This window comes from Neopsephotus bourkii, unplaced genomic scaffold (genome assembly GCF_033783945.1).
Source record: "Neopsephotus bourkii isolate Nb327-2 ecotype Australia unplaced genomic scaffold, CSIRO-AGI_Nbou_v1 NB_1535, whole genome shotgun sequence".
Taxonomy (NCBI): Eukaryota; Metazoa; Chordata; class Aves; order Psittaciformes; family Psittacidae; genus Neopsephotus; species Neopsephotus bourkii.
In genome coordinates this window covers 105,174-227,069 of record NW_026902011.1, presented here as the reverse complement: position 1 = coordinate 227,069, position 121,896 = coordinate 105,174, and the positions used below count along the sequence as shown (strand labels likewise).

Below are 121,896 nucleotides of genomic sequence, written 5' to 3'. Positions count from 1 at the left end.
CCCTAGGGTAGCTTTGCATTCATTGTTACAACTTGTTATCTATTTAAAAGTTCACAGTTAAAAAGCAGCCTGAATGACTGTTCTGAACAAAAGTTACTGATACATGAATTTGCCAAAGAATGATGAAAATAATCACAGATGTATTCCATCACTAATACAGTGTTACAGTCTATGAGACATATATCATGTTGAATCCTTCATTTAATAAGTAAAAGATCATAATGGTATAATAGCTACATCCTATCTTTGCCAAAGAGAATCCTTTTACTCTGTGTGTTTTGGAAAATTTAATTTCTCGTGGTCTTTGACATACTACAATAATGTAGTAAACTATTAATATGTGCTCGGTAATTTCAGTTGCATAGGTTTTTATAAATGTCGTGGTTTAACCCCAGCCAGACAGCTTCTTGCCCCCCCCCCCCCCCCTTCTTGCCCTCCCCTATTATTGGCGGGACGGAGAGGAGAATCAAAAAGAATGCAACACCCACGGGTTGAGATAAGAACAGTTTAGTAACTAAGGTATAACACAAATCACTACTGCTACCACCAATAATAGTAATGATAAAGGAAATAACAAGGGAAGAGAATACAACAACTCATCACCAAGAGACCGATAACTCGCCCCCAGCCTGACCAAGCACTGACCGATACCTCCTCCAACCCTGCAGTCCCAGCCCTTCCGGGTAACTCCCAGTTACCTCCTGGGCATGACGTGCTGTGGTATGGAATACCTCTTTGGTCAGCTTGGGTCAGGTGTCCTGTCTCTGCTTCCTCCCGGCTTCCCCTCCTCCCTGGCAGAGCATGAGGCTCACGAAGTCCTTGGCCAAAACAAAACATCATTTTTATCAGCTCTGTTCCCAGCCCGAAAGTCAAAAGACAGCACTGCACCAGCTACCAAGAAGAAGAAAAATGACTGCTACTGCTAAACCCAGGACAATAAAAAACTACTTAACCAGTAAGGTTTACAATTTAAAAAGCATAGAATCATAGAATAGTTAGGGTTGGAAAGGACCTTAAGATCATCAAGTTCCAACCCAAGATGTTGAACAAGACCGGTCCCAACACCGTTCGCTGAGGGACACCACTCGTTACTGGTCTCCAGCTGGACATTGAGAGGTCGACCACAACCATTTGTGTGCAGCCATCCAGCCAGTTCTTTATCCACCGAGTGGTCCATTCATCAAATTGATGTCTCTCCAATTTCGAGACAAGGATGTCGTGTGGGACAGTGTCAAACGCTTTGCACAAGTCCAGGTAAATGACACCAACTGCTCTACCGCTGTCCATCAGTTCTGTAGCCCTATCATAGAAGGCCACCAATTGGTCAGGCAGGATTTCCCCTTAGTGAAGCCATGCTGGCTGTCACCAAGCACCTTGTTGTTTTTCATGTGCCTTAGCATGCTTTCCAGGAGAATGTGCTCCAAGATTTTGCCAGGGATAGAGGTGAGACTGACTGGTCTGTAATTCCCCGGGTCATCCAGTTTCCCCTTCTTGAAAATGGGGGTTATATTTCCCCTTTTCCAGTCGTCGGGAACTTCACCTGACTGCCATGATTTCTGAAATATGATGGCCAGCGGCTTAGCAACTTCATTCGCCAGCTCCTCAGGACCCGCGGATGGATTTCATCAGGTCCCATGGATTTGCAGATGTTCAGATTCTTAAGATGCTCTCGAACCAGATCCTCTCCTACAGTGGGCCCAAGGTCTTCATTCTCACAGTCCCTACGTCTGCCTTCCAACACTTGGATGGTGTGGTCAGAGCCTTTGGCAATGAAGACCGAGGCAAAGAAGTCATTAAGAACCTCAGCCTTCTCCAAATCCTGTGTAGCTAGTACACCTGAGAGCTTCCTGAGGGGGCCTGCGTTCTCCCTAATCTGTCTTTCATTTGCTATGTACCTGTGGAATCCCTTCCTGTTATCCTTAATATCCCTAGCCAGGTTTAATTCTAACTGGGCCTTAGCTTTCCTAACCTGGTCCCTAGCTTCCCAGACAACATCCCTGTACGCTTCCCAGGCCGCCTGTCCTTGCTTCCACCCTTTTACAAGCCTCTTTTTTCCTTCTAAGTTTTCTCAGCGGCTCCTTACCCATCCAAGGAGGTCTCCTGGCCCTCCTGCTGCACTTCCTTCTAGGTGGGATGCAACACTCCTGAGCTTGTAAGCAGGTGATCCTTGGAGACCAACCAAGAGTCTTGGGCCCCCCTGCCCTCTAGGGCTATAACCCATGGAACCTTACTAAGCAGGTTCCTGAAGAGGCCAACGTCTGCTCTTTTGAAGTCCAGAGCAGTGAGCTTGCTGCACACTCTTCTCACTGTCCTGAGGATCTCAAATTCAACCATCTCGTGGTCACTGCATCCAAGGCTGCCCTGCAGTGCCACATTTCCAACGAGCCCTTCCCTGTTGGTGGGCATAAGGTCAAGCATGGCACCTCTCCTTGTCGGTTCCTCTATTACTTGCAGAAGGAAGTTGTCTTCCACACAATCGAGGAACCTCCTGGACTGCTTGTGCCAGGCCGTATCATCATTCCAACAGATGTCAGGGTGGTTGAAGTCACCCATGAGAACGAGGGCCTGTGAGTGTGAGGCTTTTCCTATCTTCCTATCTTTCCTACCTTCATCTGCAGATTCCTCTTGATCGGGTGGTCTGTAACAGATCCCCACAGTAATACCCCACGAATTTTTTAAAGCAATGTTGCAACACCTCCTGCTCCACTAACACATTAATGAGAAAATGCAGACAAGGGAGGATACCTTTATGGTGATTTGACATTTAAATATGAACCTAGCCTGTTAAGATACTGTCCATATGGTTTCTCCTTGACCCATAGCTTTTAACTGTACAAAACCACTAATCATGCTTTTGGCTAGCACCTAAACAAGACATCAAAGCTTCCAGACACTTCATTTTGAAGCTGTATCAACATCAGAATACAGACAAGGAGAAAGTAATCTACTCCCACATCACTTGTGCCACAGACACAGAAAATATTAATTTTGTCTTCACTGTTGTCAAGGACATGATCCTGCAATTAAACCTCAGAGAGTTCAATCTGGTTTGAGGACAAAACATGGTTGCAGCCACCGTGTATGGCTTACTTATAGCACAGTCTGTGTGAATTAAAAAAAGGAAAGGTACCATTTTAAATAGCATTTACAGAAATGGGCAAAGGATTTATCTTTACTGAAGAAGTATGGATTAAGAGAACTTTATTTCCTGTATTAGTTTTGTCTGAGAGGTTTGGGACTTTTTTGACAGCTACAGGAATTAAGTAGATTTAGAAGAATGTATAAAACTGCATTGCTGTTCATCTGGTATTCATCAATATTATATTTTTAAAATTTAGCTTTTACAGTCATAGGTTATAAAACTTCCAAACAGAGATGCCTTAAAAATGGCAAATTTGTGTTACTTTAGGGAGTTGGACATTTTTATCTTCTTGTTCTGATCAATGTAGTTGAAAGACTAGGGTAAACTTATTAACACTTTTTTGAAGCATCTCTCGATAGCCTTCATAGGCCAAACCCATTAATGTTCTAGAAACCACTACAAAAGATTAATTATTGGTGACCCTTGTCTATCACTGCATTTTTGTTCAAGTACCTTAAGATAATAAAATACCTTTCACAGCTAAAGAATGACAGAGTAAGATCTTGTAGGCAGTCCAGGGAATTTACTATTTCCTGAAGAGGAAAAGTACTTTGCAAATGTTCTTGGCACTCATTGCCACGGGAGCTTGCAGATCATCCACAGCTGCCTGCAGTAAACCAGGACTTCAATTCCTCCAAGTCACTAACATAACTTGCTTTTTGCACTTTGCCTTCATGGGTAGTTTTGCAGGGATTAAAGACTGGTAAAGCCTCTCCTTGAGAAGATTTCCAGCCTTCTCCCCATCTCCACTCTGCCCAACTACAGACCTCTCCACTAAAGATGCCAGCACCACTAACAGCTCTGTCAGTTCTCCTTCACTGCACATTGTTCTCCATCTGCTTGGTGTAGCAAGGAATGAAACTCCCAAAAGATAAAAAAAAAGACCTGAGAGACATCCAGCAAAAGATAAGTCAGATTTCCTCCTATTTTGCCTGAAGTGAAAGTCAATTTACTCCTCTGTTGAAGTATAAAAAAAGTATTTAGAATTCTTGTTGCAGATTGGCCCTGAAATCAGTCAAAACCTCTGTATAAACCCTGTGACTGCTGTTAATGGAACTTCAGATCCTCACACCTGGAGTCACAAAAGCAAAAATTATTAACAAGATCACAGTTGCAATTCTTATGTCAAGTAACAAAGCCCAGGCTCCCAGGTGATGCATATATGTATTTGCATATACTGGCCAGACAATTCCTCATTAATCCACCAGTACAAATATTATCAGGCAAACCTTGATCAAGAAACAGTTACAGGTGGGGAAAAAAGGTGTCGGCTATCTGCTAATTTATTCACTTTTGTAAAGTGCTAAAGATAATAAATGGCTAATGACACAGATACAGAAATCTTTTGGGGAAAACCAGATTCTTGCAAAGTCCTCTTTTTCTCTGGCAACATCATCTTTGGCAATGCAGAAAAAAAAACCCACCCAAAACCCAACAAACCCTCCCCCTCCGCACCTCCCCCCCAAAAATAAAAGTAGCTCATACATGTGAATGCAGCTATTAAAATCTTGTTTTTATAATAAACCAGAGATAAAGATTAAGGTCTGTATTCTGCTTTTACCGAGACGGCTGCAACAGAAATTTGACCTTTTGTTCTCAGAGAAAGGATTTGACAGAATTTCATAGGTAAAAATTGACAAATTACAATTGATGGTATTACCTGTTAATTAAATCAGCTTATAAAGAAAATGAGTAATAATCACATTCCAGTTGCGTAAAATTCAGTTTCACTTTATTCAAGGTGAAGAAGAGGTTGGGAGGTAAGAGGGGAGGAAGTGGTAACCAAGAGAGCCATGCCACACAAAGCCATGCAGCTGAACAAAAAAAGGTGCAAATAGACATCTAAATGTTTTAGTAATGTCTCTGGCATCTCTGATCCTGTGTTTGGTTTGTCATCGATTTCTTAGAGGTAGTTCTAACCCTTATCAAACTACTACTGAGAACCCAAATGACATTTCTCAAAGGTATTAAGCTTAGGTAACAGCCATCTAGAAGAGAAACTTTCTTCCATACTTAAATAAAGGACATGGTATACTTATAACACCACGGCGGGCAGACCTAAATGCCTACATTTTAATTTTTATTGATATCCCCTTGTCTAATTGCATATACATTTTTAATAACATTTATTATATCTATTCTGCCATCTTGTTGAAAAAACATGCGTATTGCAATAAGGAATGAGGCACAGCAGAATGGACATCTCAAACAACTTGGACTAATCCAGAAAACTACTCTGTGGTGTAAATTTGAATACCTTCCTTCTTGCCCCCAGTTCATGTATAGTTAAAACAGGGAACAGGTGTCTGCTGAGAAATGGCAAAATTCATTTCTGTCTGTATGGAGAAAGCATAAAAAAGTAATAAAAAAAAAGGAGGGGGAAAAGCTACCATTTACTGACTAGAAAAACAAAACTAGAAAATCTAGTGGAAACAAGGAGGGAGGCGAGGGAATGTCCCATGTTGACTTTTGAACTTTTTCAGTGGTTTATTTCTTAATTAAGGCTTTTAGTTAGCACAGAAGATAAAAATATTTTATACTCTATAGGAAAAATGCAATTTTTTGGGGAATTGTGTTTTCCAAACCATGATCTTAACCACAGACATGCACATTTAAAATAAATACTTTAACATTAATGGTTAAATTGCCTAAAGATTACTGAAGAGCCAGCTGAGATCTGAGGAGTTTGTTGGGAAAATAAATGTAAAAGTTAAGAGCTTGAGATAATATTAATTGAAACAGAGGTTCTGTGAAGAAAAAATATTTAGAATACAGTAAATTGACAAGCTACACAAATAGGAATGTACAAAGTAATTGCAAGACGTACTAGAAGTGAAAGTTGCAGCAGATACTCAGTTAATACTGGGGATAGAGAGAGGAGACAACACTAATCAAGAATTAAAATAATGAACTATCATGCCTAAGATGAAAAGTGACTAATGAAAAACAAATTACAGCTACAGAACGGTATTCGGTGCACCTAATGACACTACTTACCTAAGGCAAAGTATTCTATTAAGTTTGGCGTGATTATAACCTGAGTTAATACTCTTAGTACGTGCTTAGTGTACAAACAAGTGAAGCAACACAGTCATTGTCATAATTCAGAATTCTCTTACAGTCTTCTGATTCAATTTACAATTTATGGGAATTACAAGATTACATGTATTTTGCAACCTCCTAAATGGTTACTCAACACTTAAAGATTTAACAGTAAATTAAAGAACTGCAATTGCAGGTTAGCATGCTCGTCGTTTTAGATTTTACAATAATGTGACAATTTGGAGCTCTCAAGCACTGGCAATCTGCAATGTAGAGTTCTATCCTCTAGCTGTAAATATTCCAAACGATTTTGAAATAATATTTTGGCAGTAGGTACTTATACATTTACCAGATATTTTGAAGATTCTTAGATGGAATTTATAGAAACCTTCATATAAAACTGTACTGTTTTTTCTGTACTTTTTGTATCAACAGCAGTAAACAGTCACTCAACAATACTATGACTACTACATCTCAGGAATAAGCAGAATTGCACACATTCAGGCACTCTCTGTTAAAGTTCTGCTGTCCAGATAGGAAACAAAAAAATTCCTTGGGTAAGAAAAGTTGATAAAAGCAACTGTGAAATACTATATTTTTTATTAATTTATATAAATTTGACTTTATTAGTCACTTGCTTAGCACACAATACTGTGTAATCAAAGGCATTTATTTTTGGTATGCAACAGTGCACTTATAACCCCATAAACTCCTTTTTGAATTGCAAGACTTATAAGTTACTTAAAGTGATAGGCTTTAATTAATATTTTTAGTGCAGAGATATATTAATTCTCCCCATTATATATATTTGTAAACTGTTATACTTTCATGATACTGATAGAGGTTCTGCAACATTTCCTCAAGTATGAAAGTGGTACTGCATGGTAAATTCATTGTGACCTGGTCCATTCATTTACAAAAAGAAAATGGTGTTCACTAAGCAGCCACTCTTGTCGTCATCTAAATTACACTTTTCTCACCAGTGGCCTCCTTCTTGGAATTTGAATTGTAGGACTAGTGATAATTAAGATAACATTTCCTTTGATAAAGAAATCGGAATTTCAATACAACCTCAAGTCATACGAAAACTAAGTCTGAAAGGAAGGACTGATTTTTAGTATAATTTGATTTGCTCTGAATAGGACTGTAAGATTTATTCCAGAGTTCAATTTCACTATCAACTGTAATGGTAAAACAAGTTAATTTTACACTGTATTTATAAAAAACTAAATCTGGAACTCTTTAACATTAAAAAAAAACCCCACCCAAACAGAAGCCAAAACTTGGCAACATTTTTTGATCGCTAGATTATTGTTTTTTACTTCATGTCATCTATTTTTGTTAAATAGCCATAGACTGTTATGACCATGACAATTTCATAATTCTTTCTTCCCTCCTTGTTTTGCTTTTGTTGCTGATATTTAAGTAGTTTTGCTTTTTAAAAAGGAATTAAAAGGTAGTTGTTCAATATGCTTCGTATCTTGATGCTTCTCCATTTATTACAACTTTGGCTGAGTCTCTCTCACTTCTTCCAGTTTAGAAAGGATCCACTGTGTGAAGAAAAAGGAAAAAATGAAATGTTTCTTTGGTTAAAAAGCATACAGTGCAGGTGAAAATTACATTGTATTGGTCAGCCAGTTCACTATGTGTTCTCTTCCTAACCAAGTTTTAACACAGTGTTCAAATACCAGTATCTAATACTGAATGGCACACCTAATTAAACTGGCGAGGTCGGTATTTCAGCTTCATGGTCTATATTTCAGTGAAATACCTTTTAAAACTAAATGACATAATCATTTCACCCACATCATTATTAATGCTTTTGCATTAGTCACACCTCTAGAAAAAACACAAATGACAATAGAGGAGCAAGGATACCAAAAGACAGAGGACAACGGTATGTTGCAGCGTGATCATACAGTTATTTAGAAAGATGCTTTCTTTAACAATATTTGCTGAAATTCAGGAATTTTGCATTCACATGTTTAATCAACATGAAATGGAAATTAGTCACCTGAGAGTTCTAAAAAGAAAAAAAAAAAAAAAAAGGTGTGGGGTAGTGAAATCCATGGCAGAAGATGAAGTTACACAAGATGCCATGAGAAGTATGTGTTAACGCTTTCAAGGAAGATGAGTACATGATTAAAATCAGATTCTGTTACTGCATCAGGTTTTATGTTACACATCTTTACGATGGCCGCCCCTCTCCACCAGAAGCTCACCCCTCAAGGAAACTCAAAGAAGCCACAGCTTAGGTACAGCAGGTTCCTGAAGGTTTTAAAGAATTGAGAAGAAAGAAACTGTTGACTTGGCACCTCTCACAGACGGAACACCTTGTAGTGTTCGGCAGACTGACAATCATAGAGTCGTAGAATCATAGAATAGTTAGGGTTGGAAAAGACCCTAAGATCATCAAGTTCCAACCCCCCTGCCATGGGCAGGGACACCTCACACTAAACCATGTCACCCAAGGCTTTGTCCAACCTCGCCTTGAATGCCACCAGGGATGGAGCATTCACAACGTCCTTTGACAGCCCATTCCAGTGCCTCACCATCCTTACAGTAAAGAACTTCTTCCTTATATCCAACCTAAACTTCCCCTGTTTAAGTTTTAACCCATTACCCCTTGTCCTATCACTACAGTCCCTAATGAAGAGTCCCTCCCCAGCATCCCTATAAGCCCCCTTCAGATACTGGAAGGCTGCTATGAGGTCTCCACACAGCCTTCTCTTTTCCAGGCTCAACAGCCCCAACCTTCTTAGCCTATCTTCATATGGGAGGTTCTCCAGTCCCCCGATCATCCTCGTGGCCCTCCTCTGGACTTGTTCCAACAGTTCCATGGCCTTTTTATGTTGAGGGCACCAGAACTGGACACAATACACTTTCACGAGAGCAGAGTAGATGGGCAGGATCACCTCCTTCTACCTGCTGGTCATGCTCCTTTTGATGCAGCCCAGGTTGGCTTTCTGGGCTGTGAGCATACACTGAAGCTGGCTCATGTTCATTTTCTCATTGACCAACACCCCCAAGTCCTTCTCTGCAGGGCTGCTCTGAATCTCTTCTCTGCCCAACCTGTAGCTGTGCCTGGGATTGCTCCACCCAGGTGTAGGACCTTGCACTTGGCATGGTTAAACTTCATGAGCCCACCTCACAAGCGTGTCAAGGTCCCTCTGGATGGCATTCCTTCCCTCCAGCGTATCAACCGAACCACACAGCTTGGTGTCATCGGCAAACTTGCTGAGGGCGCACTCAATCCCACTGTCCATGTCAGCGACAAAAGATGTTGAACAAGACCGGTCCCAACACCGTTCGCTGAGGGACACCACTCGTTACTGGTCTCCAGCTGGACATTGAGAGGTCGACCACAACCATTTGTGTGCAGCCATCCAGCCAGTTCTTTATCCACCGAGTGGTCCATTCATCAAATTGATGTCTCTCCAATTTCGAGACAAGGATGTCGTGTGGGACAGTGTCAAACGCTTTGCACAAGTCCAGGTAAATGACACCAACTGCTCTACCGCTGTCCATCAGTTCTGTAGCCCTATCATAGAAGGCCACCAATTGGTCAGGCAGGATTTCCCCTTAGTGAAGCCATGCTGGCTGTCACCAAGCACCTTGTTGTTTTTCATGTGCCTTAGCATGCTTTCCAGGAGAATGTGCTCCAAGATTTTGCCAGGGATAGAGGTGAGACTGACTGGTCTGTAATTCCCCGGGTCATCCAGTTTCCCCTTCTTGAAAATGGGGGTTATATTTCCCCTTTTCCAGTCGTCGGGAACTTCACCTGACTGCCATGATTTCTGAAATATGATGGCCAGCGGCTTAGCAACTTCATTCGCCAGCTCCTCAGGACCCGCGGATGGATTTCATCAGGTCCCATGGATTTGCAGATGTTCAGATTCTTAAGATGCTCTCGAACCAGATCCTCTCCTACAGTGGGCCCAAGGTCTTCATTCTCACAGTCCCTGCATCTGCCTTCCAAGACTTGGGTGGTGCAGCCAGAGGGTTTGCCAGTGAAGACTGAGGCAAAGAAGCCATTTAGAACCTCAGCCTTCTCCAAATCCTGTGTAGCTAGTTCTCCTGATAGCTTCCAGAGAAGGCCTACTTTGTCCCTAGTCTGTTTTTTATTTGCTACGTACCTACAGAATCCCTTCTTGTTATCCTTAATATCCCTAGCCAGATTTAATTCTAACTGGGCCTTAGCTTTCCTAACCTGGTCCCTAGCTTCCCAGACAACATCCCTGTACTCTTCCCAGGCCACCTGTCCTTGCTTCCACCTTTTACAAGCCTCTTTTTTCCTTCTAAGTTTCCTCAGCGGCTCCTTACCCATCCAAGGAGGTCTCCTGTCCCTCCTGCTGCACTTCCTTCTAGTTGGGATGCAACACTCCTTAGCTTGTACCAGGTGATCCTTGAATATCAACCAAGAGTCTTGGGCCCTCCTGCCCTCTAGGGCTATATCCCATGGAACCTTACTAAGCAGGTTCCTGAAGAGGCCAACGTCTGCTCTCTTGAAGTCCAGGTCAGAGAGCTTGCTGCACACTCTTCTCACTCTCCTGAGGATCTCGAATTCAACCATCTCATGATTGCAATGTTCACAATGCAGTGTCACTGAAGGTACCTCATAACCTCCTTATTATTAATGGTGCGAGTTTCATCTTCACTAGTCCTAGAACACTTCCATCAATGTCATCTCTCTGTATACACAGCACAGATGTCACATTTGCACAAGTAAGCCACAGTATAAACAAAACCCAGAAGCAACTCTCAAAAGACTTCCTTCTGAAGCATAGCCCCTAAGGCCCTGATAACAATTTCTGAATGGAACTTTCTATTAATGAATTTCCTAGGGAAGTATTCCTGCTCTAAGATAAAACCACATTCCTTACCAAGTCTGTCTGACAGTGACATTTCCCTTCATACTCACATTCCTGTTGGTTTTGTGAGGTTTATGGGCCTTTTTTTGGAAAGTTTGCAAGCCAACATTTTTGTGATGAGTTTTTTTGCTTTCTTTTCCTTTCTTAAGACTTACAGCATACATAATATGATGCACTAATTGGAGTTTTGGAATTACTCCTGATTTAGCTGGGGCACACATGGGTTTTCCTTCCCACACAGACTACTTGAGACAAGGAAGTACAAAATGAAACCATCTTTTGTAAATGTAAGTTCAGATGGACGGCTTTGTAACAATAGCAATGGAAAGTAACTCAGGTAAATGTTTGACAAAAACTAGTCAGAATACAGCCGAAGAACATAATAAGAATCGTTGTACAAGATAACTCATTGTAGTTGGCATATTTTTAGGTCCTTACGACCTTAGTACAAAAATAACCGTAAGAAAAACAGGACAGAAAACCAGGACGTGTTGATAAAGAGTATCTGAAACCAGCAGATATCCAGGATGTGCTGGTGGCTACGCTAACTGATAAGTAGAAGGCCAGGTTGATTATGTCTGCAGTTTTACCAAACCAGTTAAGATGATGTAAGCATTTATCTACTGCGCATGCTTCAAAGATTGCCAGAAAGTGATGAAGATTGGGGTGTCACTTACTTCCTCCAACAAAGACCACTACCACATTGTTGTGCGCATGCGGAAATAGGCGTGGAATTACATAAAGTGGTTCTCAGATGGTTAATAAGTATGTATGATGTTTAATGAATATGTATGTTAAGCAAAAATTGAACCACAGTCTATCTGAGGTTCGGCTGAGACACGCTAGGAGAAGCCACCCCCTTGTCTCCCAGCACTGCAATAAAGAATACCTGCTTGTCAATTAAAAAAAAAAAAAAAGAAAAAGATTTTTAAAAGAGCTCAGTACCTCCAAAGAGTACAGACAAGTCAAATTCAGCACAGGGACCTCAAATACCTTGACAGTAATTGTAATGCTTTTTGAGGTAACAGTCAAATGTTATAAAACAGCTGTGGTTAGAAACTATGCTCATGAAGACAAAGGCAGATGAAAAGGTGCAAAACAAACTAATGAGAGGATCAACTTTCACAGACTGTTTCAAAGCATGACCTTGTAGTACTATATCCCACTGGTGTGAATGTATACATGACTGATTTACTGTTTATCAAAATAATTAGCTATGCTAAGAAGAATAAAGCAGAACTTTTGCAACCCAGCTACCTCACTGTTCTGGTAGCAGACCTGAACCACTCCTCCTCTCTGCTGTAGTCAAAACTAGTGATTATCAAAATGAAAAGGCCATATATCATATAAAATAAAAAGATTTGTGTTTCTATTACAGATTTTCTTCTTTCTTCAACAAAAACTATATAATGAGGAAGAGGAATGACACCTCATCTCCCCACCCACTTGGAATAAAACTAAGAGTAACTTACAAATATTGTTTGTTCTATTAAAACACCCTATTTTAATTCACATTCTTGATTGCTTTGTTTTTGTTAGTATTACTATTAAATCAGCTGTTTGACAGTTATAATTTTGAAGATTTATAGTGAAGTGAAAAGTTTGGTACTTGAGTATTTTTTAAATTCAGTACTGAAGATACCATTGCCATTTCCATCTGTGTCATGGCTGTGTGGAAATGCTGAATTTTAAATAAACATAGTTATTTCAGGTTAAGAATATTTCTGTTACACTTTTTAAGCCAAATTTAGCACAGTATAATTGTAATTATAATTGTAAAATATTGTACAATAATTTTATCGTAACATTGATTATAAATATTGTTATAATAAACTGTAAAAAGTATCTTGACTTTACCTTAGCATCCTCTGGAGTTTTAAAATTAATAATTTTTCCAAATTCTTTGGCATGGAACACAGACTTAACTCGTTCCTAAAAATAAATAAATAAATAGATAGATAGATAAATAAATAAATAAGGAAAAAAGGTAATTCAAAATTGAATTAATTTCTTCAGCCTTTACAACTAAGAAGTTATTTACTGCTAAGGCAGCTATACAGCTATTTGTTTCAGGCAGCCATTACACTGATCTGAATATGTTCACATTGCATGCACACACCCTGAGAAACTTAATTTTCTGCATGAAAGCACAGTAGAGTGTAACGCTCAAGCAGTACCAGACTTCCCTTACCATGGAGTCCCTTGAGACTCGATCATAAGACTGTGCAGGAATGGAAGGCAGATAATGGAGTATGGGGGGCAACAAAATCCAGTACTCCCTAAGGTTGTAATTCGTCTTTCACCTTTAAGTCATTACTTGGGTGGACACTCCACCAATGCTGACTTGCAAGTACTAGAGTTAGCAACTTACACCTCAGAAACAGAACATAAGCAGTGATTTGCAAAATACGGTTTTCAACCATAGATTTCAGTAAAGAGCATACTACAGATATGTTAATGGACTCTGAAATGACTACTGTGTAGGGGTAAAGATGGATGTGTTATTCAGCATTGTCTGAAATGGCAGAAACTCTACGAATTATTGCATTCTGTAAAAGGTCACTTGCAGTCAGAAATCCAATTTGGAGGATTCCAAACCATTATGGCTCTGCCTTTCATGCTGTCTGCAATAGAAACAAATAATCTGAGTGAAAAAGTGAATGACTTTATACACTGTAAAGACTGCCCTGGCAATCAATATGTGCAATTACACACATGAAGCTTATAAAAAAAAAAAAAGAATACAAAACACAGAAATTAAATTCAGTTACCATCTCAACAAGAATTTAAGAGGTAATTTATTTTTTTAAGGAACTTCGCCTCTGTAAGTACACTCAGTCACCAGTGGTCATCTTTCTCCTTATGGCCTTCACCCATTTACCAGGGAAAGAAAGTTTTGGGATTGTTTAAAGGAAAACTGCAACTGAGAGCAACATACTTCAATTTGCATTGAAAGAGATAAGCATATTTATAAAGATATTAATACTTCATTATGCTTGTGCAGAATTTTGTTACTAGCAAATTAAAAAAAGCCTCATTGAAGCACAGTACATGAAAATCTATTGCTCAAATATATTTGAAGTTTTGGGATCACCACAAGGTAGGAGGCTAATGTTGGCATATTTCCACAGTGACAGAGCGCATAATAAAAATACCTTGTAGTCTTCTGAGAGTTTTGTTGTATCACCATTTTACAACTATGAACACACCATGAAGTAATGCGTACCAAAAAATAAATAAATTTCCAGAATTCAAAGAATACTTTCATCTGCAAACACCATGTCATAATTCTGCTTAGAACAGTCAGAAGCTAGTTATATGAGGAGTTTGCTCATGACAAATTTCAACTCCCTTCTTTGAGCATTTTAACTAGAAGAGAGATCAAGAATTCCAAGTTCAATTCTACAAACAGTAAGACAAAAAGAAAACAAAACATAAGTTCACATACCTTGGCTTCAATGCGTAATCTTCTGCCATCAACGATGAACGGTTCTTTGGTAAATTCATCGTAAGTATATTGCCATTCACATGTCAGCTGTCCAAATGTCCCTTTTGTCACAAATAACACACCACTATGTATGAGAAAATGAAATCAATAATTTTAAAATCAGCATAAAAATACTCAAAATTTATCAAGTAACCCTAGATCTGGTGAAGTCATTAGTTGTTCCAAAACAGTTCTCATCTAATGACACATAACAACCATACAGCATACTTTTAAAAAGAGTGAATTTTGAGTCTTACTTAAAATACTGTATCTCATAGCAAAACTGTAACACTCCTCTTAGCTGTACTTCTATAAAAAGATGCACCGAGTTCCTATTTGAGAAGAATGCCTGCTACTCCACTGCTAAACATTTACTCTGTTCCTGTATTATCCGTTTTTCCTTCAATATTATAATGGAATCCCACAGATCTATTGACTTCAGCCTACTCAGTTTTCTAACAGTTCTTCTCAGCTAAAGACCAATATTCCACTTCTCTTCTTAAACAGAGAAAATACTGTGACACCCAAAACAACACCCATGTGCCGAACAATCCCTCTGTTAACTGTTGATCCCACTGCTGGAACACTACTAAGCATGCCTTCCCTATTATTTTATCTACATACATGATAGCACAGTTACTAGTCAGTAATCATCAAGGTATGAATGCTTTGATGATAGTTTTAAGTACTTATTATTCAGAGTAAGAACTGTTTACCTTTTTGTAACCATTAACAGATCTGTACTGTTGACCATAGCATGTGCAATATATCTCAGTTTTGCAAATCTTCCATTTTCAATTTTCTAAAAGAGATAAAAGTTTCATACCTTTGAATATGCTAATATAAATTAATATGCTAATTTTGTGCTAAAAATGTGTTTATTCTCCAAAAGTCAAAGTCAGGTATTACTAATAGATCTGTGACAGTTAAAGTTCAAAATTACATATGATTATTTAGTTGCTGTTAATATAGCCATGCAGATGAAAATCAATAACCAAAACTGTCAAAGAATAATTTCTCAGAACATTTCAGGAATCAGTTTTCTACATACTTTTAATACACACCAAACTTCTGCTAATACAATTCTGAGACAAAAACAAAAGAAATAGGGATTAATTTCCTAATTTATGTTAGGTCACCTCCAAAACACTGGAATATCTAACTCAGGGAACAAATCTATACTTAACTGTATACAAGAACCCACTGTCATGTAAATACTGGGAATTAATACTGCCCTTGAGGCAATACTTATTTTCTCCATATTCTTGTTTCCCCCTGAATTTACTTCATCTTGCCCCGTAATTACTGTCAATATTGTAACAGAGTATTCTTTCATGGGTATTCTTTAATGGGCAATGATTTTAAAATATTAATGACAACAGATGAATAATTTTTAGAAACAGAGGCTCTGTAACTTTAACATGACTTGCCAACCATTGGATATCTGACTTTCTGAGCAATGAGTGATTAAATTAGTGATTGAATTAAGATTGCTGTATCTGAGTTGGAAACTGACTCCTTGCATGCTTCCCATCTGTTGCAGATTGAAATAAAAAAAAATTAGTATAAGCCAGTATGATTCAAGAAACCCTTAACTACACACATAATGCTTCAGATATGTATGCCAATATTAAAAAAAAAAATATGTCGGTTAGTTCTCAATGCTGTTAAAATAGCAAAACCATTTAACGAGCATCCATCACCACTAAAATGATAAAGACATTTAATTAGACATACCCTACAACTTCAAATTTAGTTGCATGGGTAACTTCACTTGCCGAAACATACTTTTTTGAATCATGCTTTCCCCTAAAGACACTAATTCTTTAGTAACATCAAGAACCTTTGATTAACAGGCTCCCAAAAGAGATTTCCATAAGCTCTCAGGAAGTTCAGACTTTCTACATAGTAACTCTGTTGGGCTACATAATCACAGCTATGGCTCACATGCCTACTTACATAAGTCACTGCTTGAATTTCTGCAAAAGCAAGAGTCAGGGGCAGGATGAATACAGCATGAAGAATGGTATAAGAAATGAGGAATTAAGGGCTTGGAAACTCCTTATTCAAGCTTTGTCTAGGGGTTGCCACACTCCCATTTGTTCCAGAACACAACATGTTGGATGGTTAGAACACAGACAAGGCTGTATGGACAGACAGCATGGATAGGATACATGATCCTACGGGTCAGGTCTAGTTCTATTTCCTGATGGATGTTAAGTGTTAGTGGCCTTGCAAGAAAGACAGGGAAAGGGGATAGAAAGCTGACAGAAAGTTACAGAAATAAAGTATGTGGAAAAAGCAAGGGTGGTTCAGTAGAGATAACAAATACACATCATTGCATTTAATCTGAAAGACTCTGTGACAAGGCTGGAAGTTTCTCTTACTGACAAAACACATTATAAATATTCCACAACATGACCAGTATCTCTCTTATTACAAACAATTATAGGGAAGCATTAGCAATTCAGCCTTATGAGGGTGGAGAGGATCTGTAGTCTTTCTCCTGCATCAAGGAAGGTAGCTTCCTTATCCTTTGCATCACATTGAGGTAAGGCTCTCAATCCGAAAGTTAATCCTCTTTAAGTGGGACTTAATAGAGTGAAGTTACCTCTTTCTCTCTTTTCATTAGCCTGCAAGTTAGTTTTCAACAAGCCATCTCACCCAACTGTAATTGATGATGAACTGAGATTTATGAAAGTTATTAAGGAAGTACAGTACTTAACTACCACACAGGTTGCAATCCTAAACAAAAGCTATTTAAATGTCCATCAATTCCACAAAAAGTTTTTCATTCTACTAAGAATGTCAGAATGTAGTATGTGCTCACCTAATTACTCCTCATTGTTAGCAATCAATCTTATGATGGTAAACTCAAAGTTATCTATATGCTGTAAGATAGAACACAGATAACTTTGTAGATACAAAGTACCTACAAACTTTGTTCTGTAGACTGTAGTCTAGAGTTTTGTAGACAACTGGGAAATAAAGCACAGGAAAATTCTTCACAGTAGTTTTGCAAAGGTAATGCATCTGTGCCAATGCTGAGCAGTAACTACTTCTAAATATTCTGCCTTTAGATTTTTCTGCCCTTCATTTACAATCTGTATCCCTTCTAGCGTTATACTTGCACCTGTTCATTAGGAAATATATCATGGAAGGATATGCCAAATCACTGCTGATAATTCCTATAGCAGTATCACTACTGCACTCTATGAAGTGCCTTATAAAACTCAAACATAAAAGGATACATAGATGTATAAATAGACTTTTAAAACAATTCTACAGCATTTCACTACTATTTGCAGAAAAACAGCAACTTAGGACCACTGTTTGGTGATGCAAAACTGTTACAGTTAACATTGATCAATCATTGTTCAATATGTTTCACTACTGTAAGAGAAAAAATACTAATTTTTAAAACACAACTTCTGTATTTCAAATTAAAAGTGGTTTAATAGCCTGATTACTTTAGTACATGTTGTTGTTCATTGACTAGACACAGAAAAGGAATGAATCTATTGAATAAAGACGCTCCGGCAGCTGTTAAATTTGAAGTAATCCAAGCGTAAGTTCTCTTCTGTGCAAATTACTCTTACCTGTAGTACAAATGCTTAAATGTCAATGCAGTAACCTAACAGTAGATGTGATCTGTGCAGAGATGGATATGCAAATGCGCTCAGTGTCTTTAAAGTGCCACTTCTGTGTTTGGAAAGATTCTTAATCACACCACATGCTTCTGATTTACTGAGAAGCAAGCACAGAGGCATTTGACAATGAAATGGGTCAGTAGTGGAGACAAAACTTAAAATGTATGAAACTTAGTTATAGTTCTAGAAAATACTAGCAGTACCTGTGGTACAAAATTCAGAATGTTTGATATACTTCTTGAATCATCCCAACTGAAATATTTAAAAAAACCCAAACAAAAAAATCTGTAAGAACTGTTGCAAGTTAAAAAAGGGTTATAAATCTGCTGTTAGTTTCTCTTTCTGCTCAGATTCACTTTTTCAATTGGATTTTAGATTGCCAATGTACTTCCTTATTAACTGATTACTGTCCAGACATTTACGTTTTAAAGGCGATTCACTGTTCTTGCTAGAAACTCTAATACTGAATATACCTTTCAGTTCAAATTATAAAGTAACTTCCTCCAAAGGTGTAAAATTGCTACTTCCATCAGACTAACCTGGTAAAATTGCACACCTCATCTTCACCCCAGAAACATTTAATAACTGTAAGCAGTGCCCAGTTCACTTGATAGAACTAACTTGAATGTGTGTGAGAAAAGGAGGAAAACTGTCACACAAAACAAAATAAACAAACAAACAAAAGTATCATTCTACAAACAGCAAAGCTTTTGTCAATGCACCCTAGTGCCTGAATTCAAGATTCTGTTCAGTCATGCAGAGCAGCAACTCCAAAATCAACCCAGTTTTGCCAAAATGAACAGAAATTTGTGGTCAAGGTTAACATTCCAATCTAATGTCACAGTATGCAGGACAGCAAAAACTGGGACAGCAGTTTTTTGTCAGAATATGAAGCTTCTGTTTCACAACAGAAATGTTTGTCTATGTTGACTGCAGAATTATCTTGGTCAATTTTTGATCTCAGTACCAAGAGAATTCATTCTATGAGCTGAACAATGAAACCATACTGATTTACACTTCCACTATGATGACCACATCTAGATGTTCTTTATGTTTCCTGTCAATACAACCAAAGTTCTCAGATTTGTAGCTTTTTAAGTGATTACTGTATTGGCAGGGAAATGGCAAAATATTTCAATTTGCTTTTCTGTTTTCTCTGTCAGCTAACAAGCTGGTATATACTTTACCTAGGACATTTCTAGTTTTTACTTGCTTTTCCACCATGAAAAGCATTTGTTTTAGTCAAACAAGACAAGATGAAAACTGAGTCATGGAACAAACTTCCATGTTCTTCTGAAACAACTGCTGTTAGCTGTTCTCAGCAAGCTTCCTCTAAATGTACACAAGTCTTCTATTTAGAGATGAACAATGACTATATAATAATAATCCAAATTTGCACATTTAAGTGGTAAGGATCTTGCTATTTCCTTTAACCTAGACACATTTCATCCTTTGGAAAATGACAGCACTGAATCAAGGGGCCAGCAAAGTAGATGGCATGCATGAATGGATGCCTGGCAGGATTCTGGACAATGCCAGGCAAAAATGAATTTACTTTGAACTTTGGAAATTATCTCTCCCTATAATTCTATGAAGTGAAATGTCAGTTTGAGAATACTCCACAATAGAGATGTTTATGCTTTAATCTGAACCCAAGCCAAGAGAGGTGAGGGAAGAAGAGAAAGGAGTATGACTTCTTCCTGCTTCTCAGATGTTCCTCCTGGCAAACTGAAGTTTGAGTACTATTAAACAACAGTCTGTTCAATCCATTCCAACATTCTACCACCTGATCTGAAGCTTACCTCATGACCAAAACCAGATCATTGAACACCTGAGCTGAACACCTTCACCACAGTAGGACACAGTATTGAAGCACAGCTTTTGAAGGTTTGTCTTCTCTACAAGCCTACATCCACTGCAGCATAGATGAGAAGCAACCTTACCCAACACTGTAAAAGAGCCTTCACAAACCCATACACTATACAGGTAAATTAAAAATAATAAAAAAAAAGGTTTGAATTTATTTTGGCTTTGAGTAGGCACTGAGATGTGACACAGAGAACTCCACTGATTTCATGATGTCAAATGTTAATGGCATCATGAATGTTCATAAGCATTAAACTACCTTATCTTTCAGCTTTATTCCCTGGGAGGGCAAAGACCAGTGATTTCTGGCAGTTCTATACCTTCTGTAAATAACTAATAACAACAAAGGTATAAACAATGTATTAAATGATCCCAGAAATATCTATAGTATCCTTCTGAAGTGGCTTAAGCTTACAGAATCTCCTGAGAAAACCAGAAGACCAAAGAACCCTAATCAAAAGGGTACGTACCAGATAACATCAGAGATAAAAAGCACAGCAAATTCTTCACCTCAGCAATGCGTAACATGTAACCTCATTACCATTATAGACGTCACTAAAAGAGTAAAATTAAACACTTGGAAAAAGCTGAATCATCAACTTGTTCTGTAGGTGACAGCAGAAATCTTGGCAACCTCAGCTGAAAGGCTGCCACTTAGTCTTGAGGATTTCAGCAGCTGTACTGGATGTCAAATTTAACTGACCAGTGAAAAAGTGGGAGTAAAAATTGTGCAGCCAAAAGTTAAACTATTAATATATATAATAGTAAAAATGGGGGAGGAGGGATGGGGAGCAATCAAAAGGTGGTCTCTATTTTTTGTATGTTATTGTAAATCCCCAAGTAAAACAATCTCTAAATCGTTTTAGAGTTAGAGGTTTTTGTGTGTTAGGTTGCTGGGGCTTTTTGATTGTTTGGGTTGGTTTTTGGTGGTTTTTTTTTCCCATTTTTGGTGACTTAAAGAGCACCAGTTTTGGCTAGTTACCTATTAAACTTCTCAGAAGTTTTGGTTCCATGACTTAGAGAAATTATATCTGAGGCAATACAATTTTTTGTTATCCTAAATCCAAATTATTTGTTTATGCAATGTATATTCAGAAGGAACTAGACTCAAGGCAGAATCAAATAAAATACTTGTGCAAAATCACTACTTCTTTTTTCTTACATAAAACCTTCAAAAATAGTACTATATACCATGAAAGAGATACCCTATGGTATTAATCATATTTGCCAAATACGCTGGCACTTTTTATTTTTTACTTTTTTATTTTTTTAAATAGCATACTACAACCTTTCGATTTAATGAGTAAAGAAAGAAGTCCTCTTAGTTATGTTTCAGTGGAACCTGAATTAGCGATACCTGACCCAGAAGTACTACCATTCATGCAGAATTTTACTTCCACATTCTTAAATGATTTGTAAAATTGTAAGTTAGAAAATTTAAAAGTTAAGCAAACTTGACAGAAAAAAAGCTTTTATTTCTAAAAGAAAACAACAATATTTGTGTTTCTGCAGGAAATCTTTTTCAGTCACAAATGATTAAATTTATTTCTAAAGCTGTTGCAGAATGAATTAAAAATGCTTTGTTCTAAAACTGACATGCATTGTCGTGCAAGACAGGTCACTATAGAAGAAAAACAAAATTTTATAGGAAGAAAAAAGAAATTGCACTAAAAAGCCAAAGTGAAAAAGAAAATGTCAGGTAACATTCAAATCACCAAAATCCAGTAAAGTTACTAAAATGCAGGTGTAACTTGTCTAATTTCCTCAACTTTTAAACATGATGTCTTTTTTCAGTATGAAAGATCAAAAAAAAATTCTACATTCTTAAAAAAAAAAAAAAGAAGAAAGAAAGATCCATTTGTATCTAAAATACTTGAAATCCTAACAAACCACAATAGTCTTGCACCTACTCTGGAAAGACATCCTTTTGAGATGACATTACAAAATAAGTAGCAATACATAACCTGTAGCAATGTTAAGAACCAGTAGTTTCAGCTAAAACAAGCTCTCAAGTTGATATTGTCCCCTATTATCTGAGAGATTATAGGCATATATATATATATATATATATATATGTTTACTTGGCTCATTGCCAAAAAGGTCAGACTGTACACCAGCTTTTGAACGCATAAGGCCAGAATAAGCTGTCTTATGGATTCTAATGGCTCTTCTCTCAGAATTTTTATAACTGGAAGAAAACAGACCACGAAGGACATGATACCGCCTTTGGTAAATTTGCAAACATTTCAGAAGCTCTTATTGTTGGTCTAGAGCAATTCTACTCCTTCAGCTGCTGGCAGAAGAATTAATTCTTAATAGAGCACTTATCGGTACCTAAATATCTATTTGCAAGAGATATGTAAAATGTAATGCAAAAATGTGCATTTAGCAACAAACCACACACACACACAAAAAAACACCAAACAAAAACCCACAAAAAAAAAAAAAAAAACAAAAAAAAATCACAACAAAAAAGCAAAATCTGTGCAAGCATTTCAGTGAATACGGAATAAAACATTTTTAAAAGAAAGAAATACCTTGAAAAGCCATACAGAAGAACTTACAATACAGAATTGTAGCGCTTCAATGTTACTTTTACCCCACGTGTGAACATAAATAAAAAACTAAATATTTTTGCATGTTACATATGCTTCACTACATAGAGCCTTGCAAAAGTACTGCTGTTTTCTCCATCTGTCTGTGATTTTACATAGGGTTTAGTTTTGGGGTGAGTTTTTTGCTTTCTTTGTTGCTATGAGAATGAAAATATTGATTTAAGAACCACATAATATATGGTCTCAAGCAAAAAAAAAAAAATCATTATTTTCCACATCTAAGAATTCCAAAGGATACACAAAATAAGAATTTAAAAATTAAAGTAAACCAAATGATAAATGAAAAATTAAAACTTTATGTTAAATGCTCCTTTCAAAATACACGTATTTTATCTTTTAAAGACTTCTATAGGCTATTTAGTGTTTTCACATAATCTAGTTCCAGGAAACATGAGAAACAATGTGGAACAGAACAGATGAATCCATTTTAGATATACTTTAGACATGTTTATTGTTAAAAAGAAAGGCAGACAAAATACTTTTGAAATATGAAATAAAGAAAACAGTCAAACAGCATTTTAACACCAGTAATGACTGTACAACCCAGTAAAGTTTTACTAAGCATTTAAAAGCATTCCATCTAGCAAATTATAATCAAAACCTGTCAAACACATAAATGCAAAAACATTAAATACACTTGATAAAAACATATCTGGAAATAAACTCTAAGTCACGGTATTACTATTTCTTCCTATTATTCAATACTACTTTCACCTCATGTCCAGTTTTAGGTGTAAGACTACTTTTATTATACTCTTTGCTCCTTTGCTTAGCACTTATCATCATACAGTTTATTTCCCCGCATTTTTTGCACAGTTTCAAAAATAAGAATTTAGTATCAGACAACCCCATCTTCTCAGTGGAATTATAGCAGCAACATTTAATACTTTAAGGTCAAAAGTGACAAAAGCAATGTATATCGATTACAGTCCATATTATCCTAACTGTCATCATCATCATCATCATCACTACTACTGTGAGTCTTAGTCCATTCCCTGTAGGCCTGTCTTTTCTGAAAGCATGGTAAAGGAAGAAGAAAGCAGAAGTGTTAGTTCAGAAGTATTAGTTTGTCTGGCAAGTTTGTTAATTAAAGCAAAATAAATCCCCAGAAAACAAAGAAATTCTGAAGCAGCATCCTAGTTTAGGACACAGTATGAGCATAACGAATCTCCTATATCCTACTTCCTTTAATTAACATATACAAGTTCTAAACCACCAGAAGAAATTTTATTCCAATCTAACCCATTAATCATCGAAAATACTACAACACAGTGACTGCAGCGGGACCAGTCACCAGACCTGTATACATGGAAATAATGCAAAAAGGGAGAATAATCTTTTTTCCCTGTAAGGAAACATTACACTATTCCAATTGCCTCAGACTGGGGACATGTAATACATTCAGACTCATGCAAAAGAATTATCAGTAAACAGAAATGTTACAAAGTAAAACATTAGTACATTTCAGGGTAAAGAAAGAGTAAGGAATGAAACATACTGTATCAAAAATCAACGTCTGACCAAAAAAGAAAAAAAAAGCAGCAATTCAGTATTTTCTGATTTGACTGTCTACAGGGAGGATTACAACACTCTTTAGAGCTTTCATAACATTTCTTGATGAGTAGTTCTGCCCTAGAATTATAATTGGTAGTGAAAACTAATATGAAACATACTATTTTTTAACTTTAGCACTTTCAAAATGGTGGCTGTCATCAAAAATTTGACAGGCATGCTTTTGTAAGTTGGATTTTGAAGGTGGTGGTACTGTACCCAACCAAACAGCAGAAAAACTAAAATTACATATTACATTGTAGAATTTTTAAAAGGTTTCTCAGAAAAACAAAACAAAAACCAAGACGTGAACATGTACAAATTTAAGAAGCAAAAGCAATGCAAAGTCATTAGAGAAGTTGGCACATTAGAGCTCACTCTGTTGGCTTGCTAGTGTTTGGTTTAGTGGTACACTTTAGGGCAGAGAAAGGGAAGCTTTGGAATTCATTTTCATGAAAGAGAAGGAAGGTTATGCCATTCATCGTGTTACTACTGGCATGAGTTGCCAGTTGTAGCTTTTAATTATGCTTTAGTTAAGGGAATACTGCTTTATAATACTAGCTTTAAACTGGAGAGCGTGGACTAAAGCTACCTCATTACAAGAAAAGCAGAGGCATACATACTACTTATTCTCAAAAGAACTTTCACACTCTGCTGAACTAGATCACCAGTGAATGGTATAGCAAACATTGCTGAGATGCCCGAAAAAGGACAATCCTCTTCTACCAGAAAACAAAAGACACACTGATAAAATGCAGAAGAAAGAGTCAGCCTCACTGGAACTTGACATGAAACAAACAGCAATGGTAATTCTCAAAATAGTCTAAAATTCATCTTATTTACTTCTCCAAAAAAAGTTATTTCTATATGACTTCTCCAACTCTTCCTTGGCACACTGAATTCTTGAAAGTTTATTCAAAAAATTCTGTTTACATTCATGCAATCACTAATTACTACTTTATTTCTTATGTTTTAGTATTTCTAAATTGCAATTTTACTTCAAACAGAGAATAAAATAGAAACTTTTTAAGCTGCATAACAGTAAGATTATTTTACTTTTATATCTGAATCAAATTTGTTAAATGGCAGCTAAATTATCCTGCTCAGCATCTTCATGCAAGTAGATTCCACTAGAAAAATGTTTATGTCCTTTCGATGACTGTAGTACAATAGAGATACACCTATTTTAAGAGTTTAAAAATCTGCTTTACATAAAATTGATATTAAAAAGTCACTGCTTAAGATGTGTATTATAAATTTACTGAAAAAAGTATCTTTAGCATCACAGTTTATCAAAGGTAAAAAGACAAATGTTTTTCTTCTTTCAAAAGGTTTTCTATCTTGCACAAACCTCTACAGATACACTTTAACTTAGTGTATAAAATAAAGTGCATACAATGCTATAAATTATGGTGTCTTCCTCAGAAGCTGTATCACAGAAACTAAACCACTGAAGTGGTAATGAGCTAAGAAATTAAATGAAACTTACTGACTACTGAGTCACTAAGTAAGAGGTGGCAGGGAATTTAAGAAATGGGAAATACGGCAAAATATTTATTTCAACATATGATGAGCTTAAATGTATGTCAAATTATCTTTCACTTCCTTCACCTGTAACATTTGACTTCCGGTCCCATCTCTTAATCTGTAAGGTCTAATAACTCCATCTTCACCAAAGAAGCGAGGTGGGCGCAGGCTTATCACATCTTCTGATGAATCTGTAACTCTAACAACAAAGTCACAGCTTTAAGGTATGTGTCGTCATCTCTACTCAGCTATAATATTTAGCAAAGGCTCTAAATTATTTTTAAATGCAAATTAAATTCAAGTACTAGCAAAACATCTGTGCTGTCTATGTATGTACTTTTGCATAAAAGTAGACATTTGAGTACATATTCCAAAGATTTTACTCAGAAATCTATTTCAGAGAATGATTATTAGAAAATTCAGTGGCATGGGGTAGCACACACTTACTTAGTGTCTAAATATTGTACTTCGAAACTTCAACATTAAAGACTTCTGTGTCATACAAACTTCTACTTTGATATTTTTCTTGCATCTCTCTGCTAAAGAACTTAGAGTGGAAAATAAGAGACCAGCAACCTTACAACAACAGAAGTGGTCTGGCTTACTAAGGGCCATTAAACAGCTGTATCCAGACAAAGCTACTAAATGCCCCCTCAAAACACTTTCTCCTACTACTTAAACATTACAGTGTGAAATAATGTACAGAAACAGGTTTATGAAAGCGAGACTATCACAGTATTCAATATGCAGCCCTAACAGTTCTCAGTCTGAACAATCAGGACAGATCCTGGCACGATCAAATAGTACTGGAACTCATATAGTAGCAATAACATAAAATGTAATTTTTGACCTAAGAAACCCTTTTTTCCCCTGTATTTTGGATACAAAGGAAAAATCAGAAATTGAAGGAAGCCTGACTGTTGAGGATTTTACACTAGTTTCTTTGGTAAAGATAGAAATGCCTGAGATTTGATACTGTGTTTTTTAAATGCTATCAATTGGGTGTTTTTAAAGAGCCACCTATTTATTGTATCAATAAGAATAGCGTAAGGTTTTTTTCCTAACTCATCTTTACTAATGACAAAGTTGAAAGATGCAGGAACACTGACACAAAAGTGATAAAAAGATATAACGCACTGCTGCAACTATTATTGTCTGTTTCATGGTGTATGTCATTCTTCACACTTATTTTACTTACTTCTTAATACCCTGAAATGTGCTGCTTGCCATGTCTATGATTCCTCCAGTAGGCCTAGCTACTGCTCCCACTAAGCCTTTTCCAACACCTTTGAAAAAACCAGCTGCTCCTTCTTTCTGAGCTCCTAAAACGATTAAATGCAGAAGATAATTATAAAGCACTGAAGTTTTATTACACTCATAGCAAACTTTATTATCATTTAATTACCTAATATACAATCACAGTCTCTCCACAGAAATTTCATGTAAACAACATTTTAACTAGAAGTCAATACAAAAAAGTAAACCTCGACAGTTTTATAACTTAAGATTTATGTCCCATCAAGTATCAAGAATTTACCATCATATGAACAGATAATGCATCAGAAGACCTAAACTTACCTCTTATTGGTTTCGTAACTATTCCTGTTATGCCACTGACAAAACCCTGCCAAGAGAAATGAAAAACATTATAAATATGCTTTCAGATTATAGTTTTCATTTTTCTTCACTGAATAGCCTCAAAATACATTTGTTGGTATTCTAAAATTCACTACAAGTTAATAGAATGAGCAGCAGCTGCTTCACAGTTCTTCTCTTCTGTCCTCACATATTTTTATTTATCACTCAATTGGGCCGCCATATATTTGCAAAAAAAAAAGAAATAAAATAAAGGGTAACTATGTCAGCCTCTGTGTTTGTTACTCTTGCCTGAATAAAATTCATTAATCTTTTAACTTTTTCTCCTTACAGAAACTAATCCTTTTCCTCCACGAGTGATACCCTCTCTCAGACCAGTGGGCTGTTTATTCATGGCTTCTCTCCTTTTCTGCTGGTAATCCTCATCCATAGTTATCGCAGCTACTCCTTTTGCCATAGCACCAGTGATTCTTGATGCAGCACCAGCTAATCCACCTATTGGAAAATAAAGCAAATTAAAATGCCAATGCAATTTACAAGAACTCACCTAGATTGCTTACTATTAAGTATACTACCATGATAATGCTGAAGCTTACCAACAGCTCCCCCTACAAGTGCTTTGAATCCTAGTGCCATTCCTTCTACAAATTCTTCAGGACCCTGGATGGCTCCCTAGGAGGAAAAAGGACACATTTATGTCAAGCTTCAAATATATTTGAAAGTGTGTAATGTGTATTATGTTTTCATTGTAATTCTATCTAACAAAGACAGCACAAACATGAGACAAAGTGATAAAATGTCAAAGTGACCACAGGAACACTGGTGAGAAAGACTTTTTATAGCAATAGTTCACTCCCTGATGTCCACTTATTTTAAGGCAAATTGAAAAGAGCAGATTTATTTTAAAATAAGTCTTTTGTGAATTAAGTTAAATGGGCTACTATCTTGTTTTTATCTCACTTGAGCATTCCAGTAACTTTTCCTGGCACTTTCAGTTTAAATTTTCAATCCTAATCTAAACTTAAAAACAGAAAAGGCATTAATATATCCACATTTTCAATCTATTTCGTATCTATTTCCTTGTCTTACATTTCATAAGTCAGGAGATTTTTACCTGGTAAGGTTCATAGAAGAATGCTTCTACTCCTTCAGACAAGCCTCTTATGAATCCAAATGGATTACCCAAGACATCAAGGCCAAGAATAAGAACATACATCTGTTTAATAGCCTGTAATAAAAATGGTGATCAGTGAAAATATTTCAGAAATTACATTAAACCGAAGGCAAACAGTGTTATATCCAGATTTTTTAAAACAAAACACTAGTTTAATATGAAACCCTAAAATTTACTTGGAAAAAGTAGTAGCATTGTAAAGTATCTTACAGTGAGTAAATCATATTAAGTCAGCCAAAAAAAAATATTACTTCTTACAAGCGTATAAATGACATTAATGTTCTCGAGATTTTACAAAGCAAGCACATTACCTAGACTTTTCTCATGCTACCAGGCAAAACTTGGTCTGATTGGATATGCTGAGAAAATTTTGGTTGTTACTGCAAAACATCACATCTGTATCTATATGAAGTGCAATTTAAGATTTCAAATATTCCTGGCCAGGAAAAGAAAGGGCCAGAGAACAACAGTAATTTGGTCACCAGTTAAAGCCCTCTGTAGGTCTTTTTCTCCTTTAAAGATGGACAGAGCACCTAACTAGTACCGCCAAAGAATCCCTTATAATTAATGATGGATGGATAGAAGAGGACTAATCTTTTATACAAAAGCATTTCTCTACTAGATTGTCTCCAACTGGATGACAGGACCTGAAAAGTACACAAGGGCCAAAGAGGGATCAGAATTCATTTACTACTGATGTCCAAGAAAAAGCATCAATGTTTTGGTGCCAATTCTGCTCTATCAGAGTGGCACTGTGTTTGCTTCCACTTCCCTTTCCACCAAGTTGTTTTGTTAGCCATGCCACAATTCCCCTTGTCATAATTCAGAAAAAGTACTTACCCTCAAAGTAAATGTAATAGAATTCAACTCATGCATGAGTGATTTGTTTTCTATGCGTCTGTGCACTTAACATTTGGACAAACATTTAAGGCTGAAAGTAATTTTATTTTCATAGAACCAAAGCATACAGCAGCACTTTCAAAACAAATATGCTGATATACTGAAATTTACTTATGCTAACCTGTTTCGAATAATGCCTTACAACTGCTGATTGGAGCTGTTGTGTAGTACAGATGTGATAGCTGAGTTCAAAGAATGCCAACCTAAAAAAAGAAAACACCAAAAAATAAACCCCAAAAAAAGTCTTTATTAAGCAGAGCAAAATAAAATCTAACATACATAATACTGATTTAGTCTTTAGAAGTAACCTTTATAATAATATTTTTAACCTACTTGAAGACAACATCTTGCACATCTGTGAGGGTGGCCCCTATACTCTTCAGCAGGAGATTCAAGGACTGAAGTGGTATCAATTCTTTCTTTCTTTCTTCTTTGTTACTGTCTTCACCACCCGTACTGAGTGAAAAGCTTAAGTGTAACTAAAGAATAAAAATGAGGTTGGGAAATAACATAGCTAGTTATTAGGAGTATTGTATTTATACCTTTATAATCTCTTAGGCAATTTAGACATTGAGACAAAATATTCCTAATCTTAACTGAAACCAGACTGACTTCATAATAGAGAACATAAATACATCATGTATAGATACAATAAAAATCAAACAAAAAAACCTCCATCGATGTTTAAAGTCAAACTGAATAACTGGAACTACCTTTAAGAAAACAAGAAGTTGAAATTGCTTACTCATATTTTCAAACAAGGTCTCCAGAATCTTTTAGCTATAATTTAGGTTATATTAGCTTGTTTCCAAAACATTTTGTCTCCGTAAGTAATAACTAAATTCAAAGCAGGCTGAAAATGATAATGTAGCATGGTGTCCAAGAAAGAATGAGAAACAAAAACCTAAAAAGAATTCAACATTAACAGAAGTTTTACTTGTGGGGCATGTATACAAGTGGGATATGTACACAAGAAAAACCCACCTGTGCAGACCTAAAGTAACTGAAGTATTTGTTTCACAAGAATTAAGGGGACAATCTCAAAAGAGAATAATACTCAGAAAAAATTCTCAAAGGGCTCTATAGTGCATAAGCATATTCAGCAGTTTTCAAACTCAGACAAAAAGAAGTTACACCTGTTTCCATTTCTCTGAAGACAACACTATGTGTCATTCATTAAGGGTATAACAGACCTTAACTGTAGCTCATCTTAAAGATACATAGCTCATAGTGTGGAATCACTGGCACTTAATTCACAGCTCTATATTGACTTTATAACCTTTAACGACTAATATTTTATTAGAACCTGAAGCCTAATAATTCCATTCTGTGTCCTCTCTGTCATCTTTTTTGTTAAACGTGACTGAATACATTCAAAGATAAGCTTTTATCTTCTTTGATACAAAGTGTTCACTTTGTTACCTTAACAGTAAAGGGCATTTTGCTTTTGTCCAAGTTCTGAGCAGTTTTTGTAGTAAAACAACTGGAGACATACCTATGAACACCTAAATGAAGCTACAGTGAAACAGCTACTAAGTACAGTTGGAATGCATTAGGCTAAGCCATTTACATAAAGCTACCCAAGCATTTTCCTGTTCCAATAGCAGACCAATTCTAACATCTTAACAAATACTGTAAAGAGGTGAAAGCCAAATCATTCTTTGATCCCTTTCCCATGGAATGGAGGGAAGATTCTTTTATTAAGAAGTGCTATAAATCCTACAATGTACCATAACGGTTTTAACAAGAATTAAAAAAATAATGAGGACAAGTAAGCTAAAAAATGCATGAGAGCTAGATTTGGGCAAAAAGACTCTGGTTTCCATGTAAGTATGCACCTACTATTCAACAGCTGGCCTGAGTGTTTACAAGAATGGGGAAATAACCAAAAGTAGATTTTACTGGAGTCAAAACCCAAAACTGCTTTACCAGTAAGTAACAATAAATCAGAAAAAGTCATTGCACAGTTACTCTGGCTGTATATGCCTTTTAGAATTTGCCTCATAACCCAATCCAAAACACACTGCACAGACAAACTACAGCATTTTGCAAATATAAATTTGCAAATACCATTTTAAATAATAAAAAGAATTACTGTATATGAAGAAAGATGTGGATAGGAATGAAGTAATGAACTACTCACGTAAATATTTAATAAATACTGTTAATGTAAACCCCATGTAAGTAAATGGTACCAATGGATGCGCTACTCCAGAACATTTTTGTTTTATTTTTGATCATCAATTATAGAACAGTTTGGGTTGGAAAGGGCCTTAAAAAGCTCATCTAGTTCACCCTGTAATGTTTTTTCATTTCCAGTGCCTACTATCCTGCATAAGACAAATATCATAGAATCATACAATAGTTAAGGTTGGAAAGGACCTTAAGATCATCTAGTTCCAACCCCCCTGCCATGGGCAGGGACACCTCACACTAAACCATGCCACCCAAGGCTCTGTCCAACCTGGCCTTGAACACTGCCAGGGATGGAGCATTCACAACTTCGCTGGGCAACCCATTCCAGTGCCTCACCACCCTAACAGGAAAGAATTTCTTCCTTCTATCCAATCTAAGCTTCCCCTGTTTAAGTTTTAACCCATTACCTCTTGTCCTGTCACTACAGTCCCTAATGAAGAGTCCCTCTCCAGCATCCCTATAGGCCCCCTTCAGATACTGGAAGGCTGCTCTGAGGTCTCCACGCAGCCTTCTCTTCTCCAGGCTGAACAGCCCCAACTTTCTCAGCCTATCTGAGGCTATAGGAAGTGCTCCAGTCCCCTGATCATCCTCGTGGCCCTCCTCTGGACTTGTTCCAACAGTTCCATGTCCTTTTTATGTTGAGGACACCAGAACTGCACACAATACTCCAAGTGAGGTCTCACGAGAGCAGAGTAGAGGGGCAGGATCATCTCCTTGGACCTGCTGGTCACGCTTCTTTTGATGCAGCCCAGGATATGGTTTTCTTTAATTAAAGCTTTAGTTAAGAGAGAAAACACAGGCTATACAATGAGAAGTTATACCTTAATTGGAGAGATATGGAAGTATTCATACAAGCTGATTTGTGACGTATCCATTGATGATACACTCATCAGTTCTTCTTGAAGAGATTCAACATCCTTTCTGAAAAGTTCTAGCTGTGAATGCATTTTCAAAAAACATTAAAATTTGCATTATATAAAACTACTATGACAAACATGTATCTGTCACTGAGATGCTACTCATTGACCAGTACTACTTATACTCTCCTAGCTTATTTTTTTTACTTAAGGAGCTAGCATTTTAGAGGACTTTTTTTATACGAACAGGAAGAAACATACGTATAAAGAGACAATACAAGATACATGTATTTAATAGTAAAAAAACAAGTTAAAATTATTTTTATAAAAGCTCAAATACCAAATATTTTCTTCTACTTAAACAACAAAACAGCCAGAGCACTAAATATCAAGTAGGGATGAAATCCTAAAACCATGCCTTGCAAATCCACTGAAAACAAAGTGCAGAGGAGGGCCTTCACTAATTTCTGGATCCAGTGGGTCAGCTAACAATGCTTAACTTATCATTCCACTGGGAGGGGATTAAAAAAAAAAAAAAAAGTATTTTTTCCACTACAAAACCATGCATTGAAAATTAAGGTAAATTCTTCAAACTACCACAATAACCTAGAATTCACTGGTATTTAATTTTTACTTTTTTGAATAAGCTACATTAAGAAAAAAAGCATTATTTTTATTTCTTTCCCATCTTAATTACCTGATCCTTCCTTCAGGCACTAGTAAGACCAAGTAATCTACAACAGCACTTGTTTCATTCTTTTCAGAAGGTTCTGAAGCCTGCTTTGCATATGATGCAAGAAGAAGATATGAGAAAGAATTTACTGTTTGCCTCTGCCAACTGTAACTCTTAAAAACCTCACAGGTGCCTACTGGCCCCAGACACAGCAATTAATCAGTATTATGAACACAGAAGACTAAGGGTTTTTTAAATTTTTTTAAATACAAATTTCATAATTACAAACTTTAAAAATCTTTAAATAACAAAATGTTTCTACCTGTTGGTCACTCAGCACATCAGTGCGTGTAAAGAATTCAACCAGTGCATATAGGAAGCCAAGGTCTAATCTGAGATCCATCTCTTGAATCAGGACCTTAAAATACCTACAGATGAAATAAAACCCAGTTATTAAGGTCTTTTGCAATAATGTGTAACATACAAAACTTAATCTAAAGTATTCAGTACACACATATTGAATTCAGGGTTTTTTTGTGTTATTAGGGTGTTGTGGGTTTTTTTTTGGTTTGGTTTTGTTGTTGGGTTTTTTTTGAGAGATTCACCACTGCTGGTGGAAAGAAGGCTCCCCATAGTGGTGTAAGATAAATGCATTTCCCCTAACCAGAACTATTTTAGTCAAGTAGCAGCATTTAAAACTGTATATAGCACTGTTTTTATTAAATTAAAATTAAAAATCTGCATTAAAAAGACACTTTAAAATTCTTGCTTTACTCTGCAATTACATGTATAATAGAGGGGCCTGACTTTTATAAGTGCTGTGACCTTTCTGAGAAAGAGTTGGTGTAAAACTATCTAGCATTACTTTCACCCTTGTAACAATTTTAATTTTAAAGCTCCATTAAACATGATCATTTGCAGAAAAGATGGAACATGTCAAAATACTTACTTAATATGAGATATTTCTGAATGTCCTGCAGTTCTCATGACAATACTGACATCAGTAAATGGTTTTGGTGCTATAAAGTTGTAAAACAAGAGGAGATCAGCATAGATTTTTATGTGATAGAATACCTTCATAATTTTTAATACGAAAATGTCATACATGTTCAGGATTTTCTCAATCCTGTAATGTAGAACTACATAATGGATATGACGGGCAAACAAATACGGGAAAAGAGCAGGAACAGAAAGAAACAGGAAGACAAGAATGAAATGAACCTTCAAAATTGCATTTCACTGATCTATGAAAAGGTGCCATTTTTAATTTTAAAATTAATCTAATTATTGATCTAATCTTAGATTTATATACTTTCCCTAGTCATGGAATAAGAGTTTGCAATGCCTGATACAAGAATTAAAAATAAATAAATAATCTGCAAATTTATGCACTGTAATTTGAAATTGACTGCATTTAGAACAAACACCTAACGGCTTATTATTTTCTGTAGAAAATTCATAGCAGTGTTCTGTCTCAATTCAGAATCCTTTTTGACATTACTCTGGTTTTCCAAGTGACCTTGCACTTAACAAGTTAATGAAAGATTGTACCTGATCACATAGTATACTGACATTAAGCTTTATGCTCCAAGTAATGGAGAAGTCTTAAAGCTATATACAAAATAGGCAAAATATAACTTGCCATGTACAGAGTTTATAAATGATGCCTCACATAGCAATTCTCAGCTTAGACCAGCACACATTTCTTATTAGTTTACTTGAGATAGATTACTAGGTTGTCTAATGCGTGCAAGCAAAAAAACAACTAAACTCAAAATACCCAAACCCCAAGATGATTAAGGTAAACAATTTATTTAGGGCAGTAGGGAAAATCAGATTACTAAAGATGAAAAGTGAATCTTCATTGCCCCAGAACTCCAAAGGCAGGTTATACAGAAATGGTGCAACAGATTCACTACCATTAAGATAAGCAACAATTTGATCATTTGTTTTCAACAGGCAACTCTTCCATATTAGTCAGCATTAAGTTCCAGTTGTGGTCTGAATGCAACCAGTAAGAGTCCCTTTTAAACTTGATGACCTTTCAAATTACATTCTCAAAGAGAGCTGAATTAATGTGTCAAGAATATCTGCTTAAAAGGTATGATATAGAAGGATAGAAAAAAATTTGTTTTCTTCTGTTTCCTGTATCTCTTCTTTGTAAAGCAAGCTGCTTCTCTATCTGTAATATTAGTATTTGTTATCTGTAGTTAGTAAGCTTTTAAAAACTTCATCTGATAAAACTGACATAGTTAAATTCAGTATAAGCAAGTTATCTTGTCATTTCAGACGTATGGATTATGTTAAACTCGAAACAAACCTGAATCCAAGGTGATGGACTTTGGAGGTTTAATAGGATAGAACACAAAGGGAAATATGGCTCCAGGAATCTGGTTTTGTATCTAATAGGGGGTAAGGACAGCACAAGTCGCAGCATGTTAGCTTTTCAATAGTGAAATATTTCAAAATCAAGAATTATGAACACCAACTCAAAACCAGAAAAAAAAAAGCTGCTGTTGTGGTTCAAAATATCTCTTAAAAATTAAATCATCCAATCCCAACAATCTAGAAATGCTTCTATAAGTCAGTGGTAATAATAAATGGTCCACAGAATTTTTGTGAAGGATTTGGTTTTAACAACTTTAACATAGGCAGAACAAGAAACCATACCTATGATTCTATCTTTTGCTGGTTATAAAGAAAAGCCATAAGAAAAAGCATGGAAGATGAATGGTAAATATTTTCCCTAAACAGCCATAGCTGTCTGGATTTTTTTTTCCCAAAACCATGTAAGTAATATTTACAAAGATGTAGAAGCAGTGATGTAAAAACCAATGAGTACAATTAAATCCAAAACAGAAAAAAATCCAAACAACTCTAAAGCCAAATCCAAGTTCCCATGGAAGTTGCTTTTTCTTAATAAATAAGACACTGGGTTTTTTTTCTACAAAACTCACCTGTATCCTGTAAATTTGAATTCTGACAGATTTCTGATGTGCAGATGAGCTGTATTCTACTTTTAAAGCTGGCAGATAATTCCTTCTAATAGGAATCTCATGTGGTTGTTGAATTTTCATATTCATTCCATTAGGAGTTAAACACACCTATTGTATTATTGAAGAAAATTTAGAATGCTATGTGTTTCAAAAGACTGCTTTTTAAAATATACTGTAAAGTGTACACTGTTTATTTCATTAACATTGTAGACAGCTTAGCAGAAAAAGCTTGGAGCTTTTAAGTTTGATGTTGTAACTTTATTTACAATGATCTAATTTTGCCATAAATCTCAATAGAAGTAAAACTACAAAATACTGCATTATTTGGGGGGCTGCAGTTTAATATATGGCTTTCTAGAGTAAAGGCAGAGTAATATAACATAATGGTCAATGACAGATAAAAAATGGCTCATTTACCTTTTACTCATTGGAATTGTGTTGGAGGTATCTATAACTTCTCTAGAGATAAGGACAGCAGCATTTAGAGCATAATGTGCTTCTAAATTACAGAATATTTTCTGGAATCTTTTAATATTTATGCAGTTGAATGGCACAGTTTATTTATCCCACAATAACGCACTTGAAAAGATTTTGCACTAAACCAAACAGACTTTAAGACTAGCACCCTGCCCACCTTCCCAGTATAATGAACCAAATGCAAAGCTTCTTTACTATAGCTTTAAGGGTATTTAGTCCCTGCAAAAATGTTACACTTCAAAGACAGATGCTAACAACAAAGTCTATAATAAGCTTTCAAACATTTCTCAAGGTTTTTTCCAAATATTTTTTTTTCTACACAGAGATAAAGAGGGTTTTCAAATGGATTAGGTAAATCAATCATCTCAATTTTCACTGGAAGTTTCTTCAAAGATAGCAAAACTGACACATTATCTTTTTTCTGTGTATACATGAAAACAATAGAAAACTGTTAATATTACCAAAACATTTGATTCCAGCTCAATAATCTTATTTTCTGATGGAGTTAGCTCACTGTAATCTTTGAATTCTTGTTCTAATTTATCAGTCTGCTTAACACTCATTGGTCTCCATCTTGACTTCTTCTTGGGTTTTGTTTCCCAAACTACATCAGAACTTTGAAAACAAAACAAAGGACCAACAGAGAATGATTAGCTATTTCAAAACAAGTTTCACCTACCATACCATGGCTTTTAATAGGTTATAACTGGAGAATGAGAAACTACACCATAAAGAACTACTGTAGTAGATAAAAGTGACCCAAAGCACCCACTGCCTTCTTGGTACTGAATGGAAGCCAGTCTCTCCAATACAATGCAAAAACCAAAAGTTAATAGCATATCTCCCTGCTTTAATGAAAATGGGCTTGTAAGGACACTTAATCAGAAAGCTCAGTTTCAACAGCACTGCCAGCCATTATTCTGCTACAGTGAATAGTAAAAATTGTGAAACTCTGAACTTCAAGTTGAGATGAAATGCCTCTTAAACTGCCTCTTATTTTTGATGGCTAGTTCCTTCACTTTTTCTGTCTAAACCAATAGATGGTGATTTTGGTACACATGCATCCTCTACCAATTTTACAGTTTTGTTTTGGATTTTTTTTTCTTTGTAGTTTTGTTGCCTTTTTGTGGACTTTTTTCTTTTTTGTTTGGGTTGTTTCCAATTTTTTTTATTTTTTTTTATTTTTAACTGTATCCCAAAAATCAGTTCTTTTGTCTCTTACTTCTATTATGAATAAAACATTAAAAAAATTAACCATTCTTAGATGGTACTGGACTCTTTCTGCTTAATTCCACTGCTTCTGCGAGAAGCTCGTGTCTGATTTCACCCAAAGGCACACAACAGGGGACAAACCAACACTATCAGACAGGTGTAGGCTATTTCCCCTTTCCACAGGTTACTCTATAGCCCATACACACAGATGTCCAGACACAGCTCCCTAATCCAATCCCTTTTAGCTACATGTCTGTCTGTATCAACACATCAATGGCAGAATCACACCACCCCCCCGACCCCCCCCCAAAAAGAATAGGTGAGCAAAAGGGCAAAACAACAGCTACAAAATAGAGTACTACCTTGAAATTGCGGGGAATTTTCCCTTATTTTCCTCTTCCCCAAACCCCACAATATGACGCCAGAACTACCATATGAAACTTGTTTCTGCATCGTTTGATACACACAAAACCTGTTCTTTTTGTAACAACACTGTCACAAATGGGAATGTTTTGAAATATAGGGTTTTCTTCACTGAAACGAGGGAATAATCTCTTGCCTTTAAAAAGACCTTTCAGGAGTTTGATATCCACTCGGGTTTTAACAGGAAAAGAGTAAGCACTGCTAGACTACTGACTATGGATGACTGCTTACAAAAAACAGATTCAGTGAAATCTTAACACTACTTTGAACCTAGGCAATTGGCTGCCACTTTTAACGGAGTGTTTCAACTACCTAGATAGTTATCAGAGCTCAGTTTGGCAGGTGAGGGCAAGGATTGGGATTTTAGTTGTGATTAAGAGATGTGAATGAGTATATATGTATGTGAAGTTTTTTGCTTGTTTTGCAGTGTGATGCAAAGAATCAAGAGGAAAAATACCCTCACTCTAGCAACTTCATGGCTATGAATATATAGAAGTATGTCTCAAGCATTACATATTTCCTTTTCTGCTTCCCTCTGAGATGTTATAGTAAAAACCTAAAGTATTAGAGCCTTGGAGTCACCATAATTTCTCAGTCAAAACTAAAAAGAACTGCAAGCTCTTACTGCATCAGAATTTTCAACACAGAATTCAGCACTTGTTTTTATAATAAAGACCTAAAAATCCACTGACACAAACTACCCACAGACCTTATTCCTTAAAACTCTACTATGATTCCCCAGAATACATGAACTGGAAATACTTCTTTTCAATCTACTGGGAGTTTTGACATACAGAGTTTCAATTCTGTGTAGCAAAACCACATACATCCAGTTACAGAAAGCATATGCATTAATATAAGAGTGAAAACATTTCTCTTTACAACAAGAAAACATGGTTATTTAGTTCTAAATACCCTCACCCAGAACTCTTTTTCCTCTTCAATCACACCCAAAATTTCAAAATTTAATTCTGTGAAGTTAAAAAATTTTAGACAGTTAGATACAAAATAAGTTACCTTGTTATTCCAATGTAGGACACCTCCTGCTTTGTATAATTATTTACTAACGAAATTCCAACATCTTGCAAAGACAGAACAATTTCTTGCTCTGCTAGTTCTGCTTTTACACTTTCATAAGCCAATTTAAATACATTCACGTTATCAGTGATCAGGACAATGCGCTGCAAACCTTCAAAAAATGACACTAAATAGACCACTTTTCTAGAGTCCAGGCGGAGTGTTTCCATTTTGTCCTATGAACAAGAGAAGAAAATTCTTTATAACTCTATTCATCATTCTGCTACTACACAAGCAAATCCAGAAGTCTTAGCATGATAATAGGCGATATTTTTTTTAGTGGTATAGGGAAATAATTAAATTAGGAAGCTTTACAACAGTCTCACACAAAAACACTTCTGAACTGAAGACAATACTGGCACAAGCTCCAGAAAACAATGTTGTTACTGTCACACTCATTGTATATAGAATTTCACACATACACAGATGAAAAGGATACTAAATTAGCATTAAAAGGCAATTTAGGTAATAAACGTACCTCTTTCGGGGTGATTTCCTCAATTCTATTTCCACATTTCCATTTCAATTTTCTAGATCCTGCTGGGTCCACCCAAGTATACAGTACTGCCTTATTTGGCTGAAGACAGTCTTCCAATTCACTAAGGGAACTAGAACAAAAGTTAAAAACGAAACATAAAATTAAAATGTCAATAATCTTTTTCTGTGCCCGTGATATCTATATTCTAGCATTTCAACAACTTTTTTAAAATAATAAAAATGAAAACATTCTGCATAAAAAACTACACACAAAACCATTTGCAGTAATAAATAATAAACCCAGTATTTAGACTTCAAAATAATATATGTACTTCATCAATAAAGTATACACAGTAGATTGTAATTACTTATTTTCTTCCCCACTTGTGATTAACAAGGGAAGCAGTAGAGAAAAAAGACAGTGGAGCTTGCAAGCTGAAAGGAAAACTCATTATTTTCTCTCCTATTTGCTGAAGGGAAAAAGTGCAGTGTTTAGTATATGGATTCAGGAGATGTTTGCAGACAAACAGATTTTAAACTCCATTCTCCCTCACACAGAGTTAAAAACTGGCAGAACTGCTTCTACAGCTCTCTGAAAAAAGCCTACCCCAGGAGACGAAGTGGAAAGCAAACTGCTAATCTCTTCTCACTGGGATCCAGTGATAGCACATGTCGGAATGGTCTGAAGCTGTGCCAGGACTGGACATAAGGAAGCATTTCTTTACCAAGAGCGGACCAACCTCATACACCACAGAGAGGTGGGGAATGCCCACACCTGTCAGCTTTTCAGAGGCATTTGGACAATGCCCTTAACAACATGCTTTAGCTTTTGGTCAGCCCTGAATTGATCAGGCAGTTGGACTAGATAATCACTGTAGGTCCCTTCCAGCTAAAATATTCTATTCCTCAGAGTTAATTACAAAAGTACCTGTATTAAAGAATTACTTCAATTAATTATTTAAATTACATAAATTACTTATTAAATTTACACAGGGATGCCCAATCCAGGTATGTGCCCCTATCAGGAAGTCCACAAAATTCATATAGAAAGAGAACAGAGAGGCTCCTTAGCTCACAAAACAGCTTTTTTACTTGTAGAAACAGACATCTAGCACTAAATAATACTGCTCTGTTAACTATTCATTCTCTTCAACTTAGAAAAAGAGATTTATTTTTTTACTGCTTTGACAAATTTAGGGCATCTTTAGAAATAGGCATACTTACAATACATGAAATAACAGTTCACAATGCTCTGTGCAGACACCTACTCTAAAATTCTTACATACCTTTGTCCATACTCAATGATTTCCTCTTTAGTATGGTTTATTAACAGAAATGGAGCTGCACCATCATGGTAATTAGCAAAGGTAATCACTGTAGAATGTTCAGTCACGTTAACATCCACTGTAATTCCTCCAAGCTATCAGACACAAAAATTATAAAGTAAGTTACAGTGGAATTAATTTCTAATAAAGCAAATCTAATCTAAATATTTTTGGAAGCTTTTACTGTCGTAAGATAAAACCACCGAACAATCAACCAACCAACCTATTTTAACGTATCTTTAAAGTATTTCCTACATGTAATTACTAAGTAACAGACATTGCACTTAGTAATCAAAAATATGGAGAATTTCTGTACTGTCAAAATTTAGGCTAGTAGTAGAGGAATCTTCAACCATTCATATACATTAATGTCCTCCAAAACATTCTACTTTTAAAAACATTCACATATTTTAGAATTACTGCTAGATGAAACCATATGCAACACAGAAGTAAACTCAGTGGAGTTGCAGTTTCTTTGACAAGTAACTTCATGTTACTTTAGAAGTAATGTGAAATACTTCTTAACCTACTTGTATCTGTGTGTATACACTCCAGCGAGTATGAGGATGACAACAATACTGCAAATACATAATCTTTTCCCCAGCATTTTTTTTTCAATAGCTGATTGTGTGGGAAGACAGAAAGTTCTGAGAATAGAAATAAAGCAGTTATGTTGTTTTATCTGATTTCTGAAGGCAACCATTTACCTTGTTGTCCAAATGCAGTAGCAGGCAGTTTTCCTGCTTATCAAAATTTATCTTCTTTGGGAGAACATTAGAATTTTCAACTCTAACAAGCAGTTTGTTGGCATCGTTTTCAGGCCAAAAGGGAATGCACTAAAAAAAAAAAAAACCCCAAACAAGTATTTTAAAGTAAGTGGGAAAATAAACTACATGTTAAACAAAATTCACTTTAGCCCAAAGTTCACCTACTAAAATTCTACCCAAAACTGTAGTGAGTTGGATCAGAAACACTATTGAAACCCCTAAGGTATTACTTACCTGAACACAGTAAATTGAAAGGAAGTAAAAATTAATTCAGACTACAGTGAAAATTCGAAAGAGTTAAGGAGATAAAAATGAAAATAGTAAGACTTCATATTCATGTGAAGAAGTAGATTTAAAATGGATAATGTATTTGCAATCCAGAGTATAAAGCTGAGCACAGCTACACCACCAAAATAGACAAACTTGTTACAAAACAACAAAAAGGCAAACAAAAAACGCTCCAAAAACCAAACCAAACACCACCAACAGCAATCAACAAAACCTCTTGTCAAATAAGTATAAATTATGAATCAAACTTATAGTGACAATCAATGACAAAAGGGGATACTAGCATAATATACCAAAAAAACAAAATACAATACCAAATACAAACAACAAATACCAAAACCCAAACCAAACCACAATAGCAATCAACAAAACCTCTTGCCAAATAAGTAGAAATTATGAATCAAACTTGTAGTGACAATTAATGACAAAAGGGGATATTAGCATAATATACCATATAACTCAAGTATGCAAGACATCAGCGTACCGGCTATTCTTTCAAATACTATATATATATATATATCCATACACACACATAGACACATGTGTATCTATATGTGGGTATAAAACATAGAAATACAGTATGAAGCATGGAAGGCTACATGCAGAGTTGTGGTCAATGGCTCAATGTCGAGCTGGAGACCAGTAACGAGTGGTGTCCCTCAGGGATCGGTGTTGGGACCGGTCTTGTTTAACATCTTCGTCGCTGACATGGACAGTGGGATTGAGTGCGCCCTCAGCAAGTTTGCCGATGACACCAAGCTGTGTGGTTCGGTTGATACACTGGAGGGAAGGAATGCCATCCAGAGGGACCTTGACACGCTTGTGAGGTGGGCTGATGCCAACCTCATGAAGTTTAACCATGACAAGTGCAAGGTCCTACACCTGGGTCAGAGCAATCCCAGGCACAGGTACAGGTTGGGCAGAGAAGAGATTCAGAGCAGCCCAAGGAGAAGGACTTGGGGGTGCTGGTCGATGAGAAAATGAACATGAGCTGGCTTCAGTGTGCGCTTGCAGCCCAGAAAGCAACCGTATCCTGGGCTGCATCAAAAGGAGTGTGACCAGCAGGTCGAAGGACGTGATCCTGCCCCTCTACTCTGCTCTTGCGAGACCTCACCTGGATGACTGTGTGCAGTTCTGGTGTCCTCAACATAAAAAGGACATGGAACTGTTGGAACAAGTCCAGAGGAGGCCACAAGGATGATCAGGGACTGGAGCACCTCCCGTATGAAGACAGGCTGAGAAAGTTGGGGCTGTTCAGCCTGGAGAAGAGAAGGCTGTGTGGAGACCTCATAGCAGCCTTCCAGTATCTGAAGGGGGCCTATAGGGATGCCGGAAAGGGACTCTTCATTAGGGACTGTAGTGACAGGACAAGGGGTAACGGACTCACACTTAAACAGGGGAAGCTTAGACCGGATATAAGGAGGAAATTCTTTCCTGTTAGGGTGGTGAGGCACTGGAATGGGCTGCCCAGGGAAGTTCTGAATGCTCCATCCCTGGTGGTGTTCAAGGCCAGGTTGGATGAAGCCTTCGGTGTCATGGTTTAGTATGAGGTGTCCCTGCCCATGGCAGGGAGGTTGGAACTTGATGATCTTAAGGTCCTTTCCAACCCTAACTATTCTATGACTCTATGATTCTAAGCATTAGGCAGCTAAATCAGAAAGTACATTCTGCTAGTCACATCTCACTGAAGTCACAGCCCTTCTTGGTTTAAAAATCCCTCAGACAATCTCTTTTTAAACAGTTTACACAAAGAGATAAAATGAGGAGGCAGGAAAGACAAAAGTTTTAATTGTAACTAATGAAAAGTTTCCTAATTGAGGGTCCTGCCAGAGCAGCAAGCTATGATTAACAATAATTCTCAATCAGCAAGAGCCAAATTCTGAGCAGGCAGACCAATTTTCAGCTGCAACATTCAACACTGTAGGAGCATCTTTCTCAGACACGGTTTAAGAAACAAGATGTTTATATTAAACTGCATCTGAATCCTAGAATTCAGTCTTCAGTGGTGAAAGACTAGTTCACCAACTTACCATACCACTAAGTTCCTTTTCCCATTGTTTCTCACACCACAGGAAGCAGGAAGACAAAGGAAAAAAATATAGTTAAACAGCAAGATTGAAGATTATCTACACCAACATGTATCCTACAGACAAAGGAAATTCAGAGTTGTGTTGTAAACTATAATAAAACACACCAAGTAAGTCTCAACATAGAAATTTAGAGAGCCCAAAGAAAATTTAAGGAGATTCAGTCAACAGTAAATGAAAGTTTATAATCAAAACCAAAATAAAAGTATTGGCTAAATAAAAAGTTACAGAATCAACTAGATAGAACTAACCCATAAATTTTTGCAATGATCTTTAGCCACAGAATGTGTCACAAAATGATGCTGTTTCCAAATGGTTTACTACATTATCTGCTAAGTGCTTCACTAGATATTGTATTTCTATAATAACCTCCATTCCATATTAGGAAGTTTATATTTAACAGTGGTCTCATGTAAAGTCTTCGGCAATGTTTTCTTTTTTTCTCTAAGTATGCATGCTGGTCAACTCACTTGCACTATACTTAATTCAAAGGACTACCCTTAGCAAGCCATTTCATACTAATCACCATCCAACGACTTCTGTTACAGCCTTCTGAAGAACAAATTTTTCTAAAAACAGTAATTAAAGATTCTGATAGACTGACTGCTTTGCAGACATGGAACATGTCCACAAGCAAATGAGATCTACATAATAATTCCTCACACCCCCCCCTCCCCCCCGTGAGAAGACAGTCTGCCTGTCACTAAGAAAGAAAAGTGGATAAAAGTTACAGCAGAAGGAAGGACTCTGCTTAAAATGACAAAAATAGAATGGAGGGGAAAAGGTAGCAAACTGAGATACGAGTTAACATTTCAACAAGGTTGGGTTTTCTTGAAGATTAACCAAATGTAAGAGAGTAATGAGAGAAACACGCAAAAAAAAAAAAATCACAGGCATTAAATAAATCAATCAATCAATCAATCTAGGCTAGCTGGATAGCCATTCCATATCTTAAGAACAAGATCAGATGGTAACTTGGTTTCTGGAAATCTGTCCTGTATGCTCCAAGATAGAGCAGTAGTGGCCAGACTCTACCTAATTTTAGAACAGGTAACAAATATACTGGATTGAGCAACTGGGTTACAAATGGACAACCTTGGCAGACTGAACTGTCAGAACACAGGTTTTCAAACTGTTTATCAAAACGGAAAACATCTACACCATGTGAAAAGTGAAGCGATTCTGGAAGTGAAGTCTGGAATCATTTAGGAGGGGATACAGATTCCTCTGTTGACTTCTGCTACTCCATTTGATAAATTAGCACATCTAATCTTTCAAAAGATTATCAGCACTCCTAAAATTTATAAAGTCCTCCTTTGATACTTGATAACTGAAAGGAGACCAAGATCAATTAATACAATTATGAAACACCTGAAAAGCAATGATGCTTGTGGGACAAATCAGAAAATTTTGCAAGGATATTAACAAAATAGCCAACACAGAAAAACCACAGATTATATACGTAGCAACGTATTTAAACTTTCAAAACTATTACCTCTAAATAGTTCTTTTCAGAAAATTTCAAAAGTGCTTGTAAAATAATTCAGTTTATTCTAATAACAGCTCTTTATCAAATACAAACCACAAAACCAAGAACTAATAAAATCGGACTATATTTTCTCAAAATAAGAAATCAGATATGAAGTGGCCCATGCCACTACATGTGAACCTTTGTCATTTCAGAGCTTTATCAATGAGCTATATGAGTCATTAGACATGTAAGGAACCCAAAAACCTATGTACAGTCAAATGAATGTTTGGTTCAGAGGAAATAGAATACATGTGTATGCTTATGGCTAACAGCCTACTTGTGAGTAAAAGCAAAGAATCTTATTTTAAAATAATTATAAACATTACAGGAAGCTGAACTGACTTAAGACTCTTCAAGATCTAAACATCATTGCGTAGGCTTAAAAATCACAACGAAAAATGACTACAGGAAGCAAGTGAAGTACCAATCATAAATTGAAATAATGATATTTAAATAGTGTATCTCTTCTATAATAATTACATACAAAACACACAAGAAACATGTTGAAAGCATCAAAAGCGTAACAGAAAGATCTGATTACAAATCTGATTTAAAATACTCCTTTAACTTTGGTATTTTAGTTTGCAAGCATTTTTGGTAATCATTCGGAGTACCTACAATACTACAGAAATGCAAGAAAACCTCCAACTGCACCATCCGATAGGCTAAACTTTTGTCTCTGATTTAGATAACACTCTCTTCAAAATACACTGGAAGGGAAGGAGGGAGATATCACTCTTCCCAGGAGGCAATATGGATCACTTTCAGCTTTCATAGACCTTCAAGAGCACCCCAAAACATGCATTGTTCTTCCTACATGTCCAAAAGGAAGACATGATGCCTCAAAACTCACCACACATACAAAACATAATTGCACTCCACTGCAAAGAGCTAGCCTGCATGCCCTGTCTTACACAGTTCAGATCTCTGGGGGATAAATGAAAGCCCAAAAGCCATTTCCACACCACTTGGCCTAGGGGCCAGTGATACATCTTTAGAAAGTATGCGTTACGCATTAAAAACCAACACAGACTAGTCCCAGAACAACAGTTTGGAGCATCTGAACTGATCCACAAGAGGAATTTTCTTGCTACATGGAAGTGGCATCATGTGTGGGATGTCAATCAAACCATTCTGTCAGGTACCACTGCAAAAACTGAACAGAACTTCATGTGCAGAGAGACAATATCCTGACAGTATAGGTCTTCCTCTCTTATTACTTACAGTGCAGATAACAGAGCTAATATTCCAATTACAATGTAAACCAGCTTTACAATACGTCCAAAAGCAACATTGAAAAACAGTAACAGGACACAGGTAATTTATTGAATAAATAAAATATACTCAGACACTCATTGAACACTGTATGGCTAATTTTCGATCAGTGAGTATTCAATCCAATTCATTTTTTTAATAGGTTCCTTTATAAGTTTACCTGTTGTAAAACAATAGGAATCCACTTTTCCTTTCCTTCTTCAGCTACTTCCAAAGTGTATTTGCTTCTATTTGAGATCATAAAAAATGGGGTGAAAGTTACAATTCTAGTAATATTAAAACTGCTGTTGTCTATGGTGATACCAACCTGTAAACAGGAAGACATTGTTAGAAGTATGCTGTCCTTTTCTTACCTCATTTATTTCTTCTGAGACTAATGAATTTGAAAGATGTATTTAACTCACATGATAATCTTTCTTATGACTTTTGCATTTCACAGAACCATGGCTTCCAACTGTGTCCAGTGAAAACTGATCAGACAGTTCACTGTCAGTTACCATAAGTTGCACCTAGGAAGAAGCACCCTGAAGTAATTTTCAATTTACAGACACTAACAACATTTAAAATCATACACAAAGTAAGCGTATATATAAACACAAATGTAAGTGAATCCTGGAAATACTGGTGTTTCTATTCAAGACACAAAAACTGCCAGTATAGTCTCACAAAGATACTCTATTGAGTAAATCCAAGATTTTCTCCCACCCTTAGTTACAAGCTATGTGGAATAAGAATTAAAACTGTAAGATACTGCAGAGGAAACAACCACATAAGTATCCTTTCCAAAACTTATTCACAGTGAAAATCTCAGTCATGTAATCTTTCTTGTATCATTCATCCATCCATTAAAAAAATCACATAGAGAACTCAAATGGTAAACTGCATCTTAACCTTAGCTTACTACCACCTTTGACCCAATCTAACAACCACCATTGCAAGGATCCATTTTCAAGTACCACAGCTTCACATTTCTTACACAACTTCTAAGTCTTATTTGGAATAAGGATCACTTCTTGAAGTAGTTTAAATGGAATAAAGTTAATTTTGTTACTCTCAAAGATGACAATTCCTTAACAATGCCTTTGACAATGCAGATTTCCCATCTCAAGTATATCTGACAACATGCTTACTTAAAATATGAATTTAGACAGATACAGTAGCTTACATGACCTTTAGAGATCACAGCACAGTGTAGATAACTTCCAAAGTGTAAGAATGCTTTCACACAACAACATATGGGAGTAAGGAGCTGTTAGGTTTTACAAAATATAGTACCTTGTTATTTTGGAAGAAGTTTTTGGGCTGGAAAGAGAAAAGGAGTGGCTTTTTGTAATCTGGAGGATGCTTGCGGTGAATACCATCAGCTTTGTACTGCAACATTCGACCAGTTTTATTCACCATCCAGTACGGACTGTGAATCTCTATAACCATCTGCCCAGTTGTGTAGGTCACGTGGACAGCGATATCCAGTTCAGTTTTATCCAACTCCGTGATGCAGTAAAATGTCGTAAAGCTGATTTCGGGTAGACTGCTTCTTATATGGTACTCACTTTTCCAATTTTGATCAAGATAGTTAAGTAACTGTAAATCTAGTTTTGTTTGATCCAAGACTGCATTATGTATCTGAGCTGAACATCCCTCTTGTAGAGTGTCATACTTGTTCCCATTTCCCTTAAAAAAAAAACCAACCAAAAAACACAAACAAAAACCAACAGCGTACATTTAAATGAGTCACACTCAAAATTCGTATCAACTTTTATTTTGTAGCTGGCTTTAAAAATTGAGACACAATATACTTAAGCAAATTTTTAAAATGCTTATTGCACTATTTAATTATGATACATACTATGTCCAAAAATCAGGACACACAATTAAGCAGCTACCCTGACACATTGAAAAAAACAAACAAAACAAACAAACAAAAAAAAACCCCACCAAAACAATCCAATGCATAGTCATCAGAATTTAACACACACACACACACACACACACACACACACACACACACAAACTGTCACCAAACTCAAATATATAGACATGCTTAAATACTGAGGTAATTTCCCCAATTTAGTATTTCTTTCCATAAATTTGTAAGAGAGAGACCTTGAGACAGAAAAGAGCCTATTACTACCACACATTTGGCAGAGACCACAGTCTCTAGCTCTAGTAATTGTGTATTTGCAGCAAATTTCTTCATTAAATTCTACTATTTGAGTCCATATACTAAATATTGACCATCTTGGAGGAAAGAAAAAAAAAAAATAGGTGGTTCACTGTCTTCCACCTATATCTCTATTATCCTATGTCTAGACCAGCAGGTAGTGGGACACAACCATAGCAGATCCACAGAATGACACATTTAATGCTGAGGAACCAATGTCCACACTGTACACGCTTTAAGTGCTTTACTTGAGACTGGCTTCACACCTGGAATGAATGACTATTAACAGTCAAAAGTCCATCTAATAATTTAATTTTGTCTTAAAAGAACAAAGTCTAGCACTAGGCTGCAATTCAAGCCAAAAACCTGGCAAAAAGGCATGCCTTTGAGAATTTGTTAAAAGCATACTACCACTAAAATTCAGTGACAGCATGTAAAAATGCTACTTTAGGCTGACCCACTTATGTCACTTGATGCAGTCATAATTCAAAGTAAAAACTATACTGTTTAATTAGGTTCAAACTGCACTTAAGCAACAGAAAGTGACTCGCAGGGCTAAACTTGTACAGTTTTACTTCACATATGTATTTAAAGTAATTCTTATTACTGATGATTAATACCACCACTTCTCACATTCTGGTTCTGTTTCGTTTCCGTAATACATACTTGCCCTTACAAGATCTGTAAACTTCCTTCACAACTACTCTACCAGAAGCCCTATATTTTAATATCTATTTACAAACACATTTCAACCACCTTGTGAGCTTTCATATCATAGGTTGGAAACATCACAACAAAATTAAATATTAAAGAATTACCTCTAGAGAATAAGTTATTTGATATGGAAGAAGATTGCGGAGAAGAACAGAAGGCCATAAATGAACAACATATGGAAAATCCCACTGATCTGTGCACAATGAAGTTGTCAACATGTCTTTTACAGGAACAATATTGATGATGAGTGAGTGGTTAGTTGACCTCACAGACTGACACTTCCTTTGTAATAAACTGTCAACATTTTTCATAATTTCATCAAATGTAATTCCTTCACACATATGATATTCTCCATCCACTCCATTTTCATTGGCTAGTGGTTGCAAACTCAGTATGGATCTGTAAATGAAAGTGTTTTTTAAATACTTAACATGACATTGACTTTTTCATTTATGAAAAAGTACTATGCAACTTTCATTCTATGATTATTTGGATTTCGGAAGATTTCTGACAGTAATTCATTTTGTTAATAAACTCTTCCTGAATGAAAAGTTTACTATGAGAAATGTTTACATATGCCTAGTTGAACTCGTCTATATAACCGTGCAATGAATTTAGAAGGTCACTAACCCTTATTAAATAAAATACAGGCAATCAGAGATACCTACTAACTTATACTGTCCACAATAAAGTGTAGGTTATTTAACAAAAAAGACAAACAGATGTAATCTTAAAAAAAAAAAAATGGAGGGAAAGTATTTGTGGGAAAATAGAAAGTCTCCATAGTCATAAAAAAACATCAAAGCAAACTTATGTGCCTAAAAGGTGGTGACAGTTCAGCTAAATTGTACACACAAACTCACTACAGTTTTAAGTGGGTATTAGCTTGAAGGTGCTAATAGTATAGACGTTCTGGAAGCCAAGTCTTTCTAAGGTTGACAAGTCCTTTTCCACAACTGTGATAGAGTTTGTGTATTAGTTTCAATCTTTTACTTCAGAATCATAAATAACAAAAGAAGTCGTTTTGTATTAAAAAAAAAAAAAAAAAAAGCTGTAATGCATCACTAGACATCACTCCTCTAAAAAAAGAGTCTGTACTGTGTGGATAACAATCACAAGCAGCACCTGGGCTTGGATTCTTAAAGTAACTTAGTTAATTTAGTCCAGTAAAATGGATTTTAAAAGACTTCCAATTCAGGAATTATATAGTATTCTATTTAACTCAAACGAGATGCTTCGAGAAGATCATAACCAACAATGACAATACAATTATAGTATTAGGTAGCAAATGGAAACTTTTTTTTGTATAATTGTATGGATACAATAATCAACAATCTATAAACATAGCCCATGATAAAAGAACAATGCAACAAAGTACCTGTAAGAGGACAATGGTATGTTGAATTCATTTTCTGGTGAAGCAGTCCCTATACATCTTCCTTCCTCAAAAATATTTAATGGGATTGAAAAATGATTCCTTATCTAAGTGAAATAAAAATCCAGCAACATGCATTAGGAAAAACTGGAAATATTACGTGGTTTGAACCTAATCCTAAGAGGACAGAATAAGTAGTCTTTTATCTTTCTTCTTACTCATTTACCATTCCAAATCAGGTATTTCAAAAGAATTGTCTCCAGTACCAGCAAATCTCCTTAATAATTTGGTTGTGCAGTTTAATGCTATATTTTAATTATAAAATAAATATATTTTAATTATAAAATGAATATATTAGCTGTAAAATTATTTTTAAGGAGAAGCATAAAGCCCTTTAAAACTAAATACAAGTAGATCTGAACTATATCATAAATTTTCAAAGAAATTTCTCCTAAAAATTGTATTAGATACAAGGCTGTGGGGGGTCAAAAATCCACAAGGTAAGTAAAATATGTACTTTAAAGTTAAACCATCAGCAATCATAATTCAGGGGGTATATAGTGCTCTTGTTCTTTGCAAATATTAGGGTTTTTACTTTATGGTTATTTTAATGGTATTATTAGCTCTGGGGAAAAAATATAGGTAAGTATAAAACAGTAAACCTGATTATTAACTGAGTCATAAACCACTCCAGGCAAAAGCTGCAAGTGATACATAACAGGGACACTACCACTATAAAGCACTAATATCTGGATCCTCCCTCTACTTGTAAACTACATATAAACCGTATGTCTGACACTACTGAATCAAAAACAGATACACACACAAAGGGCTCACTCTTCAGCTGACTTGTTCCTGATTTGAAATTCATTTCTCAATCATAGAGAATGAAGAAAAAAAAATCTGACAGAGTAAGAACCTTGCAGAATCAATGTAAGGTTAAGAGAATTTTGATCACTTCATACAAAGCAACCATGTCAACAAGACTGCAATCACAGCTAGCATCGTAAGACATAACTGATGAATTACCCTGATCTAAAATCAGGTCCATTTTCACTCCCACCCTAGCCCCTGCCTTTGTCACTTTGGAAAAGCTTTTTTTATTCTTGAAAATCTCTTCTGAACTACCTTATAATACACAAGAGCTATGTTATAGGAATTGTTTAGGTAAGCTTTTGAAGCACTTTTTAATGTTTATTTAATGACTACAGGATCATTTTTATTTATTAAGAATTAGAATAATAATGAAATTATGATTATGGAAACATAATAACCTGAATAGGAGAACGTATAGTTATCATCTTGCTTCCTTCAACAGTATCAATTTGACAGACAATGGCCCTTTCAACACCCGATTCGTCATGTCTCACTTTGTAAATACATCGACCCACTTTTGTCAATGGAATCTTTTCCACAGTGGAATGATTATGTGGACCTAGAATTTATAACACGAGAAATAAAAGACTCAAAAGAAGCATAACATACATCTGAAAGACAGAAATGCACATTCAGTAGAATTTTCTGTATCAGTCAATCTATTAAAAAAAAAAGTAAAGGAAATGAAAACGTACAGTCACCACTTTTAATATGCCAATTTTGCAGTGATCCTAAGAAACAGCAAAGACTTTTTTTCACCAGAGGAAAAAGAAGAGTCAAGTGGACTTTGTCACTACAAATAAAATCAGTGCCTAAAAGGAAACGTTTACAAGATGTAACGGCTTTTTAACCAGATACAGTTAAGACACTTTGTGCAAACAATTCAACTAATACATAATACAGTCAAGACCACTTGTGAAAATCAGTTTTGAAAAACCTGTCATTTATTGCAATAAATCAACTTAAAATATTTAACACATTTACATTAAAAGTAGATGCTACTTTTTTTTTTTGTTATTTTAGCTTTAACTGTGTTTTACTTGAATTAAAAAAAAAAAATCTTTTCTTCTAAAGATCCCCTTTAAGAGTAACCTTACGAACACTCATATATACATACAAGGCCTCAATTCTACAAAAACTAAAAACTGTGGTGGGTTAATTTTGCATTAACTTTTGAATGCAAACATACTTGACCGCAGTAAACTCATGAAGTAAAGATCGGTTTACCCAAATAATTTATCATAGTAGAAAAATTATGCTATGAAAATTAACACGATAGATGTTAACTTTCAGCTGCGAAGACTAAAGCAGGATTTCAAATACTGTCATTCACAGACACTCTTTCCATGTTACGTAGTTCCCAAATACTTACTGACATGTGATTCGTATTATGCACTATTTACAATAACAGAAGGTGTATGAACTTTGGAACTTACAGATCTGAATGTAAAATCTCTTGCTGCAAAGAGTTGTCATTGCTGTGAACTGGTCACTCTCATTTTTAGTTCTGACAAATTCCATGTTTAAATTCTCTTCATCTCTTAGAATAAACGTTTTTGCTCCAAATTCAACATTAAGGACACTAAAGGAATCACTAGGTGAGACAGTGATGGGAAGTCCTAAAGAATTTATTATTACAAATGGTGCTCGATCTTTTTTGAAGATATCTGAAGTTCGACTAGCTGCTTCAGCAAATGCCTAGAAAACAAAGTACAGATACAAAACACAAATATATTGAATAAGATTTCATGAAGATGATCTGCACAAACATTCATTTAACATTTCTGACACTGCATAGTTAAGCAATCTTTCGTACCGTGCCCAGGTTACTCAACATTTGTAGTCCACATTTGGATAATGTAATGTTCAGCTGGTCTTTTGAAGAAATATTTATTACTGTTTTATATTCTGGAATTTTGAAGTGTTCTTCTTCTGCATCCGATTCAACCAATGCTTTTTTAGGCTTCTTCTTCATCTGAAAGGAGATTTTTAAAGCATTCTTATCTGACCACTTCTGTAGAAGCAAGTTTCACCTCAAAATGCCTTCTGTCTCCCATTCCCACTTCTATGACCTGTCATGGTTTTCCTTTTTCTGTTCATGTTTTTATTTTCAAATATAGAAGAGAATAAAGAAGGCAAGAAGCAGAAGTATTTCAGAAGTCAAGAACAGTAGCTAAATTTATGATTATTCAAGAATTAACAATATACACCTATATATAGCCACTAACATACCCAGTAAACACTGTGTGAAAACAGTCATTGTAACATCTAATAACACTGTAAAAACTATTATATGTAACCGATTTCCTTTTCTTAGAAGAGTAACACCAAATTTAGTCTTTTCCAAACCAAACACATTTTCCTGACCTTCACCATTTCTGGAAATTATGTATTTCCAAATGTTGTATTTCAAATCTGGGCAAGAAGATAGAATGTTTGACTCACTGTCTTCTACCTTTCTTTTGCATTAGATCTCACACCTTCTTGAAAAATTCTTCAGAATATTTTTAATCGGAATTTCCTGATTGCAATATCTCAGTCAATAATCTTTACCCTTCTGAGGCCACTACTTCAGAAAGTTGTTTGATAATGTCAGTCCTAAGAAAAACACAAATTCTCTATTCTGAGCAACGTCTTGGGCTAAAAATACTTGAGAAGTTTTGAAAAAGAAAAAGGGTGGGTGGGAGAAGAAGGATCACTCTTTCTTACATAAATGCTTATCTACTTTGAGACCAGAATCTAGAGTATTTCCCTATAAAGGATGAAACTTAATTGGTAAGAGCACTATTCCCACAGAACACTTTGTGATAGTCAGTAATGGGTACCAATTTTTCCAATGAATTTCCACTACAGGTACTACTGTGGAATGAGATCTTTCCGAAGTTACTGAGGGCATCGTCAGCATACAACCTAGCTTCAGAGAAAATGATTTCAAGCCATTATGATTATCTAGTGCAACTGGAATCAAATTCTCTCACCACCTGAAAGACAGTATTATTTCACACATCTGTGAGTCCGGATCTTCACTTGTGCAAAAGCAGTTTTCATTCACTAATTGGACAAAAAGTCTTGGTAACCAACAAGAAGAAACAAAATAGTTAGATTAACCTCAGCTATGAAAGATGCAGAGCATTTGTTTTTACTAAGGTAGCAAAATGGAAGATTTGAGTTATAATTTGGAAAATATACCTTAATTTCAAGAACCCACGGTTTGAAATAATCAGTCTTCTCAACTTCTAGTGGTTCAAGCAAAGGTTCCCACACCCCAAACATCTCATTATAATAGTGTACCTGTCAAAATACAGAAGTCAATTAGGAAGTTAAATTCAACTGTTACATCAATGGAAGCTCTACAGGTTTTAAAGACTTAGAATTCTGGTTTACAAGTATATTAGTTACTTTGGTAACATAAAAGATTTATAATCAGATGTCACTTAGAGCTGAGTCTATACTGCAAAGACCCACTTCCAAATAAGCAGTATAAGGTATGTCACTTGAAATATAATTTTGACCTAAACTGTAGGCTTATGCACTGGAAGTGCCTATAAAAAAGAATCTACCTACAACAACCACTGAATTTTATGCCACTAATTTCCAAATATGAGCCACTGTGAATATTTTATATACAATATTGGTACCACATAGTATTTTATAAAAATGACCCAAGAATATATTCTACTATAACCTTAAATAAAGATTGTCACGGCATTTTAGCCAGCTGATACTCCAAAATCTAATACTGATGACACAGGCTTTTGAGAAGTTTGTACAGAATATAAATGTGAGATTGTATGACACCAATTACTGCCATTAATACATCTAATAATTTAGATTTTAACTATCTTAACCCTCCTCATTCCCATCGTGCTCCCACAACATATATCTGTAGGAGTTCAGTCATCAAATGTAAGGATTATTTTCCTCTACTGTCTAAGTAACATAACATATTTAATATCCTAAGAAAACTTTTATTTCTTATGTAAGATTCCCCACCTCTAGCTCCAGACGAGAACGTAGGTTGATTAAAGTACTCCAGTTTTTTACTTCCCCGAGAAATGAGGACTTAGCTAAAAGCATCGGTACAGTTCGGTGTCCAACACCAGCTTCAAGTGTTATAAAAACAGATTCTACATTCATTTTCAATGACTCTCCTGTGGGAACCAGTTCAGCAGTTGGATTCGTATCTTCATTTTCATTTGATTCTTCAAGAAACCACATTTTTAGATTTTTTATATCTTTCTTATTCCACAGGTCTGGAGGAATTGGACTGATCTCTTCTTCTGTTGTTTCTGCAGTTTGATAAAGGGCTGATGTAATAGTAATTACTGTGTTTATGATTATTGGTGAAACCTACAATTAAAAATTGGAATAATTTGAAATGAGAAGCTTGTAAAGGCAAAAGCTACTTTCAGAAACAAAATTATAATGAATATGTTAACACTAACAAAACACTTCTGTTCTCTACAGGACTTCTATGTTTGAAAACTCATTATGATCCATAAAATACAGTTCAAACTATGCAGATTCTCAGCCCCTGCCTTTCTTCCAGATGGAAGCTTTCTAAACTACATTATTCAATGCTCTATTTGAACACTTCACAACTCATCTCTACAGACTAGGCCATTTTATAAAACACAGATTCCAAAACCAAAACACTGTGACACAACTGTTAATTTTCAATTTTGTTTTCACATGCTAAACAGATAGCTGGACCGATAAAGAACAAAAACAATTCCCCTCTTCAGTCATTCCTGATGTTTTTTTTTGTTTCCTAAGAAACATGTATCACAAGCAACTTCAAAGCCTTCAAAGTAGAACGTAGTAGAGAACTAAAAATATACTGAAAGTGTACCTACTTTTATTGTTAGAGATCTAATCGTCAGATCAGCTGTCTGTGGATTAGAACTTGACTGTTTCATTTCAAAGAAGAAGTCACAAGGCTGTAATACCTATACAAAAAAATAAAAACAAATAGAGAAAAAAACTTTCAAAAATCATATACTTTTTAAATGCTATGTATCTAATGTACTGAAAGGAAAAGTAAACGAAAAAAAAGGACAGTTTCAGAAGCATCACCTCAGCCACTCATAATTAAATCATTAAAGATTCAAACGCTATATACAATAAAATGCATTATACTTTAGTAAATCTATTCTTTAGGTAATGCCTGCTGATGTCTTCAGATACACCATATTATTATGCCCCTGACTTCTGAGAATCAGACTTTTCAGTTAAGGGCAACACAGCAACAACAGTTACTGTTTTCCTGAATAAAAATATCACTGAATCATAATCACTCAGTTCCAGCTTTATTTTACAGCCAGTCCTTGCATACTCTCACTTGCCAAGTGTTACAATCTAATCTACAGCACATTATATATAAATACATAAATAAATAAAAATAGTGCTATGTGATTAATAAAGCACTCAGATGTAGTTAAGACTTCACTGAGGCTGTATTGGCAGGAAAATTTGTTTTCCAGTCCCTACCTAAGATATGTCTTTCAAAAACTTGGGACAATATAAAACCTTCACATCAGTATCAGCCTTCAGCAATCTTGTGATCTTCATATAATATCATATATTTTCTTTCTTCACTGAAGGAGGGCATAGAATATAATCTGAATTTCTATTTATCCAACTATTTTCCCAGACTGAAATAGTTATTGTTTACAGAAAACCTGGGTTCAAATATTTCCTTATGTACGGGTTTTCAAATGAGGTAGTTAATGCCGTTTCCAGCTTCTAGGCTTCATTTTTGACCTCTACTCTTCTACTACTCAAGTACTTTTTTGAAATTTTTGAAGGTGGTACCATTTTAAGGATCAAAACTAAAGCCCTCTGAAGTCTTTCCCTTCTTTATATCACAAGCATCCTGCTAAGTACAGGTCTTTGTTTCTACAGTCTGAGACAAGAGATTCTGGCAGAAGATATTCCTGTAAGGTGGAAAGCTTGGTGTCAAGCCTTTTAATTGCTTTTTACAAAGCTAGACACATTTGTGCCATATTCCCCAGCTACAGAAATGGAAGTTCAAGCAGCGTTGCACTGTGTTGTGGCTATCAGTGAAAGTACATCACTTTCCCAATAATTAGACTGTCAACAAATTAATACAGTCAAAAAATCTGTCTACCCGAGGAGCAACTAAGCTGCTGTGGTAAGTGGAAGTCCTAATTCTTTGTACTTATAGCTTTAGTCTTTCCTACATCGTTCCACAGAGTAAGTTGGCATTAATCCAGAGCTGCAAAGACTCATTCTTCAAAATTCATCTGTTTTGAGGACAGAGGTAACAGTTGGCTATACTGTCAAATTGCTTTTTTTTCCTCTGACTTCACTAGGTATAGTGTGTTTAGCTGTAGAGGCAGAAAAGCTCCAAGAAGCTCCAGAAGTCAATACATTTCACCTGGTCATTAAAACTAAAAAGTCTAGTTCTGTTGCCAAAATATAAACAGGCAGTTTTAATATAATGGATCTATGGCATACAGTAAGTAATATATTTCATAACACATACTTCCCATTTGGCATTCTGTAACTCATGTTGCTATTTAACACAAAGTTTTAGATTGAAAGTATTCCAAATTTATGATGTTGCATTTGAAATAGTGCACACTCATAAAATTCTATCATTTTGCTTCTACAGAATGCAAAAGATTATTAACATCTTACTCTTCTGGGCTTTTTATTTTAGCTTGACTTACTAAGCAAACCTCAAAACCACAGATCAAGATGATGCTTTTGGCGTATCAGACAAAACAGAATAAAATCAACAAAATAAGTTAGCCAAAAATTTTACTGATATGTCTGTAATATACATTCTAATGATTAAAGCTTCAGAAATAACTTGCATTCTCATAATATAAGTTACACAGCACCTGTTGAATACAAAGTGGATGTTTACAAACTCACCGTAGTAATGTTCCCTTTCCTTTCTTCTGGAAGAAATGGGCATGCTTTCATTTGTAACTCCTTAACAGCAGCTGTCATGCTATACCTTTCAGGACTATTTTTAATGAAGACCTCACATTGTGTTGTAACCACCAATGCAGGAGCATCGCTTCTTGTTAAGTCAGCCACAAACACAATCTCTGGATTTTTAACAACAATGTTCATTTCCATTGTAGATATAGGCTGCACAGGTGCTTCAAAAATATAAATTAAATTAGATTATTTTTTCACAGATTAAATTGTCATTATTTACATCTCTCAATTTACAGAGATATTTTAAAGATCTAGCATTACTGGTGTCAGAAAACCTGTAGATCCCAATGACTGAAATATTTCTAGGCTCTTCACTGGAGATACAAAACCATTAAAGCTTTAATACACTTTCAGATACAATGAAAGATTCCACAAAGCTTCCTTGTCAATCAGTATCACCACTATTGTTACCTCTATTATCAGCTTCACTAAATATCTACATCAGCCAGCTACAACAGGGTCTTATAAAAATGCTGAAATACTGGACCTATTTTCTGCCCTCTGGAGTGGCAAAACCCATTTTTCCATAAGACAGTAATGCAGCATTTAGTAGTGCTTGATCTAGCCATTTGCAGTTCTAATATACTTCTATGTAAGGCTTCTTATGATTAGATTTTGATCATCTATTAAATAACCACAGCAGGCCTACACGAGGTGGACACGACAAAGATAATCAGGGTACAGGAAAACAAACAACAACAATAACAATAAACAACCCACAAAAAACCCACAAAACAAAACAAAGACAAAACACATACAAAATAAAAAATAAATTAAAGAAAAAAAAAGAAAAAAAAAAAGAAGACTTGCTTTGCAGACCTGATGTGAACTACAATGGCCTGGAAGCATAAATAGTTCATTTCCTGCTTTGATGCTCTAATGGGCTAATTCCTGTTGACAGGTATAGGGTCCTGCACTAGAAAAACCTTGGGCACTCAAGCTAAAAGCATGTTTACTGGTATAGAGAGAAACACACATCAGCAGACAACTGAAATGACAACACTTGTAGGCAGCTGAGTTCATACGCAAGCATAATATAAATATGCTCCATCTTTCTCTGGAAGGATGAAAATGATGATGGCAGTAATCATCATTATAAACTTTGTTGAAACTGCAAAGATAGTGACTGCCAGCTGTAATTGGTCTCTTCCATTTTAGTTGATTTTGGACATACATTTTTAGGTATTTCCTTTGCCTGGTAAGACAAAGCTTCATCTAGAAATAAAGACCAAGGGACATGAACTGATTTCCAGGATGCAAAGAAAGAAGTGTCAATTGTTAAAAGCATTTGTTCTATATGCATGAACACAGGAAATAGCATAAAAGGAGTATTATAATTTTAAAAATAGTATTCTAATACAAAAAATAAATGGACATTTAAATGGAAATTGAGATTTTTTTTCCAGTATATTACCTTGTTCCTTTGAAGGTATTGACTGTTTGAGACTTTTCTGTGCAGCAGCACTTTCTGCATTAGCCTTTAAAAATATATCTGCAACAGTAAGTAGAAACTCCATGCTTGCACAAAGGTATATCTCTTGAACAATCACATCAAGAACCGTGCCATCTCTCCCCTGCTTATAGCTTATATCCATCATAACTTTCTTGTCAAATCCATGTTTCATTTCCACCATTCTGAAAGACCATTAAGGTAGAATTTAATGACACAATAAAAAACAGCTAGTTCTGAAACACACTCAAAAGTCTCACCCCAATAATACATTAACAAGAGTGAGTTTAAAATGGAATGCCAACAATTATTAAAATTGACTGATATAAACATCAACATAAACTGTTCAACTTCAAAACTAGGTAGATTCCCATACACTGGCAACTAAAGGTCTTCATAATTTTAACAAGTCATACCATCACAATTCTGTGTTTACATATCAGAAGCATAGTTTACTGATTTATTTTTTTTTCATAGGGAGGAACAATCTTAAGTCTTACTTAGCAGTTTATTAAGGCTAAAAATGAAATTTGTTTCTCCATGCATTTATTAATTTTATATCTAAAGTTTTGTTTAATTCATATTTTATTGGTTTCTAGCACTTATACTGGTCTTATAAGCAACAACATAAACAAAAGGCATATAAAACACACAGGTCTACTGTGATATGTACTTTAAGAACCACCTGCACCGAAACAGCTGCAGTTTTAATAGAATGCTAAAATAGGAACATTTGAAACTCTTGTCAAATTTCAATGAACAGTACTTTATGTCAAAACACAGACCTTGGTGTAGCCATCTGGATTGACTGTCTTTTATCATCCAGTGTGCAGTTTGCCAGCTTGACTGAAGCATTCATTGAACCATCTGATAACATTTTGACAGCAGCTGACATCAAACCTAATTTAAACTCTGCAAGCTTCAAAAGGTCATCTCTCTGATCCAAATTTGTAACCTGCTTAAATCAAATGAAAATATGTTTGTAGACCTGCTTACAGGTAATGGAAATAATACACAGTTGTCAGATACAGCTTTCTTCTAACTGGTAAAATTTCTAATAATAATATATTAAATCTACCAGTAATTCAAAAGATGAATTCAAAAGACATTAACATACAGAGAAAAAAAAAAAACAAAACCAAATTAAAAAAAAAAAAAAACACAAAGCTTTACACTTCTAACAGCTTGCTGAAGCAAGTTTACATTAGTGAGAGGGAGACAGTGTTCGAAAGAAAGTAGAACTGTCACATGCAATTTCAGTTTGTTTGCTGTTTAAAAACTACACAGTGTACGGAAAGACGCCAAATAAGAAATAGTCTCTTGCGACTATGTAGTGTTCAGCCAGATACTGGAAAATTGTTCAGAAACTTGAATAACAGACTAAAAGTTTAAAATAATTACTAAAGTTTTAGGCAGAAATCTGTTGACAAGTTTTGTAAATTTAAACCAAGAGTAATAATAACGTATTCATAGTGTAACACAAATTTAAAATCTCGCTCCACAATTTTATTTATATATGTGTTTGTGTCCACACATGTCTAACTAAAGAACAGGCTGCATCCCTCTGCATTTTCTTCTTTCTAAACTGTATTTTAAACTAAGGTAAGTTTTCAGCAAATTTTTAGTAGGATCACAGAAAATGCCATATATTGTGTGCTACCACTGATTATACTATTTCCATAACGTTTGCCACAGTAATTAGTTAAAATAGCTATTTATCATTTCCATCATGTCTGTTACTATTGTTAGAAATAATTTCCTCTGCTCATACATTAAACTATTCCTGTTCAGAATTTCCAGCACTCTATGCAGCCTTGAAGTTGTTTCTTTCTCTTTGTAACCAAAATTATATTTACCTGTTTTGAATCTGGACTATACAATACTAAAGTCAGAGAGTCGAATCTGAAGTCCAGTTTTAGTGTTGTTTTTATTTTCATAGATGAATGCAATTCCACCACAGCTGATGTCACAACAGTTACACCTTTTGTAAATTAGAAAAACACTTAATATTACGGAATATTATCTGACTGCAAACAAGGAAAAACTAAAACCTACATCCTCACTAATGACACTATAAAGACGTCACCTTCCCCTTGCTTTCACATATAAATCCATCCACAATAAGGGTATGTTTATCGTACTCTCTGTAATTATTTTTTGCAAAAACCACACAATGTTTGAGAATATAAAATACTCCGCTTATATATTCTATATGCAACTTTTACCATCTTTAAGAGACATAAATGTACAACTTCCCTTAATGTTACAGTTCTGTGTGCAAGAATGTTACAAAAAATACAACTTTACTGTCTTCTTTATTTGTTCATCTTGCCACTTTTTGCCATTTTTCATGTTTAATGGAAGAGTTGAATAAAAGATTCTTTTCTTAACCTTACTTGCTTTTTTTTTAGTCTCTGATGAATAGTTTATGGTTCTCTACTGAATAAGAACAACTTCCAGGGATGACAACATTATGACAAGATGAACAGATCTAAAACTGAACAGCAACAGAACCAGCATGCACAAGAATGAGAGCAACATACCACCTTTCCTAAACTGGGATGTTACCAAATCCAGCTGACAGACTTTTACGTGCTCACTGCATTACTGCCAGTGAAACAAGACAGTCATAACATTAAAATACATCATGCTGTAAAACTCACTTCTATAGTCCAGTTGCTTCTATTCATTATCGTTTGGTACCGTTCAAACCACAACGTCAAGATAACAGAGGCATACTGTTAAAAACAACTGAATCTGGCATTCTTTCATAAAGGCAATTCTAACTGAAATAGTAAATTGGCAGTAATGCCTAAAAATGCTAGACCACATGTAATTTTGGAAAACATTACCTGCAGAGTGCTGTGAAGTACTATGAAAATCACTACATTGGCTAGTCGTATCTTTCGGCTCTGGTAAAGATGTTGATGCATCAGAGCTTCCACCTATATTTTCATTTAGTGTCCTCAATATTGTTGTAATATCTTCCTGACTGAGAATTAGCTTAAAAAAATAATTTAAAAAAGGTTGTTATTAAACTCAGAACAAATCAGTTCATTAAACTTTTGGTAACTAAAATTAAATTTACAAACAAACATAAACCAAATTAATATCATCTGAGTCTCTGTTTAGCAAACTACATAATCAAGTAAAATTTATTTCTCAAATCCACACAGCCCCTTTTTGCTTTGATCTATGAACTTTCTTTACAAAGCTACAATTTAGGAGTTGAATGTTAGAAGTTGTACTCATATAGTATGACTTACAGTCGCCCAAAATCGTCCACAGTTAAGTCACAAGGTACTTTAGGTATTAGTTACTAGTTCTATTTCAAAATTTGGCAAATTGGTATTACTCATATGACTTACAAACATTTTATTTTTCTTAAGTGAAATTTAAATGAGCACATGCACTAACTCAGAACTTGTGACAAGTCTGAATTCGGCAGGTGATCATGCTGCTAATGAACAAGCCAGTAAACCCCCACTTTTCCCAGTCCTTCTTTGAAAAATACTGGCTGGTAAAAGAAGGCTTTAACATTATATCCAGTTCTAATTAGCAACAGTAAGAGACAGTACAAAGTCTGCCTGCAGTATCACAGATGAAATAGCTTAGATTAGAACAGACAGCTATTAACTTCCCTTTTCCCCATGAAATGACAAAATCTGTTCTACATCTCGAAATAAAAAAATACCCCAGGGAACTTGGATTTTTATGGACAGAAAACCAAATCAATTTTTCATGGATATTTTAACACCTGCTTTTAGAAATGAGTGCTTACATTCATAGGCTTGAGTAGACCAGATATTTCAATATCGGGAACTTCGTTATACCATCCAGCAGCTAAATTTCGCTCAACAACTACTTCCAGATTGAGTGGCTGCAGTAACTGTACTTCAGTTTGTAATAAACCTTGCTCATAGCATGACCTGTGAAAAGAAAGAAAATGCTCCCAACTTGACATACTTCATTTACACATTCTAAAAGACTTCTGTCTTTTCCTCATATTTTTGAATAGTACTGTAAAACAGTCTTCATACTACTAGTATCTCTAGCTAAAGCCTCACTCCAGCAACTAGATACTTTTTCTTGGCAGAGGAGACACTTCAGCCACATAGTCCTAGTATCTCTAGCTAAAGACTTAACCAACTAACTAGGTATCTTTTCTTAGCAGGGAGGAGATACTTCAGACACACAACACACTAACTTCTTGCAAGTTAGGACCTCTTACCTCTTCTCCACTGGAGAGCAACTGCTTCTTTCTTCAGTATTCTTCAACTGTGTTTGAAAATTCCCTTCCCTCTCCCTCTCCAAATGTCCTGCCCATTTTCAAACACTTCTTTATGGCTATGTGACTTGGTATCTTTTCTGCTATGTACAGAATCATAAAATCATTTAGGTTGGAAAATATCTTTAAGATTATCGACTCCAACTGTTTACCTAACACTGCCATGTCTACCACTAACTTGTATCCCTAAGCACCTTGAAAATTCCATCAAAATCGCCTTCACAAACCAATATAACCTGTTCCAAAGTAGTGAAGGATGCATAAGTCTGTTATTCTACATAATATTCCCTAAACAAACATTTGCTGCTATTTAAAAATGTGTAGACTGCTCTTCATCAAAATCATACATATTAACTGCTTTTACAAATTCTTTATTAATTTGTAGTTGTATTTCAAGATCATAGTGTATCCATCAACATCAACTAGTCATTTTGATAATAACCTCTCAAAGCTCTCCAACTTAAACGTCCCATGTTTTTTTAAATGTAAGTTTAAAAAGAAAATCTTAATATATCACCTGTATAACTTTAGTTCACTCAATTTCACTGTCATAGAGTCAACAACAGGAGGAAGATTATACTGTGTTTTTGTTTTAGAGATAAAGAACCGGTTCTTCACGGTGATTAGACCAAGATCTGCCACCAGGACATTCGTAGACATTGCCGACTGTGGAACTATCACAACAGGTGCTTTAATATTGATATCTAGTGCCAAACGGGAACTACGCTCTGCTAGTTCTTTTACACCTGTAGCTGCTTTCTCTGCTGCTTGAACAGTTGCCTCAGTAAGAGCTTCCTTGGCTGCTTGAAAGTTATTTACAAAAGCCTAGTAAAAGAAAACAGATCCTGGGATTAAGAAATACACTACTTCAAAAGCACTGAAGAATCATAGTTTTTTAAACAGCAAACCACCCTGAGATACTCTTTTTGCTATGCACTTTTCCTGAATTCATTAATAGGATAATCTCCCCAGAAATATGAGAAAGACTTCATACAGATAAAAACAAATTTCCATACTATATACTTGGTAAATCAGGTATTAACAGCAATAACCCTGTAATATGACTTGTATGAATTATGTTTTGCTCTATTCATATGGACATTAGAAGATATATTTATTTAGAACTCATGGAAAAGGCATTAATCTTCTTGGTTTACTGCCTGTATTTCAGTGTTAAAAACAATGAACAGAAAATTACTAACTATAATAGCAAATACTGTTGCTTAGCCACCTCTCCACAATGAGAAGCATATGGAGAAGTAAATAGCCCAACCACCAATTCAAGTAAGTTTTTTACAGTAGTATGTAAGATTTCTTACATAAATGGGCACCACCCCATATGGGATGTTTTACCTTTTTCTAGGTCTGACAATGTTATCTGAATGGTATAGAACAGCACCTGGAAAATTTAACTTACCAAAATAGATGAAACAAACTTGTTGACAAAAACTACTTGAATACACCCAACAGTCAGGTAAATACGATTATCAACAACATTCATATTTGTATATGCAATGCCATCTGTAGCATTCACATATGATATCATTCTAAAGTTGAAGACTTCTTTTCCTGTGATATAAAGAGCCTTAGGAAAAAAAGCAAAACAGAAAAAAAAGAAGTGTCTGCTGTAAAAAAACTTACAGTGGAGAAACTGAATTTCAAAGTGAAATGTAGTACTTCCATTTCAGTACTTCACATTTCCAAAACATTTTTACTTTAAATATTTCAACAATAAATTAAATAAATAAACAAAAATCCTTTAAGTTGATTAAAATATTCAGTTATAATCTCAGCTGGAACAATTATGTCCATTATGTCAACAAAATAAGGAGTGTAAGGAGTAGATGGGAGCACAGTTCCACAAAAATCAATGTCAGCCTAACAGTTGCTGGGTGTAGGGGCACAATGACTCTGCCTATATAGAAAATAATGCTCCCACCAAACGCATAAAATACTATTATAAAGGAAAAAAAATTAATCACAGCTAAAGGGCACAAGTCCAGAAAGGAAAGTCAATTGAACATCTATATGCCATTCAGAAATCAATTACACATGAAAACGCGTACCTTTTTGTACAATGCTGTCTCATCAGAATCCACAATAATGATGTTCTTCAATTTTGCAGTTACTTCTGTTGCTGATTTTTTCATAATCACTTGGCTATCCAGACCTTAAAAAAAAAAAAAGGATTGCAAAATCTAGAGATGATTATTGTTACAAAGTTTTGTGTCTCTGTGATTGAAGTTTTGTTCCTACCTTCAATGTGAATTTCAGCTATTCTATGTTTTTTCTCGCTAATAAAGATACGTAAACAAGATAAATCCGCACAGATATTGAGATCAATAACATCTTCGTACTTCGATTTTTTTGATGCTGTGGGAAACGTAAAATTATAAAGTTAGAATTCTTCAAGGACGAGATGTAATATTTTAGGATCCCTTTCCCAGAGCTTTGTTTGAATCAAGCCTGCAGCACTGGCAAAATGCAGTGCACTCATACTAGCAAGTACAACACAAGGGAAGTATATACACAGAATTGCATATGTAGGAGTCCTTATGTACTTCAAAAAACCATGGTAATCAACATGACTGCTTTATTAACTGCAGGAAATACACTTTATAGTAATAAAATCTGTGAAGTGGAGAAGTATATATACCCTGAAGAAAATTTCTCATTTCAAAAGTCACTGACAGGCTCATAAAAATAGAAAATATTTGTTTTCATCCTTGCATAAATAAGTAAAGAGAGAGGAATTAAAAGAGAGAGAGAGAAAAGAAACTTACTTAGTTTCTTAAGAACATCCTTCTTCTCCTCTGTTTTTTCACAGACTGGTTCTTCTGCAGCTTTAGTTTCTTGTTTGGGTAGAATATTATTCAGATAGTTCATAGCATTCAGCAGAGCTTCAGAATGCAATTGAACATCTAGAGATGAAAAGTTCACCTAAAAAAACAAATTATATTTGTCCAATATGCCTATCTCCCCACAGTGAAACATTTATGTTAACAAAAAAAAAAAAAAATCATACCTTTATTTTCTGTAGAACATTCTGATAAATAGCTTTTAGTTCTGGTCCATTAATATCAGCCTATTCCACCAAAATTGCATGTAAAACAAATAAATCAGGAGGTTACTAATTTCACGGGATCACAGAACCATTAGGGTTGGTAGGGACCTCTAGTGGGTTTTGAGTATTTCCGGAGGAGACTCCACAACCCCTCTGGCAGCCCGTCAGAGTACTCTGCCAGCCCCAATGTAAAGAACTACAGTTTTTTTTCTTACCTTTATGTATTCCAGAGTAAGAAGATCATCATCTACATTATCCAAGGTAGTAATTATGAAAACTGGCTTGTCATTATCATCTTAAAAAACCCAGAAGGAAAAACAAAAGAATTACTTTTTATAAGAAAAAAAAAAAGGGGGGGGGGGGTTTGTACAACTCTTAATCATCTATAGACTACAAACTAGACTACTAGCTACCATTACTATTTAATCACAAAATCTCTTCTCTAGAACTAAAACAGTTAGATATTTACTAAAGTCATCAACACTAAAACATATTTACCAAAGCCGTTCTAAGAGAATGAATTCCCGAATTCCTTTTGCCTTCCCCATCCACCCCCTCCATTTAATTCAGGGAACAAATCTTCCTCAGTTGATAAAAGAAAGCCCCGCAGGCTTTTTAAAGACAAATTCACAGTGTTATTTGTGAATTATTTATTATCAGATTATAAATACTTACCCATATACTCTGGGCACAACAGAGAAACTTCACGAAGGAAAGCACTTGCAGTCACGTCAAATCTTCTTAACTTCAGTTCAGTGCCTAACTTAATGATATCAAGCTCCAACACAGGTGTCTCAGTATTATCAATACGACGGCATAGTTTAATTAAGACCTAAAAAACCCCAAACAAACAGAAAAATTTAAAAAAGGTACTGGATTATCCTCTTAGTTTTTATATAGCATTATGTATTTATGCATATTTTACTGGTTGACATCCACTTATCGTTTGACTTTACAGAGCACATGCTTTGAAAAATATAAACAGTTCAACAACCAAAATGCTGGAATACCGTTTGCTGCTATTTTAACAAAAACTTCAAACATACATACGTGTAGTATCAAAGCTACACCTACATGAGTGAACTTGCTTTTTTTAAATCTCTGTAAAGCATTTAGTAATGTTCAACCCTGTCAAAACCAGATTTTTAGTCAGAATAAAGAATTTACTGCTTTCACTGGAACTTCTTTGAACTGTCCTTGTAAGAATTAGATTCCCAAGCTGAATATCAGCCCAAAGGATTTCCTACTTTTTCAGCCATGTGCGACAAAGACCTTTTTTAATAAATTCCTACATGGGCTGTTTTTATCAGTCTTTCTCAAACTGAAATAAATATATATACACTCTTCTGTTCCACATAATGCTCTCCACAAAGACAGAAAATCAAAACCAAACCCAGTAAGTAATTTTAAGTTACAGAGCTAACAGGTGACTCTTCATAAATTCTCAACCAGTTTTTCTTAATAGATTTTAAGATAGTTTCCATTAGTGAATAATGTAAAAGACAGCATTTACCTTTAGACTAGTAGTTGTTCGAGGCCAGGCTGGACAGGGCCTTGAGCAACCTGCTCTAGTGGGACGTGTCCCTGCCACAGCAGGGGGGTTGGGACTAGATGATCCTAAGGTCCTTTCCAACTCAAACCATTCCATGATTCTTAAGCAAGGTCTTGTCATCACTCAAACCCCAGAAAATTTCAATTTTATTTATGTATTTTCTATATGGTATAGTATATAGTATGCTGCAAGCTAGTTATGATGTGTTGAAACCATTTTGTAAGCCATACCCTAAAACAGAATTTGTAAAATTAACTGGGTTTTTATGGTTTAATGGTAAAGCTAAAAGGAGAGCAGTAGCACTAACACTGTCATAGCTGTGATAGCCTAATGATAAGGTAATGACAGTGGTAAAAGGCCATCTCTTTTACTCGCCTAACTGATGGAGTTAGGATCTTGCGTTGGGGTACAATACTCTACCCCCAGCCTTCTCCCAAGTCTGGAACAGCAAGAATAACATAGGAAACATTTCATAGTGAACATGTTACAGATTTAGGTGTGAAGTCAATAGAGTCTGGGAAAAACTGGAGCTGAAAAATACAGTGCCTGTTACCAGATGAAACATGCACAAAGTTTACCTAGTGACTGCATTAGTATCCTGAAGAAAATGCCAGAAGCTACATCTTAAGCCAAAAATACGTAACATGACTTCTGAGTGACAGTCAGGTAAAAGAAATTCAGCGATAAAATTAGTCAGGATAAATCAAAGGAGACAAACCAAAGCATTTCAGTGGCAACAAGGATGGAGAAGCAAAATTGTGACTTGGAAAAAAACCGTACAGCGTAGTTTCAAGAACTTGGGAATCCCTACTTCTGTAGACATGGATTCATGACGCAACAAACAGGGAAAAATTACCATTCAGGTGTGATTCAGAGAAACTTCAAAATGCTACTTTACCTCAGCCACTTCAAATCTTAGCTGGAATTTTGTCATGGTTTTCAAAGATTCTTGTTTACATAGAGTTTTTTGCCTCGTACTGCTAGTTTGGTTCAGGGAACCAGACGGAGTTTCAAAAAATGGCATGTCTTCCACAGGACTGCTTAGAGCATCATAAAATTCTTCTTCTGATTCTAAGGATTAATTAACAACAACATTAGATACAGATTTCAGCCAGCCAATGTTTTACAATACTCTGACCTAGAATTTTCATGACTACATCTATAAAATCTTGAATGTACAAGTACGGGAAGATTACCTAGCTGGTAATTAGCAAACAGTAAAGTCTGCTTCTATCATATCTACTCTTGGCTCCACATCTTTTCACCCCACCTATATCTCCCTCTAAATCAGTTCTTATCAACAAATTCCTTCATCAACAGTCTCTCACTATTGTGATTGCAACAGACAGCATAAACCATGCCTCATCTTGCCTTCAGTTTGTACTATCTTAAATTGTCTTATCCTGGTCTGACTGCTCCTGACCATACAAAAGCCTTTGCGTCACTATTAGTGGCACTACTTTCGATCTCTGCCTCCTAAGGATCTCACATTTCATGGGAGACTCCTAAGTACTATCAATGTTTTAATCCACCAACTACAGACGTCTAACCAAGAATGGCACCATCCTGTAAGGCTCTTCACCTAAAACCATAGGCAGTGAAATTAAAGGATGTAACTGAGGAAGAAGTATCCTTCTTCTGACAAAACTGAACAATTGACAGTAACAAGGAGTATTTTATTTTTATGAGAAAATATACAAATGTTTTGTATTACAGAAAATTATAATAAGCTGCACCCACTGCAACAATACTAAACCTCCAGAACTTAAAACAAAGCCACAAATGGTCACTTACTCCAAGAGAAACAAATTAATTCAATGAACTAAAAAACTTGACCTGTGTATTATATCAGACTTCAAAATAGATAGTGTTACCTGACTCAGTAAATGAATAAAGATCCAAACCAGGAAACACACTTTGTGACAAATGTGTTGCTGAAAGCACAGGCGATAGCATAGACTGAAAAAGAAAATACCATTATTTTTATTTTTTGCTTAAATATGTGCTATTGCGTATACCTATGCTGCATAGAAGACTTACAACATTAGGAAATTGGACTTATTTTACATGCAAATCACTATTGTTAAACAATTACTTTATCAAAATCAAAAACATGGGGAGAATTGAGGCCTAAATCAGATATTGCATATTCATCTCACTACAGACAGAGTACATCAGGGAACACTGCAAACAGGTTCAAACACTGAACATCACAGATAGAAAGATGGACAGAAACAGCACATCATGTGAAAACTCTGGAAAGACAAACTCTACTCCCTCATGGGAGTACAGCACGACCACATCAGTGAATACAGTAAAAGATCAAGCACCCTTTATAAAAAAATCACATAACACTAGTGACAGGTGAGAAAAAAAAAAAATAAAAAAGAGCTAGAGATAACTTTAGAGCAAACAGATACTTCTGTATCTAAATTTCACGGAATCATAGAACTATTTAGCTTGAAAAGACCTTGAAGATCATAGAGTCCAACCATTAACCTAACAGTGACAAGTCCACCATTAAACCATGTCTCTAAGCACATGTACACGTCTTGTAAGTACCGCCAGGGATGGGGACTCAACCACTTCCCTGGGCAGCCTGTTCCAATGCTTGATAACCCTTTTGGTGAAGAAATTTTCCCTAACAGAATCATAAAATGATTTAGGTTGGAAATGACCTTAAGCTCATCAAGTTAAAACCCCTCCCCACCTTCCATGGGCAGGGACACCTCACACTAAATCATGACACCCAAGACTCTGTCCAACCTGGCCTTGCACACTACCAGGGATAGAGCGTTCACAGCTTCTTTCAGCAGCCTGTTTCAGTGCCTCACCACCCTCACAATAAAGAACTTCTTCCTTATAGCTAATCTGAACTTTCACTGTTTAAGTTAAACCCATTACCCCTTGTCCTATCAGTACAGTCCCTAACGAAGAGTCCTTCCCCAGCATCCCTATAGGCCCCCTTTCAGATACTGGAAGGCTGCTATGAGGTCTCCACGCAGCCTTCTCTTCTCCAGGCTGAACAGCCCCAACTTTCTCAGCCTGTCTTCGTATGAAAGGTACGCTAGCCCCCTTACCATCCTCGTGGCCTGAGCCTCCTTTTCTCCAGACTAAACAACCCCAGTTCGCTCAGCCACTCCTCAGAAAACTTAATGCTCTAGACCCTTCACCAGCTTCACTGCCCTTCTATGGACATGTTCCAGGACCTCAGTATATTTCTTGTAGTGAGGGGCCCAAAACGGAACTCAGTATTTGAGGTGTAGTTTCACCAGTACTGAGTACAGGGAGACAGTCAATTTCCTAGCACTGCTGGCCACATTATTTCTGATACAAGCTGGGATGGTGTTGGCCTTCTTGTGCACAAGCTGGCTCATGTTCAGCTGGCTGTCAACCAACAGTCCCAGGTCTTTTTCCGCAGAGAATCTTTCCATTCTTCCTCAAGCCTGTAGCACTGCATGGGGTTGTTGTGGCCCAAGTGCAGGACCCAGCACTGACCTTTGCTGTCAATCTCATTTCTTTATGTATCTGGAAAAACAGATGCTAGTGAGACAGAGCTATGCACAATGCAGAGAGGTAACTGGAATGTATGAAATGTCACTGCTTTGCCACTGGAGTGGAGAAAAGGACAAAAAACCTCATTTTATATGATATCATATATAACAACTAAATTGTCTTTGTGAAGGTAACTAAAGCCAGATTTCCCATCAAGCGTCAGAAAGCAGTCTCGGTTTAATTTTGCAAACAATTCTCACTTGCGTTCTCACATGCATGTAGAATGTGTGTGCCTTGCACAGAGTTCTAAAGCAAGGAGAAATGTGTACACTGTCTGTGTGCCTCTGTTCTTCTCAAGGGCCTTTGGCTTCGAACTGCACAAACAACAGCTGTTCTTTCCCCTCCAGCCAACCCCTTACTGCTACTTTCAAAGCCCAGTTGGGGACAATTATTCAGTAATTCACTGTATCTTACAGAAACCTAAGTATTATGGCAACAAAGAAACATTCGTATTTGTACATTGTCTCCAATGCTACACTTTCATCTCAGTCTTCACATTTCACCACCCTCCCTTCTCCATCTCCAGCCTACATAATTTGACCTTACTGAATATATATATCCATGTCTATAAGTAATAATTACACTGAATCTCTAAGCATCTTGTAACTGTGAAAAGTGTCTCATCTGTAACACTTTCCTGTTCTAAGAAGACAAGGAGAAGAAACTGAGACTTGATTTTACAGTATCAAATCATGAGAAATAAAACCTTCCACACTGAAGAGCCTTCCCGTACTAAAGCATAAGAAATTGCAGTGTGCAAAAAACTACAGGTTATCTGTTCTGAAGAGCCTTCTGTTTTCACTTTCCCAGAACAATTCCTCCACTAACTCAAAAATTAAAGCATAAAGTTCACATGTAGAGCTTTGAAAAAGGATTTCACATCCTTTTTGGTTCAGAAGTGATGTGACGGCAACAAAGCTCAGAATTTCAGCTACGAGGATGAAAGCATGGGAGTGTATCTGCAACCAGCAAAGCAGCAAACCCTCTCAAATTAACTGAATTTAACACCAGCAATTAGTGTCTGTCAAGCTCTGCTGCAGACAGAAGCTTGAGCAGACAGAGTTAACCACAGGTTTTAATACGGATGCTGCATAAAATTTGAATACATTCATACTGGCTCAACAGTCTTAACTCATCTTGTACATGTACAAGCTAATACTAAGCACAAAGTTATATTATTTTAACTGTCATAGCTGAATACTATAATTAAATTTGAGTACAGGTAATGTTATGAAGTACAGGATAATCATCTTACATATGCAGATTTTATTTATGTAAAACTAAAATCCCATCACTTATTCTTGAGGAAAGTTTGTCAGTAATTATTTGTCAAAACAACAGAGACTAGGGCACCATTTGGCTAGGAATACTATTATTAGCACATGAAGTGAAAAAGCAGATCATAACATGACCACTAAAGAGATGGTAGGAACTACATATTGAAGTGGAACAATCTTCAGTCTATATATACTTTGTATAAGTATGCATGTCTAGTCATGTGCGTTTACAGTTATAATATTTGTGCTAACATAACCAACAGAAAACACCACCAAAACTGCAGCAATAGCCATCAGTGACATAACAGAATAATTAGTATAATAATGGAAAGATAATAATCAAGTAATCTTTAAAAATAAACAAAAATGAAAGACGACCATCGTTCCTTTAGAATAAAGTATACAAAAGATTAAGTAACAGATAATAAGAAGCATTTACAAACGACAGAAAAATGGACAGCAAATTTTATCTTTGACCTTGAGATTTCAGGTATGTTCAAATGAGAAGACTGCTTTAAAGCTATATAAAACACAGCCAGATCACACAGACTAGAGCCATGTTAAAAATTAGCAACTCAGAATTAATTTCTTGGTTTTGTTAAAAACAGTTCATATCACATGGTAAAACACACTCTTCAGGAATAGAAACAGGAAAGTGCCAATCCTCTATCCCAAAAAAAGCATGGAACAGTGACCCAAACCATTTTTACTAAGGAAAGGGGATGGGGAAGTAGGGAGAGAACACATGCCACATTGCTAAGCCTTAAATTGCAAGGCAAAACTGCTGCCCACTGAGGTATGTTGCTATCACTGAAAAAGAAAAAGCTGGGAAGAGCAGTGGAATCAGCTGGCTGCCAGGCACTGTGTAGCCAACATTAGCCACAGATGGGGTATTTTGCAGGTTTTGTTCTTTGTTGTTGGGTTGTGGGGTTTCTTAAACTCCAGGCTAATCCATGTGCAACTTCAACTTTCAAAATCACAAGGTTTCAAACTTTTCTTTGCTAAACAAAATAGCTGAACCCAAGTTCTGCAGCACTCAAGATATGTGTATAAATTTGAAGGTACTATTAAACTAATCCTCAACAAAAGTGGATATGTTTGTTAATCAAGAACAATATGTACTACAAAGTAATAACCCAGAGTAGCAGAAGTTTGGAGACAACTAACTAACAAGCAAAATTTCTATACTTTGTTTTTTCAAAAAGTACTCAGGAAATGCTTGTTCTAAACTCTCTGGTGCTCCTTTAAAAAATGCAAATAGCAACTAACAGCAAGAAAGCATCTTTCTGATAGCTGTAATTAAAGTATTTTTTTAAAAACCTTACCTCAGTTATTTTTGGAAGTGTACTGGTAGCAGGAGCACTTTCTGGCTTAGGAATGCTATCAATTAGCTCCAAGATGCGTGTCAGGTTCTGGTCTGATATTTGGATAGAGAGTAATGGCAGCTGTCCAGACAATTTGAACCTGTTTCGTAAACAATGAAAGTTATCTTAAAACTATTTCATTCAAACTTCGCATCAGTTTTCTCACTGGTCAGGAAATCACTCATCTAACCATTTTGTGGCTTTTAATATATTACCTATAGAATCACAGAATAGTTAGTGTTGGAAAGGACCTTAAGATCATCAAGTTCCAACCCCCCTGCCATGGGCAGGGACATCTCACACTAAACCAAGGCTCTGTCCAACCTGGCCTTGAACACTGCCAGGGATGGAGCATTCACAACTTCTCTGGGCAACCCATTCCAGTGCCTCACCACCCTTACAGTAAAGAACTTCCTCCTTATATCCAATCTAAACTTCCCCTGTTTAAGGTTTAACCCGTTCCCCCTTGTCCTATTACTACAGTCCCTAATGAAGAGTCCCTCCCCAGCATCCCTATAGGACCCCTTCAGATACTGGAAGGCTGCTAAGAGGTCTCCACACAGCCTTCTCCAATCTGATCAGCCCCAATTTTCTCAGCCTGTCTTCATATGGGAGGTGCTCCAGTCCCCTGATCATCCTCGTGGCCCTCCTCTGCACTTGTTCCAACCGTTCCATGTCCTTTTTGAGGACTCCAGAACTGTACACAATACTCCAATACATATATACACACACACACATACATATATGTAAATTCAGAAAAGTTCTTAACCAACAATAGGGAAACCTTCCACTAGACCAGGTTGCTTTGATATAATGCCTTGCAGACCACAACTGCAAATTTTACTAATAACCACTTCAGTTTTGGCTACGTAAAGCATCTTCCTCACAATCAGAAATTGTCCACTCTTGTTTGTATATTTAATTACTTGTAATAAATCATACAGATGACCCTTCACACAGTATTTTACGGAACAAAAGGTGTAGGCTTTCTATGCATAAGAATGTTTACAACCCAAAACTTCAAATGAAGTACAGAAAATGTTTCTTAGTTATGTATATAGTTACATATATTTAAGCTTACTCCAGAATCAGTCAAGATATTTATAACAAAAAAAAGGCATAAGAATAAACAACCTCAAATAATAAAATATTAGTCTTTAAAACTGAGAGCAGTAGAAGATATTTTAAGCTTATTTGAACAGGCTTTGGCAAAAAGAAATGAAATCACTTCAAATGTAGATGCTGACTTTTTAAAGAAGTAAAACCCATCCCGATTTCTCATAGAATTGAGCAGAACACAAGTAAGCAGAAAACTGCACCAAGAACACGATTATACTTTTATTACAACATCTGGTTGGAACAGATTAAAGGGGTCTATTCAACAAGCCAACTGTCTCCTGCAATGGGCAGCAGCATGGAACCTATTATTCCCTCCCAATTTTGCTGGGCTTGACTAACAGCTCAATATTCTAAGAAACACAAAATACATGGAGAAGATACAAGGACAAAACCCCCAAAATTTTCAATCACCCTCAACTAACTTTGAGAATACAAGGGTAACTGGAAAACCAGCTCCTTATACCTGAGCAAGCCAAGCAAAGAGCTGTAAATGTCAAACAGTAAATACCTTGTTTTCTACAGTTCATTTAATTCCTTCACATCCTTAAATTCTAAAGTAATCAATTCTCAACTATTCTGACTTTCATTCTTACTTCCAGTTCTGTTATAGAGAAATTCTGACCTTTTGTTTTTGTTTGTTCTTTTATTTTAACAGAGAAGGGCCGGGAAAGGACCTATCTATGTACTGCTTGAATGCTCCACTATCTAGGACACTTAACAATCCTCACTTCAACTGATGTGGTGGTCTTCAAAAAATGAAAATTACATTAATTTGTATTCTCTTCAAGGCAGCAACACAGAAATGTGCCTTCCTAAATAAAGCCAGTACAGAGTCCTGGTGATTTCATTCTTCAAAAATAATAATAAGGAATTCAACTGAATTCAATGGTCACCCAAGGAAGTACAAATATCAAAGAATCAAAAAAATACAGACAACCCAATTACCTGCTTTTTATATAACTTCAAGTAAAATAGACGCCCTCTAAACTAAGGGACTCGTTCCTTAAAATATACTACACTGTTTTAAACAAAGAAGTTATGGTACTAGTTTTTATTGTAGAATAAGCATCTTTCCATTCACCTTCCTCCACAGAACTATTCTGTTCTACAGCGCAGTTCCAAACATTAACGGAAAAAAAATCAGGAAAAATAAAATGCTGACTTCATATATATGTATATTTATAAAAACTGGAATATTAAAGAATAGTTAAATGTATACTAAAAATACATTCAGAGATGCGTAACTGATGTGAGCAATACCAATGCATAATGCCCTAGCCACCTATAATTACTAAAATTTACAGTTTAGCAGATTTTTACTGACACAAAAGCTATCAGTTAATTTTTATCATTTGTACAGAATGTCATCTACAGATCACAAGAGCCAAATTTATTGTACATAAACACATTAACTGACCATTAAAACCAAAAAGTGATTATGCAGAAAAGGTCAAATGTCCACCATTGCGTAAAAAGCTGCTACATGTGTCATTTCAAGACTGGTACGTGACTCTAGAGTATTATAATACCATCTGCAGAATACACTCTGGAAGCTTTTGGAGACTGAATAAGGTACAAAAGTTCAGCTGTTGCTCAGTCATGGTATCAACATATTAGATTTGAAACAGTTACTTGCTCTTCGTGCAATTTAAAGTATTAGCTATGCTTAGTAACTTACTGTGGTATATGTTTATCTAGTACCAAACTGCTCTTCGTGGCATTCCTAATACTTTTAGACAGTACAGGCACTCAGAAAGAAGTAGCAGCTGATCCCCAAGAAATATTACTATCTCAGTGGAAGAAAAAGCTGTCTATTTCTAGACACAGGTAGAAACTATTCACTGTCAAGTAAGTATGAGAATTCAGAAATAATATCCATTAAGGAAAAATTTTTCAGCATCAGTCTAGGTACAAACGACCAAAAAGAAAAACACTTCTGTCAGCCAAAACAGTTATACTGGTAGCACTACAATACTGCAACAGGTGTTCTCATTAAGAGCAGACATTCTTTAATCCAGGTCATACTAGCATAACTTGGAGATCCGTTGATTATAAACCTACATTAAAATGATATTATGTTATACAACCATAGAAATGAAATCTCATTTTCCCTAACTGGACTTTCTAACATAAAAAGACTGATTCCCATGAGTTGTACTTCCTGTATTATCTCACTTTCACCACCTAACAGAGAAAAAGTAAAGAGGGAAAGAGATGTTTTGTAAAGTCAAGCATCAAAATTCAGAATCTGGCCCACCAGCTTTCCAGAAGGTGGCACCATCGTACCATGCAATCATTGATCTCTGTTCACAATACACAGCACCAGTGAGGTACATTGTTTTTACGGCTTTTCTTTCCTGACTAAGCAATTCCCTTTATAACAAAGGAAATTAAAAGTAATTCTTTTATTTCATAAATTGCCTCTTGAGTTTGCTGATTGTACTAAACAATTTTCTGTAATAGACTATGTCTATTTTTATGCCATTAATTTTCTGAAGTTTGTAGCTAAAAAACAAATTTCCAACAGTGTTAAGAAAGTATATGCTAGCTTGTTGTAGCTAAGCAATATGATTCTTAATGACTCAAACAAATTACATAAGGCATTAATGCGCTAGTTTTCAAGTACTTCAAATTGATCAGATTTTTTTAATTAGTGGTGTCCTTCAGATATATTAGTGAAGATGCATTTTCCAAAATATTTGCAAATATAATCTTTGCCACTTTTACTCAGTCATCTTCAACATCAAAGTTTCGTCATTAATAGTAATGCACATTTTCTTCTGAGCACAATTTCCATAACCAGGTTTTTTAATCTAAATGCAAACTTAATGTATTATGAGCTGTTTCCCTGAGAAGTGGTCTCTAGTAGGTAAATAAACACAATGAGTAACTTACGTAAAACGGAGGGAATATGAGAGCAGATCACTTCTCAGAATATTTTTGTGATGTTTATAAGAGACTTGAGTTTTCAGTTCCCCAGTATTTTCAATGAGAACTGAAATACAGCTGTTAGACCTAACTAGAACAGGTATTAGTATCCTTAATAACAATCTTAAAATATATTATACAGACTTCTAATTTTAATATCACTGTAATGTTCTATCAACTCCTCAATACTGCAGCTTCTTGGGTTTATCCTCTATTTTTCTCAATTAAGGTATTTTACTTCCACTATTCATAATGTAAAATAGCACAAATATAATCAGATTATCTTTTTTATAAATAAAAGAAAGTAGTATACTATAAAAATTTCAAAACAGGAAAACACACATACTTGGGCATTCTTGCATCTGTAACAACCATAGCCCTGCTAAATTCCAGGTTTACATCCAAGGGCTGCAAGATATGTTGAGATGAATATTTCAGCTTCCGAGCCTCTTGCCACTTCTCGTCTGTAAGAGCAAAGAAAACCTACATCTTAAACATTGAGATTCTTTCTCATTGCACATATCACAGAATTAAAGTATCTGATATTAGTTAGCATATACTGCTAAAAATGCAGGTGACAAAAATCTCTTCTACAGCTCTATCAATGCACATTTATCAAAACACAAGATCCAAATTTCAGACAAACGAGACTACTTGATTTCCACTGTTTACATCTAAAGAGCTAACCAATCCATATCGCAGATTTCTAAGGACCAGATTCTTCACATGCATGACACCGTAACTATAGGCTCTGCATTCCCCTCTGGAATCAGAGGGTTAAGAATAAAATGCTTAAGACTTTCCTGGTTCTGACTCTTTCTGCACTTTAAGTTCCACAATTACTAGTAAAAGTTTCCTCCAATAAGGGATTCTGATCCTTTCTTTACTCTAAAAAAAGGATCAAAACTACAACTAATCATGGATTCTGCTTTAAAAGTGGAAAGATACAAAGAAAAGGTACTGAAGGAAAATATCATAAATTAATTACACTTACATTTATTATGCAACAAATCAAGTGAGACATCTTCATAAATAAGCGATTTATTCTAAGTTTATTTATTTAGCAAAGGTTAAGGTTGGAATCTAAGGCCTAAAGGTATGTTTCGGAATTTCATTACATGTTCATAGGACTGAATTTAGAATAATAGTTTGAAGAACTACGTTTCAAAGATTCTCCACTGTTACAGTTAAAAGTATAAAAGGCACAACAACCCTCAAAATATTTTTAGAGAAAAAGATTACTTTCATGAATACTTACCATGTTTGCTGTACAGTAACTGTATACTGCTGAGCTGGATATCAAAACTGTCATAAGCTCTTGACATTATCTCTTCAATAGTGCTTTGTCGTACTACGAGCTTTGACAAATCAGAACGACTTTTGCTTTCCATCTTAAAAAGAGTCACAAAAAAGTATAAATGAATTTCAGAAATATCCAAAGCACTAGCTCTACAAACAGTTAATCCTATCACAACAAGAGATTAAAGTCCTCATTATAAGGGCTTCTGTGTTACCACTGTCAAAGCAGAGGAGATATTTAAACTTAGTATCCTGTATCAAAACAAAAAATGGAGAGTATTAAACTCCATTTCTTCTTCAAGGAGAGAAGCAAAACACAAACAAAAATCTATGAAGTTTTATACAATATATTTTGTATAGACTAATTTCCTTTAATAGGCACAGAATCACAGAATCATAGAATAGTTATGGTTGGAAAGGACCTTAAGATCATCTAGTTCCAAACCCCCTTGCCATGGGCAGGGACACCTCACACTAAACCAAGGCTCTGTCCAACCTGGCCTTGAACACTGCCAGGGATAGAGCATTCACAACTTCTCTGGGCAACCCATTCCAGTGCCTCACCACCCTTACAGTAAAGAACTTCTTTATATCCAATCTAAACTTCCCCTGTTTAAGGTTTAACCCATTACCCCTTGTCCTATCATTACAGTCCCTAATGAAGAGTCCCTCCCCAGCATCCCTACAGCCCCCCCCTTCAGATACTGGAAGGCTGCTATGAGGTCCCCATGCAGCCTTCTCTTCTCCCTGCTGAACAGCCCCAACTTTCTCAGCCTGTCTTCATATGGGAGGTGCTCCAGTCCCCTCATCATCCTCGTGGCCCTCCTCTGGACTTGTTCCAACACTTCCATGTCCTTTCTATGTTGAGGACACCAGAACTGCACACAAAACTCCAACTGAGGTCTCACGAGAGTAGAGTAGAGGGGCAGGATCACCTCCTTCAACCTGCTGGTCATGCTCCTTTTGATGCAGCCCAGAATACAGTTGGCTTTCTGGGCTGCAAGCACACACTGAAGCCAGCTCATGTTCATTTTCTTATCAACCAGCACCCCCAAGTCCTTCTCCGCAGGGCTGCTCCGAACCTCTTCTCTGCCCAACCTGTAGCTGTGCCTGGGGTTCCTCCAACCCAGGTGTAGGACCTTGTACTTGGCATGGTTAAACTTCATAAGGATGGCATCAGCCCACCTCACAAGTGTGTCAAGGTCCCTCTGGATGGCATTCCTTCTCTCCAGCATATCAACTGAACCACACAGCTTGGTGTCATTGGCAAACTTGCTAAGGGTACACTCAATCCCACTGTCCATGTCACCGACAAAGATGTTGAACAAGACCAGTCCCAACACCAATGACTTATACCCCAAAGTTTAAAATTTCAAACCTTTTGCAGTCAATAGAATAACTGTTCAGTTTTTTTTATATATAAAAATATTACTCCATTAATCCCCTCAGAAACATGAAATCTATTTCTGAATCTTGTTGAACTTAGTCGTGGTATTATGCTAAGTAAAAGGCAAAAGGGAGTTTGGACTGTTCATCATTTATGTTCACTGTCTTCCTGTAATAGCAGTCAATATCCCTATGACTCACCTTTGGGATGCCCATACTTTCTACATGTCCTCTCTGCTTTTCATCTCTGATGAAATGTGGCTGTTCTCATCCTTAAATGTCGAATGATTTTTGGATCTCCATCTGCTTTTGTCAGACCCAGGTAATATTCAAGGTAACACTGAAACAGGCTCAAATACTAATGTCTAAGACATAGCATTTCTTCTTCCAGTGGTACTGGAATGACTAGTATGACTACTTTTACATAAAAAAAAACTTCCAGATGGATTATTCAGAATTATCAGATTAATAGTGCCTGAGAAACCTTAATTAAGTGCACTTATGCATTACCATTACCATTGAGATACAGTTTTAATTTTATATGCCATTTTCTCCATTTGGACTTGACCTTATCCAGTACATAACTGAGGGAAAGATATTGTTTTGTATTAAACATACCAACTCAACAAATAACTTGTATCTCTCTTAAGCATATGCCTATCAAATTGAATACAGAATTATTCATCATATCCTGAGAGGCATCTAACTTTTCTCTTTTGGTATTGCTGAATTTCTACTAAAGGACAGGAACCAACTCAAGAGTCAGATGCACTACGAAAACTACTCATGCATTTCAGGAAGAGAAAAAAAAAACTTGAACATTTACTGGAGTCTGACACTGAAACATATTCTTCTGTGTATTATCCTGGAAGTAATATCCTATATGCAGAGTGGAGGAGGTGGGTGGTTCCATTCTATTACCTGGCTCCGAGCCTGGTGTCACTGGCAGCCAGTCACAAATGGCATTCCCCAGTGCTCAGTACTGGGGCCAGTTCTGTTTAGTACCTTTATCAGTGATCTGGATGAGGGGATTGAGTGCACCCTCAGTAAGTTTGCAGTCAATACCAGGTTGGGCAGAGTTTTGATCTGCTTGAAGGAAGTAAGGTTCTACCAAGGGACCTGGACAGGCTGGATTGACAGGCCAAGGCCAATGATATGACATTCAACAATTACACTTGGGTCCAACACTTAGGCCACAACCCCATGCAACACTGCAGGCTTGGGAAAGAGTGGCTTGGCGGAAAAGGACCTGGGGTTGTTTGTTGACAGCCAGCTGAGCATGAGCCAGCTTGTGCCCAAGAAGGCCAACACCATCCCAGCTTGTATCAGAAACACTTTGGCCAGCAGCACCCTGTACTCAGCATTGGTGAGGCTGCACCTCAAATCCTGTGTTCAGTTTTGGGCCCCTCACTACAAGAAAGACACTGAGGAGATGGAGCATGCAGTGAAGCTGGTGAAGGGTCTAGAGCATTAAGTTTTCTGAGGAGTGGCTGAGGGACCTCACGGTGTTTAGTCTGGAGAAGAGAAGGATCAGGAGAGACCTTATCACTCTCTACAGTTACCTGAAAGGAGGCTGCAGTGAGGTGCGGGTCAGTCTCTTCTCCCAAGTAACAAGTGATAGGACAAGGGGAAATGGCCTCAAGCTGTGCCAGGGAAGGTTTAGACTGAATATTAGGGGAAATTTCTTCAAAAAAAATTGTCAAGCAATGGAACAGGCTGCCCGGGGAAGCTGTTGAGTCCCCATCCTTGGAGATACTTACAAGACTTGTGGTGCTTACAGACATTATTTAGTGGTGGATTTGGCAGTGCTAGTTAATAGTTGGACTTCATCTTCAAGGTCTTTCAACCCATATGATTATGTGATCTATACAGGCTGGTAGATGAAGGGATTGAGAGCAGACCTATGGAGAAGGACTTTAGGGTACTGGTGGATGAAAAGCTGGGTATAAGCCAGCAATGTGTGTTCAGAGTCCAGAAAGCCTACTGTACCCTGGGCTGCACCAAAAGGAACATGGCCAGCAGGTCAAAGGAGGTGATTCTATCCCTTTACTTCACTCTTATGAGACTCCACATGGAGTAACGCGTTCAGCTCTGGGTTCCCCAGTACCTGACAGACATGGACCTGTTGAAGTGGGTCCAGAGAAAGGCCACAGAGATGATCAGTGGGATGAAAGGCTGAGAGATTTGCAGTTGTTTAGCCTGAAGAAGGCTCTGAGGAGATTTTTCAGTATATTAAAGGAGGCTTCTAAGGTGGAGAGAGACCCTTTAGCAAGGCCTATTGCAATAGAATAACAGGTAATAGCTTTAAACTAAAAGAGGGCAGTTTTCGACTATATATAAGGAAGAAATCTTTTTACAGAGTGTAGCAAAACACTGGAACAGGCTGCCCACACAGATGGTAGATGCCTCATCACTGTACGAGGGGATGTCTCATCTTCAAGGCAAGGTTGGACAGGGCTCTGAGCAACCTGGTCTAGTTAAGGGTGTCCCTGCTCATTGCAGGTGGTTTTGGCTTGATGATCTTTGAAGGTCTCTTCAAACCCAAACTATTCTATGATTCTAGCTGACACACACATGTTCAAAAAGTCAGTCTGTGGCAGAGACATAATAATCTTACTTCACTTTCACAAGATTTTAAGCTTTGAAACAGGTTATTAAAAAGTTTTACTTGCTAAAAAAGCAGGTAAAGCAATCCAGACTGATAGTAAGTGGAAGAATCACTCCTACCTAGAGTACAAGTTAAAAAAAAAGGAAAATTTAATTGCCTGCATGCATGTAAGATCATTTGTCCTGAAAGAACACAAGTTCATCAATGAGTAAAAAGATTGCTAATAATACGCAGAAACAGTCTCTTTATGATTTTATAGTGCTAAATCAGAATTTTAAACACAAACTACCTTTTTAACTTTTCCCTTGCATGAAGCACCTCAAACATATCTCCAGTTTCATCAAGGTTACTTTAAAAAGTGACAGTGTGTTTACTTTTCTCATTTTAAAGTAAACTGAATGCCCAAAAGGTAACTGATAATAAAAATAATAGTAATAGTGAAAATAAGAAGACCATTTAATCATATAACTACAAAGCTTACTATTTTATATTCTAAGGTAAAATATTATTAGATATTTTCCACTTAAGAGTTCAAAGCATCAACTGTAGTTTCATTCCAGGGGAGGATTATTTTCTAACAATTCTTTTGGGTTGAAATAATCTACTGAGAAGTGTTCAGTAATTTCTGCCTTAACTGGAAAGCAGTTTAAAATAAATGTCTAATATATAAACTGCAAGAGGAACTTTTACTTAACCACTACCACAAAACACATACTAAGAAACTGGAAATAACACAGAAGCTGAGCTGTCATTTTCAGTAAGTTACTTCACTAAGAAAATACATACCTTAAGACTACCAAGATCCAGGAGTAATAAATTTGATGTATGGTCATAGAATCCTTTCTGTGGAACAATGATGTATGAAGCCATGAGGTTAATTTTGAGGTCAAGAACTTTCTGGGTTTCAATAATATACAACAAACCTGAAAAATAATGTAATTAGTAAATACAAGCCAAGTATTCCATGCAGAAGCTACAGAATTAAAAGAAGATAGAAAAAGAAATCCAAGTCTAACTTTAAATGAGCTGTGAATGCTAGATAACTGAGTTTAACTACAGGTACACATGCTCTTCAGTTTTCTTCTGAACCAATAATTACCAGCAGCCTTTAAAGAAGCAAGAAGTAGACGAAATTGCAATAGCAAACGATGCTAATGGAAAAGTAGAGACAACACCACAACATATACAAATCCAAAGCAGTTTCATACTGAACAACAGATGAAATAAGAAGAACTGGAATTTGTACTGCAACTTGGAATTGCTGGGGTAACCCACTGTGCTCCATAGATTCAAAAACTTAATTGTTCTAGAAGTTCTTGCTGGAAGTACCCAACTATACTGGACAAACTACTAGTGTTGATCTCAGTATTAAGTCTTAAAAGTATTCACCACTTTCATTCATGTGTCAAAATATAAGATCTCTAGAGATAAACAGAATGAAATTAAACTTGAGGAAAGGTTTTAATGCCAAGTCACTGGAAAATAGACGAATATAATCAATATATATTGCAGAATAAATAATGTGATAACACCTGTATAGAGGCAGATGAAAAGCAACAACTCTGGAAAGGATTTAGGGGTTTCATTAGAGGACCAGTATCTCTGAATATATTAGTCATATATCAATACGAAGCAGTTTTTTTAAAGTATGAAACAATTAAGACCATTTACTCAGATGAACAATACAGAAAAGTTAGAAGTAACAAACCATTTTCAACCCTGTAGGGAGCATGACAGAATAGATAGTGAAATACTATCTCAGGGCATTAAGTGTATTTTACAAAGGAAGCTGAAGTTGAAAAAGATGACATAAAATTATCCAATACCTAGAACAAATGTTTTGTAATGAGACTGAAGAATTCAGCTTACTTAGGTACTGTGTTAGAAAGCTGTGACTTGGATCCATGCATCCCCATGTGCAACCATGTAATATTTTCATACCCCTAAAATATAAAATTTGCGTGAATGTGCAATCAGAAGAGCATGCAGCACTTGCCTGTTGATGTTTTTTCACGAAACTCTTCAAGCTTCATCAGAGTTGCCGATGTCAACTGCTCTAAATGGACATCTTTTGGAGGCCTGAAGAAATCCACTAAGCTATTTATCGTCATCTGTTAAAATAAAAAAAAAATACATGTAATATTTACTATTAAGATTTTTTATATTTTTACCTTATTAAAATATTTACTTACAGCATCATACACTATTTCCAATGGCTGTGATTCTATTCTAAGCCTCTGATCTGCTTTCTCATCCAAAGGATTAGTCTCAAACATTATGCTTAAGAGTGAGGTACTCTCATCTGAATACACCGTTCGAGAAGATAGAAGGCAGGGTGTGCACTTTTCTCGGGACATGCCTGTAACTTCAAGTGAGGTAACTTTTGTTTCAAATCTGTAAAGAAAGGTAAACAGCATGTTCGTATGTAATATCCATCTGCGTAGATACAATTAGATGACAAGAGTATAAGGAATAAGCTGCGGAAAAGAAAAAAAGCAAAAAACGAACAAAAACCAACATATCACTACCCTACTTTAAATATAAATATCATTGTCTAAGGATATAAGACATACACCCATGTGCTAACTGTTTTTCATTTCATTATCTTCTGTGTCTATTAGCCCCTGCTAAGAAAAGGGGACCAAGTTGTTCACTTCATACACTTTTCATGAGGACAGGTGTCAGGGCAGGAAAGAGACATGCAAACTGGAATTCTGTATTATCAGCTCCGGAATTAGATGCCACAGCTTATTCTGGGGAACAGAAATACAGCAGAGGGAAGGGTTCCAGTGCAGAGAAATAAAATAAACATCACAAAAGCAGCACAACATTAAGTCTCATTACTCTGAGGAAGTATTATTTAGGTGTTGGATTTATGTTCTCTCACTACCATACCTACCTCTAACAGCTTTCAACCAAAGATCTTTATCTCCCAACACTTAAAAGAAAGTGTTTCAATGTGAAAGTATAATATTCTCTTCACTTTTTCTCATTATATTCTCTATAATGCATTATTAGGACTACTTAGATGAGCAGGGGAATAAACAGAAAAGCTGCAAGCAAAATTTAATTTAGGCATAGAACTCCACAAGTTCAATAACAACTTAATATCAAAATAGAAAGGACAAGGTTTAAAGCATGAAAGTTAAATCTTCAAGTCATTACATTTGAAATGAAAGTAAAAGATTACATTCTGCTCTTTTCATCATCTACTGTGAGAGCACAAAAGCATGCCAAAATCATCTGTTACAGCCTTATTCTGCAAATGTAAAGGGTCAACTGAAAGCTCAAGAACCTTTCAGTCATGTTAAATGCCTATACACGTGTACAAGATCACTTTACTATACAATTGGTTACAAGATCAAATACTCAGATAAAGTTTCAAAAGGAGTTAACAGTCACTTTTCAAAGCAAGAAATGAGTTAGTGAATGGCTTTCTTGTATGGAACAATGCTAAACTGAAAAAAAGGAGAAAATCTGTAGTGGCACAAAATAATCTGAAGCCAGAGAGAACTTAAATCATAGAAACTGTATCCATCTGTATATACTTCATCCATCAGCTAGTTGCAGGATGATTCTGCTGCTAAACTGCACAAGAAATGACAGTGAAATATGTAAGTTAAAAATCATAACAGAGCCTTAAAATGTTTATTAGCCATCATCAACATTTTATAGAGAGCAAAACCAGTTTGACAAAGAAAGTTCACCTTATTGCTTGTGCGCCTGGTCGCTGGGTAAATACGGTACTCAAGCCAGCTAATGCAAATTCTACCAGCTCAGGACTTTGCTTGTTTTCCCTTATTGATATAGACATGCTTAGTAACTTCACAGAGAACTTCATGGCTTCATACTAGACATGAAGGAAAAACAACAACAGTGGATCGTAAATACAATTTATGAAGAGATGAAAACTATAAACACCAGTTTGATACTACGTTTCCAGTGCTATAAATAACTTACAGCTCATATAAAAGTCATTCCAAATTAGTTATTACGAAAAGGCAGGGTTATAGAAGAGTTTACTATGCTTACAAACATGTCTGGTGCCGACACCACATTCTGAGTTAAAAGGCCTCTGATGTAGACCTGGAAGGTGTCCACTGTACCATATATGGTATCTCACATAAAAACTACTTAGACTGTTTCTGAATGGTTCAAACTGTTGCTCTTCCTTACTACAGTCCTTTAGTCACCTCTTCTCTTATGTAACTCACTCTACCTCATAACTAACTTACTCTACCTCACATACTATCACTCATGTTTAAGATTCTGGAGAATCTCTCAGTGCACTTTCTTTAAAAAAAAAAAAAAAAAAAACCTCAAAATTGTAAGAGGGTATGAATCATTTCATAACTTAAATACCAATACACTACTTTATATGATTTCATTTAACCTTAGCAAGCAAAATTTCTTTCTGAACTTTTTCAGAATATTCAAAGTAAGCTATATAACCACCCTCTAAAAACTACAAAAAGCCAGAATGCAGTAACTTAGGTAAGAAGTGTCAGAGTAGTATTCAAATACAGAGACAGCTTTAAGTAATTTTAAGGGTGGTTATTATCTGTAGACTTTTATTAGTAGTACCAATTGTTTGGGATCACAGCTGGTTTTGACTCACCGATTTTGGAAGGGTTGGATCCACGGCTGTTTCACTATATCCAATTGCTGCATAAAGTTTAGCCTTCTCTTCAAGTGTCATCAGCTCTTCAAGACCTGTCACATTGCATGAGGTTAGTTAAACTCAGCACAGGTATTGCAAAAATGAAAATACTGTTATACACGTTCCAGTAGCTCTGTAACTTACAGCAGATACTGTTAATATTGTCCTAAATCCAAGCAAAATCTCTGCAGTTTAAATTACTGGAGTGTCCTAAAGCACGCTTTAAAATGCAGCTATACTTTTATTCTGACCTACACTATTTCCAAGCCTGCTACACAACAGAAGCAACCTTTCTGATTTACTTTGTGCTTCACAACCTCCACTAGGTGTCCTGTATATACTTAAGTGATTCAAACTCTAATACACCACATGAAATAGCCAAATTACAAAACGAATGGAAGTAAAATCATGTTGCATTAACTGCTACTGTTTCATAGCACTTTCTTCAAGTACCCATACACAGTACCCTATGCAGACAAATGCGAAAACTGCAGCAGAAGAAAGCACAAAGACAGCTCAAAGAGACTTATGAAGGAATTGTAAGGTAGCTCTCTAACACGCAGTTAACAACTTTATCAGCGATAAAAAGGGGAAGAGTAAATGCAAATGTCAATAATCTGACAGCCCAAATATTAAACAAATGCAATGTTCCATTGCTAGGGTCACATTATTCTAAAAGTAATTTCTAGTAATAGGGGGGACAAAAAAAACACACAAAAAAACCCAAACAAAACAGTAAGTGAACATACTTGAACCCTTCACTTCTTGTTTTTGTTCCTGCTTTTTTTCACCTGACCAGTTCCATATCCAACTAAACCAGCCACCAGAATTTTCATCATCTTGTTTCACTCCTGGTCTGTAGATTTTTAATCCAGCCTTAGTTGCCTGAAAATTAAGAAATTTTCAAATAAGTAATTTTCGTAAGAAAAATATAGACTCAAGACCTGCTCTAACACATGAAAACATCATTAGATAATCATTAAGAAAAGCAACATCTTATTTTTTATTTTTTTGTCTAATAACTTTTTCAAGTACACAGTGCATCATCATACTAATTCCCACTTGCCTAAAACTAACCACCTTTATTAACAAAAAAAGCAAGCAAAAAGCAGCAGCTGATATATAGTCAATAAATGTTTCTTATATAGTAGATTTTCTCTTTAGCTCTCACCACAAAAAAAAGAAAAAAAGAAGTCCATAACGTTAGACTGTGCTCTATACTACAACAATGCAATTATAAGGAATCATTAAAAATACATATGTAAGCAATTAAATAGCCAGCAAAGGCTGAATTTTAAATGATCCCTTTATTTTTCATTTCAAGATAGATGTCCAAAGCAAAAATAATACTAAAAAAAAATTAAAGCACCCTTGTAATACAGTACTTACTCTAAGGAATACAGAACACTGCTTCGGGACCTGATATATGTAGCTGTAACAGCAACAAAGCACTCCCTCCTCCCACATCCACTATTTCAACAACCAGGGACATCCTGTCTGATGCCAATGATTATTCCAATACTGGGTCCTCCCAGAAAGCGCAAACTACATCCAGACTTGAGCACTGAAAGCTTGGCATAAGGGACAGCAAATGACCATCAAGTGATCTAAGAGACATAGGAGTCCTCAAAACTGTAGTGAACTAAACCATTTTTTTTTCCTTCATGACTAATGTGACCCAGAAAGACAAACACTTGCAGATAAGCCCTGAATTTAGAGATGCTCTAGTAAACGTGATATCCAAAGTGAGACAGAGATCCCTTCTCAGCACTGAAAAAGCCCAAGGCCTTTCTACAACACAACTAGGGAAAACAGATGGCTACAAATCAGAATTTTAAAGGGACTTGTCACATCTATCCATCTACAGGCCAATGGAAAGCAGGAATCACCATAAAAACATAAAGGCTTCTGAACTGATGCTATAGATTCAGCCCAGAGAGATGATGCAGATGTCATTTAAACAACAAAAGGCCTCAAAAAAATTGAACAAAATTCTCCAAAGTCCCCTTATCCAGGATACCAAGTCATTAAGCAGATGTTAAAGTGAACAGTCCAAGGAAAGAATGGACAGAGCCTTAGAAAAAATGGCTGTTAAATCCTTGAAATCAGAGGTTTCTAGGACACCAAAGAGCTGGTGTTGAAGAACTACTGCCATGGAAAAAAAAAGCAGTAATGCTCAAATCTATGATTCTCATCATGTCTGAGGCAGCAGCTGACGCTAGAGTCTAAGGTAACAGAGGCTACAAAGAGAAGGGAGGGCAACTGTACTTCTGCAAGGATGAAGAAAACATTTGTGTAGTACTGGAACCAAAGAAATTGCCTTAAGAAATCCTGATGAACTTTCCCTGTCCTCCATTTACAATAGTTTATTAATGAATACAGTCACAGTCTGTGGAATTATTCAGCAAGGTAAACTGTTTTCACTAAAAGAAAGGGAGAACATCACCCTGTATTCCAATTAAGATGAATCATCTTTAAAGTTTTCTCTAGATTGAAAGCACAAAATTTCTCCATCTGATACAGACTTGACGCTTGGCTCACTGAAGCTGGTGTGTGGTACTAGTGATAAAGATTATAAAGTGGCCTAATGTAATATGGAATAGAATATATAAGGAATATAATATGGAATGGAATATATATGGAATGGAATATAATGCTCTTCCTACAAAGTTCCCAGAAAATCACATGGTATGGTGTTCGCAAGTGTGAGCTGTGGGCATCTTAATTTCAAAGTCTAGAGAAAAGAAAGCCTTAGAAATTCAACTGTAAGGTATGCTTTTAAGAAACTAAAAATGCTTAACAGTAGGATCCTTTATCTGTCTTTACTCAGCCCATGTCTAAAGGGTGCTCCTTTAATTTGCTAGCAGACTCAAGGCTACCTGTCAGAATACCAACCTAGTAGCAGATTTGCCTCTTACAAGTCCTTTGAGACCTGACCACAGTAAGAGAGGGCTTCTGACAGATAGATGCAGGTAGAACACAGTTTCGAATCACTGACTGATTTCAATACTTGGAAATAAATACAGAGTTAGCTAGCAGATCCTATAAGATGCTTTTCTAACACTTTTCAAATGCAAGGCTTTTTTAAAAGCCCAAACAAATGAAAATCGATTTGCCTGCAACCTATCATAAGCACTACAGAAACCTGTCTTAAAACTCAGACTGGAAAGCAGTCGGGAATGCAGCATGGTCACACTGGAGAAAAAAAGAATAAAACTAGACAGGAAATATTCTGGGATCTCTGTTACCTTGCAAAAAGTAGGAGGAAGAAGATAAAACCAAAGAAACTATGTGTCACAACATAAAAACGTACAAAAATTAAGAACTAAAACAAACAAAAAGAAAGAGAATCCCAAAAACTCTTGGTGAAAAGCACACCAGGTCAGCCAAGCATCTGAAAGGGAGAGACATGAACCTTTCTTCTGGTTCTGTAAAAGTCTGAATTAAAACCATACAAGCATCCAAATGTGGTTGTATGTACAGACAACTAGAAATAAAAATCACATTCATATATTGCTGTTTAGTTTTGGTCTAGAACCACCATATCTATCACTGCAGCTTTCATGCCATACTTAATACACTCCACACACAAAGAGAAGGGGGGGGGGGGGAAGAAATCAAGCACTGCCATAAGAAATCATTGACATTAATGAAGTTTAATTATCAGTACACTATTTCAGATTCTAAATATCATATTCTGTTTTAGTCACATTGATAATTAATGGAGAAAGGTGACTTTGCAGGTTTCAGAAAGCCTATACAGATTTTACTTCAGTCTCCTGGAATGATGCTCAGACTAGTACTACACTGAAAATTAAGCAGTATACTAACATAGGAAAACAAGGCTAACAACTGTAACTATTCAGGTCACATTGTCTTGCCTAATTGTGATTATCTACTTAAATGTATTCTGCATTTGCTGTATTCTGAATTATTTGCAAACAGTAACAAAAGGTCCACATACTACACATAGAGGTGTTCAGCCTACATAACAGGGCATCAGGAAGAAAGAAATAAACTAACAGTCTGGGTTGGGGAGTTGGGGGGGGGGGGAAGCCTGAAGCTTTGAGTATAATTGCTTCCAATTTGACTTATGCTATCATACTTCAACCATATTTTCCACAGTAGATGTTCCTCACAAAAAATGGAAAGGAATTTATCCCAGGTCAATTATTCTGAGGAAGCAAAATATGCACCTATTTATTTTTTACTTAATTACAAGCTGAAAATTACTATGCCTTCCAATAACAAATGGGAAACACAAAGACCTCATGATGCACAACTCTATCACTAAAACTCAAATGCATCTGCCTAAAATCTCCACAACCTCATGTTGCAGTTATTCTTAGATTCACTTAAATGATGAAATTTTACCTCAACTTCTGCTTGTTGCCTTGCTAGAGTGATGTTAAAAATATCCAAGGCCTTTTCAAATTCCTAGAAAGAAGGCGAGAGATTATTTTTTTCCAATTTCATTTGGTTACATTTCATGGCTCAGTTTTACGGGGAATGACAGTAAACAACTTTCAGTGCATGTTAATTTGCTCAAGCTGAAAACTTAAATCTAGTACGTTTATTAATACTACTCACAGGAAAAGGTACTGATGAAGTTGCAAGTTTGGGCACTGGAAGTTTAACTTAGTACTGACTTATGAACATGCAAACACTTAAGTTTAGGCAAACAGCAAGGAGAATGGTATTTATGCCTTTAATGGAAAAAAAAGGCTAACCTCCAATAATTTTAAGATTTCTTCATTAGGTTTTTTTGATGTTATCTTTGTTTTATACATCTCTTTATAGCTCTTCACTTGTTTCCTATGATGCCGAATATGTTCCCATGACCACATCTGGAGCTTAGGTTGAACATTTACTTCAAGGATGCCGTAAATAACGTATTTCCACCTAAAGCAAAGACAAATGAAGGATAGTTTGCATTTATTTTTGTGTATTTAACAGACACCTAGACCTATGCAGACTCCCACTAAATACAACTTCAAGCTGTAAAAAGTGAAATCCCTTTTCTAATAATCACACTTCTGATCAACAGAGGAACCCAAGGAATTTTATTTTTCTCTACAAAGTTGACTGATTTCTATTTCATAACATTAAAAAGCAACCTTCTACAAAAAATGGCCACGAATATGTGTGTGTGAATAATCAAAGCATATTTGTATGGAATTTTCTGAGAAGAATCAAATCTCTGCCAACTATGTTGACAATGTTTGTCTATTTGCAGATAACAGCTATATACTTGTAATAGTACCTAACATATAACACAGTGTCCTTCATTAAAACAGAGTTAGGATATTAAAATCCAATCAACTTCAGTTTCTGATAATGATCTTTAAGGAAGTAAATGAAGGCTTTCAAATATCATGTTCTCGCCCTTGGTTTGAGATCCTCACCATTTTTTTTTAAACACTCCTAGTTTCAGAATAACAAAGAAAACCAAAAGAGAAGACTTAGTTTCTTTCAGAAGGAAATGAGCTCTAATCTCCTCAGGTAAGAAACAATCACTTGGCAATTATTTCAAATTAATAACTAACAAATTGTTTACAAAGTCTGAGACAGCCTACCATGTCTTGGCATTGTTGTGCAATGGAACATCAGGTCTGTACTTCCTATATGGCAGATTTCGAGTCATCATATCAATAGACTCAAGAAGCTCCATAACACTGAAGTACTAAAAACAACAACAACAACAAAAATCAAACTGTTATCTTTCTGAGAACAATGTGAAGCAAGCTTTTCTTTAAAAATAAAATAATTTACAAAGAAAAACAAGACTAAGTAAATCGATTTTCTGTTTATTAGAAAAATCTCAGACTGCTTTTCTTATTCTTGCAAACTAACATTTTTACCACATTACATCTAACTTCAGAAAAATAGTTTATACCTGTGGCTTGTTGAATTCAACAGTTATATCCTGTAAATTTACATTTAAATCCATTTTTGGTGAGGAAAAGTCAACATCAGATCGAGGATTCATAAGGAGTTTGGCTCTAGCTGAAATTGGGCGGAATACTAAAAAACATAAGTTGACATATTTAAGACATATTATTTAAGACTGCTATAAATGATACATAATGCTTATCAGAGCTAAAGTTATGACAGATTATTAATTTTAAAATCCTAGACTTCATCAGCATATCTTTAAATGTAATACAATCTACACTCAATTACCAGTTTCATTCTGGCAACATCTGTGGAATAAATCCAAGCCCAAACAAGCATGAAAAAAATTAATATGGATCCCAGATAAAACAAATCACATCACATGAAAAAATATTGAGAGCAGAAAGTTTTTATCTGTTCCCCAATTCAGCAATATCAGGCATTCAAAGCCATGTCTAGATGAGCATTTCCACTGTTTCAGCAACTGATCTAAGAATAATAATACATGTATTACATGAAGTTGTGTAAATACTATTTTTACCAAATAAAATATCTTTGATTTCAACAGAAATACTGATAGACCATCTACACAGCAAATATTCTAAATTCATCAAGAGGTTCATACAAATGGAAACAGACATTTTTGCAAGATGAAACCATGTTTACAACAATTCGTTTTGTTTCATTTTAAGCCCTGTATTTCTTGAAGCTTAGTTTACTTTTAGCTGCACATCTTATATGGTAGCATTTCTATTCATTTTCTCCCTGTATTTAGCTTACTAATCTTTATTTTTCATCCTCCTATGTGTAAGTATTATGTTTGCATTTGGATCAAATTACAAAAGCTTTAGACAACTGATGCTGTTTAAACTTATTTTCTTGTAAAAAAAGAGTCAAAACTAACAACTGGAAAAAAACAGATAACAAATCAGAAGAAATTCCTAAATAGTTCCCTGGCAAAGCAGGTCTCTGTCAAAGCAAGAGACATAGAAGGCTTCCCTTTCAGGCAAAAGCAGCAATAAAACCCGATAAACCTAACAGTGCCCTTTTAAGCCATGGCTATAGTGAACTGAGGACTTGCTTGCTAAAGAACAAGGCACTTCAAAGGCCATTCTGTCTTGTAAACAGTTACTAACAATAACACAGATTCACATGAAAAATAAAACCCATGTATTTTCCACACAATGAAAAGTAAATAATCACCATGTTTGACTGGACCCAATGCAACTTTGGGACTAAAGTAAGCAACACTTGAAGCAATATAATGTGAAATATAGCAACTGTAAAAAGTAAAATAAAAATGTTGATGTTTCAAAGTTTCACAATTACTGTTTCCACCTCTAATGAAAAAAGATACACTTCACATAAGGCAGGTGACACCTCAAAAACATTAGTCTATTACTCAAACCAATCTGATTCAAAAGACATACATGATGCACATATTATTGCTAAACTTCTTAAAATAATGAATTATCAATGAACGTGAACAAGGAGGATTTATGTATGATATTTCATTAGAATGATATATGATTCAAGACTCATATTTTAATGAAAGCCTTTCTAAGGCTACATATAGGGTACCGTATTCACTGTCACAGAGACAGATGTTCCTGCCAAAGAACTAAACTGCACTCCTTACTAAGATTCCTGAGTTAACAGCCAAAGTAGCGACCTCTGAGAGGCACTAAGAATTAGAAGCAAGGTATACATGCATTATTACAAATAAAGTACCACTTACCAAAATCATAACCTTCTGGAATCACATTGTGGCTGGCAACTCCATGTTTTAAGTTAACCTACATACACCATGGAGTTAAAAACAAGTTGTGTTTTTATTTCATCATAAAATTTTAAAATATAAAATGTTAGCCTTTTAATACAGATTTCATATAATCCCTCTGATAGACAGTCTAAATCAAAATACTCATCTATGTTTTAAACAGCACGAGACTTCTATTTTTAGCTGATAAAAATCACTGAATAGTGAGATTACCACATATTGTGTGTAATTTTTGTAACTGGCAACAGACAATTTTTATTGGTTTTTTTTTTTTACTTCCTCAGATGGGTGTTGTACTTCCATCATGTAAAAATCTTAAAATTTACTGGTTTTCCTAAAGAAGCTATTAGTATCAAGACAATTCTTGAGGACACTGATTAATATAAATGGAAGCAGAAATGAAGGTAAAGCATGCTCTATACTTCACAATATGAACTACAATACTAGATACATTATCTCATGCTTTCCTTACCAATGATTCATCACTACCACCATGGTAGAACATCTCTGATTTCACATTCCAGTAAGCAAAAAGGTTATCCAGTCGTACAAGCTGAAAATACAACAGAACATATGTATTAACACCTACAAATTTTAGATTCATAATTTGGATTTCATAAAGTGTTGATGAATTAAATATTCAGAACATCCCCTGAACACTCCGCAATCTTTTGTTTTAGAGCCCATACAGATGTTTTCTTGATCTTACTTTCTATGGAAGGAACTCTAATTTAGCTTATTTTAGTAACAATTATTTCTTTATCATACAGTTTATATTGTACCTTGTAGAACAACTTGGCAGTTTCATCATGTAAACATGGATTCCAATTCTGATCTGAGGTCTGGAATGAAATTTAAAGAAAGTTATTCCAGTACCTGTAATACATCAACATATTATCATCACCAACAACAAAGCAGGAAAAAGAGAGGAATATCATCATAATTAAACCACTCTGGAAATAATAGAACCTCACCTTCTGATTTAAGATGATTAAAACATTCTTTTAAGTGGAAACTTGCTAAGGCTACTTACCCCCCCAAAAAAATACACACAGGTAACCACCATGACTGCCAGATTACACATAAAAACCAAAAGATTCTTTAAAGTTCTGTTTTCAGTAGTGCAATTCTTTTCCTTTACACTAATGCTATGTTTTGGCAGGTTCTTTGGAAAGAGATAAACAATGGACTAGAATATTTTTGTAATTCTAGCATTTTAGAGTGAGCCCAAAAGAAATACTATATGCTATTAAAGTTTTTCAAGAGTGAAATAATATTTTTTTTCTATTCACTATGCAAAACTGTTTAAAGGAAGGGGCTGGCAAATACCTGTTAATGTGCTGGGAACAAGCACTCATAAGACAACTTAGTTCAAGAAAGTAACATTTACTTAAGTCATTTCATCAGTTACATAGCAAAAACTACTGAATCTGAGCAACTTGGCAGAACAAGTATATTGCTGCTACAAGGCAGTCTTCTAGAAAAAGATATAAAAAAGTATATAGTCTATGATGACTACTATTAGTACTTCAAAGTGGAGCTTGCAGATCAAAGAACTGAGCTCCAGTTTGAAATAAGATGCCACCCTCTTTCTCCTTTTTCTCCCTTCCCCAGTCTCAACTAATGACTTTCTTTCACAGTGGTCAAGGCAGTTTCAGTAAAATATTCATAGACTCTGAAAAACCCAAAACCTGGTATTCGGCAAAAATAAAGTGCAGCAGGCAGAAAAATAATAATTTAACCCAAAAGTCTGTTTTAATGCCAGCACTCAACCTTTAATGGCACCCCACCACAACATTAATGCTGGACTTGATAAACCAAGTAGTTACTGTTGTGGATTGCTCATGATTACAGGCAAACTTTCATTAGATATTATGACACCACAATAGTACACAAAAATGTAACTTTCAACATTTTTAAGATGAAAAATAAAATTACCTGCAAACTTAGGTTCTGAAGTGAAATCCCAAATGACAAGGGGTTATTCCTATTTGTGATCTAGCAGAGCAGGGGGAAAATACCAAAAAAGGATTACCTTATGCTCTAAGTTTAGATTTGGAAGTAAACAGACAACAATTAAATATATATATATATATATATATATATATATATATATATATATATCTCACAGATCTGACAATTATATCTTATTTTGCCTGACACATGCTTGTAAATATCTTCATGCTTCTGTGCAAGCTTTTAATCAGTCTTCATTTATAAGGTGTTCTGAGGTTTTTTTTTAAGACTATGAAATTCCCAGAACTTTACTAGGATTCTCTTGACAGGGAAAGCAACTAGAAGAAATGAAATCAGACGGGTTCCTAATTTCATGTTAGAGTGCACAACCTCTTATGCTGAGACATACAAAATACTTACATCATCTTCATAGCGAATATGGATGTTGGAAATTTTCACCTGAAGATTTTTGATAACCTGAGTGACTAGTTTTTCCACAAAAGTGTCTTGTTTCTCTTCTTTTGCTTTATCTAAGTTAAAGGAAAATAATATTTTGTTTGCATTAAAGCACTTTAAAAAATACATTAGAGAAAACAAAAACATAAGTTTGTATGACAGATATTTAAATATCCATATAATCCATGAAAATTATGGTCAGACTAGACAGTTTTCAGCTTTTATTATCTCCAACCTGAAGAATCAGGTTTTTCAAAAATATGACTTGTACCCACTGATACTCAAGGTGGCCAATACATATTTCTTGAAAGTATCAGAAGTTAAATTCAAGATTATGAGACTTTACATGTATGAAAAAACAAATTAAACAGAATCTTTAAAAAGGTGTAATTCTTTACTACTAGAAACAAAGTTAAACTGTTTCTTACGAAAGCAGAGGAAAATAACATCAGGCAACATATGACATAAGCAATAGTTCAAAAGCCTCATCAGATCACATCAAAGCTTGAACCTTTTGATTTTCAGAATGCTTGCTCTGTAGTATTGATGGCAGCAACACCTAAAAATCTGTGACTAATAGATTTTTAAGTATCAAGAGGAAAACAGGAATCTAAAACACTTTGAGCGACAAATTAAAAGAAAGAAATAGCATTATTTTCATTACCTTTTCCCACTCTTACCTTGGTTAGCTATTTTCTGCTTTGCTTCCTCTATTCTTTGTAATTCCCTTTGTCTTGCTTCCAAGAACTGCCTGGCTTCTTTTTCAGCATCATATTTTACACCTAAATAGACAATGTAAAAAGGTATGATACAAAAAAATAAACATATTTTTAGAAGTTGCTGTTTCAAAAGCAGTAATTTTCATGGTTTGTTAATAGCTGCATAAGGTCAAAAAAATTAGATGACTAAATGTAAACTACTGAAAGACACCCCATTCCCATTATCTAACTGCATTTGCTAGGACTATTTATCAGACAAAAAGTTCATGAAAGCAGAATCAACCCATTCCAGATTCCTTTGAAATCACATCAATCTATATTCGCTTTTTCCTCTACATTAACTTACTGGCTGTAGGCACAATAAGCAAATAAACTCCATCAAGAACTGCCTCAACAGGCTGAGTATAAAGGTTTTGCCATGGAATCTGTAAGTTAAGTTGACCTACAAACACAAAAGAAAAAGGTTGAGATACACAGTTAAACAGTTGACTGGAAAATAAAAATATTTAAAAGGTAATTGACATTTAACCGCAAAATCTCTGAACAATTTCTTTACTGGCCAGAAAAAAACAATGCAATTGAGGCACATGTCCTTTAGGTTATTTGTATACACAGGACAAAAATGAACATGTGGCAAGTTTTTGCATGAGCAGAACTATTAAGTATACAGGTGCTCTCTTTTTTCCCCTTGAATTACATTTCTTCTTCGTAACAGCAACCTCTCCCTCCTTGCAAACCTAATGCAGCATCCTCATAAACAAAGCATGGGCAACTCCTATATGATCAGCCAGCTAAATACTCCCCAATACATATTTTTCTTTATTTTTCTGTGGAAGAGACTCTTCAAGTAGTGTGTATGTTCTGTAAACATGGGGAGTGTGAGGTTACAGAGTCTCTGACTCTTCACAAAAGTACTAATTTTAATGAACTATGAAATCAGTCAGAGAAAACACATACTTCCAGGGTAGATTAAAGGAAATATAATGGCTTTAGACTTAGTCTGATTTAAAAAAACATTAACTTTTACAAAACAACCCACTTGCAATGAGAGAACTTCCCATATTAACAAAAATAGGGAAGCAGGATAGAAAAGGAAGTGGAAGGCAAAATCCTTCTAAGGGATGAGAACTAGCCCTGCTCAGTTGCTCATCTTTGCTGTCTTGGGTTCTTATTAATATTAAGCTGATTAGACAGGACCCCAGTATATTTTAACTTTGCAACCTCAGCTTAAGAAAATGAGCTGCTTCAAACATTTTTGCTTCAGAAGAAACAAACATCAGAGTGTACAAAGCATTCAAATCAAGGAAACATGGTAAATTACTTGCTCAGCATGCCTAGGGTGACTTGGAAGGAAAAGCAGTATGTTTACTCCTGCATGAGTGTATGGTGAAATGCAACTTACCAATATGTCCCGCTATAACTTTAAATGGCACATCCAGCTGACTCTGAAAAAAAGTGTTTTAGAACATTAAAGCTCATTTCAGCAACTTGTGAAATGTTCCCATATTAGAAAAAAAAAGATGATAACCTTAAAGCTAACAAGTTTATCTTTCAACCACTGAAAAAAAACCAATATAATGGCACAAGTAAGCCATCTGTTTGCTTTGGACCTCAATACATTCTTTCAGCTATTCAGGGTTTGGTTTTGAAGAAAAATAAAGCTATAAATGAAGCCAGCATACACCTTCACCTTTAAATTTAATCTCAAATTAATTAGGTAATCCAGACAAGTGGAGAGGAAAAAAAAAAACAATAAGTTTACATTTAAAATACAGTGTACCTTAAATATGACCCAAAAAAACCACAAAGCCCAAAAGTTCAAGAATCATTTTTGCAATAATTTTATTTTCACTAACTTACCAGTGCATTTTCTTTTATTTCGAGATTCTTAAGTGCTACGGCTCCTAAAAAATAAGAAGCCAATAAGTAAAACTATAATAAGCAAAGTAGTTGTGGTCCTCACTAAACATCCCAAAGCCTGAGTCATTCGTCCCTGACCTGTGGTACTTCAACTATTTGCTGTAAAAGATACCCACAACCTGAACCTCAAATATCCATGAAAGATTACTAAGAACACACTGTTCATTCATGCTATAAAATAGTACCTGCTATTTTGTTATGGAGTTTGCATGTCCACAGGAAAAAAAACCTAAGATTCGTACAAACATTGGAAACTACTGTCACATTTTGTTAGGACACATTTTTAATTTAAAAGTTTGCTTCTGCTCCCTGTGCTTGTGGAAATCTAGCAACATTAAATTTAGGGTGAATTTTTAGCTCTCAAAAGATCTTACATTTGCAAGACGTATTTATAGGCTTATAAAAATTCACAGGAAGCATTTCAGTAAATCTAATTTTTTAAATGTCTACAGGTTACAATAATTCCATACCCTGTAAACACAGAAAATTTGAATTTGTAAGATTTGATTTTACAACATACTTGGCATCAGACACTTGCCATACAAAACGAACATTAGAAGGGACCAGGAACCTCATGACATGCACACACTCCAAAGCAATGTCTTCTGCAAATTCTACAAGAAGGATGGAACACCTGCAATGGTTACCTTCAAATTAGTTGTATAGTGTTAACATATGAACATGGAACAGACACCTTATACAGTTTAGCAGTGACATAAATGAGATTCAGGAAACCACAAGCAGATTACAGCCCTGGAAATGAATACAGCTTGAGATTGCAAAAGAAGATTTGATTGACCCAATAATGCTTTCCTTTGGGGGACACAAGTTAGAAACAGCCAAACACAGGGGCAGACAGGAGCTCCAACTGCAAGGAATATCCTTGCCATTGTACAGTGTTGATGGCATTAGACTAATGTTCAAAGTATCACCAATATTGTGAAACCAGACCCTAATCTCAAATATACATTTATTATAACAGTTGGTTCAGGTTGTTGAACTGCTGTGGAATCGCTGATCAGGTAATCTATCCATCTTGTAGTACTCATAAAATACTACAGAGTTTTTAATTATTTAATTTATTCATTTCAACAATCTATTATCACTTTATAGCAGAATCTTCAGACAAATACTATATGCAGAAGGTATTTTTTGAGAGCTAGTGATTCTGCTATTAAGTCTTACAACACACCTATACTGTACAAGAACATTGGGGGGGGGGAGAAACAGAAGAAAAAAAAAATCAAAGGATTTCCAGCAGTAGTCTGTAACTACCCTAGTAACTACAACTAGCCTACATAGTTTGTAGGTAATAACAAGATGACAAGCTTCATATACCATTAGGTTAAACTCTAAATTTACACCTTGAAAGAGCTGATCCTGCACAGACCATTTTAACACTCATTAGAGAAAGTTTCATTATATGGGAGACACCAAAAAAAAAAGGGGGGGGGGGGGGGGGAGAAGCCATTTGCTTTTCTAAGATGACATCACTAATTATAACTGTATTCATGGCAAGTAATTCTAATTGTATGCAGAGCAAATGTTCAGGTTTATAACCAAGTTACAATGCATGGCATGCAATTTTTGCACATCAGTTGAGCCACAGTAAAAAAAGTTCACAGGCAAACTCTAAAAGTGACCCACAAAGCAGTTTAACTGAGTTTGGTTCCTTCACTTTCATTGTCAGCTAAGCAAACATCACCTTATTTATCAAGGGTTTGGCACATGTCACATTACAGCGGAGGCACTGTAACTTAAGCTGCAATAATTTGGCAACCCTAATGCTTCCGAAAACAAGGTACTGTAAAATGAGTAAGGATTATTATCTCAAGCATTCACAAACAACATTTTGTTGTAGAGAACTACAGCTCATTTTAGCTGAGCACGTTGTTAATGGCAGAGAATAAACATAGTATCAATAGTGTTTCAAACAAGGCAACTTTGACAATTCTACATGGAATGTTGGGAGTGGGAAGTTGGGCAAACAACTATTCAACATTTTTCCTATACTTATGGTTTTACAATTAGTAAGTTTAAAGGTTTCAGCTAAAATCATTAGAAGAGGTAGAAACCAGGAAAACTTCAATCATCTCAATTTTCATACAAAACTACTGAAACACATTCAATAAAATATCAGTTTACTTACAAAAACCTCCATTGCGAGACTAACCACAGTGAATAGATTATCAAAACATATCAAAGGCTCCTACTGAAGCACTGTATTTTATATATGCACCCAACCCTTCCTTTTCCTATACTTGAGATGGAATGCAAAAATGATCGACTAAACATTCCTGCAAGTAAACATGAACTATTTGCAAAGTTAACATACCTCACTGGCGACCAATTCTAACACTCACTATTTGAAATGCAGTAACTGACCATGTCAGTATCTTCTTTCATTGCCAAAATTCAACCCTTGCAAATAGAAGTGGAAAAAATCAGGGAACAAAGGCCTGTTACAGGACATAACACAGCTACTTTTTTTTACTACAATTTTACTGTCTTGGAGCACTGCCAATGGATTTTAATTGCAAGAATTTCAAAATGCATTAAGATATGGTTGTTCGGCTTTGTGGGGTTTTGGGTAGAGGGATGTCGTTCCCCCTTGGGGGCAATTGCATCTTTCCTTATTTTGACAACATAAATGCAGCCAGATAAAAGCCCATTCGATGGATTTAAAAATGCCCAACTAAGCAACCTTGAAAACTGTATGGAGTGGTATAAATATCTAGGATTAAATATGCAGCCAAAACAATAATAAAAACCAGGACGTTTATAAACACCTATAGCACAGTCTAGGAATTATGTAGGCTATATTATAAAGCAGATTCTTAGTGTTAGTGATCTCTGGACATTGTAAATAATTGAACAAAATCAAACATTTGTCAATATGGAACAAACAGGTTTGTAGTTTCAATTTTCGGTACTCAAAATAACTTCATGAATTTCCTTGCATGAGCTAACATCTACTACCAAGGACTTGGCTGAAAAGAACATATCTATAAAATAAAATAACACTCAGTAAACAATTTGACCAAAGAGGCTTAACTGAAGTTGCTACAGATGTCAACAAGAGCTGAAGAGAGGGAAGAATATTAATCCATATAAAAACCTGCAGATTTAACCTATGTATTAATCCCATCTCTGCTGTCTTGTAAATAAGAACAGGGCAGAAAGAGTGAGGGAGCAGAGAAAGCAGGTGAGAGAGAGATGAAAGATGACAGGCATCAGAAACTGGAAATACCTCAGCTGGTATTTGACCAGTACCAAACACTTCCTCTGTCATGGTTTAAGCCCAGCTGGTAACTCAGAATCACGTAGCCGCTCACTCCCCCCATTCCTTCCCCTCGCTCCCAGAGGGATAGGAAGGAGAACTGAAAGAATATAAATCCCATGGGTTGAGATAAGAACAGTCCAGTAACTAAGGTATAATACCGAACTATTACTACTAATAATAATGATAGAGGAAATAACAAGGGGAGAGAATACAAAACTAAGAGGGGAAAAGGAAAGAAACAAAAAACACAAGTGATGCACAATACAGCTGCTCACCACCCGCCGACCAATAGCCAGCCTGACCTGCACAGTGAGTGATCTGGGCCTTTCAGGTAACTCCCTCCAGTTTATATAATAGGCGTTACATGCTGCGGTATCGAATAATCCTTTGGCTAGTTAGGGTCAGGTGTCCTGCTTTCTCCCAGGTTCTCAAGCTCCTCTTCATTGTCAGAACATGAGACTGAAAGTCCTTGATCAGAGTAAACATTACTTAGCAAGAACTAAAAACATTGGTGTTATCAGCACTGTCCTCAGACTTAAGTCAAAAACTCAGCAGTGCATCAGCTACTAAGAAGGAGAAGAATAACTACTCCAGCTGAACCAGGACACCCATTCACATATTTTAACATAAATTCTTCTTTTTAGCAACAGCATTATCAGCTTCTGAACCCCTTTGGTTACTTCATACAAATTGCTGCTTTTGCCCTTCCTTTGTGCTCTTAATTTTTTCCTCTTTAAAAAGAACACCTTCTGGAGACAGGCTCTAAGTTTTTGAGGATGACAGTGCCTGCCAAATACCCACTCTATTGACATCTACTGTAAAATAGGTCAGGAAAGACAGCACAAAGTACTAGATATTCTTCATTCCTCAATAAATTCAAATTGTTAGCATGTAGGGGATGGATTGCACCCACTACTATATACTTGCTCTGCTATATCTGAACACGGTATGCAAAAGTAGTCATCTTTATTATAATAGAGTGCTTGTGTGCTCACAAATGTGTCAATTATCTGCCTGTATCATCCTACTAACATAGCTTCCCCGTAAGAGACACCAGCTATTCAAATAACAAGTTGTATTAAGTAAGATACGCTTGAGACATTACCTAATAAATAGGTGTGCCAAGTCAACTGAGAATTAGGTATTTTAAAGGACAGTATAGATGGTCTGACCATGACACGGAATGAAAAAGTTATTTAGGCCCAGTCAAAAGAAAATAGCAACATGGTGAAACAGATGATCTCTCACTCTGTTTGGAAACCTCAGCATCACTTCACTTCTCAGAAATAACTGCCATTACTTTAATAATTTCTTTGGGTATTGAAATAGAACTTTATTAGGTCTAGAGCATGCAAAAATATGTAACTTGTCTGGATACTTCTCTAACCCGTTTACCTAAGCCAAGTACTTAGACATTTGTTAACACAGCTTATTGAAACTATCAAAGTAAGAAGAAGTATAAAACACTATCTTTCCCAGCATCAGCCATTAAATAATTATCCTTGATGACTGCCTAGCACAGTAGCTTTTTATTCTGCTTCATATTAACAGAATTCCTAAGGAAAAAATAATAAGCTTTTGTTTTCTGTTCCATTGTTTTCTGAGGCTTGGCCTTTCCAATATTGGCCTTACCTATTCAAAGTACCTTTTTTACTTGCATAGGCTCTCATATGTCCTCCCTTTTGCATTGCCTTTTGAATTTCAAGTTATTCAGTTCTTGCAAATCTCTCAGCCATGACTCTCTTTCCAGACATCACATCTTTCTTTAGTATTGAGACAGTCTGCATTTTTATCCTTCAATCTGAGATTGGGGTTTTTTTTAAGAGGCAAAAAAAATAAGTGCTCATGTATGCTGTTTGGAGCAGTTTCATCACACAACTTTACTACACAGATTGAATCTGGATAGATTTAATGTGGCATGATGAATTCTCTTATTATGCAAAACTAAAAAGCTTGTTCATTAAAAAGTCACTACTAAAGCTCCCAAACTTGCAGAAGCCGAAACTATATAACGTTAGTTTTAATCCATATAACCAGAATCTACCAACAGGTTACCACTCTTGATTTAAACATGTTAGGTATGAAATACCACAAAGACATAATCTGTTCCAGCATCTAAAAAAACTCCCTTGGTTATTTAATCATTCAGAAAAAAAAAAAACCAAAAACAAAACCAACAAACTTTTAAAATTTAAGATACAGATTTATAGTACATACGCAGTGCTACAGCATCCAAAAAGCACTGGCCATTTGTTATAGAAAGAAAACTTCCCTTTTAATTGCTATCAAAATATTTAATTGATTTAGGACAAGACTACAGGATTTATGTAAAATTTAGCAAGTTTATGACACAAAGACAAGTACTGTATAAAAGCACAGAGCTGTTAATGGAAATGAGTTGAGAGAGTGCAGGCAAGCACAAAAATGTATTAAGTTTACACAAAATACAAAGACAAAAAATAGTAATATTTTATTAAAATGATAATAATAATTTAGTTCCATATTTTCAGTAATTAGGAAGACAATAAAATTATCAGTAGCATCTAGATGCACTAAACTTAGGGATCTACTAATCAGTGAGGGCCTCCATATAAATACAGCAGTCTACTGCTATTACTGCTGTTACTGCCTTTGAGATAGAGGCATGCAATTTTTTAGTCCTCCAAGATCTTTGGAATGAAACAAAACACATTGTTTGAAATGAAACATTAAATACAGTTTAAGTTGCAAATGCAAGTGAAAGCATCATGCAGTAGATGAGATAAAAATAAACCTCTACAGGTGATCCTTCACCAATGCTACAGAGTTAGGCATCTCAGAGCAAGATGTAGCTTCATATATCAATTTTCATGCAAAGCAAGTGCACAGACTAAGTAGAGAAAAACTAATGTTTTCTCTAGTACAAAGGCACCATTCTGTAGAAAAAGGAATTTAAAGAAAAAATATACTAAAGCCTCTAAAATATCAAAACTACTTGAAGAAATAATACGAGCGCAAAATTAAGTTCCACATAGATAAAAAACACTAACAACCCAATATTAACACTCTACAGTTAAAATTAGTGAGAACTATTTAGGATTTTTTTTTTTTTTATTTTAAGTGAGAGAGCTAATGTGCATCTAGCCTGTTAAGAGTTGCCTCGTAGAACCATAACCTGCCAAGAGTAACCACCAGCAATCTACAGCACTGGAAGAATAAGGTTTTACCTCTTTGCAATGTCTAAACATTACCCAAAATATTTAAATGTTCCATATCTTAAAGTTCCTTTCTCCAGAGAGGTACAGAGGTCAGCCTAGGGTGGTGCTGCCAGCTTTATAGCATTAGTGCCATCTTGATTATTATTAGACAAAGCTGCAAGTGTGAAGCTGCTCTTCTTATACTGATACCAGGTCTGAACAATAGCAACAGCAAGAAAGATGGAGGGAGGGAGGACTATTTATTCTATAATTCTATTCCCTGCCCATGGCAGGGGGTTGCAACTAGATGATCCTTTCCAACCCTAACCATTCTATGATTCTGTTTTACATTATCTTGCTTGCCTTTCTTGAAATGAAAGAAACTATCATAACTTAAGAACAAATTATTCATTTGATACTGCATCATACAGCAAAAGTGCAACTCGCTACTTTCAAATAAGACACACACCACACACAGTATATAACACATCAATGCTACACTGGGCTTTCCTGTTACAGATCAAGGTCTACTACTTTTTCTCCAGCAGTTACATGTGCTGTCACAGTGTTACAACTCCATACAGAGACTGAACTTCACAAAGATCCCAAAAATTCCCTAACTGAACGAAAATTACAGCAGAGATAAAACCAAACAAGGACACCATTTCAGAAAACAGATGCATGAAACAAAAATGTATAAGATGCAAAAAAAATCTGATTCATAAACATGAGTACCTAAGACTGGAATTGTACCTTGAACATGCTTCACGCCTACAGACGTATGTACACATATGTTAAATAAAATTAAAAAAAAAGTAAATGTGCACTTCTGCTTTGCTGATGCTGCAGACACCCAGAATGCACATTCAAAACCCATCCAGGAGTGGTCACTGCATACGCATCTGTCAATTGCGTGGGTCTTACTCTTCTTAAGCTGCCTTACTTTGCCCAGACATACTGGAAGGAGAGATCTTTGTTGCTGTTTTCTTGTGCTTACGTTACTAAAGGGACCTCCACAGAACAGAATACTTCCCCTCCTTCAGAACTGGCATACTAACTGCAATTCTACAGACTATTCTACTCGCCTAGCACGGCTGGTCATAGCCTCTGCAAACACCTAAGACAGTCACCATTCCTGATACTTCAACGCTAAAAATGACAAATATTCTAGACCTACTGATGACAGAACCAAGAATGGAATGTCACTGCTGTTCGCAGAGAGGCTGCTCGCTTCCACCGGCACACCACCGATACTAAAATGTTATCAAAACCCCGTTTGTTTTCAGTTTCTTATTTCCCGATAGGGAAAAAAGTCGGTCCGGTTTGGCGCTCAGCAAGGCCGAGTAAGACTCCCTGCCCAGCCCTCCCCTAACTTTTCCGCGACTGCCTTGAGCGCCGCTCGGACCGACACCCGCAACCTTCCCCCCTAGGGTACGACCCAGCCAGGCGAAGGCAGCTGGGGCAGCTCCACGAGGAAGAATTGATCGCAAGCCGGCATTCACACACCCTCAGCGCTTCCCCCGCCCGCTGCAGCGCCTCCCGGCCTCTCCCCGCTGCCGCACCCGGCTCCTCCACGCCCCCCGCGGACACTTCCCTGCCGCCCGCCCCCACAACTATTTTTAAGCTGCCGAGCAGGTGGAGCGGCGGCGGAGCTGCGGGCAGTCAGCCCAGCGCGGTGGCGGGGCGGCATCGCCCGCTCCGGCCCGATCGGCCCCGACGCTCAGGGACCACGACCTCGGCCTCCTCCCTGCGGGAGCGGGCGGGCACCTGACCGAGGGTGCCGAAGGCGAAGGCGGCGGGCGGGCAGGCTGCTCCCCAGCGAGGAAGGGCCAGGCGGCGCGTTCCCCCGCGGCGTGACAGCCCCCTACCTCCCCAGATGCCCAGCTTCAGCTGGGAGCTGTCCAGATTCACCACGTAGTCGCCGAGGAAACGGTTCAGGACGTCCACGACCAGCGACTCAAACACCATCCTGTCACCCGCTGCCGCATCGGCGGCTGCAAGAGCAGCGCTACACCCCCAACCTCACCTCCTACCCGACCACTGCCCCTCCCCCAGCCCGAGGGGATGGCGCTGGCAGCCCCGCCCCGCCCTCCCCCGCATGCGCCTTGGGCCGCTCTCTGTCGCGCAGGCGCGGTAGCTTGAAGCCGGCTGCAGGCAGGGAAGGGAGGGGTGCGTTGCGCCAGCGGAGGGGCGGGGCCGAGGTGGAGCTAGGGGAGAGAGAGGGGAGCAGGTTGAGCGGGAAAATCAGCCTCTAGATGTGCCTACGGTCGGCCCGAGCGCCCCGCGGTGGTTGCGCACTGGCCGACAGCTCCTGCCCATGTTTAGGATGTCATCAGCTGGTCCAAGGGGTTCAAATGTTATGGCCTTTACCATTTTTTTTAATATGTTTTTTTCCCTGGCTTAAGCCAATGTAGAAATTACTGCAACACTCAGCTGACTGAATTACTGTCGACGACACCAAGCTGTGTGGTGCAGTCGACACACTGGAAGAAAGGAATGCCATCCAGAAGGACCTTGAGAAGCACAAGAGGTGGCCAATGCCAACCTCATGAAGTTCAACAAGGTCAAGTACAAGGTCCTGCAACTGGGCTGGGGCAGCCTCAGGCACAGCAGCAGGTTGGGCAGAGAACTAATGAAAGCAGTGCTGGGGAGAAGGACTTGGGGGTGTTGGCTGAAGAGAAGCTCAACATGAGCTGGCTTGAGTGTGAAACCAACCGTACCCTGGGCTGCATCAAAAGGAGCATGGCCTGCTGGTCAAAGGAGGTGATCCTGCCCCTCTGCTCTGCTCTCATGAAAACCCATGTGCAGTACTGTGTTCAGCTCTGGGATCCCCAACACAAGAGGGACATGAACCTGCTTGAGCAAGTCCAGAGCAGGGCCACAAAAATCCTCCGAGGGCTGGAATATCTCTGCTATGGAGACAGGCTGAGAGAGTTGGGCTTCCTCAGCCTGGAGAAGAGAAGGCTTTGGGAAGACCTTAGAGCAGTGTCCAGGACCTAAAGGGTACCTACAGGAAATCTGGAAAAGGACTTTTTATAGAGTCATGTCGTGACAGGGCAAGGGGGAATGGCTTTAAACTGACAGAGGGGAGGTTTAGATTAGACATTAGGAAAAAAATTCTTCACTGAGAGTGGTGAGACACTGGCACAGGTTGCCCAGAGAAGTTGTGGCTGCCCCATCTCCGGAAGTGTTTAAGGCCAGGCTGGAGGGGACTTTGAGCAACCTGGTCTGATGTGCATCCCTGCCCATGGCAGCAGGGTTGGAACTAGATGGTCTTTAAGGTCCTTTCCAACCCTATCCATTCTATAATTCTGTTATTAGCATAATGACTAAACCAAGTTGAATTTTGGTAGTTCTCCAAAGAGCTTTACTCTCACACCACTGGGATGTGGTGAATCAAACTGCAAAATCTGGGTCATGTTTGCCTGACTGTATGCCAGTGCCTCCTACTCTCACAAGGTTCTTGTTCTGTCAAACAGCCACAGTGCATTTCTTTGATGATGACAGGAATAAAATAATTTATATCCAACTTGTTCCTGGAACTGCAAGAATTAGGTCTTAAATTAAGTTAAAAAGTTTCATTGATAAGCAAAACCCCTGAGGTTTTACAGCATGCAGTATTGGGTTTTCATGGCCCATTTGTGGGGACAGAGGGCAGCATTTCTTAGACTGGGTACTGCCCTGTGCCAGACAGTCCATTTGTACCAGCTCAAAAAACCCTGCTCCAGAGCACAGTTGGGCCTCTCAGCAATGCTTGTGGCACCTCTGTGGTAACGTATTTAAGAAAGGGTAAAAATTGCTGCAGAGCAGCTGTGAGTGAGAGGAGTGAGAAAAACATGGGAGAAGCAGCCCTGCAGACACCAGGGTGAGTGCAGAAGGAGGGGAGGATGTGCTGCAGGCACCAGAGCGCAAATTCCCCTGCAGACCATGGAGATCCACGCTGGAGCAGGTATCTACCTGCAGCCCATGGAGAACCCACACTGGAGCAGGTGGATGTGCCCCACGGGAAGCAGCAGCCCGTGGAGGAGTGGTTTTCTGTCATGACCTTGTGGCCATAGTTAGAAGTCTGAAACATCTGCAGACTTACAAAGGCAAGAGAGTTCAGAAGAAATCTGAGCAGTGGTCACACAGAGGTCAGGATGGCAGATCATCAGGTCATCTTCAGTGTACAGGGCTGTCCTCTGGTACAGGACAATCACAGCCAGCCTTCTCAGTCACGTACTAAGGGTTCAGGAAAGTAAACTTGCCCATAGAGGAAATAAATGGAAGATGGTTTTGCTTGGTTTTGTTTTCAAAACCTTCTAATTTCCAGGGTCTAATGAAATCATATAACTTTAGGCCTATTGATTCCATGTATTTTCATGTACATAAATATGAAAATTTTCATGCTTGTTTCTTTGATGCTGCAGGTAGTGCTTTCACAATGGCTTTGGCTCAAAACAGCAAGAGAGGTGGTGAATTAAAACAGGGAGGACTGTGAACCTCATTTAGTGTGTCACCAAACCCCACCAAACATTGAACTCTGTCAATCTTACAGGGATGTCAAAATGTATGAACTATTTCATAAACCATTTTAGAATGCATTCATAGCTACAGTAAAGCCACACATCACAGGGATGCTTTATTTCTAAGTTTTTCAGAGACACATGGTTTTGAGTCTTCTTTGGAATCAGCTGAATCATGCTGGAACAATGTTTGCTCTAGTTACACAACCTTTCCTGAGGACAAGACGAAATACATGTAAGTCCTAAACTACTTTAATTATACATACAGCAATGTACTAACTGCTATAAAATATAATAAGCTTACTCAGTAAATCCATAGTACTGAGTCTAAACTCTTCAAAACTAGAAGAGTCTAAACACTCCTGAATTTTACATCTGTTCATGATACACAATAAAACTCCAAGGTCTGCTTATCAATAAAACATTTCATCTCTATTTTAAATCCAGTTCTTGCAGCTGTAGCAACGAACTAGAGAGTAATTGCATTCTTCCTGCCATCATCAATGAAATGTATTCAGTGGTTTGACAAAACAAACACTGAAAGTTCAGTAGGCTTCTGAATACATTCACCAGGAAAACGCTGATCTTCAAGTTTTGTTCAGGAGACTCCTAGCACTGTAAACTGGGTCTTTTCCCTCGCTAGTTGTAAAATGCTCTCTTATTGATGTCTGCTGACAAGAATTATTTGTTGCTTACTTCAATATCGTGAAGAATGTATTTTTGGTGTCTAAGTAACTGCAGAAGTCTGGCTCTATATGTGAATGGTTACTAGAAATAGAACACAAAGTAGAAGGTTCCTGCCTTAACTGAAGAGGTGCCATATGGCAAAAGAAAGGAAATTGATAACAATGTCTGTGACACTAAGGACAATAATTAAGCCCAAGTATATTACATCCACACTTTAGCCATATGATTCAGTATGAGCTTTTTTGTCTAGGCTAATGTTTTTCCATGTTTATGGTTTTAATTTTGTAGTTTGATAATTATATTATTGTCATTTTTTATGGTTACTAATTTGTTATTATTGCTTATGTTTTTTGTTTCAGAATCATAAAGTGAGAATTTTATTGGGTGCTTTTTGTTTCGGAATCATAAAGTGAGAATTTTATTGGGTGATTTTTTTCTTGTTTGGGTTTTGAGGTTTTTTTGTTTGTTTATTTTGGGCTGCTTCTTTTTTTTTTTTTTTTTTTTTTTAGAAAAACAGGATATTTCTGTAGGAATTAGGTATATTAGCCAGGTTGTTACAGCATTCATTGGTCTTGATAGAGGAATAAAGATCTGGAATTCTTTTCTGGAGTTAAGGCATTTCTTGGCAGCTTGGAGTTCTCTTGTGAACTACAACCTTTGTTAGTTGAAATTCTTTAACTAGATGAGAATATTGAACATAATATATAGTCAGAAGAAAATATGCTAAGTGGAACTGCAGTCTAACATAACAGTAGACAGAAGAAGTTTTTCCAATATATTTCACATTTTGGCAGTTGTCATTGATTAAAAGTTTTGATGAAGTACTATACTTCACATTTAGTTTACACCAGATTTCAGAATTTGCATTTAATTTTAAATTGAGTAAATCATATATATCTCTACTATAACTGAAAGGATTTTGGAGCTCTATCCTGACCCTTATGTTTCCAGTGTAGGTAAAATACATGGAAATGATTACTCTGAAGAATTCCAGCTGAAAGAAAGAAACATGAAAAAAAAAAGACAGCAACTAGTAACGCGCCTTAAAAGTGGCACTTCCTGAACAATCACATGCACTCTGAGTTGGCTTCCCAAACAGCCAGTGTTTGCAATAGCTTTTTTTTTTTTTTTTACTCTCTGGTTTTAGAAGAGCAGCATTAATGTTATTGTAAGTGATCCTCAGATCAGTGAAGTAAACAGAGATGTTACCACTGATTCCAGTAGAAACGGCATCAGGGTCCCAGCAGGGCAGTTCTGGATGCTGGGAATACAAGTAATCTGTGTTTGATACGACAAATTTACACAAGAGAAACCCATGTTAATAAGATTGCTCATAGGTTACACATGTTATTGACAGAAATGCTCAGTGTACACTATCTGCTATTTTGGCATAACCCAGACCTCATTTTAGCAGAAGTGGCAGCTAGATGTAACTTCCTTAATTTTAAGAAATCACTTTGAGAACTTGTAGGCTATCTTGATCTTTTTATTCACTCCTAGCCTTTGTGGGTGAAGTATGGCTCTATTTGTTCAGCTGCAGTGTACATTCCTACTGTGCTGCAGAGACAAACACCCACAGCGTGCTGCGTATCCTGCGCAATGTGTGTCACTTTGCTTCTATTACTATGTGCTATCTAATTGTTAAACATATTATTTGTGTTTTAATTAAATACAAAGCACTAGTCTTCCGTGAAGCCTGTACTCCCTATCCTGCATTCAGACATCTGTTGTGCTACTGAACCTCAGTCAGGTAGGTAATATAGTTGCATGGTTGCAGGTCATCATGGTTTAACTTCAGCTGGCAGCTAAGTACCACACAGCCCCTCTCTCACTTCTTCCCTGCTGATGAGATGGGGATGAGAATCAGGAAAAGGTAAAACCTGCAGATTGAGATACAGAGAGTGAAATAATTGAAATGAAGTAAAATGTAATAGTAATAATTGTAATGAAAAAGAGAGGAATAAAGCCCAAGAAAGACAAGTGATGCACAAAACGATTGCTCACCACCCAGCCTGACCAACACCCAGCCTGACCCAAGCAGCAATCTGGGCCTTCCCCAAAAAACCAAAAAACAACACAGGAGTGGCAAAGCCAAAATGCTAGTGGGGTTCCTTAAGTATAATGGAACCTCTGGATACTGAACTTGACACTTGGTGTTTCCCCTGGCAAGACTGCAGGAATCGAAGTGAATGAGCAATTTTGCTAGGAAGGTTAGGGGCAGAGTTAGAGAGCTGTCTTTATTAAGTGGCAGTGACAGCACCATCTAGTGGGGGTACGCAAGTTTCTCAGCATAGTGTTGGACTGATGAGCTCACGCATTTTTTAGTGGTTTATATTCAACAAATAATTACAACTGATGTGAATAATTTTAAGTTATGTTATGTCCCTTTTTAAATTAAGTGCACAGGGCAAACATAAATTGTCACAACACAAAGATACGCGTTTCAGATGGCTGGCCTTTGCAAAGCATCCTTGGCATCCCCACGGTCATCTAGTAGCAAGCTGATGAGCTCTATATGGAAGCAGGTAGAGCAAGACTCAAGACTTTGTGGTCCTCCCATAGTGTTGGTATCCTTAGGTACTACAGGGAAAAGGTTGAGAAGATAGAATATGTTGCCAAAGACATTTTTGTAGGTTTTATCTCTGTCCACATGGTAAGGAAGCCAATGTAGATGTTAAAAATAACTTATAGAGGTCCTAGGGATTAGTGCCACATTTTGTTCCTTTAAAAAAAAAAAAACAAACATTGATTTTGTGCCTGTGGAGAGGCCCTGTAGATGGGCCCTGGTGAAACAGTTCTCTAAAATAGTATTTGGATATTGACTGTGACTACCCCTGCTGCAATGGGGTGTCAACTTGCCACAATCTGCTCAGTCCAGAGGGACTGGAGCCATCACTGCTATGTCTCAGTTCCTGGTCTTTCTGCACTGTTACTCACTTTGCAGTTGTGTATATGGAGATACTTGGGCTTTATAGCTCACATGGCAAATCTGAATCCAGTAGTTCCCTGTATAAGCTTTTCCATAGAAAGAGGGCATATGGGCACTTATACTTCCGTTAGAGGAGTGACATACCACTGTAGTTAAAATCCCCATGACACTAGAGTTCAATTAATTTTAAAAACACCTAGCCCAGGTGGCCTAGTCATAGCCCATGGTTACTTCTATCATTATATGAGAAAAGCGCTAGGGTACAAACTTGTACAAAAGCAGCTGGTAACTTGTGGCAGGTAACTGTTTAGGAGGCCTGAAGTCATCACTGATGAGAAATAAAAGGGCATGTGGGAAATAACAGAGAAGAAACATGGAAAAGCAGATACCCACCCACTACCAAAGCATACTTTTTTCATGTACATATTATTTGTAGCTGACACCACTTGCTATCTGCAAAGCAATGCCTGAATTGGTGTTAGCCAGTTTCAACTTTATGTACAGTGGATTTTCTAGATCATTATAGTAAGTCATTAAGTGTTGTTAGCATGATTTTTTTTTTCTTGATTTGTGCCAGTAAACATTTTAGGTATCAGAGTGAAAACTCAGAATGATGAGGGGTTTTCTTCTTATGAAACGATAAGTAGAAATTTGGTGGCCCTGTTTGTTTAGATAATGTTAAAATTCTTTCTAATACTGTATAGTCATTACTTTAGAACATGATTTTGTGACAAATCCAAGTGTAATATGTGATTTATTTGATCAGTAGTAACAACAAATTCATCTACACCCATTAATATTTTTATTCTGCTGACAGGCAGGGTATGCCACAAAACAACCATACACTGGTTTGTATAAGATGCACAGTTTATTAAACAAGCACACTAAAGCAAATAAGCAGTCTAAAGCAAACAAGCACACTAACGCGAATAGGGTATATATATATTCAGTAAGTAAGTACAATAAGGTAAATCAGATACATATATATATAAATACAGAGGAAAATTAACAATGCATCACACCATTGCTGCACAGAGAGGACAGAAATTAAGAAGAAATACATCACCAGTTACCACCAAATCATCCAGGCCCACACTTCAAGCTGGGAAACCCAGTTGCAGCCAATGCCAGGAGTCTGAGGTAATTGGGAAAATTCCTGTGCAGTGAGTACACCCATAGGTGATGATTTGGATTCGGCTACAAGGGGGTCCTGCTTTTATACTCTTAGAAAGACAACTGGCTTTATGCCAGATCGGTAATTGTTTACTCGTGGGCAGTGCAGTTTCTCATGATCCCACTGTTATCCACACCAGTGTGGCCAAGTATGAAGGTCATAGAACGGCTGCACACCTAGGTTTTCCTTCCTCTTTCTGACAGACAGTCATGATGAACATAAACGTACATACTCTACTGAATACACTTTGACAAAAAACTCACTTGGTTATGTCTCTGTCATAAGAGGGAATCAGCTCTCAGCTACGTTCCCATCCATTACAGCATCCCCTCTTCTTTAAACTTTTCACATATTAAACAGTAATTATTTTTTTACATTCTCACTCTCTTTTCTAATATTGCAACAATATTTCATCTCATGGTCAGCTAGGGACCAAAATCCTCTTGTAGGAGGATTTATCAAGAACTTTCAGACTATTTAAATAATGATAAAACCTATTAACTGTTTGTTCTATATTTTCAGTTTTCAAAGATATCTGTCAGGCTAATGATTCACAGCAGACATTTCTAGGCTGCTTCTTGGTTTCTCCCTGATTCTATGATGTAGAATTCTGTCTAGCAATTTCTTCACTTATTTTTCCTTGTTCTGAGTTGCACTTAATTTATCTTCACAACCCTGACCTCAAGTAATTATTTCAATGAGAAAAAAAAAAAGTGTATGAGGACCAGAACTCAAATAATAATCATCTGCTTGTGAAACTGTCTCTCTTCTCTGTTTTACTTCTACTGGGCAATCCTCTGCAGCTGGAAGAATAAGTCTTTAAAAATGCCTAAAATTCAGCTTGTCATAGGTACCTCAAGTTGCTCAAATTGATTTTGTAAGTCTTAATCTACATGCCTTGATGCCTTTTGAAATCCCTCTTCTCAAGACGTGGACAAGCTGGCCATACATCATTTGGGGAAGTATAGCAATAAGGAAGGGATGCCTAGAAATTGAACTGAAGTACTAGTGCATGCAGTGCACATTGGTGTTGTAATATTTAAGTACATTGGCTAAAAATAGGCTGTTTTCTCTAGGCAGCAAGCAAGGCAGTCTGCCTGCAATGCTTCAGGGCCCTCACAGTGAAATGCATTTAAACCACTTCTACTTGAGGAAGTTTGTTGCATCACAGCAGGTAAATCATAGGGTTTTGAAGGCTTAGACAACTGGATAACAGTAATTTTATGAATTTCAGTGTCATTTGGTAGATTTATACACATGTAAAGGAGGTTGCATAACAGTCTCTGAGCACAAACCAAATGATGTATTAAAAATCACATTTTCAGACTGAACAAGGCAGGTCTGAAGTGATCACTGTGCTAAAGAAAATGATGCATTCATAAATTGTAGTATGGTAACATGCATGCATCTTGGATTACCAAACCATTAGCTTGGTTGTATGTCCAGGGTCATTAATCTTCTGTTTCTAGAAATGAAGGTCTTAATCCAGTTCCAGAAAGAGTTTAGTTGGAACTAAATTGCAAGCACTTGTAACATTGTTTGGTACTCACATGTCTGTTGTTTTTCTGAACCTCTGGATCTAGGACCTTGTACCCCATTTCATACTTTTGCTGAATTCTTCTTGATTTGTGCCTTGGAAATTGCTTTAGAATTCTCCTGATTTCCACTTCCATTTCTCCTGGGTTGACTTAAGTAACATAAGGTTGACTTTTAGTCAACTTTTCTCTTTTTTTTTGGTTGAAGCATCTTTTTTTTATGCAAATGTGAAATTTCCGAACAGCATAGGACAGCACATAATGCATCAGTAAGAGTACACATGTGGTCATATAAGACATTATGTAGTAAGGTATAATGTCACTGTATGTCACTGATAACTTGCCAGTAATAAAAATGTCTAATTTTTATAATCTATAAAACATAACAGCATTATGAATGTTTTGCCAGAGTTCTTTTTCTTATGTTGTCAAAACTCGATGCTTCATGTATGCTTTTTGTAGACTTGCATCCGTGAGACGTGAATGTTGCTATGAAACTGGATAGTAAATATTTAAAGTGTCATGTTTCATCTTGTGTCTGTCCCGAAGGAATATTTTGGTTTGAAAAGAAGGAATTTTTAATATACATTTGTGTATTTTTATAAAACCAGAAGATGGCAGCAAGTGTTGAGTAGAATTTTGTACCACTGAACCACTTCACACCTTCAGAGCAAATTGGTATCCTTTGTAATGCAAGCATTTGCTTTGAATGTGATGTGTAACAGAGAAGAGCTGATTTACATTTGCATCAGTACCATTATTCTTGCACGGGGAAGTAAAAGGGCTAATCCATTTCAAACAGATTTATCCATTTGAAAAGACTAATGCTGTGAGAGGCTGTCAGTGTGCATATGCCAAACAAATAATGCAATGATCTGTCTAATATGTTCCCTGACAATATAAAACCACACATATAATGATGTTTTTTTTCTGTGTACTGTCGTCTCTGAAGCTTTCTGCAGCACGTGTTTGGAAGATAGATGCTGTTTCTGAATAGGCATATCAACAGCTGAAAGTATTAATGTTGATGGAAGATACCTTATGTGTTGATTCCAGGGTAGTTCAGATTGTGGGTAGTGCTTCCATGGAAGTTGGTGAGAACACTTAAAGATGAGGTCTAATTCTCTTTGATAGAGCATTCTAGTTCTGCAGGGTGGATGGAAACCCAGCTTGGGACCTGAGCAATGAACCAGCAAGTACAGGTGTAGGAGGTTTAATGCTTGTTTTCTAGATTTTAATTTAGGTATTGCATATAATGTCAATTTGTGGAAAGGCAGGAGTAAACTCAGACTATATTCTCTGCATATTTTTATTAGAATAGCACACTTGCCCACGGAAACTGATTGGAATAATTTAAAATCCTTTCTGGAAATCACATACTGGCCCACACACTAAAGGTAGCTTTGAGTAGTTAGCTCAATAGATCTTGCTGAAGTTAAAGAAGGAAAAAGTTCTCCCTAGTTAGTGTAAGTTACACTGGATCAGATAGGAGCTGGGAAAAATATAATGAACATCACACATCTTTAAATAATAGTTTTGTAATACCAGCATCCTTCAAAGAGTTTAGATTTGAAGAATTATAGAGTAGCTATTTTGATGTAAGGTTTAAGTATCATCAAAACTGATCTGGAAGCCACTCATGATTTTAAAAGTCTTTTGAATATTTTGCTTGCTTCATCTGGGCCTTTGTAAGCCTGAAGGAACTTTATTTATTTAGTTTCTTCTCAGGTACGCCATCTTATAACTTTGATTATCCTCATTGTCTTGATTTTGTTTTCCAGCTTATCTGTTCAAGGTGCAAGTGAGTCATGGGGTTTATGAAGTGGTAAGCTGATGTTTACTCAGTAACATAATGATGTTGACTGATAAAAAATTTTACTATTAAGTCATAACGTTTGACTTGCTTATCTGTAGCTGCTGATAGTCCAACAGTCATACAGTGAGGGAGGGAAATGAAAGAAAAAGACAACAGTTGAACTGATAACTATATTCTCTGAGTGTGTGTGTGTGCATGTGTATGTTGCAACAGCATGTTCAGGAATATGGTCAACTACCTTCTAAATAGAAGAGATGTGAAGCTTTTTATTTCCACCTCCCTCCCATCCAATATGGAGAGTATTGGGAAAAAATGAAGAAAGCTTCTGAACT

General features: G+C 36.4%; 1 protein-coding gene across 7 annotated transcripts; it reads right to left on the bottom strand.

The window, feature by feature from the left end:
• Nucleotides 1-7,500: 7,500 nt before the first annotated feature.
• On the bottom strand, nt 7,501-110,907 carry VPS13A (vacuolar protein sorting 13 homolog A). 7 transcript variants are annotated; one of them, XM_061370296.1, is made up of 73 exons: nt 110,787-110,907; nt 102,400-102,443; nt 101,942-101,984; nt 100,886-100,981; nt 100,501-100,602; nt 99,785-99,894; nt 99,347-99,406; nt 98,191-98,250; nt 97,881-97,961; nt 97,367-97,424; nt 95,630-95,757; nt 95,310-95,416; nt 94,464-94,635; nt 94,108-94,170; nt 90,483-90,618; nt 89,692-89,786; nt 88,781-88,923; nt 87,266-87,467; nt 87,070-87,184; nt 85,860-85,996; nt 81,039-81,171; nt 80,127-80,244; nt 75,695-75,833; nt 71,412-71,496; nt 70,436-70,608; nt 68,661-68,817; nt 68,201-68,280; nt 67,947-68,006; nt 67,705-67,861; nt 67,178-67,294; nt 66,988-67,091; nt 66,339-66,506; nt 65,439-65,746; nt 64,415-64,562; nt 63,486-63,636; nt 62,490-62,614; nt 61,419-61,591; nt 60,598-60,818; nt 59,112-59,344; nt 57,065-57,157; nt 56,202-56,558; nt 55,398-55,499; nt 54,025-54,183; nt 53,645-53,906; nt 52,607-52,767; nt 51,336-51,439; nt 50,062-50,356; nt 48,358-48,753; nt 47,487-47,591; nt 47,244-47,389; nt 44,220-44,259; nt 41,842-41,970; nt 41,096-41,229; nt 39,811-39,940; nt 39,273-39,508; nt 37,082-37,235; nt 36,105-36,251; nt 35,468-35,549; nt 34,097-34,166; nt 33,470-33,575; nt 32,439-32,552; nt 29,755-29,900; nt 29,543-29,624; nt 28,462-28,575; nt 27,944-28,019; nt 27,679-27,842; nt 27,330-27,375; nt 26,950-27,073; nt 25,836-25,950; nt 15,259-15,344; nt 14,504-14,627; nt 12,913-12,987; nt 7,501-7,734 (listed from the first exon to the last, which is right to left on the bottom strand). In XM_061370296.1, the coding sequence occupies exons 1-73, from the start codon at nt 110,884-110,886 to the stop codon at nt 7,684-7,686; spliced, it is 9,627 nt and encodes a 3,208-aa protein (XP_061226280.1). In that variant the 5' UTR covers nt 110,887-110,907; the 3' UTR covers nt 7,501-7,683. The 7 variants fall into 7 exon arrangements, with proteins under 7 accessions (XP_061226280.1, XP_061226281.1, XP_061226282.1 ...); XM_061370297.1 differs by having other exon boundaries at nt 7,502-7,734; nt 61,419-61,588; XM_061370298.1 differs by lacking the exon at nt 44,220-44,259 and having other exon boundaries at nt 7,502-7,734; nt 47,243-47,389.
• Between the last annotated feature and the right edge of the window lie 10,989 nt (nt 110,908-121,896).

Coding starts and splice junctions, on each gene's coding strand:
- VPS13A (XM_061370296.1), bottom strand. CDS start 110,886: ATGGTGTTTGAGTCGCTGGTCGTGGACGTCCTGAACCGTTTCCTCGGC. Junction 39,509..39,810: donor AGGAAATCACCCCGAAAGAG/GTACGTTTATTA, acceptor TCTTGTTCATAG/GACAAAATGGAAACACTCCG. Junction 28,576..29,542: donor TAAGGCATTATTCGAAACAG/GTTAGCATAAGT, acceptor TTTTTATTACAG/GCTATTAAACAGATGTATGT.